The 144,179-nt window shown below is 40.2% G+C and overlaps 2 protein-coding genes and 1 non-coding gene across 3 annotated transcripts in view; 1 reads left to right on the top strand and 2 right to left on the bottom strand.

Moving 5' to 3' along the window:
* LOC126185110 (uncharacterized) overlaps positions 1-10,168 on the bottom strand; it is a 200,610-nt gene extending 190,442 nt beyond the window's left edge. Inside the window, exon 1 of the mRNA XM_049927919.1 lies at positions 9,707-10,168. Coding sequence (XP_049783876.1) covers positions 9,707-9,900 — 194 coding nt within the window. The 5' untranslated portion in view covers positions 9,901-10,168. The remainder of the gene's footprint in view (positions 1-9,706) is intronic.
* Positions 10,169-47,362: 37,194 nt separating this feature from the next.
* Positions 47,363-114,314, top strand: LOC126185111 (probable low affinity copper uptake protein 2). The gene is made up of 5 exons (XM_049927921.1): positions 47,363-47,577; positions 55,191-55,266; positions 70,824-70,965; positions 81,256-81,467; positions 114,007-114,314. The coding sequence occupies exons 2-5, from the start codon at positions 55,191-55,193 to the stop codon at positions 114,141-114,143; spliced, it is 567 nt and encodes a 188-aa protein (XP_049783878.1). The 5' UTR covers positions 47,363-47,577; the 3' UTR covers positions 114,144-114,314.
* Positions 60,745-60,817, bottom strand: Trnat-agu (transfer RNA threonine (anticodon AGU)). Its single transcript has one exon. It is a non-coding gene; the product is annotated as a tRNA-Thr (tRNA).
* Positions 114,315-144,179: the final 29,865 nt, after the last annotated feature.

Genomic DNA, 144,179 nt, shown 5'->3' with positions numbered 1-144,179 from the left:
GGATCACTTGGAAGATGGAATGGCGCGCTGTGGTTTTCAGAGATGAAAATAGATTGTCTGGACGCAAGTGATGGACGTTTGCATGTACAACGTAGATCTGGTGAGTGCTGTCTCGTATAGTGCATTCAACTAAGACACAATGGCCCCACCCAGGTCTTATGGTCTGGGGTACAGAAAGTTACAACTCTCGTTCACCTTTGGTATTTCTGGAGTGGATGGTAACCAGCTCTCTGTACATGCAGAACGTTGTTAGACCTGTTCTTACAAGAGGAAGGTGACATGTTGTTCGAACAGGATAATTCTGCCTATGTAACTCAACATGCTCTGCAGCAAGACGTGCAGCAACTTCCCTGACAAGTTCTAGATTACCTCCAATCGAGCACGTGTGGAAAATAATGGGATGAGAAGTGACTCGTGCGACTCATCAACCAACAACTCTCACAGGACTGTGTGAACAGGTCGAGCAGACATGGAATAACATATCGCAGGGGAGTATTCGCCATATGTACAACCGACTGGATGCCAGAGGCAGTGCCCACATTGCCGCCTGCGGAGGCTACAACATGTTTCTCGGGAATTGTAAATGGTTGCGAAAGCACACTTGACCTTTTAGCCACAAACAATCCAGAGCTGGTAGAGACCATCATGACTGATACAGGGATTAGTGATCACAAGGTCGTTGTAGCTAGGCTCAATACCGTTTCTTCCAAATCCACCAGAAACAAACGCAAAATAATTTTATTTAAAAAAGCGGATAAAGTGCCACTAGAAGCCTTCCTAAGAGACAATCTCCATTCCTTCCGAACTGACTATGCAAATGTAGACGAGATGTGGCTCAAATTCAAAGATATAGTAGCAACAGCAAATGAGAGATTCATACCTCATAAATTGTTAAGAGATGGAACTGATCCCCCATGGTACACAAAACAGCTCCGAACGCTGTTGCAGAGGCAACGGAAAAAGCATGCGAAGTTCAGAAGAACGCGAAATCCCGAAGATTGGCTAAAATTTACAGACGCGCGAAATTTGGCACGGACTTCAATGCGAGATGCCTTCAATAGGTTCCACAACGAAACATTGTCTCGAAATTTGGTAGAAAATCCGAAGAAATTCTGGTCGTATGAATAGTACACAAGCGGCAAGACGCAGTCAATACCTTCGCTGCGCAGTGCCGATGGTAGTGTTACCGACGACTATGCCGCTAAAGCGGAGTTATTGAACGCAGTTTTCCGAAATTCCTTCACCAGGGAAGACGAATGGAATATTCCAGAATTTGAAACACGAACAGCTGCTAGCATGAGTGTCTTAGAAGTAGACACCTTAGGGGTTACGAAGCAACTCAAATCGCTTGATACGGGCAAGTCTTCAGGTCCAGATTGTATACCGATTAGGTCCCTTTCAGATTACGCTGATACAATAGCTCCCTACTTAGAAATCATATACAACCGCTCGCTCACCGATAGATCTGTACCTACAGATTGGAAAATTGCGCAGGTCGCACCAGTGTTTAAGAAGGGTAGTAGGAGAAATCCATCGAACTACAGACCTATATCATTGCCGTCGGTTTGCAGTAGGGTTTTGGAGCATATACTGTATTCAAACATTATGAATCACCTCTAAGGGAACGATCTATTGATACGTAATCAACATGGTTTCAGAAAACATCGTTCTTGTGCAACGCAGCTAGCTCTTTATTCGCACGAAGTAAGGGCCGCTATCGACAGGGGATCTCAAGTTGATTCCGTATTTCTAGATTTCCGGAAAGCTTTTGACACCGTTCCTCACAAGCGACTTCTAATCAAGCTGCGGGTCTATGGGGTATCGTCTCAGTTGTGTGACTGGATTCGTGATTTCCTGTCAGGAAGGTCGCAGTTCGTAGTAATAGACGGCAAATCATCGAGTAAAACTGAAGTGATATTAAGTGTTCCCCAGGGAAGCGTCCTGGGACCTCTGCTGTTCCTGATCTATATAAATGACCTGGGTGACAATCTGAGCAGTTCACTTAGGTTGTTCGCAGATGATGCTGTAATTTACCGTCTAGTAAGATCATCCGAAGACCAGTATCAGTTGCAAAGCGATTTAGAAAAGATTGCTGTATGGTGTGGCAGTTGACGCTAAATAACGAAAAGTGTGAGGTGATCCACACGAGTCCCAAAAGAAATCCGTTGGAATTCGATTACTCGATTCAACTAAGTACCTGGGTGTTAAAATTACGAACAACTTCAGTTGGAAAGACCACATAGAAAATATTGTGGGGAAGGCGAGCCAAAGGTTGCGTTTCATTGGCAGGATACTTAGAAGATGCAACAAGTCCACTAAAGAGACAGCTTACACTACACTCGTTCGTCCTCTGTTAGAATATTGCTGCGCGGTGTGGGATCCTTACCAGGTGGGATTGACGGAGGACATCGAAAGGGTGCAAAAAAGGGAAGCTCGTTTTGTATTATCACGTAATAGGGGAGAGAGTGTGGCAGATATGATACGCGAGTTGGGATGGAAGTCATTAAAGCAAAGACGTTTTTCGTCGCGTTGAGATCTATTTACGAAATTTCAGTCACAAACTTTCTCTTCCGAATGCGAAAATATTTTGTTGAACCCAACCCACATAGGTAGGAATGATCATCAAAATAAAATAAGAGAAATCAGAGCTCGAACAGAAAGGTTTAGGTGTCCTTTTTTTCCCGCGCGCTGTTCGGGAGTGGAATGGTAGGGAGATAGTATGATTGTGGTTCGATGAACCCTCTGCCAAGCACTTAAATGTGAATTGCCGAGTAATCATGTAGATGTAGATGTACCTCAGAACTACTTGTGTTATTGATCTGTAATGTGATCATTTCATGCACTCCATATGCACTGTTGCAACAATAAATCTTGAGTGAATTAGAAACCTCTAAACCTATGTACTAGCCTAATTTGTTTCCAGCAGTGGTGAAACTAAATACGACTTGCCATGATGCCCCAGTCCATTAAGCACAGACACCTCTGTGCAGCCAGAATTATCATGGGCACCTGCAGTTCCTCACATATAAATATACAGACGTAAAACGTTAAGCACCTGGAAGTAATGATCCAATATAGATGCAGTTCCATACATGTATAAGTTACGAATGGATATGTAAATGATAATGTAGATTTATGGTCTGCGACTTCTAGAACTGAATTACTGTTGTTACTCTGTTACGAAGCAAGTCGGGGTATTTAATGGGCTGAAGATGTGTCAGATGGTAAGAGTACTGTGAACGAGTGGCCAAATGCTGTAATGAATGGGAATGTGAGGGGAAACTACATGTGTTGTCAATTCATACTTTTAGCTCCCCATGCACAAATAATGATTTCACTGTAATGCCCCATATCAGCCAACACTATTGGTCGGAGACTTGCAGCAGCTGGGCTACTTAACTATTATCCCATGTAAATGGTACCCAAAACCACAACTCAGACTGCCAGATTTGGAATGGCTCCGTACGCACACAGCATTGAATGCTGAAGAGCGGCATCATTTTCAATGATGAATCTTCAATCTTCATTAAGCACTACCTTGGATTACCAGTTTCTGTCAGTAATGTGTGCCATGACCAAGAGACACATTCTGCCAATGTTTTCAAAAGATACATGGGTATTTCTCTAGTGTGATGGTGTGAGCAGCTACCACATATGACTCCAGGTCACCTCTGATAGTGGTTCAGGGAAATTCCGTGGGATAGAAGTAAACCAAAGAAATTCTGAGTCATGTGATAACTCACATGGGACAGCATTCTGGCACCATTAATCCACACATGATCTGTGTTTCTGTGACATGTCTGCATGACATGTGGTTATCCCTTGACCAGCAAGGATCCCCAATCTGTACCAGACAGAACATCTGTTGTGATTCTTGAGTTTCTCCCGGCGTATTTGATAAAATATCCACGGGTGTACTGCCTGTCTAGAGTGTCCATATGTTGCACCAGTTTGTATGTCAATCTCATCACAATGTCAGTATACATACTAACAGCCAGTTGAATAGTTTTTCACAAGATTATAAAATAGCTGTATCACATTTCCCAACCAAATCACTGCATGCATCAAGTTCTATAGAGAGCAACATCCTACCAATGAGGGACCAGCACTGTGCCTATACTGCAAAATTTCTAGTTCATTCAATTTTATGATGTGATCACTGAAATAAAACTATACACTCTTTCATCACATGAAGCTTCATTTCATGTCATTTATCTTCTTCTGGATGCTTAACTTTTTTGTTGATGTGTTCAAGACAGAATTTGATAATCCAATGCAATTTGAACGTATTATCTTGTGGCGTCCTGCCTCACGCTTTTACTTTACTCTTAATATCAATAAAAATTACAAAGTGAGTACAGATCACTTAACCATTCCGGTCTTGCTACGGATTATTTGTTTATTTCAGGATGAGTACTTTTATTGTGATATTTTTCCAGTTAGGTGTCCACCAGCTGCTCCATCACCAGCATGGTAAATGCTTACTTCAGAAAGCGCAAAGTAACATGCATTCTTTTAAAAGCTCCAAGCATCTTATGTCGCGTTACTCTCAAGTACCATGACATTTTGTACAGTAATCACCTTTACTGTATCTTCTCTCAAAGATACAGTTTCATACAGGTATCTTCTCTCGACGATACAGTAAGCCATTGATGTTGTGTAACTAACCTCCGTAATCAAAACATGCTGGTGTAATGATTATTTCAGAAATGTACAGTTCATATCCTGATTGTGGAAAAACTTGCATAGCCAGAATTTGATAATCCAATGCAATTTGAACGTATTATCTTGTGTCGTCCAGCCTCACGCAAGTGATGAGCAAAACAAAAAATAAGTTATCTGTGCAAAGCTGGACATTGCAGGCATTATTACTTGAAAAAAGTCATTAATACACAACTTAAACAGTAGTCCAAACTGTTTTGTCATAATTATTTTCATGTCTGCAGATGGCTGACTAGAATACAGTGCTGTTTTCTGTCTATCATATCTAACTTAACCACCCAATGGCAACTCAGGGTGAGTATTCCATAACAGCAAACTTTCTGCAGCAAGTGATACAGTACTGAAACAATAGAGTTATGACTGTCAAAAAGCTCTGAATCCCTTGGTTACCACAGTCCATAGGATTATAAAAGGAAAATAAATGTCTGATGTCCTGTCATCAATGAGGTAATTAAAGATGGACCAGAAACTTGGGATGAACAAGGACAAGGAAGGACTCTGGCTGTGTACTTTTAAAAGGGACCATTTCAGAATCTTGCACTGAGTAATTAATCGAAAACACAGAAGTTTCACGATCACTGATTCAATAGTTCCAGGAATATAGCCATTTGTTTGACCCATGGCAAAGCTGCGAACAGTACTCCCGTGAGTTTTCCGCAACTTTTAGATATATCATCTCAAGCAATATTTCCAAGAAAGAAACAAGACTACGCAATCTTGTACAACTTTTTGCATTCTCTTAACAGAAGTAATATAAAAAATTTCCTGGGCGATTTGCATATGGATAATTTGAAGCAATGCCGGCTGAAAAATAAGACTTTCAAAAAAAAAAGTAATGAAGTTTAGCTTTTTATATCTACGGAATTAAATGCGGGATACACCTGAAACTTTGCACGTAATAACTTACCAAGAAAAGGCCTCAGAATATAAAATTTCATTCTCATAATGCTTTCCATTACTTTACAAACAGAGCGCATAGTTGACGAATTTTCTAAAAACCCCAAAAATGATTATTTGCGCCCCACTTTTACAAAAATGGTTCAAATAGCTCTGAGCACTATGGGACTCAACATCTGAGGTCATCAGTCCCCTAGAACTTAGAACTACTTAAACCTAACTAACCTAAGGACATCACACACATCCATGCCCGATGGTGGTGGTGATGGTTAGTGTTTAACGTCCTGTCGACAACGAGGTCATTAGAGACGGAGCGCAAGCTCGGGTTACGGAAGGATTGGGAAGGAAATCGGCCGTGCCCTTTCAAAGGAACCATCCCGGCATTTGCCTGAAACGATTTAGGGAAATCACGGAAAACCTAAATCAGGATGGCCGGAGACGGGATTGAACCGTCGTCCTCCCGAATTCCATGCCCGAAGCAGGATTCGAATCTGCGACCGTAGCAGTCACGCGGTTCCGGACTGAAGTGCCTAGAACCGGACGGCCACTGCGGCCGGCCCACTTTTACAAAAGTGCCTTCTGCAAACTCTGTTAAACCGTTTTCATTAGAAACAACGTTCTAAAACACCTAAAAAACTAAATTTGTTTTGGACTGCGATCATATAAGGCGCTGAAAGACTACGACTAGGTGAAGCAAAGTCGGCAAAAGAAAAAGGCTTTGGAAGAAAATGCAGTATTTTGCTTAATCTCTCCGGAAGTGATTGCGGGATAAACCTGAAGCTTTGCACGCAGTAACTTACCAATACAAGGTCTTAAAATATAAAATTTCATTCTCCTACTGATTTCCAATAGTTTATAAACTGAGCGCAAATTTGACGATCTTTCTAGAAACGTCAAAAATGTTTTAAACTGCTTCCATTAGAAATACCATGCTCTCAACCACCTAAAATACTATATTTCGTTTTGCAGTGGGACCATAAAAGGCAAAAAAATGCTGTCTGGGGAAAGTATCAAAAGTCCTTATGACTAGGAAATCAGCTTCAGTAAAAAAAAAAACGCAAATTAGTAATTTTTTTGGCTATACAAAATTCTAGAATGAGATTTTCACTCTGCAGCGGAGTGTGCGCTTATATCAAACTCCCTGGCAGATTAAAACTGTGAACCTGAGCAGGAGACCTTCTGTAAAGTTTGGAATGTAGGAGGAGAGGTACTGGCAGAAGTAAAGTTGTGAGGACGGGCCGTGAGTCTTGCGTGGGTAGCCCAGTTGGTAGAGCACTTGCCCGCGAAAGGCAAAGGTTCCGAGTTCGAGTCTCAGTCCGGCACATAGTTTTAATCTGCCAGGAAGTTTTCGTACAAAATTCTCTTTATAGAAAATGAAATTAGAATATAGAGTACAATAAAAAGAATAGTTTTCGATTTTTGTGGCTCAAATAATTTGAAGTAATCACATTTGAAAAGTGTATTTTCTGTATTATCAAAATTTCTTCCCGGTCAATCCCATCAGTGACATCATCTGGCCAGTAGTGTGGTTTTCCTGACGACATTCTACAGCAAATTAACGAAACAGGTAAAAAATTGAACTAACTTGAAATAAATATAAGCTTAGGGTCCTACAAGGGAACTTTTCTACCTGTAGCTTTGGCCTCTGACACTTATAGAAATGTATCATCAGCTTGGGATCCTGTGCAAAGAAATCTTTACCAAGCTTTGGAGCCTGTGGTAAAGAATCTTCCCCGTGGCTGCTCTTGCACAGCTATCGGGCGTGGCCCCTATGGTGATGGGTATGCTAGTTTTCTCACTTTCAAAGGAACCAACAGTGGTTAAGCCACCATGGATCATAGCAAGACGTTTATACAATATTCCATCAGTACACTAATGTTCCGCATTAACAGCACATTATGCTAACACAAAGTACGCTGTACCTTAAACCAGAATTAAACTAGCACAGCAAGAGCATTACTCAATAATGGAGACACTAATAATTCTCTGTAACACAGATCCATTCAAAAATTTTAGAAAACTGCTATGAACTTAACCAAAATTTACACAATGTGACAATGGTATAAAACCTGCGGGCTATTAATACGATGTGTGCTGTAGCTGTTGTGCAACAGCTTTACTACCATGATATCCGCTGCGTTAGTAATGCACAGTTAATTTACGAAACAGAAAAACAGAAATAGGTCACGATCAGCCAGTCCCAGTTTGACGTTTCTCAAGTTATTTGCACTTTATCTAACTTCCTAGTCATCAAGACTAGGGAGGGTACTAAACAACTGTAGAATAAAGACATGTCAGATATCATCTTAAGTAACAGAGGAATATGGGCTCTTTTTCAATACACTTCCATCTTGTTGTTTTTAGTGCATTATATGCTGGCATTGCAAAACCAAATATAGTTTTTAGGTGGTTTAGAACAGGGTCTTTCTCATGCAAGCGTTTTAAAAGAATTTTAGAATAATCGTCAACTTTGCGCTCAGTTTGTAAACTATGAATGAAATTTCATACCCTGTCACTTTGTTTAGGTAAGTTATTGGGTGTAAGGTTTCAGGTGTATTCTGCATTCGCGTCCGGTAGTATTAAGAGCTAAACTTAACAGCCTTGTTTTACTTTCTATTTTTTCGGCCGACTACGTTTCAATTTATCCATTGGCACAACGCTCAGGAAATATTTTTTTTTATTACGTGTAAGTGCATCAAGTTGTAAAAGTTTGCTTAGTTTTGTTACTTTCAAGAAAATCTTGCCGGTGATGGTATCTCTCAAACTGGCCGAAAACTCACGGGTGGACCATTGAGAGCTGTGCTAGGAGGACAAACAAATCACTATATCTCCGGGATTATTGAATTAATGATAGTGAAAGTTTACCATGGGAACAGGCTTGATTGCTAATACAAAATCCGTGATTGTCATGCTACAACCCTCTAGATCACACAGCATGGAATGCCGGGGGGGGGGGGGGGGGGGGGGGGGAGAAGAGAGATCGGATCGACTTCTGCAATGTCATGGAAGGGGCTAACCACAGAATATAAAACTATACCAGTATTTCACTGATCAGAATTCACAATCAGTCAATCAACAATTAGCATATTCCTTGGCGTCACGTCAATGTTCCATCTGCAAACTACACCAACATTAGCAAAAAAATGCTTTACCCAGAGAGTGTATTTATTAAACTTCTGCTTTTTCCCCCTTGCTTTGCAATAATCCCTGATGCAACACTTCGGGAGGAGCGGGCGGGGGGGGGGGGGGGGGTTGAGATGAAATAAAGATGCAAAGACTTCTTTGAAAGCAATGTATTATAAAGGTTTAATATGAAAACTGTATCAGTTACAGAGTGTGAACCGCAGCTGGTATTTCATGCCAGAGAGGACACCACCATGAAGAGAGAGACAATCTTGGTTCTTAGACAATATTAAGGTAGGCCTATGTTGAGTACTTGAAAAGTACTGTTGCCAAACATCTATTACATTTAACTCCACTTTATAGTCGATCAATGGAATATTAAATCGTTAGCAGAATTACAATATACACCTCCATATTTATTTTACATTACACACATGAGAAAAATATATTTAGGCAGGGCGTCGGCCATTTTAGTTGCCAATAGTTTTACCGGCTACAAGAAAGCAGAAAGGAAGTAGCGTAAAAGGGAAATAATGTTACAAGATCTCACGCAGCTAAAACAAATACAGATTTTTCATTTCATTAGAGATTTCACAATTAAGAATACACAGTACACAAACAATATTTTACTGTGTATAGGTATATTATTTTATAATGATTTCTTTACGTCCATGTATACACCCAGCACAGATATTTTCCAAACATGGACATAAAAAAAACGTCAAAACCGAATGGAACGAACAAGGGAATTTTTTTATTTACACAGTTCATCTAGTATCAATACATCTCTTTACGGCTATCAGATGAACTAGAAGAAAAACTACCACTGTAAAAATAAATTTTTCTGATTAGATCATAAACATTCTATGCCTGAAATGTCAAAAATTTCAACTCTTCAATAAATAAGTGAGACTCAGTTCTGGGAAGAATGGCAAATAAATGTGTGACAGTTGTTCACACTTACAGTTCTTCGTGTGGTCCTGCTTGGGTTGTGTTAGTCTCTCGGCGTTGATTTTGTTCTCCTACAGGAGTGTTCAGCTGCTTTCCTTGCTTTTTCACTTGTTTGCCTTTCTTCTTTTCTTGTGAAATTCCGCCCAATGCCTGTATCAGAACGCGACGCATATCAATGCTGTTTGCGGGTGGCCTGTCTTCCTCCATGTTTAACTAATTGATGAACGATTATATACGCGGCAGATGTTATACAAAGCAAACTACGAACTTAAACGGCCATAACAAGTCGCCGACTTAACGGCTATTACACCGACATTTTAGAACTCCATCTACATATTTTGACGTTGCAACGGGTACAACGCCAAACAAACGTCGCCTACCAGTAATCAACACGCATCCCCGCCTAATATTCCCAAACAAACCGACTTGCAAACGCTTCTGCACCGAGACCCTGCCAATCGATTCAGACACTCCTAACGGGTCAATACTTTCGTATTATCAAACATTCTCGGCATCCAAAGCACACCCACAGCGAGTAACGCAACAACCGTATAATCGATTAATTGCATTCGACTAGTCGAATGCAGAAGAGAAAATATTAGTGGCATCGCTCCAGAATACATTTAGTGTATTACAAAAACCATTTCTTTCATAGAAAAATTGTTAAAAATGAAGAACTTTATGTTTCAAGACGACGGCGCAAAGTAAACAACGGTAATCAGTCCTGTGTCAGTCGAGGCCGCCGAGCGTTAGCGTTCTCGTAAAGATAACTTATTTAAATTGTAATAACAGTTAGTGCAATATAAATTATTCGTTGAGTAGTGTATTAGTGTTTTTTAAACTTACTATTAAAGTTATCACTTTTCTTTATATACTATTCCAGGACACGCGAAACGATTGTAAGGTCGGCTGGTAGTCATAGCTTTGTTTACGTTCTGGCTCGGGTAACTTAGAGAATCGCATTTCGCTGTTCCGTTTTTCTTCTCGGTAATTTAAGTAGAGGCTGTCCATTCATTATTAAGTACATATTTCCAGTAAGTAGCGTAAATCTTTAATTGTTCATTTAGGAACTTTTGCACTGATAATTTGTCTACATTCAGTTTGCGTACATTAAAGTTACATTCTATCACGATTAAGTTAAATGACATGCTGCAGTTAAGTGAGTTCTGAGTTCTTCTTGTTAGGAAAATAATTAATTTTTACGTTATATCATATTCTTGAAAGCCCTAACCTGTTGGCCGAATTTTTGCGGCTCGTAAATAACGAAAATTAGTGTTATGTGAAGTGTGTTAAGTGATTCAATTCTGTTTTTCAGCAGTGATCGGAGTTGCAATGCGTGAAAAATGTGGATGTTGCCGGAGGGTAGTCAAGGAGGAAGTGATATGTGAAGACTGTGGGTTTGAATTTCACTTGGGTGACTGTAATGGGGAGCTGAATGAGGAACTCAGCGAGGACCTCCCATGGAGCTGGCGAGAGCCTTGTGCCAGTAAAACGCCTGGCTGCGTTGACGTTTTGGACCAGAAACCGATATCACGTGACTAGCTGCTGTACATGCATTGACAGAAGAACATCTGGTGCTGAACGCTATGCTCGAATTAAATGCGACTGTATATTCGTAGCTTCGAAATTTGTATACTTTTCCCGTTTTGATCCTTCAGTTATCTACATCCACTAAACAAATTACCGAGATTACTAAAAATGGCTGACTGCTATTGGTGCCAATTACATTTCTGTTGTGCTTAACAATTTTCACCTGACAGAAAGTATGTGATTACTATTTTTGTAACAGATGTGTATGACCCTGTTGTTGAAGTAGGCTCGAGATTAAACATTGGTCAACATTTTTTGTAATGTATGTCATCTAGTTAATTATCACCATGCATTAAGTATTGGGAAATGTGTTATAGCATTGCAGCTTTTCCTGTAAAAGTAGTACAACAAGACGATACCACGCACTGCTGGCACATTGGGGATTATTTTAAATACATTTACATAGACATTGTAAGTGTAATTATAACTCTATGCATATGAATTACTTCAGTATTGTGTGACTGTTTGTCTAAACCAAGTAAAAAAAAACCTTCAAATTTCATAAACACTTCCCTGTTACTGCTTAGTGCAGGATACAAAACTAATATTTTTCTAGGTGTTTGTATGACTGATAAAGGTACTTCATTGATATCATCATTCCAGTGAAGTTAAAGCTACTGAGATTTATTCAGCCTGAAAGCAAAATCAAGATTATTACCATATGTAGGATCATGTCTGTGTACATCGCCTTTTTGTGATGGATGACTCATTCAAGTTTTGTTTACTTTCGGAATAAGGCATCTTTTTAGTAAACAATGGTAATACAATTAATGTTGCAAATTATCGAGAAGGATGCCCTATATGATTCAGTCACACACTGTATTAAATATTCCTTTGAGAGCTTTTTTTCCACTGAAATATTGTTACTGTATAATATAGTTCTCATAGAGACTAATACAGACAAGAAAATGTTAACGGAAGAAAGTGTAGCATTTAAGCAACTGTTTTTCATTTAGAATAGTTTCTGCTTTTTGAAGGATGAAACCATTTTTTTTAGTTTGCTGTACATCTACTGACTATGTGTTGACCATGTCCTTTGAGATCTAGGTGTGTGATTACCGGCTGGTGCAGTGTACTTATTTATCTGTCACTGAGTTTATGATGGAAAATGTAAATAACATCAGCCTGAATGATATTTAAAATATGGATGTCATGCAAAAAACAATTAAGGATACCTACCATGCCTACTTTCTTTTCAACCTTAAATGTTGCGTCATTTTGTGAGGTAATTTGGCAGCAGCTAAGCGAGTTTTCCGAATACAAAAAAGGCTATTAGGGCTGTGAAGGATGTAAGACTAAAACCTACTATAAGCCCATGTTTAAGAATTAATTTATTCTACCATTAACTTGTATTTACGTTATGCAGGCTCCTGTCTTTTTTATTATGTAATGGGTAAGTAATAGGAGACTATTTGAACAGTCACAATGTTGCTGTTCGTAATCTTCAGTCCCAAGATTGGTTTGATGCAGCTCTCCACGCTACCCTATCCAGTGCAGGCCTCTTCATCTGTGGACAATTGCTGCAGCCTACATCCTTTTGAACCTTCTTGCTGTATTCATCTGTTTAACAGTATAAACTGTGGACGAAGTAAGTAAATTCCAGCAGCAAATATAAAACAAAAGGAACAAAAAAATAACAAAAAAGCAGGTGATATGAGAGTAGGAAAGAGTAGCAATCAGTTTCAAATTGGTAGAACATGTGCAGCCATGTGTTGTCTGAAGCTGGGTGGGTATGGTCACATGATGTCAATTTCCAGTCAAAAACGTCAGCGCAGCTACACGTTTTGGTGACGTGAGACACTCCGAACAGAACTGTAGGCTACACAGAAAAGACAAGAGAACAGGAGGCAAAGATTTGCGCCCTTCACACTAATTCTAGAACGCAGAAATTTGAACTAGAAAGGCTGAAGGAGGAAAAAGATTTTGGAAACTGCAACAAGCAATGGGCAAAAGGAGAACATATTTTCAACTTCATCTACATTTGAGCTAATAGTAACAAATAAATTTGGCTCGTTACCTGAAGTAGGAGGGGGAGAACGTCATTGGTGCAGCAAACTTCTAGCAAAGAAACTAAGTGTAGGTCAGTACCAAAAGGGAGTAGGAAGAAAAGTCTTCTTGCTAGGTAAGAGGTATTGGAGGGGTGTAGGCCAGTTGGTACAGGATAAATTAAGAACAAGATACCAGATCACAAGTATTGTGAAGCCAAGTCCTAGCCTTAGCCAGAAGGCAGACGACATTGGAAATTTGTGTAAAGATTTTGGCAAAGGCGATCAGGTTATTGTAGTAGGTTGAGTGGATAACAGTCTGTGTTATGGACAGAAATTACACCATTATGGATAACCTAACAGGTGTAGCAGCTACCCAAACAACTGTGAATTTTGTGGAGTTCCTGCAGCGCCATGACCAGTGCTGAGTTAAGACTGTTGTGAGGCATGTGAGCACTGTGTTGAGCAGACTGCTGCTGACTGAAATGAAATTTCATGAGTGCAGTGCCTGTTGCTACAATTGCGAAAGGAGTATATACTGAGCATGGCCAACATGTGAACAGGAGATTGTCGCAGAAAATGTATGAGGGGCCATCATCACACAAGGCAAGGTCCCTGTTGTTACTGGTGTCAGAAAGCAATCTGTTTTCAAGTCAGAATCAAGACTCAACATACTGGTTTGAAAGAAGTCAAAATAACAGAAGCCCACAAAATACTTGAGACTGCACAGAAAAGTAAGTTTAGCTTATTTCATCAACATGTTAGAGGACTGGGTTATAATGTGAACGAGCTTCTTGTCTGTTTAGAAAATTTAGAGAACTCTGAAAAGATAGATTTCTTCTGGCTGTCTGAACACCTCATAAATACGGGGTTATATAGGTTTCATACAAAAGATTACGCCCTAGGAGCTTCTTCATGCAGAACTAATCTGGGAAAGGAGACATTGTTAGACATATTAAGACAGAACACAAGTTCAAAAACATTGAGACCAGTAAATTTTGTGGTGATGAGCACATAGAAATGTGCGCTTGTAAATTAATACTGAAAACCGGTTCATTTTTAATTGTAACTGTAGATAGATCATCACTGGGAAATTTTCATCTGTTTATAAGTAATCTCGATTCCTTGCTATGCTAGCTGTCAGACAGCAGCAAGCGATTGATGGTCTATGGTGATATCAGTGTAGATTTCTGAAGGGATTCTGAAACGAAAAATGATCTGGAAACCTTATTGGGATCCTACAATTTGATCCCAGTACATAAATTTCCAACAGAGGTGGATAAAAAGATTGTGACCCTAACTTCTTCTTTGGTGGCGCTCAAAACAAGAAAATAACTGTTTACCCAGTAGCAAATGCCCTCTCTGAACATTATGCACAGTTAGTTAAGATGGATAAGATACTGCCTTACACTCTGGATATTTCTGAATGGACCTCAATTAGAATAATTAAAGACCCTAGGACAAATGTTTTCAATAATAAAACTGCCTGGCAGATTAAAACTGTGTGCAGGACTGAGACTCGAACTCAAGACCTTTGCTTTTGCAGGGAAGTGCTAAAAACGCTGCAGAGGGAAAATTTCATTCTGGTTTTCAATGACATTTCAAACGAGATGACCTTGGATGAAATTTATAATGAATCAAATACTAACATGAAATTTCATCTATTCAATAACAAATTTGCATCATTATTTGAAAATAGTTTCCCACAAAAGCTAATCAGAAAGCACATTTAACAGCCATGTGAAAGACCATGGATCATTAAAGGGATTAAAGTATGCTGTGAAATGAAAAGGGAAATATGTCTGTTGACAAGAACAAGGAGAGATCCTGCAGTAGTTATACACTACAAAAACTACTCAGAATTACTAAAGTTATTAAAAATAAAGGAACATGCCCATTATGTCAGACATTAGTGATTCCAACATTATACGTAAGGCTGTATGGAATGTAGTGGAACAAGACACAAGACAAGCAGCCACAGAACAATATAATATCACTACTGAACTGAATGGAGGGGCTGTAAATGATGAGTTACAGGTAGCAAATATATGTAATAATAATTTCTTAAACTTAGTAAGAAGCATGGGAACGAACAGTTCAAGAGAAAAATCGCAGCAGTGTGTTGCAAAAGCAATTCTCACAAAATTCAGTCATATGAATGTATCACCAACTTCCCTTCTGAAATAAAGAAAGTTATATATTCTCTTAAAAGCAAAAACCCATCTGGTTTTGACGATGTTTCCAATTGAGTACTAAAGATTTGATCCCACGTAATACCCCCTGTCTTATCGAAAATACATAATGCATCGTTAACTCAAGGCATTTTTCCAGAGAGACTGAAATACACCATTGTCAAACACCGCCATAAGAAATGTGATAGGAGAGATGTTAATAAGTGCTGACCTGTATCACTGCTGACATTATTTTCTAAAACTTTTGAGAAGATGTGTATTATAAAGTAATATCTCGCTGGAGCAACAATAATATCCTCAGCAAATCACAGTTTGGAGTTCAGAAGAGATGTTCTACTAAGAATGCTATTTACACGTTCACTCACCAAATTTTACAACCATTGAATAATAAAATAGCACCAGTCGGTATTTTCTGCGACCTATTGAAGGTATTTGACAACAATCACAACATTCTCCTAGATAAATTGAAGTTTTATGGGATTAATGGTATAGCCCAGCAACGGATAATGTTATATCTTACTAAAATAGTGCAGATAACTGTACTCAGTAATTCGACCAATGTAGTCAAGGGACATTATTCTGACAGTGGAGAAATCACATATGGGATGACCAAAGGATCAATCTTGGATCCACTATTGTTCGTCATGTATGTAAACGATTTTCCATCTAAAATGCAACAAGCAGAATTAGTTCTCTTTGCAGCTGACAGTAATCAATGTAACTATACATACAGAAACCAAGAAATGGCAAACAATGTATTATTGACTCATTATCCTGGAAAGGTCTTACTTTCAATTTTAAAAATACACAACATATTCCATTCTTCGCATATAGTGGTAGTACACCAACAACAGGTGTATCACATGGTGAGGAAATAATAAGAAGGGTGAAAACTCCAATATGCTTAGGTTTCCATAGTGATGAGACTTTAATCTGGAAAAAGCACCTTTTTTAGCTCCTAAAGCAATTTAGTTCAGCCACATTTGCACTTGGAATCATTGCAAACCTTGGGCAGAGATAAATCAATAAGTTGACATATTTTGAATATTTTCGTGCAATAATGTCTTATGGAATAATGTTCTGGGATAAATCACCTTTAGAAAAGAAAGCCTTCATTGCTCCAAAATGTACTGTAAGAGAAATATGTGATGCACACCCACAATCATTTTGTAGGCACCTGTTTAAGGAGTTGGATACTGTGGTTGCTGCTTCACAGTATATTTACCACGTAATGAAACTTGTTGCAAATAATCCACTGTAGTTCAAAAGGAACATTGATGTACATAATTACAATACCAGAAGAAAAATAACATTTATTACCACTCATTATGGTTGTTGTTACCACCAAATGGGTGCACAAGGCTGCATCTAAAATATTTGATACCTCACGCAGCAACATAAACCGCCTGACAGATAGCAAATTAAAATTTGAAAACAAACTGAAAACGTTTCTCTTTGACAACTCCTTCCATTCTGCATAATAATTTTTGTTACTGTAATGTGTAAAAGCTGCTGGATAGGAATTACTAATTCACACCCAGTAGCTGTTCAAATCGGTTATTATTGGTTTCACCATCTTAGCAATTTCATAACCTCACTTTCACTGTTTGTGGCTGGGCTAAGAGAATTGAAATGTTTTTGAAGTATTTTCAATTAAACGCAGTAACCTTATAATGGCGAAACCATTATGATTTATCAGTATAAGACAGGTGAGTGTTCCAGTTGTGCTCCTGCTTAGTGCTCTGAGTGCAGCAGCAAGAGGGGCTGAGAGGTGATGGGAAACGGAAAATGAAGGCTGTAGTTGGACATCACCATACCAAAGCAGTCAGCTTGTCAGATGACAAGCAATTTACTCGCCACATTACTTGCATTAAATTAGATTTATACTCTGCATTGGGAATACTATGGCGTCTACCCATTTGTCAAAAAAAGGAAAATTAGATACTCCACATTGTTCAATACCAAATCGGAATTGCCATAATTTTCGTACTGTTTATTGGCCATGCAAAGTGCTTAACATGGTATTGCTCTATTATTGGCTGGGAGAAATCTTATTGGAGCGTCATTACAGCTCCAACCACAAAGATGATATAATGAACTTGTTTTCTGATGAACGACAGCCAAGACTGCCGAACTCAAGGCGGCCATTGCGGACAACAATGAGTTACGCATAAGTGGAGTGGTGACAAAACCTGTTATGATCAATGTCACTGATTATTTGGATTCATTTTAGCCTGATTTAAAATTACTTGATAGTTGACATCTGTCGCTTGCCACTACAGTGTTACCACGCCTGCCTCTGGCTACTGCTGAGTTACAAACGACGTACAAACACAGCTGACACTTCAAAAATGCTGTTAATGTGTAACACAGAGCAGTGTTGGGAGCAGCTGCCACGGGGTGTGACGGAAATGGAAGATGCTTTGTCGACAGCCGATTTTAAGTGACCAATGACTGACTGAACTGTGGCAGACAATGGCTTTTGTGGCGCTGGATTTAAACTCATGTAGTAACCTAACCACAACCCCCTGATGTGCAGTGTATCTGAAAAAACAGCGATCAACAGTCTGAGGCGAAACTAAAATCACGATCGCTTCGTTCATGACGTTTAAGGCTAACTTCAATGACGAAACTCAAGACAGAAAAATTTCGTAATATATTTGTTTGCACAGCCATCTTCAGCAGAAAAATTTCACTCTTAGCGGTAAAAGCAATCCGTAATTTCTCTCTGTCACTCGTTACTAGAAATAATCCTCACATGCTGCATTACTAACCGATGAGGAATCCTGGTAGGCAGTTGGTTGCAGATTGTAGGCGACATAAGTAAATTCCAAACGAAAAAAGAATGAGGGGAAGAAAGGTAAGAGCAGAAAAAAGTCAGAACGATGATCAAAATGACATGGCAAAGTATCAGAAATTAAAAAAATCCATTTCAACCAGTTAATTAAATAAAAATAATATAATGTCCCACAACGACTTATCGATATCCTGCATCCTATCTTATACTAGCCTAAGCCTATCTTTTTTCCTTATCATTCTCAATCAAAATCGTAGCGTGCAAAGGGCAACGACTTGAGGGGTGGAAGAAGATGGCCAGTCACTTCAAAAGAAGATCTGGCGAATCCCAACTGTCATCAAGAAGGATGAACCTTCTCACAACTGAGTGTCGTCTGTACTCCAGTGAAGTGGCCACAAAAGTCGTCTGATCCCAGTGGGGCTGCCTGATTACATCCTCTGGGGCTAACCACCTTAGTAGTAACCACACTTCTGCAAATGCGGTAGGCAAAGTTGAAACGTCGGCTTGTGAAGCAGTCATGAAACGTGATAATTACAAATATGCCCAGGGGGCTAATCCCTCGTTGACCGAGGTCAAACAGGCTATCGGATTCTGGGGAGCCTGCATCATGTGCGAAACAAAACTGCGAACCTAGCAGAAGCTCAAAATCCAATCTAAATCATGGACATAATAGTAGACCGAAACAGACTTTTAAAATGGGAACCATAAAGACACAGACAATGATGAACGTGGGCAAGCTAAAGCAAGTTTTTGACAGTATGAGAGAACTTGGGATTGGCATACTGGCACTACAGGAAACAGAGGCTGTCAAATCTGACAATGAAAATAGGAAACAAAAGCTATACAACAGTAAATGCACATGCACCAAGAAATGAGAAGAACAAAAAAGACGAAGCAGGAACTGAACATTTTTAGTCCACTTTGAATAAAGTAATGACAGGTGTGGACAAAAGAGGTGTCACTATTTTCGTAGGAGATTTTAACGCGCAAATAGGCACAGAAAGGAAGTTTAGAGGTCCTGTGAGAGATTATCCAGCCCATAAGAGAACAAACAAGAATGGTGAGAGATTAGCGGACTAGTGTAGGAGACACAAGATGAGAATAATGACCACTCATTAGAATGCTAAGGCAAGCAAGAAAACCACGTGGGTCAGCCCTGGAAACAGGATTGGGGAAAAACAGCTACACCATGTAGCAATCAGCGATAAGAATCATAGAGAGAGAATGAACACGAAAGTGAGGAAAAATAGCAGAATGGAATCAGATCACTACCTTCTCGAAACAAAATGCAGATGGCTACCCAACAGAGCAAGGAAACATAGGACCATAAACACTCACAGAGTCGACCTAGATCTTCTGAAACAACACAGAGCAAAGTATACAAAGAGAATGGTAGTTCAGAATGATTGGAAGAGAGTGAGAGATTTGATGGAAGAAGAGACAGTGCGACTGGCTACTAACAACAAGAAAAGGAAGCAGGAGTGGTGGACAGATGAATGTGAGAACGCATTCGAGACCAGGAGGAAAGCATGAATGAAATTGTATTCCTGTAAAAAGCAAGAAGACTGGTCGAACGCCAAGAATGCGACAAAAATTGCTAGAAAAACTATCAGAAATGCCAAGACAAGTAGACGGAATGAGAAACCTGAAGAAGCAAACACAGCCTTGCAGAAACACAAATCATGGATCTTTTTCAGAGAAATGAAGAGCAGAATTAAAGGCTTTACGGCAAAAGAACCCTTTGTAATAGGACAAGATGGCAAAATAAAAATAGGCGAGAAAGAAGTGTGGGAGAAAATGGCTAGGCACTTTAGAGATTTGCTGAATGCTGAAGTACTGACAGTAAAGTGGACACACTTACGCTCTAGGGACGAGGGATAGTCTAGACAATGTACCCACCAGGGCAGAAGTAGCAGAGGCAATTAACAACCTCATAAACAACTAGGCTTCTGGCAATGATGGTATCTGTGCTGAAGAGATCAAATGGAGTGGGCCTTGAAATAGAAAGAAGTATGTACAATATAATAATGGATATCTGGAGAAATAAGAAAATGCCCATAGAGTGGAAAGAAGCCATTATAATACCACTACACAAGAAAGGGGACAAGAAAGTACTGAATAACTACAGGGGAATCTCTCTCTTGAACATAGGGTACAAGGTTTTGTCGAGAATCTTGCTGAACAGAATTGAAGAACAACTGGGGTCGACAATAGGAGAGTACCAGTGTGGCTTTAAAAAAGGGAGGAACTGTACAAAACAGATATTTGGAATAAAAAGGATGATAGAACACAGACACAGGAAAGGAAAAAAGATAATACTGACATTTGTGGACTTCCAAAAGGCCTACGATTCAGTTGACAGAAGTATTCTGCTTGATGTGTTAGAAGACAGAGGACTGGATGCTAAAACACGTCCAATAATAAAGGAAATGTTAAGCAATAGCCAGGATCAGTCATCACAGTACGCTGTCAGACAGCTTCGAAATAAAAAACAGGAGTCTGGCAAGGGGATGGGCTGTCACCAATTTTATTTAACCTGGTTTTGGACGAAGTAGTGAGACAGTGGAGACAACTAGATAATAACATGAAGATCAAAGGTGTGCAAATAGTGTACAAAGTCAAATATAATGCAACAGTGGACTGCCTGGCATTCGCAGATGATATGGCACTTTTAAATGAGACAGTAGAACAGGCAAACACAGCACTAAGAAATCTATCCGAAACAGCAGAAAAAGTCAGACTGAAGATTGCATATAAGAAGATGAAGACATTGAACACTGAGTCTGACTGGAAGATAGATGGCCAAGTGGTTGAGAAAGTCAAAAGTTTTCGTTATTTGGGGGAGAAGATAACTGGTGGCATACAGAGCAACAGTAGCGCAGTAGACAGGGCACAGCTTTTGCAGAAGCTTCAGTACGCAGTGAAAACAACGTATGGCAAGAAAATCTGTCACAGAATGGCAAATTGCGACATTACACAGCAACTGTAAGAAATGCTGCTCTGTATGCATCTGAAACATCACACTCGGCAAGAAGGAGAAGTGGAAAATTTTGAGACATATGGGGCACCAAAAGACATGGGGATATCTGGATGCACAGACCACGACAGAAACTGTATGAAAATATTGAAACCATTTCGAGCGAGATACGGAAGAGGAGGTTAAGAGTTTTTTGGGCACATCATGAGGATGCATGATTAGAGGTTGACTAAGAAGATATGGAATACAACACGCAATATGGGAAACACCTGGGTGAAGGAAGTCAGAGATGACTGGAAGGCTGTAGGAACAAAAGAAAGGAATCTGCAGGCAGTAGTACAGGACAGGAAGAAGTATAAAGGGTTGGTAGATGGTCACAGGTGTCCAGACAGCAAAATCAAAGTTTTTTTAACAGAAGAAGAAAGAAACCGAGGAAGTGAGAGAATGAAGAGGTATTGGAAATAAATAAGACGTGCAAAACAAACCACAAGTGATCATGATGGGTCCTAACGAAGCAGAAGAAGAAGAAGAAGAAGAATGATAATCAAAGTTATTTCGTCAAGATTTAGAAAAAAATAGTTCACTGTATTTGACGAGATTCGAACCTTCGATCTTCTACATGTCAGGTGTTTATGCTAACCACTCCACTATGCCACTACACTGTAAAATGTTATTGTATTTATGACTCTGGAGTCCCAGTCACAGGGATTAATTAACAGCCTTCAAAAATTTGGCTTCACAAAATATTGTGTGAAGTTTATCTAATGTAAGCCAATCTGTGATTATAATATCTGTATGAATGACACTGTGTCACGTTTTGTGCAGAAGGATCTAGTAGTGTTTGAATAGTGCTATGTATGAAACATACATATTTCGTTAGCATCATTCTGTGTGTGTGTGTGTGTGTGTGTGTGTGTGTGTGTGTGTGTGTATGTGTGTGTGTGTGTGTGTGTGTGAATTCCTAAGGTAACCATGCCCAAGTGAGGACATGAACCTCCGGCAAGAGTGGTTGCGCAATCCGTGACACGGCACTCATACCGCATAGCCACTCCGCATGGCCTTTGGTTTGGTTAGCATTTGTGCTGAAATACACAATAAAAGTGATAGACCCAGGATTTGGGACACAAACACATCAAGAAAGAAAGCCAGACAAGGAACTGGAAGAGAACTAATTGTTGTGACAGTTTGGCAATGACGAACCGTTCAGGTGTGGCGTTGAGAACTTTAAATGGAGGAAACCAGCTAGAATGCGTGAAGTGTCAACTAACAAGTAATTTTAATCAGAATATAACTGTGTTAATCCAAGGGGAGAATCATTTTATAACAGATATAGTGGACAACATTGATACTATGAAACAAAAGGAAATCATATGTAAAAATCAACTTAAAGTTCTTGACATGGAACATTTCTCATAACTCAAGCCAGTCATTTGTGAACCAGACATTTATCAAGGAAGATCTGAAGACATTCCACCACTGAATATGGATTTTGAGCTATTTGTCAGACCATTCCCGCTTTTGGCTGCTAATGTACCCATTACGCCCTACTTGAGTTGCCAGATCTACACTGTAATACCCAGCTCAACGACCGCCTTTTCTCCAATTACGAAATCTACATAACTTTTATAAAATTTCATCCCGAGAGCAATTTGCTTGACTGCACAGAGAAATCGCTAAGGTGATTTCAATTTTTGTAAACAGTTTTTTTTTCTGTTATGAAATTGGCAAAGTCTCACCCACGTTAAGGTGTAAGAAATTTTAATTTATGTGACTGTATGTGGTTTGACTGTACACGAACCGTAGTCCTGTATGTATTATATACTCAGAAATCGACATATAAACAACACAGCTGTTCATAAAGCTTTATGTAGTTCTGCTATCCATATTAACACTATATAATGCACCTACTTAGTTGTGTAATAGAAGTTATTGCTTTGGCAGAAAAATAAAAAGTTAAAAATAAACACATGTGATAAATTCTTGCTTTAAAAGGATGCTGCAGTACACACATTCGTAGAAATAGTTGCACTGTGTTGCAAACACCGCTTCCTAAGTGTCTGGTGTGTGCAGCAATCAGCATAACGCACTCTCTCTTACACACTTGCTCGGAATAGTGCAGTGATTGGAGAAGCCAGAGAGCTCAGCAGACTCAGCAGCACTCATGGAGGGCTAGCACGTTCTGGGAGCGCAGATCCTGGGCAGGTCTGGTATAAAACACTATAAATGTACTATAATAACAATACAAGTTAACAGAGGTTACTATTAACAGGGAACAGAAAACCTTTTCACAGTGCAAACAGAATTAAGGCCCATTTACAATAGACAGCAATAGAACAGAACATTAAGCGACATCTGCATCAAATGGTGGAGTGTTCACACTAGACAGTACTTCATCAATACGTCAGTTCACTTAGCCCAGCCCCAAACAGTGAAAGTGAGCTGATGAAATTTCATCCATGATACAAAAAGTCAGAATACAATTTTATATGGTAAACTGCTGAGAACTGAAATATTTCAAAACGTCAAGGTTTGTTTACTAGGGAAAATATATGCACAATAATAAATCCATAGATAGAGGCTGTCTCCCCTAAACGTTGTGATTTTTTCCTATGTAGTAAATAACGTGAGGAACAACTGCACTTAGCACCTTCAATAGTGCTGACATTTCCACTTAGATTCCACTCAGTTCGATTATTGAAATACCTAAATCATTTTTCACTTTCAGATTCCTCGCCTGTTTTGGAGGAACTGTCAATGTAAAAAATATCCCAGTCATCATGGAACATTTGCAGTGACACACAAAAAGGAACGAAGTAATCAAAATGAAGACTAAGGAGATGCAAAAGCATGTAATTCACTGCTATAACGAGAGTGAGTGCAGTGAACATAGTTATCTTTCGAAGTTGGCAGACGATGACACTGTTCCCCCGATCAGCATCAGTCACTTCCGGTTCCTTTTCGGTGATGGTCTGTGTGGATGCCACCATTTGAAATTGTGCAATGTTTTGACGTTTTGTTCTGTACAGTCAACTCTGAATAATCTCAAACAACGCTAATCATCTTCAACAAGTTATTATGTTAGGGTAACTGATACCAAAAGAGCGTACAAAAACGTGATAACTGTCGGTTTACATCCATTCTCAGAACAGCGCGGAAAACGCATTGTACCAGCGCGAAATATAGCTGGATTTCCACAGAAACTGTAAACTTCCATATGCATCTCCACATCATAGGCTTCGAAGTCCAGTAACTATATCTAGCCGTTTAACCATAATATCCACTGGCATTGTTTGCAAGGTGACATCAACAGAAATAATTCGTTCAAGAGAAAACTTAGTTCGGCAGTATTAAAGCATACTGAAACGTCAATCAAAAGGAAACAGTTCCACAAATATTTAGTACTGGAAAGGCTTTGTCGTAGACATCGTTTGGAGGAGTCACACACTAATAAAAGAGTAGTCGACACAGGACGAAATGTAGTTCGAAAACTATTTTCGAATGAGTAAATATAATTTTGAAATGCCTTTGAGCTGTTGTTTCCTCTACACAAAAGTCAGATACACATATGCAAAATGATATGCTAGTCCACATTAAGTTTGCAATAACACCTACATATCTGGCAACTAGGTACACAGTTATTATCACTGTAATATTCTTACTGAATTACTGAAGTACCATTCACACTGTAGATCCAGGTACGAAACGTCAAAACATCCCACAACATCCTCCAGATTGTGACATTCACTCAGACTGAAACGGAACATAGTGAAAAACGATGTCACTGTTAAGGATTCCTGCAAAGAATATTGATGTAGTTGGTGGAAGAGAGGAATTGGTATCGCCAGCTATCATCGAAAAGTAACGTAACCTTGACTCCCTACACTTACGAGGTCACTATGAAGGATTCTCGCAAAGTATATTGATGTAGTTGGTGGAGGAGAGGAAGTGGTATCGTCAGCTATCATCAAAAAGTAACGTAACGTTGCGTTCTATTGGTGGATTTTGTGCTATTGGGTATTCTTTGTCTTAATTTTATGGTGTGCTGTGCTTTCGTGAGATGTTCCAAAATTTCCATGAGGGGTTGAATGTTTTTCCTGTGAGCGTTCTTCCTCAAAAGGGGATGTTTGTATGAAAGTGAAAAAGTCAGATCTGTTGAAGGAGAAAAAGATTTTTTTATGTTATCAGCACAGAGAAAGAAAATAAAACACAACAGAAGAAGTAAAAAGGTGACATGTCTCCTTCTAAATATTATTTGATGTCTTTGTATGTATACATTTTGTCGAGCTAATAAATCTTGATGTTTCAAAATGTTTGGATGCCACTTTTCATATTTTTTTCACTTAGGGGTTTGAGAACTTTACCATATAATGGCGTGAAGAACATTTATTATTATTTTCATTGATCATTCCTTTGGTAGTGGCAATAATGATATATTCACGATTTCATCCATCCAATACTGAACTAAGTGATGTGGTATTCTTCTGATGTTATGGTGCTGTTTTGAAATATACTGAAAGGTGCATGGGAAAGTAAGACACTTCTTCAACAGTTCTGCTTTGTTCTTATTTGTGTAATTAATCATTATTCTGAGGTGTCAGTTAACATCCTGTCCATTAATGGAAAGGTCAGCTAGTGGTGTGTTCACAACAGAAAGAATACCAGCACAACATCACTACACCTAGTAAAGTATCAAATGGGCGAAGTGAGGTTATAATATTTCATATGTGATACAAAAAGTCAGAATGTAGCATCAGATTGGAGTAACTAACAAGAATAGTATTTATTGATAACCACAGTTCATAACTGATTCATTGACAAATATTGTATGGTGAATTTTGCACTTACTGAGTGATATGGCGAAGTGATTAGCACACTGGACTCGCATTTGGTAGGATGACAGTTCAAACCTTAATCTCGCCATCCTGATTTAGGTTTTCCATGATTTCCTTAAATCACTCCAGGCTACTGTCAGGATGGTTCCTTTGAAAGGGCATGTCTGATTTATTTCATTCCCCATCCTTGCCCTAATCCGAGCTTGTTCTCCAGCTCTAAAGACCTTGGTGTTTCAAAAATCGACATTTATTGACTTGAGAAAATATATACATACAAATATTAAACAATGTTTAGGGGGTATATGTAGAGTCATTTTATAATATCCATTGTATTTTAGTTTCTGTGTAAGTATCATGACAGAGAACCAGCAGGGGGTTTCGACAGACCACTTGGCTTGCCCAGGTTTTGTTGGGGATATGCATGTTGCAGCTTTCTCTGTGTCTAAATTCGGCTTAAATCATCAAGGGCGCTTATTTCCCAAGCACCAAAATCTTTCCGGGCAAAGATACTTGGTGCTCCTGTGAGGCAAGGAGCTAAAATTGGCTGAAACGTAATTCTGACTAGTTATGTATTGTCCCATCCAAAGATACTCATTAGGAAAAAATCATTTTTAAACATTTGACAACCTGGCATAGTGCTAGTGAGAATCGATGGTGTTCAGAGAATATAAATTCGCAAAAAAATTTATCTGTTCTCTTAATTTCTTGGCTAACCATATCCTCAACATTATGACATACTCGAAAATCAGTAACCAATTATTTGTAACAAGCACGGAATACACATGTTACCCCTGCCCATTTCACTGGCAGCCATTAATCGTATTCCTAGATTACTGCCTAAGCATTCCATTTGAAATCGCGATAAATTTGGCAAAAATGGCCAAATATTTTTGACAAGCAAGAACATGAATGTCAATATTGGTTGTATCACCAGCAACAATTTCATTGTTCGTTTTCTAATCAGACAAAAATCACAAAATCTGAGAAATTCATTCCTGGGAGAGCGGTCAAGTCCCAGCATGTGTTACAAACGGTGAGGTGAAAAAATTTTTTAGGAGATAGCAGGACATGAACTTACTTCAATACACACCATAATCCATGTTTAAGACTACTTATGCGCTATGCCAAAAACTCGCAACCTGGGCCCACTATATTGTTCATACTGGAGTATCTTGAGTCTTTTACCGCTGATCGTCATTACTGACATTTAATTATTACAAATCGAGCCGAGATTGACATTTTTGTGATAAATTTGCAATGTGCTGTTGCCTTGAAAAGGCATACTGTGAACTATAGTACCAAAACTGCGAAATACAATAAATCAGTATGGCCTCTGTCATCTACATTTACATCTACATAGACACTCCACAAGCCAGAGTACGGTGTGTGACGGAGAAAACCCAGTACAATTTCTAGTCATTTCGTTTCCTCTTTCTCTTGCAAATACTGTCTATATGCCTCGAATGAGCCCTAATTTCCCATATCTTATCTTCTCTGTCCATATGCGCAAGGTATATTGCCGGCAGTAGAATCGTTCTAAAGTCAGTTTCAAATACCGGTTCTCTAAATTTTTCCAGAAGTCTAACTTGAAAAGACCGTCTCCTTCCCTCCAGGGATTCCCATTTGAGTTCCTGAAGCATCTCTATAACACTAACATGTTGTTTGAACCTACCGGTAACAAACCTAACAGCCCACTTCTGAATTACTTTGAGGCCCACCTTCAATCCGACCTGGTACAGATCCCAAACACTCGAGCATTACTCAAGAATAGCTCGCACCAGCCTCCTACATGCGGTCTCCTTTACAGGTGAACCAATCTTTCCCAAAATTCTCTCAATAAACCGAAGTCGACCATTTGCCTTTCCTACCATAGTTTTTGCATGCTTGTTCCATCTGATATCACTTTGCAACGTTACACCCATATATTTCAACGACTTACTGTGTCAAGCAAAACGCTAGTAATACTGTATACAAACATTCAGGTTTGATCTTCCTACTCCTCGGCATTAACTTACATTTTTCCATATTTAGGTCTAGCTGCCATTCATGACACCAACAGGATATTTTGTCTAAGTCGTCTTGTATTTTCCTAAAGTCACTCAACTTCAACACCTTACCGTACACCGTGGTGTCATCAGCAAACAACCGCAGATTGCTGCCCACCCTGTTCACCAAATCATTTATGTATATAGAGAACAACAGTGGTGCTGTCACACTTCTCTGGGGCATTCCTGACGATACCCTTCCTTATATCTGATGAACACTGGCCTTCGAGGGCAACATACTGGATTCTATTATTTAAGAGGTCTGGAGCCATTCAAATAAATTTGAACTTATTCCATATGCTTCTACCCTCGTTAACAGCCTGGAATGGGGCACTGTTTCCAATGCTTTCCAGAAATCTAGAAATATGGAATTTGCCTGTTGGCCTTCATACATAGTTCGCAGTGTATCATGTGAGAAAAGGGCTAGGTGAGTTTCACAAAAGTGATGCTTTCTAAAACTATGCTGATTCGTGGATGTAAGCTCCTCAGTCTCAAGAAAATTTACTATATTCGGACTGAGAATATGTTGAAGGATTCTGCAGCAAACAGAAGTTAGGGATATTGGACTGTAATTTTTTGGGTCTGTTCTTTTACCCTTCTTACGTACTGGAATCACCTGCTCCTTTTCCCAGTCGCTTGGGAGTTTGTAGTCGGCAAGAGATTCGTGATAAATGCAAGCTAGGTAAGGGGCCAATGCCGTAGAGTACACGAGAGCATCGAATGACACATCATTTTTAGGTCACTTGCTAGTGACGGCAGTGCGGCATTAGCTTCTTCCATTACAAAATCTCTTGCTACAGAAGGTCTTTGACTGAGAAGCGCCTCATTGGCTAATAGCATAGCGACAGTCATTGATGAGAAAGAATTTAATTTCAGGATATAAGAACTCCTTAACTCCTCGTCAGAGTACAAACTCTGGATAAGCTATCTGTTTATTTATTATTATGTAGAGAAAAAGTTTGACGAGTATGGCAGGCACAACTCTAGAACTAGGAAGTTAAAAACTATTTATTTTAGTTTAGTTTGTGAGACAAGTTGCACAGGAGACCTGCAACCACTCTGCAATTAACTGTGCATACTATTAATACTGTGTCAGGTTACTAAATAGCAAGGACCCACTTGTTACTGAAACTTAATTGATGTGTTACAGGCATTGGCTCATCATCAGGCTGTCTGTCCGACAGAACATTACAGTTGTTATAAAAGCACAAATGACAGATGTCACGTTAAGTATAAACTGACTCATATAGAGAGACCACCTCGTTTATGCACTAGATCCATGCTTAACGTAAAGTATTTTGTAATGACAGTGGGACCACATGTTACAAAACCATATAACTACAGGAGAAAGTCTGAATTTATGCAGAATGAATAAAATATGTATTAAATTATGCCTGTCCTGTATACATAAGAACATTATATTAAACCAGCCGTAAAACATTCCAAACAAGGGGAGAAAGGAAGGGTGCCGCCATTAGAATATAAAACTGCAGTGCAGGCTTAATGTACAAGGATCATCTTGCTGTAGCTAGCGTCCAATAGCTGTCAGAGGGTAATCGTGGCTACCTTTGCATGTAGTCTTATGTATAAGCGGTTGTCCACATTGCAACAACATGGGTACCTAATCTGGAAAACATCTGAAACATACTGGAATCGCGGTGTAGTTGCTGGGCACTTATCTGTCGGTTGTGGTGCATTGCTGCTAGTACAGCCATTTCATTAGCTTCTCCTGTAACACATTTACTTCGTTTCCGTTTGCCGGTCTGTACACTGTCACCACACATAAAGGCGCTGACAACCTTGTAAAAGAACGAACAAGAGCGATGTTTCTCTGGAAAACGCTCGGCATACAGCAGCTTCAACATTTCTCCTACAGTCTCCGTAAATCAGGATCATTTCAATGTTTTCTTCTATGGTTGCAACTTTTATCGTCCACTCGCACCCCTGTTCTCCAAATGATAGGTAGGTGTGCAGGCAATAAACACTGCACAAGTATTGTAATATCTAGAGCCACTATTTTTTGTACATCTTCACAATACATGGGCTCTGGTAATAGTTTACAGCCTCTTACGATACGTCTTAGTTCGCTACGCGGCCACGGTGGCGCGTCGAGTAGTCCCCTGTTCGACAAGATGGAGGAATACAACGCTGTGAATGTGGTTTTCAATTAGAAGTTATGAAATACTGACCTTTCCTACCCTCGCATCCATGTGCCAATGGAAATTCAAGAGCCATTCAGTAGCACGTCGTGAATTACGGTTGCGTACCAATTTATATTCTTCCGATTACAGCACCATCTGTGGCGAAACAAAGAAAGTGCTTTAGACAAAACATGTGTAATTACATGAATTCCTGGTGTCTGTTTTTTCGGACATGACCAAAAAAACAGACACCAAGCAGAATCTGCAGCTGCGATACGTCATATGTAAATTGAAGGTGCAAGGGGGAGAAAGGAAAGGAAAGGAAAGGGTAGGGAAGGGAACTGCATTGGGATATGACGTGAAATCAGCGGCAGTGAGTGAAAATGTGTGGCAGACCGGGATTTGGCGCGAGGAGCGAGAAGGCTGCTAGCCTCAGCTCTCTGTGTAACATAGTCTGGCAGACCGCAAGCTGCTGTCCCCAGGGGCGGGGCTGGGTCTTTAACTCGCGCGCCTCCCGGTTGCACAGCTGTTTGTGGTCACTGACCGAGCTGCCCTGGGCAGACGGCCAGAGCTGGTGGGCTCACTACAGCAACGGTGGTCGGGTGTTTCCCTTCAGCACTCTAAATGGGGTCCGCGAGTTGCACTTGAGGGAGCAGCCAGCCATGTCTCAGTGGCATGAGTAGGGACACTACATCTGCAAGGCTGGATGGCCAGAAGCTGGTGTAGTAGATTCCAGCTTTGACATTTGCGCTGACTCACGAACGCATGCCACGCAGCGCCATCTCCAGGATCAATGGAAGGCCCGCTGTGTACCTTCGACGTAATAAAATCACTGACACACTTGCCGGGGTTTCTTTGTATGTATTGGCGTAAGTCACAACTCTGTCCCAAACCATACTTCTCGGTAGTTCAGATATAGTACAACCCCTGAGTTCGGGGGGTCGTAGCAGTTTGGTGTCAGGAATTGGTCATTTTGCTTTCCAGCACAATACATTGTGTCGGAAATTGTTCGTCCATGTCCAACACTATATTTTGGTGAGAGAATTGAGTGGTGGGTGAAGAAGCGGCACTTGACGTAGGTTCAGTGGTAACAGCTCAGCACGATGTGGTGCAGTGAGTCTAAGGTTTATTTGTATTATTTTTGGTGTTTGTTCTCATTGACAGAGTTAATTGTGTGAGGAAGAGTACACTATATTTAGAATTACTTTTGTGAAGTCACAGGAACCTGTGGACTTATTTTTGTTTAGAGGTCATGTTGACGTGATAATTTAGTACCAGTAAGGTGTTCATTTTGCAAATTGTCTGGGCACGATTTGTTTCGTACCAGAGGTGTAGCAGCTGTTTGTTCCGTACGTAGGTGTACTGGTTATCTATATAGTAGCTGTACTGAGTGTAGGTGGTCGATGATTCGACGGAGGAATTAATTTGAGGTTACATTTTTCTGTAGGGTTAAATGGGTGTTTGTGTTCTGCTTTTTTTTTAGGATATTAGTTGAATTAGGATGGAAGCAGAGAACGCAAAAGGTGGAAACACACGCTACTACCTTAGTTGCAGTTGCTGCTTTAACTCAGCAAGTGCAAGCGTTAATAGAGCAGTTTGATGGCATGCAACGAGAAATTTCGAACTTAATCTTGAGTTAGATGTTCGTAAAGAGAGTCACGGTCAGTCGCAATCAGAGTCGTGGGGAAGTAAGTTTGGATTGAGAGTGCCTTCTGTTCCATACGACCCGGCAGTTGTGTCGCACTGATTAATGCCTTCTCGGGAATGGCACGGAGGACGTGACAGTTTTCGTTAAGGCTGTTAGGGACGAAGAGAAAGCACATGGATGGTCGGACGAAATAATCCTCTATATTGCTAATATGCGTTTGATAGGAGATGCCAAAGCATATGTTGTTTACCACGAGAAATTGAGTAAAGCACTTACGCTACAGGAGATTCTGCCAGCGATACCAAAAGCAGAACAGTGCACGATGTTTCAGGGAGAAATTAAGTACTTTGTCGATGCAATGCATAGAGTCTGTGGAAGCGTTCTCGGATAGCATCTGTGAGCTAAATGCAAAGACATATGTATGGACCCAGAATACAGAAGCTAATAGGGTACTGTTACAGGAGGCAGGAAATAGAGCGGTGGTTTTATATATATATATATATATTTTTTTTTTTTTTTTGCGTGGTGTACCCACTGAAATGTTACGGAGAGTATGGATGGAGAAGCAGTCAGCTCTTAGGATAGCAACACTTACAGAGGTGGCGAATATGACCACAAAGTAGAGAGTGTCCCACAGCGTGTTCGCTTCTGAAGTCAAGTGTTATAGATGTAGTCAGGAGGGGCATATAAGGAAGCCGTGAAAGCAACCAGGGTGCTATGCGTGTGTCGAAGTGGTCCACCAGACATTTGAGTGTAGAGGTAGGAAGGGTGGAAAGCACCGGCAAGGGAGGCAGCCGTTAAACGCAAACAGAATTGCTTTAACCGTCGGAAGGCAGTCCCGATAGACCACTAACACGTCACAAGTTAGTGCATAGACGGGATACAATGTGCTTAATGCGTGGCAGGAAACACATAATTATGGTGGACACAGGTGTAAAGGTGTCCGTTATCAGTCTGGTCCTCATGGGAAAGAGGAGACTGGGGCCACCACGGTATAGGTTACGTGCGGTTGGCGATAATAGGGTGGGATCATTGGGTACGACAGTACCAAACTAAATTTAGTGAAAGCATGAAGATGTTGCCATGCGTAGGTAAAGATTATTCAGTGATTCTCGGGCTAGACTTTCTCAAAAAACATCAGGCTGAGATTGATCTTTTGCAATGCACAGTTAACTCATCGGGACTTTGTTTCAGCTGGGGGAAACACTTGCAACTGAGACAATGGCGGAAGGTTCACTTATCGTGGGGGTGAGACCAACTAAACTGCGTGTGTTTTCAGAAAAGATCGATCAGCTGAATAAAATACAAACAGGTATGGGAAAGATAGTGTGTGCTTCAGTGGATACCGATTTGCTAAGGGAGACATTATATGTGGTTGAGCCGATCTTAAGCAATGAGGAGTTGGATGGTTCACCTTTGTTTTATCCGCAGGAGTTTAGTGCATGTGAGTGACATTAAAGGGGGACAGATGATTCCGATTAGCGTAGATAACTTTGGTGGAGGTGGGGTGGCTCTGTCAAACGGTGCAATAATAGCCATTCTGGAAGTTTTGGAAGATGAGGACTTCGATAGGTCGAGCCTAGATGAAAGCCACAAGCTAACCGTCGATACCGAAGTGTTACGAGGGAAAGTAGATCATTTGAAGGGCAGTGACCGAATGACTATGGGTATCTTGTTGTTGAAATTCAGTGATTTATTTTGTGCGGACGGAGAGTTACCAGCGACCCCGCTGACACAACAACACATGCTGACAGGCGATAGCGCACCAATTTATAGGAAGCTATACCGTATAGAAAAGTAGCTACAACAATTGGTAGAAGATTTTTTTGAACAATAACTACGGGATGGGATCATAGAACCGAGTGATAGTCTTCGGAGCACATCTTTTTGCTGTGACTACAGATATGTAAACACAGAAATCATTTTCGATGCTTATCCAATTCATAAATCACGGAAACTTTGGATAATCTAGGTCAGCAGCTGTTCTTCATACCTAAGGACCTCAGCAGCGGATACCATCAATTGGAGGTGACGCCTGAAGATAGGCCGAAAACAGCGTTTACCGTCCCAGCAGGGCATTTCCTTTACAACAGCGCCCCATTTGGACTAAAGAACGCACTGGCAACTTTTCAGCGGTTGTTAGAGGGCCCATGACATAACTGTCTATTCAAAGGATTTAACGTTTCATGTGAGACTTTTGGAGGATATCTTTAATAGACTACGATCAGCAAGTTTGACGTTAAGTGTTGGCAAGTGCCATTTTGCACAATCACGGGTAAACTAACTGGAGCACGTGATTAGCGAGCCTTGCTTACAGACCGATTCTCGTCTTACAGATGCAGTTCAAAATTATCCTGTACCACAAACAACTAAGCAGGTAGAGTTGTTCATTGGCCTCTGGCTTTGCGAAAATAGCCGGACTCTTGAACAAACTACTGAAGAAGGGGGCGAAATTCCATTGGTCGCAGGAATGTGAGGTGGAATTAGAAAAATTGAAGAAATATTAGTTTCAGATCTAGTACTGGTTTTTCAGGATTTCGAGGAAGAGTTTATCCTTTCGTGCGATGCTTCAAATGAGGCAGTAGGTTGTGTTTGGGACAGATGATAGATGGTCAGGAACATCCGGCAGCTTACACTTCAAAGCAATTTAAACTAGACGGAGCATAACTACTTAACAACGGAGAAAGAGATGCTGGCGGTCATATACGGTATTTTCGATGTTATCTGTATGGTAGGAAGTTTAAGGTCGTGACAGGCCATGCCTCATTGAAATGGTTGCTTGGTTTGAAATATCCATCTAGTAGATTAACTCGGTGGGCGTTTAAGCTAAAGAATTCGAGTATCAGATAATCCGTAAGCCAGGGAGATTACACGCAAATGCAGATTCTTTAAAGCTTCAGGGTAGCGATGTTAAGTACGCTAGCGTTGAAGAGTGGCAGCGGACACAGGCGTGGGGCAAGGAGTGCCAGGCATTTAAGACACAGCCACATTTCGTTATGCATGAGGGTATGCTGTGTAAAGCGACGAAGGGTGGACAAAGTGTCATGGTTCCAGCGAGTTTTCGGAAAAAAGTTTTGCAGCAAGTTCACGACCATACGTTGTCAGGCCATGGTGGGTGACGTGTGACGGACAGATGTGTACCAGAGCAGTTTTGGTGGAGGAGCAGAAAGAGTGACTGGGAGCAGTATGTTAAGTACTGCGTGCCTTCCGTGCTGAGGACCGACATTACGCATCACAAAGTTCCGTTGCGAAGGTTACTAGAAGCGTCCAATCCGTTTTCTATGTTAGGGTGGACGTCCCTCGGGCCATTTAATAAAACACCTGCAGGAAATACACTATGTTATCAAAAGTATCCGGACACCTGGCTGAAAATGACTTAAAAGTTCGTGGCGCCCTTCATCGGTAATGGTAGAATTCACTATGGTGTTGGCCTACTCTTAGCCCTGATGACAGCTTCCAGTCTCGCAGGCATACGTCCAACCAGGTGCTGGAAGATTTCTTGGGGAATGGCAGCCCATTCTTCACGGAGTGCTGCACTGAAGTATCGATGTCGGTCGGTGAGGTCTGGTACGAAGCTGGTGGGATTCAGGTCAGGACTCTGTGCAGGCCAGTCCGTTACAGGTATGTTATTGTCGTGTAACCACTCCGCCACAGACCGTGCGTTATGAACAGGTGCTCGATCGTGTTGAAAGATGCAATCGCCATCCCCGAACTGCTCTTCAACAGTGGGAAGCAAGAAGGCTCTCAAAACATCAATGTAGGCCTGTGCTGTGATAGTGCCACGCAAAACAACAAAGGGTGCAAGCCCACTCCATGAAAAACACAACCACACCATAACACCACCGCCTCAGAATTTTACTGTTGGCACTATACACGCTTTCAGATTACGTTCACCGGGCATTCGCTATACCCACACCTTGCCATCGGATCGCCACATTGTATATCGTGATTCGTCACTTCACACGACGTTTTTCCACTGTTCAATCGTCCAATGTTTACCCTCCTTACACCAAGTAAGGCATCGTTTTGTATTTACCGGCGTGATGTGTGGCTTATAAACAGCCGCTCCACCATGAAATCCAAATAGTTTTCTCATCTCCCGCCTAACTGCCATAGTACTAGCAGTGGATCTTGATGCAGTTCGGAATTTCTGTGTGATGGTCTGGATAGATGTCTGCCTATTACACATTAAAACCATCTTCAACTGTCGGCGGTCGCTGTCAGTCAACAGACGATGTCGGTCTGTACGCTTTTGTACTGTACGTGTCCCTTCACGTTTCCACTTCACCATCACACCGGAAACAGTGGACCTAGGGACGTTTAGAAGTGTGGAGATCTCGCGTACAGTCGTATGACACAAGTGACTCCAAATCACCTGACCTAGTCCGAAGTCCGTGAGTTCCGCGGAGCATTCCATTCTGCTCTCTCACGATGTCTAATGACTACTGAGGTCGCTGATATGGAGTACCTGGCAGTAGGTGGCAGCACAATGCACGTAATATGAAAAACGTATGTTTTTGGGGCTGTCCGGATATTTTGACCACATAATATAGTTACGTACTCACGATTAGCGATCATTGTTCTTAGTTATGGTAATGGTATCGATGTTGAACCAGTTGTCTACTACTGTAGCACAAGCGTTAGTGAACAACTGGATACTGACGTTTGGGGTGCCTGAGACTATAATTACGGACCAGGGTACGAATTTTGTCTCGAATTTAATTAAGCAACAATGCCGCATGTTGTATATACAGCAGTTACGGACAAGTCCGTTTTGTCCGCAGACCAATGGGAGAATGAAATTCGTGTAGAAGAAAATTGCAAACATGTTGAGATATTACGTAGGTTCCAGGCACTACGATAGCGACACCCACTTACCTTATGTACAGTGAGCTTATAGCTCGTAGGTTCATATAGCAACGGGCTTGTCGCCATTTGAGGTGGCGTATGGCAGGAAAATGCCATCTCCCTTTGAAGTTTTGATTCCAAAATTATGACCAAATGGTGAGTCGTTGAGGAATTTCGCCAGAAGAATTAGGGAAGTTTGGAGGAATGTACAAATGGCAAACACGAAGGCATTAGAACGCCCGGAACAACCGAACAGATCCATGCAGTACCGCTTGTGGCAGTTGGTAATATTCACTAGTCCCTATACGTCGAGGGAGAAAACGAAGGAGTTTTTAACAAAATACCAGGGACCATACCAGGTCGTGGTAATGACATAACCGGTCAATGGGAAGATACAGTTCCCCCCAAATGTATAGCACAAAACCGTTTAAAGGAATGGTAGAGGGGATACCATAGTTATTGGCAATCAATCAGGTGTTGAAAGCTACAGAAGGTAAGAAGGAGGAACCTGGAATTGGTGAGCAACAAGGTAGATGCTTTACCATATAGATTAAGGTCGCGTAAGCAAGTTGTATAACTGGAATTTTGTGAGTTTTTTTTTTTTGTTTAGTATATGATGGAGTATGCATTTTTATTGCCATAGGGACATTTGTTGTTTTATGCGGAGCTGTTAGTTTTTCATTTCATTATTGCTGATATTATTCTTTTGTGGATTGTGCATTCTCGGAAGTAGGGTGGGGGTGATGGAGTAATTTTGTTCTACAGGTGGCAAATAGTAAGGACATTCTGAGGAATGAGCATGGTCCTGCTGTTGCTGAACGTCTGCAAGGGCAAGGCAGGATCAGATAACGGTTGTTCAGCCTCTAGAATCAAGTGTAATGTTCTCGAGACAACCGAGTTGTTGCTGGTAGACTCCTTATTATCTAATTCGGCTTGCACTTTTCAGAAGCTGCTGAAAGGGTGGCAGGAAAGTGAGTACAGGAAAGTATCGTAACCATGTGATGGAACATGTGTCGGTCTCACAGACCATACCTCAGCAGTTAGAGGTTAAGAATTTACAAAACATTCTACAATCAATCTTTGATACAAATGAAGAGTTTCAATGTAGGAAAGGAAGGTGAAAAGAGTATGAAGCTGATATACTGGTATGTAGTTTTGTAAGTACCGTTCTTCCCACTACCAATCTATGAGGCCCTTCATTGAAGAGCACCTGACAGATTCCATTCTTCTAGATTTCCGCAAAGCATTTGACACGGTGCCCCATTGCAGACTGTCAACAAAGGTATGACCATATGGAAAACGTTCCCTATGTGAGTGGCTCAAAGTCTTTTTAAGTAACAGAACCCAGTACATTGTCCTCAACAGTGAGTGCTCATCATAGACATGGGTATCATCAGGAGAGCCCTGGGAAGTGTGATATGACTGCTGTTATTTTCTGTATATGTAAATGATCTGGCAGACAGTGTGGACAGCAATCTGCAGTTGTTTACTGATATTTCTGTGGTTTACAGGAAGGTGTCGAAGTTGTGTGACTATGGGAGGTTACAAGATCACAGAGAGAAAAATTATAGTGTTGTGATGAATGGCAGCAATCTCTAAATGTAGAAAAATGTAAGTTAATTCAAATGAGTAGGAGAAACAAACCTGTTATGTTCGGATTCATCGTTAGTATTGTCCTGAGTGACATAGTCATGTTGTTTAAATATCTGGGTGTAACATTACCAAGTGATATGAAATGCAAAGAACATGTGAGGATTGTGATAGGGAAGGTGAATGGTCGACTTCGTCTTATTGGGAAAATCTTGCCAAAGTGTAGTTCGTCTGTAAAGGAGACTGCATACAGGGTGCTACTGCAACCTATTCTTGAGTACTGCTCGAGAGTTTGGTATCTGCACGAGGTCAGATTAAAGGAAAATATCGAAGTAATTCAGAGACACGTTGCTAGATTTGTTACCAGTAGGTTAGAACAACGTGTATGTATTATGGAGATGCTTTGATAATTCAAATGGGAATCCCTGGAGGGAAGGCCACGTTCATTTCGAGGAAGACCATCGAGAAAATTTAAGGAACAGGCATTTGAAACTGGCTGCAGAAAGATTTTACTGTTACCAACAATCATTTTGAGTGAGGGCCATGAAGATAAGATACAAGAAAATGGGGCACATATGGAGGCATACAGATAGTCTTTTTTCCTCGTTCTGTTTGCGAGGCGAACAGGAAAGGATATGGCTAGTACTGGCACAGGGTACCCTCCACTACGTACTGTATGGTGGCTTACGGGGTATATATGTGGAAACAATGTTTCCAGATAATAATGTAGTCCACTCAAAAATAGTTTCATGATGTAGGAATAGTAAACCGGATACTACAGTAATCTTCAGCAATCTCTTTCTGTTAAAATACTGTTTACATTATTTTAAAACCGTTATTAAGGGTTAGAAAATACTATGCGCTAATCTCATTCTGATTATTATGTCATATAATTAAACCTGCCTGTTGTGATATAAGCATATGGTAGCTGTGCAGTTTCACTGGATCACCACCTGAAAATGCTGATGTAGGATCAATCCTGAAAATGAATATGCTGGTGGTTCTTTTTGTAGTTCCAAATTGGAAGTTTACCAATCTTTAACCACATTTTTAAGATGGTACTGGTGATGACCAGATGTCTTATAGTCTCCATTGCTTACAAACAGATAGTGTGGACATACATGGAACTTAATAGTTCTCATCTTGTCAGAAAGTAAAAGTGCATGCAGTATGTATCAAGTTTTCAAAAGAATTTTCCAATGTGATTTAGTAAATATGCCACTCAATAATTGTTATAACCACCAACATTCCTCAGATAAACAGAAACCACACATTTGTCTATAAAGTATACCAACCCAGCATCCAGTAAAAAAATCTAAATATTAGCACTAATCTGTCCCAAGGCTAAACTGAACCAAAACAGGGACAAGGGCTGTATGCAGCCAGTAACAACCCTGTGTGAAAACTAAAGTAAGGCTGACTGAAATGCCGCTAGGTTTGGCCCTACAAAATATTGTTCAGCTTTTTTAATCTAAAAGAGTTTATAAATGCAATAGGTGAGAATGTTTGCATTTCACTGGCTGACAAGATTATGATAATATTTTGTTTACATATTATTTGGTATGAGCAGCAGCTAATGAAATATGCAGTACTAATTTGTGCCTACGTAGTGGGAATACTGGGTTTCTGACCATGGGATCCATCTCATATGTTACAATTTGGTTATTGAAAATTTAGTTATTTTTAATTAGGGATTCTTGCTCGTCAGTATGACTGTCACTGGATTCAGAGACGTCAGACGATCAAAAGTATCTTAACAGATCTCAGGAATTTGTGGTGGTTTGTCTATAATTGGAACTGAAAGTTTCGATCAGGCGAAACCCTTAATTACCAATATCTTTTAAACTAATGCAGTTTGGGCTAATGTAAGCACTTTACTGAAAAGAGGAAAATAGCCCTCTGAATTTACCTAACAGCTCATAAGACTTTCCCTATAGCTGGATGCATGAAATTTTATAATTGCAATAACTTTTGATTAACATCTTTTCTGATGAAACTAATTAGCTCTTTGCAGCCAGCACAAACTGAATGATTTGAATAATAAAGTTTTGTTGGGGAAATTTGTTTCTACCATTTTGATAATATGCACATTATGTGCTTAATGTAGGATCATTAATGTCGGAATTTTGAAAAGAAAGTTAGTGAAAATTTTATATAGACCTTAATACACGAAACAGGAGTGCGTACAAAGTAGGATGTTGGTCATCAACCTGCGTTGTCACAAGTCCATTTGAAAAACGTTCAGAATTAGGAATGTGAGATACATTAAACATTAATAATATCGTTACTAGTCAAAAACAAAATGTGCCAAAAATGTATCTGCAATGAACAAAAGTGTAATTATTACCATATTTATGTATTGTACAGCTACTGTGTAGAAATTAAAAAAAATGGTTCAAATGGCTCTGAGCACTATGGTACATATTCAAAAGTCTTCATTACAAATATTATTAAACAGTTTTTGATGTTGCTGAGCAACACTTATACAATAATTTTTAAATGAACACACCATCTTTTGACTGTATTGTTGTTTATTTAATTAAGAAGCAAGTATCGGCATTTTAGGCCATTTTAAAGTGATTGAGCTTATGTCATTAACATATATTGCAGGACACCAAGCTCAAAATTGCCATAAATTAAGAAAAATATTCGCTCCCCACGAAATGGCAGATGTAAAATCATCATTTTGTAAAAAGATCAGTAAATAATAGTGGGAGTACCTCTAGTTAATAAAATTAGATTGATGTCCTGCAGTATATGTGAATGACATAAACTCAATCACTTTAAAATGGCATAAAAGCCCAAAACCTGGGTTGTAAATAAATAAACAACAATACAGAGAAATGACACTGTGCTCATTTAAAAACCAAGTATTAATATTTTATTACAATTATTGTTAGTATTTGCAATAACCTTGTCACGCCAGTTCCCATCATATCACCAATGTTAAGTGCTGTTGGCCTTGGCTAGTTCTTGGATGGGTGATTGTCAGGGCCTGCTGAGTGCTGTTGGCAAGCAAGGGGCCATCAGCCATTGCGAGGCCAATTAGTGAGCTGCTTGTTTCAGAAGTAGCAGTTTTGGTAACGAAGGTTGACAATGGCAATGGTTGTGGTTTGTTGAGGACATGCCCCTCCATGTCCACATCCAGTCATGTCTAAGGGCTAACGATGACCCAGAGATTGTTTGGTACAATTGGACCTTCCGAGGTTTGTTCAGATGGAGTTTAGTTTATTTTCAATATTAAAGAGATATTATTTTGTACTAATTTTCACTCACTATAGTATATTATTATGTTTCTTAACAATCTAAAGCTTTTCTGCACCAATACATAGTTAAGACAAAATCAAACAGCACATACATTTTGCTCTTTGCTGCCTTATCTCTAGCAAATGGCCTACTAAATTATGTGATGATGCAACACCTAGGTAAATTATCATCTACATACCAGTGATGGTGTACAAACCAAAAGTTGTTTAATTTTTTTGTAAGTTATAACACAAATTGGCTCCTATTTTGTGTAACTCTAAAACTCCACTGTCTCTTTTATCAATATCTGTAACTACAGCATTCATTTAGTGATGGGAAAGAGGTTTTCTGTGATTTCACTAAATCGCTCCAGGCCAATACTGGGATGATTCAATCAAAAGTTCATGACCAATTTTCTTCTCCATCCTTGAAACAATCTGAGGTTGTACCCCATCTCTAATGAACTCATTGTCAATGGGAAGTTAAGCCCTGATCTTCCATTCATCCATTTTCCAAACTTCTTCTTTTATCTGCCTCACTGATAACTGCGAATAACATTTCATATTATGTCACAAACTAGTATTGCAGATGATTGCCTTTGCTGATAAACTATGGACTCTCAGGACTCATCTGCTAAACGAGAGTCATTCATTCACCCATTACCCACCCTACAACTAATCTTATAGAACTGATAAAGTATCTAACGAAGAGTCTAAGTGACTGTATATATGAGGAGACACTTACTCAGTGTGAAAAGAATTCTAATGTAGAGAAGTTTATACATATATAATTGGGAATGGGTTGTTATGATTATGTATGTATTGTAGGTAGCTGTGAGAAGAAGTTTATGAAAATAGTATTTATACCTTGATATAGAACTATAGATCAACGTGAATTATGCTAACGATCATATGTTTTCATGAGTATTTGTTGTGGTTACCTGATTTTAAAAGTATTTAAATAACTTTAAGCCCTATATGTGAACCCCAGGTAAATGTATACGAAATTACTGTTAATTTTAGACAATTTTCTGTATTCAGTTGATGACATGCAAGCTAACTATTTTGAGTCGTTAGATTATATGACTGTTCATATATTAAAAATACACTCTCTGCACATAAAATAATCAAATGGGACCAAATAAAAATCAACCAGTCAATCGAGTAATACTTAAGGATGGCCAGCCATTTAGAATTAAAATGTGGTAAGTTTCTCTTCTCACTCATGCACATTGTTTTGTGTGTATTCACTACTAAGCCAAGGTGCGATTCCTCCACAATGTGTATACTGCAGCGGGCTGTGCTGTATACAATATAGCACAATGTTTAATGTCGCTGGCTACCCTGTTGTGGCTCTCCAGTTCATACCCAATCGTCAGTGATTATTTGTAACTTGGTAATTATCATTTCTGGAAGGTTCTAGATTCATATTATGTTTATAATATTTCTATCTTCTGGAATATTAGATGTCTGTGTAAATAGCAGCACACTCCATTTGGGATCTGAGTTCTGTGCTGTCTGGAAGTTGGTGTCCATAATAAATATGCTTCCAGCGTTAAGTGTTGTACTTCACTGATGACCTTGATTATGGCTTTAGAAATGATTGTGGTGAAGATGCGCTGAGTTCCTAAATTTTTTTGGATTTCCATACAGTAATTCAAAGATGAATCTTTTTTGCTCTGAGTTTTGTAGATGGTAGCAAAATCTGAGCATTTTGCTCCAGTCGACTTAGCACATATTTTTATTGGAAACTGAGGACAATGGACTGAACAACATTACATCAGTATTTACTGCTATCGCAAGTTAATACTTATAGCCACTATGAGCGCCAAGTGCAAGCAATTAATACTTATTTTTCGTTGGGCAACAGGTCAAGTGCTGAAGTGTGGCACATGGGCACAAAACGGTTCGTCTATACTGATAGGCATAGCCCACTTGGTGGGGTAGTTATGACCATACAGAAAACATCAGGTAGTAAATTATGTGACATGTATGTGCGAATACTGAAACATAGAGAGGAAAAAAACAACACACTGAAGTGGGTAAATATTAAGGAACCAATGATCACAATATCTGCACTTATGCCCCTAACACTTTGTATATAACATCAGCCAGTGTGCTTAAGCTGAATGCTGAGATTTATTACCATCTAGAAACTCTGTGCAGCAGAGAGTCATCCTTGAATAGCCGTAGGGAACTGCTTTAAACATTTAGAAACACATCACATCACAATCACAATCAGTTCCAAATCCAAATTAGGCTCATCAGTAATTTACAGCACTTAGCACTGAAAACACATTTATTACAGACCCCAACACAGACAGACACACACATACACACACACACACACACACACACACACACACACACACACACACACACACACACACCCATACACATAGATCAGGGTGAGTCACTTAAGACAGAATACCTCATTTATTTCATAAACAGTTCCAGATACCAAAACGAGGTTTTAGGCAGATGATATTACACTAAGGGGCATGTACTTTAGTATGCGATGAAGAGTTTTAACTCTTGTATCAATTGCGATACTGAAGCAAGCTTTATTTTTAAATAGAATTATATACTATTTTAATGGCACCTGAAAGTACCTGAAAAGACGATAACAGTTATATAATGCTTGTTATTGTTGAAGTTTAAACTGTTCACAAAAGAATCCAAAAAACGTACAAAAATAGGATCACAATGTGGGCAGACAGCTGCTGCAGTGCAGACACCAAGAGGCACACTTCTCTTGTGAGGTTTTTTAGTTATATGTAGCAAGCCAGGCCCATGCTACAAAGACAAAACCTCATTTCCTATATGACATAGACAGTGGGTCAACAATGATTTTCGTGTTTGGAAGTATAGCATGTGCTTGTTTCTGGTGCATCAGATGTGGCTTAGGAAAACTATTTGGAATGTGTGTACATTTCCAGGTTTTGTGAAAAAAATTGCAGCAGAATGTGCATTGACATGAAATGTCCTGGTAGCTTAAAGCTTTGTACCAGACCGAGAACCAAACACAGGACCTTCACTTTCGCAGGCAAGTGCTTTACTGGTTGAGCTTGGAAGGTAGGAGATGAACTACTGGCCAAAGTAAAGCTCTGAGGACGATAGTGAGTTGTGGTTTGATGGCTCAGTTGGTAGAGCACTTGCCCATGAATAGGCTAAGGTCACAAGTTTCCCCAGCTGAGTACACATGTCTTGTTTTCCTCAGAGCAGCATTTTTGATGTGGGATACACACTCTGCTGCTCCACACATCTCTCCACTTCCCTTAATCATTTAATAGCTCAAGCAACCAGAGTAACCATTTCCCCATACTTTGCTTTCATAAACCATTCATTACCACCTACTTCGTCCCAACATTCCCATTTCTTGGGCAAGCCCTTCATAACAATCAACAATGTAACTGACATGTGTAATTTTTATCTTTTCTAAAAAACACATAAATAACATAATCAATTTTTATGACGATAATTGAGAAATTCACCTATGTGATATTGATTTATAAAATAATAATCATAGTTATATTTATAAATTTTAAAGCATTTGTACATATTTAAAATCCATTAGTGCCTTGTATATGGTTTGGTTCAAGGATGGGGACTTTTGTACCAATACCAATTAAAAAAATAAAAAAAATAAAGCCACTTCTGCACATACAATAAGCAAAGATATGTGAAAAATAACAAAATTTATTTCTTAGTATGACATGTTTCAGAGATTACAGAAAATTGGAAATAGAACATTAACACACTGATTGCTGTGAGATTGCCGGTAACCACAGCAGAGCCTTACACCTCATGCCATATACCTGCTGGCACCCACACCAGAGTCTCATGCCTGATGCCATGGTCGGACAGTGAATCATCCATCCCAATGTGTGCAGCAGTGAATGTGTTAACTAACCCACTTGACATCGAATGCTGTCATTTTTTGTGTCGTCCGCCCCTGGTAACTGAGCGGTCAGTGGGACAGAATGTCAATGCTAAGGGCCCAGGTTCGATTCCTGGCTGGGTCTGAGATTTTCGCCGCTCAGAGACTGGGTGTTGTGTTGTCCTAATCATCATCATTTCATCCCCATCGACGCGCCAAAGTGGCGTCAAATCGAAAGTCTTGCACCTGGCGAATGGTCTACCCGATGGGAGACACTAGTCACACAACATTTACTTTATTTTTTGTGTCTGTAAAAGTATAATTCTAAGGGAAGTTGCAGTTTGTTTTTTGGTTCATTCATACAAATTTTTAACTCGAAAAAATACTTCCACTACACATTCTGGGATAACAAAGTAGGCAATGCTTGCAATTATAATCAAACATACGTTTCATTCCTTCCAGTAGTTCCACTTTTTGTCGAAAATAAATGCTTATGTTTAATCACCCACCCCTTTTTGTTAATCTCTATCAAGATTTGTTTGTGAGTTAGTTAGTTTCATTTGTATGATTAATCTTAATGGTGTTGAATGAGTCATTTTAAATTGAGATTACACATTCATATATAAATACTGCTGGATGCTTACCATTTACAATTGATTTGTTTTAATATAGATGTGAGTGAATAATTACTCATTCCCACCACCTTTTACACATTACAAAAATAGTAATTGTTCTACAGAATGAAAGGATTTGTGTAGAAGAAACTTCTTCAGGCTGTTTTCGAATTTAACTTTGCTGACTGTCAGAGATTTCATATTATTGGGTAAATGATCAAAAAGTTTGGAAGCAGTATTGTTCACCGCTTTTTGTGCTTACAATATCCTTGATGTGGAATAATGGAGATCTTTTCCTCTTCTGGTATTGTAAATCAATGTTACTTTTGAATTGCAGTGGATTATTTACCATGAACTTCACGAGGGAATAAATATGCTATGAAGCAGTAGTTAAAATGATTAAGTCCTTAAACAGATGTCTGTATGATGATTGTGGATGGGAACCACATATTATTGTTACATGTTTTTGAGCAATGAAAACTTACTTTCTTAATGATGAGTTACCCATGAACATAAGTCCATATGATGTTGTTTAACGAAAATAATCAAAATATGTCAAGTTACTGATTTCTCTCTCCTCACCAACTGGAAGTGTAAATGTGACTGAACTACTCTGTTTTAGAAGTTCCAAAACATGTTTTTTCCAGATTAAAGTCTCTTCAATGTGGAGACTAAAATTTTCTAAGTTTCCGCCCTAGTCATTATTTCCTCATCATGTGTCACACTTCTGCGTCTCTAGATGTGCAGAAGTGAAAACGTTGTGTCTTTATAAACCGAGATGAGGCCATTTGCAGAAAACTATTGCAAGATATTTTTAAGAACATTATTTAACATTTTTGAACTGTTTACAATGCTGTTGTCATCCACTTAAAGAACTAATTCTGCTGTTTGTCTATTATTCGGAAGGTCGCTGACATATATGAGAAACAATAGAGCACCTAATATTGAGTCTTACAGTGGATGAATTATCAAGTAAATCTTTCTGCACTCTTTTGGTTAGATATGACATTATCCATTGGTTAGGTGTACCATAAATATGATAATAATTTGATTTGTGGTGACATCTGAGAATTTATAGAGCACATTTAGCACTGAAAGTTTGACGGAATATGATGGAAATAAATCTCTATCACCACGCACCTATCTCTTTACAGTGTTTATTTTATGGTTATTTCTACGAAAATTTGGTGCACAATATTATTTCTTGTTGTTATTATAAGATTTTCTGTGTAGTTAATAGATTCCAGTACTGCGCTTTTATGTCAGCAACAGAATCTACTGGTAGCTTTTATCTTTGAGATTGTTGTTGACCGATGAATGTTATCGTGCGTTTGGTGGGAGATTTGTTTGACAATGTCAGGGGGCGACCCGTGATCAGCTGTTGTAGTGTCGTTTCTTCGTGTGTATGTTAACGTAACACCGAATGTTTGCGTTCTGACGAGCGTTGATATGGGGAGTAGGGGATAAGGTGTTGCTAAGGCAGCTGTTTGCAACACAAAGGTGAGTGTGAAACAGAAATTACAGAAAACTAAATTGCGACAGTGAAAAATTTTTGTAACGCTTGTATAGAACTTGAGCTGGTTAAATTTACATTCGTTGTTAATCCATGTATTGTGGTATACAATTACTGTAAGGCTCAGGGCATCAACCTATTATTGTTATGTGAATCTCTCGTGAAGAATATGCAAAATTCGTAATTTTTCCTGACGTTGAGGCTACAGATTGTTTTCACAGGCTGAAAATGATTGTTGAATGAAATAAACACAATGAAAGTTTGAAAGTTCATTGGTGTCATTGGACTGTTATTGCCCATTAACTGAGACTGTGCAGCAGCAATATTATTATCGTGTGTTCATAATGAATTATGCAATTAACATGAAGTTATTTTTTTCATTTCTTGTTGCATATACCGCAGCATTTTCAGTCCACTGAAATAACTTTTCATTAAAAACTGGATTATTCCTCTTCTAAATCCACAAGGTACTTTGCTATTCAGCAAAGGAACTGCCTGCACATAATCACTGTACTGTTGTATTCTAAGCCAGTAAGTTGAGGATTTTCATCATGAGTGCTAAGCGTGTTTTTGTTTGTCATTCCATTTTTTATGTACCAATTATCTAACGTATGAAATTCGTTTTAGTTTTTCAGATAAATTAATGCAGTGAATATAGTTTTCTTGCTTGCTCTATACTGCTGCGTGTCATTTTGAATAAGAATAAAGAGTTTTTATCAGCTGTTGATCATATTAATTGACAAAGTCTTTTTCCATGTGTTATTCTTTGTCAGACAGCGACATCAGTTTACAAAAACACTTAATATACAAACAGTCAGTAAGTACAGTATATGTTAAAACCGTAAATAAATTTGATGAAATAGTAATTGTTTTAAATATAATAAATAAATTTAATTTGATGTACAAGAAGAACTGCACTTCGGTGTATCATTTTGAAACTTAGTAACTATTGTACAGTTGAAGGATGTGTAACACACTGAGTTAAGCCATTATCTTACAAACTAATACCAGCATTGTTGAGATAATAGACTTCTTGTGTACTATTAATCCATATCTTACCTTTCTGCTGTTTCATCAGTTTTAATCTGCAGTTCGTAACCAGTAAATTATGGCCAAAGTCAGTATGTGCCCATAGAAATACCTTGCATTTTAAAATCTAGTTTCTAAATCTTTGTTACCTGTACATAATCCATCTGAACACTTCTTGTGTCTCCAGGTTTCGTGTGTGCTGTTTTCTTTATTCTTTCTTAAACCAATTATTTCCATTGATTAAATTTGGCTCTGTTCAAATTCTACCAACCATGTTGCCTTTTCATTTCTTTCCCCCACATCCATGTATCTTACTATTTTTTTCTGCTCTTCCTTATCCTGATATGAAATTCCCATCTTCCATTACATTTAAATATCCATCGCCCTTAACTAACTGTATAATCTCTCTTACCTCATCATACAGTGTTTCAATCTCTGCATCATACACTGAGCTAGTAGGGAATCATGTAGTATTGTGGTGGGTGTTGCCTTCATGTCTATCTTGGCTACTATAATGCATTCACTATACTGTTAGTACTGGCTTATTTGCATTCCAATTTTTTCTCTTATTACTAGACTTGCCCCGGCATTGTCACTATTTAATTTTTTTACATTTTACTCACCTGACCATAAGTCTTTTTTTCCTACCACTGCACTTCAGTAATTCCCACAATACCTAACTTCAACCAATCCATTTCAGTTTCCAAATTCTCTAATCCATCTGCCTGATTAAGGGATCAAACATTCTGTCCTCTGACCTGTTGAATGCCAGTTTTGTTTTCCCTGTTGATGACCTCCTCGCCATTAGTCCCAGTCAGAGATCCAAATGGATTGAATTTTACCTCTGGATTTACTTGTGATGAAGGTGGCAGAGGTAAAATGCAGGGAGCAGAAGGCTATTTACAATTTGTACGGTAACCAGAGGGCAGTTACAAGGTCGAGGGGCATGAAAGGGAAGCAGTAGTTGAGAAGGGAGTGAGACAGGGTTGTTGCCTATCCCCGATGTTATTCAATCTGTATATTGAGCAGGCAGTAAAGGAAACAAAAGAAAAATTGGGATTAGATTCGATTCAGTTTTCATTCCATAGACCCAAAAAAATGAGATGATTCTCGTGGGTGTGGAACATGTCAGAAAGTATGACATAAAAACATAAAACATTTGAATGTAATTCTTACTACCCTGATCATTTGTCAGGAGATAGTCAAAAATAAGCTAATACAAGGCAGTAAACTGGGACAGCTAATATTTACAGAATTAACACACTGTCAGCATGAAACACTGTTATCCACTATTAATAAATTTATCATATGCAAAATACCTAATCTTGAGCGTTGTGACGAAGTGTTGTCAAAATTAAAATCTAACAGATATTTTTACCTAAGCTGACTTAACAGTCTCTGTAAAGATATTCATCTATGGAGTAGGAGGAGTTGCCTATCAACAAGTCTTTCAAACTCTGTTTAAACTGTGCTTTATCTGAAACCAAGTTTTTAATGGTTGCTGGCAATTTATTAAAAATGTGTGTTCGTGAATATTGGACCCCTTTTTGGACCAAGGTAAGTGATTTTAGGCCTTTATGTTGATTCTTCTCATTCCTAGTATTGATGCTGTGTAGTGTGTACTGTTGGAAATAGAGATGTATTACTTGCAACAAATTTCATTAAGGAATAAATATACTGAGAAGCAGTGGTTAGAATACAAAGTTCCTTGAACAGGTTTTTACAAGATGTTCTTGAATTTACAGCACAAATGATTCTTATCACATGCTTTTGCACCCTAAAAACTTTTGCACGGTTTGATGAGTTGCCCCAGAATATGATTCCATATGACATAATAGAATGAAAGTAAGCAAAGTATGCAAGTTTGTTTATATCTCCTACATGTGACATCATTCTCACGGCAAATACAGACTTGTTTAGGCGCTTAAGCAATTCTGTGGTATGCCCTTCCCAATTGAATTTTTTATTGAGTTGTAATGCCAGAAATTTAACACTGTCAACCTCTTTGATCTGCATGTCTTCATATGGTATACTCATGCTGGAAGGAAATCTCTTACAGGTTCTGAACTGCATGTTGTCGGTCTTCCCAAAGTTTAATGACAAAGAATTAGCTTTAAACCACTTATTACTGTCAGTGAAAATTTGATTAGCAGCTATTTCTAAATCTGTACTTGACTTGCTACTTATTGCAGTGTTTGTATCATCTGCAAACAAAACAAACTTAGCATCTGGCAATGTAACAGACGAGAGGTCATTCATATACACAAGAAAAAGTAGGAAGTAAAGTCCAGGGAGAAGAAATAAAAACTTTGAGACCTGCTGATGACATTGCAGTTTTGGCAGAGACAGCAAAGGACTTGGAAGAGCAGTTGAATGGAATGGACAGTGTCTTCAAAGGAGGATATAAGATGAACATCAACAAAAGCAAAACAAGGATAATGGGATATAGTCGAATTAAATCAAGTGATGCTGAGGGAATTAGAGTAGAAAACGAGACACTTAAAAGTAGTAGATGAGTGTTGATATTTGGGCAGTAAAGAAACTGATGATGACCAAAGCAGAGGGGATATAAAATTTAGACTAGAAGTGGCAAGAAAATCATTTCTGAAGAACAGAAATTTATTAACACCCAATATAGACTTAAGTGTGATGAAGTCTTTTCTGAAGGTATTTGCCTGGAGTGTAGCCGTGCATGGAAGTGAAACATGAGGGATAATAAACAGTTTAGACAAGAAAAGAATAGAAACTTTTGAAATGTGGTGCTACAGAATAATACTGAAGATTAGAAGGATTGGATGAGTAGATCATGTAACTAATGAATAGGATTGTGAAGAAGAGAAATTTGTGGTACAATCTGACCAAAAGAAGTGATCAGTTGGTAGGACACATTCTGAGACATCAAGGGATCACCAATTTAGTACTGGAGGGAAGCGTGTGGGGTAAAAATCGTAGAGGGAGACAAAGAGATGAATATAGTAAGCAGATTCAGAGGGATATAGGTTACAGTAGTTATTCGGAGATGAAAAGGCTTGCACAAGATAGAGTAGCATCAAGAGCTGCCTCAAACAAGTCTTCAGACTGAAGACCACAACAACAACGATGCCATCATCATTAACTCATAAAGAATAGTTGCATTCCCTTGAGAAAAATAATGGTTTTAGTTCCTCTTCCTATCAGCTATTCACAGTGCTGGCGTAGAAACTCTATAGTGGGTAAGTGTTACAAGCCCAGATCAGCCATTCATCCGGACTGTTTCTCGTGCAACTACTCGAAAGGCTTTTGCTCAGTCTTCAGGAACTAAAAGTTTGTCTAGCTTCTGCACAGACACCTGTCTGTTGTTGCTGCATCTACAGTATGATTGTCCCATTGAAGCATGCAAGCCATCCTGTCTGGACATGGCCCATTGGGGTGTCCCATATAGCCTTGAACTTGTTCTCAGCTAAGTGTCTTAGGGGTATAGCTTATACTCTCTAATGATATTTCCTGGGTCTTGTAGAAATGAGATTCTGAAGAACATCCGTAAACTACAGCAACAAAAAATTATTGTTCATGAAATTTGGACATGATTGTAACTCATACTCCAGGGATCTATTTCTGTGCTTCGAATACCCAGTGGTGGTGCTTCTGCACCCGTACTCTGTGACTCATTGCAACCTGGGTACTGGGTACTACTGGCTTCTGTTCTATACAGCGTATTGTTGGTTCCAGTCTATAAAACTGTTCACTAGCTGTAGTTGTTTAGTGTACAGCATTGAACAGCCAAGTGATTTCCCCTACTGTAGTCTGAATATCTGTTTCTATGAACCATAACAGTTGGCCATGACACCTGTTTTCAACACACTCCGACCTGCCATTGTTGGTGCTTGTGGCACTGGTTTTCTGTATATTAACTTTTTCAGGTATGATTTTTTTCTGGCAGATGGAAAATTTTGATTTGTGTGTTAGTGCTCTAGGTGATTTTTAATAGTTTTAGATGCAATATTTATACAAAAATATGTACCTATTTTCAAATCACACTTTGTACATTTGGGTTCATTTTAGGGACTAAAATAACAAATTACAGAGTAGTCTCTACTGTAATAAAGAATAAAGTGATCATTCAGTAATTACCATGCAAAATAACAATATTTAATTACAATGTAAAATACAGTGAACCAACCACTTCCATGAATTCTTTTGGTCATAAGGCTGATGTGCACTGTCATAAGCTGCTGCACACTGCTGCATTGCCTTGCTGATATTTTTGTAGTGGTGCCCAACAGTCGGCAGCACTTGCACATAAGGAAAAGGTTGATCATTCACAAATGTGTACCTCAAGTTTCCATTGGGAAAATTACTTCTGCTGCAGCTAAGACACAGTGAAAGTTAATGTAGACAATTGTAGCCAAAGGGTCTGTGAAAGGGTTGAGGTAGTCACAGTACACCCTTTAAATTGTGGTATGGGAAGTGCCCAATGCCTTCATTACCTCAAGAGTGTGGGTACCCAGTGATATAATGTGTGTCACAGAAAGCAAAGTAAAATTTGAAAACAAACTGAAAAGGTTTCTCTTTGACTACTACTCATATTTTGTAGAATAATTTCTATTGTTATGATGTGCAAAAGGTGGTGGGCAGGAATTGCTAACTCGCATATGGTGGGAGGAGCACTTGTGAATGATCAGCATGTTCACAATATAGTTTGTGATTTGAATATATAAAGTGACTCATTCTACATCACTTTGAGCTGTCATGAAGATGACCTATGGAACATGAAACTAACTTGTTGATGGTTCAGTGACCATTCTTGCATTCAGGAGGACCTGTGTTAAAACCACCATCCGACCAGTCAGTTTGCAGTTTCTTTTGGTTTATCTCACTCACTCAATGTAAATGCTGGGATGATTCTGCTATTGTCATCTGTAGTCATTAAACCTTAATCTTACTTCCTTCTTACCATTTAGTCCGCTGCAGATTTAAAGTACCAAGCAGTATTTTATCACTGGTCCTGCTTGAATATTATACGCAGTCCATAATTGTAGTAAATATAGGTGATTCCTTCATGTGGAGTACTGGTTGTTATACCAACTAGTCTTGTCAAAAATGAGCTCATAGCTAGGTCCACTTGCTTCTTGTATGAAATGTAGGATAAGAGGGTGCAAATGGAGGAATTACAAACAAATGTAGGACATGAAAGTAAAAGATGTAGGATGGCATGATATGATAGAAGCTCAAACTTTGAAAGCTGACTGAGCGAGGCTGTCCAGTGATTAGCACAATGGACTTGCATTCAGGAGGATGATGGAGCAAATCTGTGTCCGACCATCCTGATTTAGGTTTTCTGTGATTTCGCTAAATCATTCCAGGGAAATACCGGGATGGTTCCTTTGAAAGGGCATGGCTGATTTTCCTTGTCATCCTGTATGAGACTGTATTTTGTTTCTAATGACCTCATTGTTGATGGGACATTAATTACCAATCTTTCTTTTTTGAAAGCAGAACTTTGACATAATACTATATTGATGAAATGATAATTAAATCAAGACCCTCAACTGTCGACAGACGTTGATATACAACAGGGACAGTTGAAAATGTGTGTCCCAACCGGGACTCAAACCCGAGATCTGCTTACATGGCAGACGCTCTATCCATCTGAGCCACCGAGGGCACAGAGGATAGTGCGACGACAGGGATTTATCCCTTGCACACTCCCTATGGTACCCACATTCCCAACTTAATGCCCACACACTACATTAGTAGTGCCCCTGCCCATTACACTCATTACTGGCGGCAGACAGTCTTACCGAGTACCGTGAGAGTTCGGGCAATGCGTATGCATCCAGCACAGAAGGAGGAGGTCAATGGCCAGCTAGCCTTAACTATGTATCTGTTCTTTTGGACACATCCAAAAGACCAGATACCATCTTCATATAATACTATATTATTCTTGACTTTGTTAGTTACAGGTTATATTATGACTAGCTGTAGTATGCAAATGATTTTCTGTGATTCCAGTAATATTAATGACATTGGAAATAATAACAGTAATAATAAAATAAAATTTCTCTGAAGGCTAAAATGTGGGGCATGTCGACGATTTTCCAGACCTCTGGTAGATTTACTCCTGCACTATTGACGATGTAACTGGTAAGTTATTAAACCAAAAAAAGAAAAGGCTGTTTGTTAATGTGGTTATGATATGTGTCAGGTTATGCACTGTAAAATAAGCTTGTCAGCTCTGTGTAAATGCAACGCACTGTACATGTGAACTTGTTATAAAAATTTTTGACAATATTTTCTCCATTAGATGTACTTTATTTAATTTCACTATTGCAGTTTTGGTCTTATAGTTATTTTAAGGTGTCAGAGACTGACTGAAAAATGCAGTTACAATGTTATAAAATGTTAATTACTGTCTGAGGCTACTCTATTTTAAAATGTTAATTTACATCAGAACTATGTGAACTTAATAACAAACATGTCTTTAAAATCATTATGAATGTATGGCCTTATTACATTGTGAATTCATCTGTTGGCATATATGTGTCTTATTGGTTTGAATTTCACTTAATTAGGCTATTATAACTTTCTTCAGATGCAGAACAGTTTCTGGATTGGGAGCAGAATCTCAGATTTCCTCTTCAAGGACTTTTCAATCCATACGTTAGCTGGTAAGTTGAATTTTTTGGTTATCCACTCTGTCTAGAATCATTTCATAATGTTGTCCAGAGTGAAACACTGTAGTGATGATAATTTAAGTCAAATTCTAATTTTTTATAGAAAAATTGTTAGGTATCCACCTAAAATGCATTACTATATAAATATTTATAAACTGCCAGGTGGGTTGCAGTGGAGACATATAAATTTGTTCTTGCGAAAGGAACTTACATACCTGTGATCATCAGACACTATTTAAGTTGGAAGAAATGTATCCAGAATTGTGAATACGATTAGACTTTAGCTGATACCTGTGATCATCAGACACTATTTAAGTTGGAAGAAATGTATTCAGAAATGTAAATATGATTAGACTTTAGCTGCACAGTTTATAAATAACAAATGAAAATCTGTTCTCGACTAGGACTTAAACCCAGATTTACCACTGTACGCAAGTGGTTGCCGTAACGAAGTAGCTGTCCAAGCTCCAGGACTGACCCATATCTCCATGTGCCACTGAGTGTACATGACCTGCAGTCACAGAATTTCTGTGCCTGCATTGATGCTTGACAGAATGAAATTATAGTATACTGAAAAACACAGACACTGCATATAGTAATTTTTGTCTATGATAGCTCACTATTGACGAAGTAGAAGAGATGCTGTGAAAAAGACAGTAGATTTCAAACATTTTAAACACTAATACAAGTGTGTGTAATATCATGTCGCAGGATTGTGGAAAGATGTGGTAATGGGCCATAGAAGCAGGAGGAGAACAATGCCTGATAATGATTGAATCCAGATGACCTGTATGAATGATATATATGTTGCAAGAATGTTTCTAGCCTATGCATTTCAGAAATGTGAAGCATTTGAACCTATTGATACTGCACTTCAACTTTGAAGTGTGGCATAATGATGTGTGGCATTTGACGCCGTACAGAGTAGTGTAGCCTGGGCTCTAGGTTAGGTTGTTAGGTGATAGCTTTGTTGTTAGTTGGCGGAGCCAATGAATTTGTTGTCATGAGAATAATTATAATTCTTGTTTTGTCATGTGTTTCACGCATATAGGATTTCACTGAGTGACTGATGTGTGCCACTTTGATTACACCATGGGCATCAGTAGATAGATGGGTTTAGTAGATTCAGTATTTCCAGAACATCTGGTGTTGAGGCTGGAGGAAGAAACATCCAGATGATGTGGCTTGAGGAGCAGTTGTTGAAATCTAACGTTATATTTAGTAGCAAGTGCTACAACTAGATGGCTTTGTTGGCATTCAGCCATAGTTTGTCATACCCATACTCCCAATATTTAATGGGTGCAACTACTTCCATTGAGTGTTTTGCAATTGTGTAATTGTGCAGTAATGGATTTTTCTGCTCATTTAACTGCAGTATATTACACTTATTTATGTTAAGGGTCATCTGTCAATCCCTGCAGCAAGCTTCCTCCATTTCGCTACAATTTTCTCCCGTTCTAGACAATCTTAATGTAATAGTATCATCCATGAAAGGCCTCATTGAATTTATGGTACTATCCACTATGTTATTTATATGTTTTGTACACCAGAAGTTACTTTATGTGAGAAGATTCCTCTCTCTTAAAAATGATGTGCTTTGTTGTTTGCTAGGAACACTTCAGTCCAATTAGAATACTAGTCTGATATTCTGTCTCTAGTATTTTATTCATTAGGACACAGTGTGGAACTGTATTGAGTGCCTCATGGAAGTCGAGGAACACTGCATCGACCTGGGCAATGGTGTCTGCTGCCGTCTGGATCTTACAGACTAACAAAGCAAGCTATGTTTCAGGAATCACCCTTCCTGCATGGTTCTCAAGCTCCCTGACCTCCACCAGCTGAAACTTCACATTGTAACGGTTAATTATACCCCGACTGGTGGTATCTTCACTGTTAATAATTACAGAATCTTTTGTCTGCCAGCTTCTCTATTACATCAAAGACACAAATCACTATTCCACTAGCTTTCCACAGTTCTTGTCCCTTTACTACCTGGTACTTTTCGCTGAAGATTCTTCTTTTCTTTACAACACTGACAACTTCCATCGCATTCTGCCATTGAACGTAACATCTTCCAACAGGCAGCTGACTTCAAAATCATAATCTGCTTCCTGGTAACCATAACCACTATATTCTTACCAGTATCTACTTCCCCTTTTAGATGTCACCTGGAAACAAATTTGTGGCACTGTCATGGGCACTAAAAAGGGATAGTTCTTCACCAACTTGTTCATGGGCCTGGTTCAGACACACATAGATAATACCTTTAGGATCTTGACACAAGTTAAGGACATCCTGTCCTCATACTTTCAGAATCTCAGCACTTTTTGCCCCATTTTATTCACCTGGTTCTCTTCAGGCAAGTGAGTCATCTTCCCGAGCGTCTACATCCATTTCATTGAAGGCTCCTTAAGAACATCTGTTCACATGACAGCCAACAAACACAAATTTTAACAACTGCGACCCATTCCAAACCATAAAAACCCTTTGATTAAAGTGCGGTCACACTTTGGTACCACTTATGCAGTAACAATCAGTCCCTTTCTCAACACTCAGTCCCCCTTTCTTAAATTGCCATCACAGCATGGCCATGCCTGACCCACTTTATACAGAAGTATATCTCCACTGCATACATAAAACATTACTCTCACACTTTCTGGCAACATTTCAGAACCTCTCTGTTGTTACTCAGTACCACCCAGGACAAGAACCACTTAACTATGTCCCTCAGTGTCTGTGCTAAGGTGCTACGTTCTGCACCTAAGGGAGAACCTACACTATGTGATCAAAAGTATCTGGACACCCCCAAAAACATACGTATTTCATATTGCTGCCACCTACTGCAAGGTACTTCGTATCAGCGATCTCAGTAGTCATTAGACATTGAGAGAGAGCAGAATTTGGCACTCTGCAGAACTCACAGACTTCAATCGTGGTCAGGTGATTGGGTGTCACTTGTGTCATATGTCTGTACTTGGGATTTCCACACTCCTAAACATTCCTAGGTCCACTGTTTCTGGTGTGATAGTGAAGTGGAAACATGAAGGGACACGTACAGCACAAAAGCGTGCAGGCTAACCTCATCTGTTGACTGATGTAATGTGTAATAGGCAGACATCTATCCAGACCATCACACAGGAATTCCAAACTGTGTCAGGATCCACTGCAAGTACTATGACAGTTAGACGGGAGGTGAGAAAACTTGGATTTCCTGGTGGAGCGGCTGCTCGTAAGCTATACATCATGCTGGTAAATGCATTGGATGATTGAACAGTGGCAAAACATTGTATGAAGTGACAAGACACAGTACACAATGTGGCAATCTGATGGCAGGGTGTGGTCATGGCGAATGCCCGGTTAACATCTGCCAGTGTGTGTAGTGCCAACTGTAGAATTTGGAGGCGGCGGTGTTATGGTGTGGTCATGTTTTTCATGTAGGGGGCCTTGCATCCCTTGTTGCTTTTTGTGGCACTATCACAGCACAGGCCTACATCGATGTTTTAAGCACCTTCTTGCTTCCCACTGTTGAAAAGCATGTTTCAACACGATCGAGCACTTGTTCATAATGCACGGCCTGTGACAGAGTTGTTACATGACAATAACATCCCTGTAATGGACTGACCTGCACAGAGTCCTGACATGTAGCCTATAGAACACCTTTAGGATGCTTTGGAACGGTGACTTCATGCCAGGCCTCACCGACAGACATCGATACCTCTCCTCAGTGCAGCACTATGTGAAGAATGGGCTGCCATTCCCCAAGAAACCTTCCAGCACCTGATTGAACATATGCCTGCGAGAGTGGAAACTGTCATCAAGGCTAAGGATGGGCCAATACCATATTGAATTCTAGCATTCCAATGGAGGGCGCCATGAACTTGTAAGTCATTTTCAGCCAGGTGTCCGGATACTTTTGATCACATAGTGTATGTTTCTGTATCATCTTCCAGTGAGATTCTATGAAGAGGGATTCCATTTCATTCCATGTAAACAGCTGTCTCACAAAAATTTCTCCATAACCCTCGCAAACAGTGCTCTGCATTGTATCTGTAGCACCAGGAAGGCCCTGTAGTACTCTGGATTCACTGTTCTGCCATATAGAATGAAGTGGCACACTATGATGCCCCTGACGTCATATGCGACGATCACCATCAGTTTCACAGAGGAAGGATTCTGACGTTCTGTCCCATTGGTGATATGGCATGTTACTACTCCGTGGACTGACGTTTGAATTATGGTTCATATTCCATGGTCCAAAATTCATTGATGGTGATTATTCATGACAGTTGTGATCACTGTTCTGTTGCCAGTTTGCTAGGTATTCAAAGGATATTGCATATCCCATCCACTCGTGAAGGTTCATGTGGTACCTGCCACAATATGATTTTGTGCAGTTGCAGCTCTGTCCAGAGTATCCTGTGGATGGTGTGTTTCTCAATGTCATTAGTCTGCTGTAAAGCCAGCAGCAGCAGCAGCAGCAGCAATCATTTGTCTTCCTCCAGGAGCTGCTTGATGATGGGACATGCCATTTTGGTCCGAACACTGACAGATCATCCTTTGTATTGCTGATTATTGGTTACCCCATGTCCGTGCTGAAGATTTTGCTATCCTCTTTGCTGCTGTACCATATGGGAGGACATTATTCCCAAGAGCTTCCACCATTTCGCTGTGGCAAGTCTCATATTTCTTCTTCAGAGAACTGCTATTTTGATGTATTGTTCCTTTGAAAGGGCATGGTTGACTCCTTTTCTCGTCCTTCCCTAATCCGATGAGACCGATGACCCCACTGTCTGGTCCCCTCCCCCAAACAGCCGAACCCGACCCTCAGCACAAGAAGGTGGATTGATGTGAAGGCATGGCAGAAAGGAGCTGATGTCCTCGGATGTCCGTATGATCCCACAATCAGTGAAGTCCTCTGATTTGTTGTCATATCAATGCAGATTGTGCAGCTTGTCTACAAGGATTCATGTGGCACCCAGTCTTAAAACATGATGTCAGAACTATTGTTGGAAGAAGATTCTAACTGACAGGAAGTGGAACCGAGTGTCGTACCTGTCAGTGATAACTGGTTTCGTCTGACAGGAATGGTTGCTGTCAGTGAATTCAAGTGCATCTCAGGCAGTTTCTGAGAGAACATTGCAGTTGACATGCAAATTCTGGCAACTTGCAGAACAGCTTTGCCCATGGTGGCTTATAAAGTTGGATGTCTTTATTGGGCCAAACAACATGAAAACTGGACAGTAGGTGATTAGAGCGTGTAGTGTAGTATTGCAAGTCATGATGTCGCCTCTGTTCAAAGATACATGTCATAGAGTACACTGAATGCCCAATGAAGCATTTAATATGTAGTACGAGGGGCGTCCAGCGAGTACTGCAACAATTTTTTTTCTTAAATTAAATTTTCCCTGAGACATTTAAGTCTCTAATTTATCTGCGATAATGTTGGAAGCTGAAGAAGTGAATTAAAATTTGTGCTGCAGCTGGAACTCGAACCCGGGCCTTCTTGCTTACTAGGCAGATATGCTGACCATTACACCACCACAGCATTATGGTCAACATAGCTGCATGAAGTACCGAAGTTGGGGAGGGTATTTGACTTGGGTAGTTCGTGCAGCTATGTTGACCATAACGAGTCCCGGCCACAGCACAAATTTTAATTCACTTCTTCAGCTTCCAATATTATTGTAGATAATTTTTTTTTCTGAAAGCAAGTTGGTTTTATTCATGATAGTAATACAACATATTATTCCCCACACTTTTGGTTACAAAACCTTGTCTTTCAGCATAACTCCATTCAGTGCAATGGGCTTACGCTACCTTACTGGGAGGGCATGTATGCCTGTATGGTTCTGTTGTACTGGTCGATATCAGAGTCAACGTCTTGCTGCTCACTGAGTGCATCCTTCATTGGGCCAGACAGATTGGTGACAGAAGGTGTGAGGTCAACAGTGTAGGGTGAATGAATAAGAACTGTCCAATGCTGTTTTGTGGGCGAGTGTGTCAACACTACCAACGGAGGTGTCCAGTTCTGCAGCAAGGTGTTTGATTGTGATTCATTGATTCAAACATTGCACAAGTCACAGCAATGTGCAGCTGACTGGCATGCGGTAGATAGAACAGGTTAGTGTGACCTTGTTGCAGTGATTGACAGACACCTCGCCCAACAACTCAACATGTTTTTGTTCAATGCCAGATCTTCATAGACATTCTGCAAGCACCTATGAATATATGTGATGCTCAGGTTTTCCCTAAAAGAATCTCTGACAGCTCTCTGATTGGGACACATCTCCATTACAGACACCATTTTGAAGGCTGTGTGAAGCACTGCCACCTATTGGGACTTCATGAAACTATAAGGGCTTGAAGAGGGAATATGAGGTTTGTTCAGAAAATTCCAGAACTGTGTCCACAAAATTTTTTGTGCTTACCTTTTACTTACTGTGCATGGCATCCTTCAAAATACTCTCCTCTGCAATTAGTACACCATTCCCAGTGGCATTTTCAGTTCTGGAAGCGGTCTTGATATACTTCTTCCTGTATCGCACGAAGTGCCGTCTGTGAATTTTCTTTTATCTTGCCTATCATTGTAAGTCTTCATCCTTTCAATGAGGTTTTCAACTTTGGGGGGGAAAAAAAATATCTACAGGGGGCAGGTCTGGAGAGTACGGAGAATGAGGGTGCACAGTGATTTCATTTTTTGTGCAATAGTCACACACCAACAGGGATGAATATGCAGATGAGTTATTGTGATGCTGGAGCCATGACTTGTCTTGCCTCAGTTCGTGCCTTTTCTTTCTCACATTTTCTCTCAGGCATCACAACCTATCCCGATAAAACAATCAATTAACAGTTTGTCCCTGTGGCACGAATTTGTGATGAACTAATCCTTCAAAGTCAAAGAAAGTTATCAGCATGGCTTTGACATTTGACCTGACCTGACAAGCTTTTTTTGGTCTTGGAGAAGCTTTCCTGCCCCGTTGTGAAGATTGAACCTTGGTCTCAACATCACAACTATAGGCCCATGTCTCATCAGCATTTATGATTCTCACTCTCACTTGCGCAATCCAAAAACTCTTCACAGATTACAAGGTAAAGGTCTTTCTGGTCTTTATTCATGAGCCTTGGGATGAACTTGGTGGCAACATGATGCAATCGAAGACGCTTTGTCAGAATTTAATGACATGATCGAACTGAAGTGTTAACATTCTTCTGCAATTTCTTCGAGAATCAGTCTTCAATTGGCATGCACAATTTCATCAATGTTCCTGTCATGAGCATCATTGGTAGATGTTGATGGGCGTCCTGAATGAGGGTCATCTTTAACATCCGTCCAGCCATTTTTAAACTGTGTGAACCATTTGTGACACCAAGTACAGCTTAAGCACTCACCACTGTAGGCTTCCTGCGTCATTTGGTGTTCCTGTAAAGGTTTTCTTGAGTTTCACCCAAAATTTAATGCGGACACATTGCTCCTCTAACTCTGTCATCTCGAAATTCGCAAACTTGCAACACAATGTTCTACGCAATACAGTACTGAACAGCAACTGACAGACAAACAACAACGAAACTTCTGGAAGTTACACTTTAAACACAGGCATGTGCAACGGTGCCAAATGCATTTTGCTCCAACACACTATTGGTGGGAAATTTTGAATTTTATGGAATGTTTTGAACAAACCTTGTATTCCATAATGCCCCACAACAAATTTTTTCAACCAGACTTAGCTGAGAAAAAAAAGTGTTGCATTACTTATTGAGTGCATCTCGTCTTTGGAGGGTGTAGTTGAGACTGGAAGTTTTTCACTTTTTTCATACCATATGTGATTTTGGCCTTACTATTCATCTTATGATGAGCATGAACTGGGATGTTTGTTTCAACATTCTCAATGACCAAATGTTTCCCTTCGTGATTATTATCTGTGGTCACTTCCACCCTCCAAGGTGACACAGTTGTGTTATGGGACAGAGCGTGTGTATTCCTATTTTGATGAGCACTCAATTGCACCTCGACTGACACCTTATCTTAATGAATAGAAAATGTCTGGGTCTATTTGAAACAGTGGAGGAAACATTGCCATCACCATCACTGCAATTTGGCAGCGCTATGATATATAGTTATCAGCAGACTCTATTTCTCACAGAATTGAAGTCATTATTGAAATGTAATGTTTGTGCAATATCTCGTAGGGGTGACAAATTTTTGTTTGGAGTTCTTTTTTGTACATAACAATAGACTGTCTTTAGAGACTGAAATAATTAAAAACAAAACCATAGTTTCTCGAATTAGTACATTTATCATACAGAATTCAGTAACTCATTTAGACACACAATAAGGGACTAGTCTATATTTAGAATAATCTGGTGTAGGTATTGGGCTAAACTGAATATCCATATTGTGAGATGAAGGGAAGCAGCAACATATAGTGATCCTTTACTGAAGACTGTGATGATTACTTTCTTCCCAAGTACACTCTGGTCCCTCCTGGAGGATACTGCATTATCGTAGGCCAGACGTGAGGGTTTGTGTACCTCAGTGAGGCTGAGGGCTATGCTGGCAGTAGAATGGCTACTGGCAGGGTCACCCAAGCTTGGCAGGCATCAGTGGAGGGACTTGATGAAGTGTGTCCCACAACTTAGGGAAGGGAGGGCTATGTTTTTCCGAGGGAGCTCCTCCAACAGTGTTGGAGATATATATATATATATATAAAACAGTCTGTAGTGGGCAGCCACTGGGGTGCTGCACCCTTCCTCTCCCCTCCCCCCTCCCGTCGCCCCTTCCACAGATTGTATAAGGCTTGCTCAAGCATCAAGACTCTGTGTGGATCCTTATTTGTTTGTTTGCCTAGCAGCTTGTGGGATCTCAATGGAATGACCTAAACTCAACTCTACACATGATGCGATGGGTGTACTAACAACTAATACCTACACCCACCCACCAAACAGAGCTCTCTTCGAAACTCTCTACAACCTCTGGTTCTTTCAGTTTATCCAGGACCCATCTTGTTAAATTCCCACCTCTTTGCAGTCTCTTCAGTTTTAATCTACAGTTCATAACCAATAGATTGTGGTCAGAGTCCACATCTGCCCCTGGAAATGTCTTACAATTTAATACCTGGTTCCTGAATCTCTGTCTTACCATTATACAATCTATCTCAAACCTTCCAGTGTTTCTAGGCCTCTTCCATGTAGACAACCTTCTGTCATGATTCTTAAACCAAGTGTTAGCTAAGTTAGATCAAGTTATGCTCTGTGCAGAGTTCTACCAGGCAGCTTCCTCTGTCATTTCTTATCCCCATTCCATATTCACCTACTACTTTTCCTTCTCTTCCTTTTCCTACTATCGCATGCCATTCCACAGTAACTACTAAATTTTCATCTCTCTTCACTATTTGAATAATTTCTTTTATCTTGTCATACATTTCTTCAGTCTCTTCATCCTCTGTGGAGCTAGTTGGCATATAAATTTGTACTACTGTGTTAGGTGTGGGCTTCATGTCTATCTTGGGCTAAAATAATGTGTTCACTTTGCTATTTGTAATAGCTGACCCGTGCTCCTATTTTTTTTTTTTTATTCATTATTAAACCTACTCCTGCATTACCCCTATTTGATTTTGTATTTATAACCCTGTATTCCCCTGACCAGAAGTCTTGTTCCTCCTGCCACCTAACTTCACTAATTCCCACTATATCTAACTTAAACCTCTCCATTTCCCTTTTTAAATTTCCTAACCTACCTGCCCGATTAAGGGATCTGACATTCCACACTCCGATCCGTAGAATGCCAGTTTCCTTTTCCTGATAACGACATCCTCCTGAGTAGCCCCCGTGTGAATATCCGAATGGGGGACTATTTTACATCCGGAATATTTTACCAAAGAGGACGCCATCATCATTTAACCATACAGTAAAGCTGCATGCCCTCAGGAAAAATTATGATTGTAGTTTCCCCTTGCTTTCAGCCGTTCACAGTACCAGCACAGCAAGGCAGTTTTGAATAATGTTACAAGGCTAGGTCAGTCAATCATCCAGACTGTTGCCCCTGCAACTACTGAAAATACTGCTGCCCTCTTCAGGACCCACGTGTTTGTCTGGCCTCTCAATAGATACCCCTCTGTTGTGGTTGCACCTAAGGCATGGCTATTTGTATCACTGAGGCACACATGCTTCCCCACCAATGGCAAGGTCCATGGTTCATGGGGGGAGAGGGGGGGGGACTTCTCACATAAGTAAAGAAAAAAAGGTCACACAAAAAGTCATTCAAAAGTGAAGAAGGTGGCTTCAGATAAACCCTCAGATAGGTGAGCACTCTCCCTTTCCAGTGGTGGGTTTAATTTTGAGGATATTTATATCCACATAGGGAGACAGGAGAGCCAGGCACTGTCTAGGGTTCCTCTTGACCTCACGGGTAAATCAACACCATTGAGAGAGAAGGACAAGGACAACCATTACTAATAAATGGTGTCCACAGGGACTTCGGTGTTACAATGCAACTTAAAAGGATACTGCTCATATTTGGATGAATTACAGCTCCTGGACCTATAGAGACTGGTCTACACCTGCTTACAAGAAACTCATTTCAAAGTCACCAACTCATCTACATTAAGGGGCAACCACCTGTAAAGGAAGGACGATGTTACTGGAGATAGGGCTAAGGTTGGAGTGACTGTTCTCATCGATAACACGTGCCACACCATTGCTGTGCCTCGTTATCATGGTCATACAAGCAGTTGCAGTGGAAGTTCCCACACCAGTGTGTTCTTTAAATCTTCTGTCTCATGATCTGTTGGATGCAGTTGCATTGACAGAACTCGTCCACATACTTCGGTGCCCATTCCTACTCACGGGGGACTTCAGTGCACACAGTGTGCTGCGGGGCTTGGCTACCTCTTGCTCCAAGGTTGAATTATCAAATGCCTTGTTCATTCAGAAAATTGCAACTCTGCTCAGATAACACACTTTTCAAAGCTGCAAGTCATCTACATCCATTCATCTTTGTTTTTACTCACCAACTATTGCAGATTCAGTTCAGTGGGAAATGGTCACAGATTTGCATTCCAGTGTGGATTCGCCTGCTGACTCGGTTGCAGTACAGTCAGCAGGTCACCTTCAAACAACACGATTGTGTTAAGGAGATGGTGCACATTATCACCTGTGAGATCTGACAAGCTGCCACAGATTCCATTCCCCTGTCTAGCAACCATATCAGACAATGGCCTGTTCCTTGGTGGAATGACAAGTTGCTCGGCAGAGCCAGGCATGCAGCTTTGCAGAAATTTAGACGTTACAGGAAACCTTGATGCCTTCAGACCTGCGAGAGCATATGCGAGGTGAGTGATAAAAAAGAACAGAAGAGGAACTCTTGGAAGGAATTCGCAGCTTCCTTTAATTGGGCAACTTCCAGTCCACAAATTTGGGAGTCAATACAGTGGATTTCAGGCAAGGCCAGTACACCTCCCTTATGGCCTTACTGAGAAATGGAGTCTTGATGAGAAATGGAGTCTTGATGGACATGCCTAAAGACATGCTTCAGGTTTTAGCTGAGAATGATTTCAGTCAGCCAGACAAAACTCCTGCATTCTAGGTGATTGTAGGATTGTGGGGATGAGGTGGCTCCCTTTCTTCTTACATTATCAGGAGGTGTACAATCTTCCATTCTTCATGTGAGAACAGGAATCAGCTGTTTAAATGGCCAGAGACATTACTCCAGTACCAGATCAGATTCATTATCCCATGCTCTGTCAACTGTGCTCTGAAGCCAAAGGCAAGCTCCTATCTTGTTTCAGTCAGATCTGGTTTTATAGACTGTACCCCATGACTTGAAAGGAGGCAATATCTATTCCATTTGGATACCAGGTAGGATCATACAAACCCTAACAGTTATTGGAGCGTAGTGAGTGCATGGTCTACCACCACTTCTGGCTCCTCAAATTTCAAGGTCATCTATGGTGCTCCCAGTGAAGTTTCTGGTGTTACCATTTGGCCCTTGACAACTTAATTCTGTTAAGCTGAAGTCATTTGGTTGGTTTGTTTTCTGACCTCGAAAAAGCATACACCACTACTTCGAGGTACAACATACTTTGCCAGCTCCATGAATGGCGACTGTGGACGTCTGTTGCTTCTTATTCTATCCTTCCTCAAGGACTGGTGCTTTCAATATTGTGTTGATAAGCCCTGTCTGACTGCTACATTCAGGAGAATGGTGTCCCCCAAGGCAGTGTACTCAAGAGTCACATTGCTTGCAGTTGCTATCAGTAGCATCTCCTCCACAGTCCAGAGCACTGTTAAATGCTCTTTGCTTGTGGATGACTTCACAATCTTCTGCTCTTCCTCCAATCTTAAGATGACTGTGAGGTAAGTCCAGCTAACAATCAGAAGTCTGTAAGGTTGGGGCAATAAAACTGGTTTTAGGTTCTCAACAGAGAAGATCACATGCATCAATTTTAACTGTGTCCGTCAGAGTTTTAACCAGCCAGAGCCCACAGTGGGAGGTAGTGTTTTACACTTTAAGGCCGCTATGTGCTTTTTGGGCCTGCTATTTGACTCAAAACTAACCTGGCTTATGAAAGATTTGCAAATGAAAGGATTCAGGTCACTGAATATTTTTAAATACCTGAGCAGAAAGGTGTATGGAGCTAAAAAGTCCCACCTCCTGCAGTTTTATAGGACATTTGTCAGATCCAGATAGATTACAGCAGAGGACTTATGGATCAGCCTGTGTTTCCTAGCTCAAGATGTCAGACACTGCCCACTGTGAGAGCATTCGGATATTGTGTGGAGCCTATCGGACCAGCCTATTTCACAGTTGGTGCACAGAGGCTGGTGAACCATCACCTTGGATTTGGCAGCACCTCTTTCTGGCTCAACAGACCATGGAAATTTCAGCATTGCCTCGGTCATTGGTATTTAGTGCAGGAATCTGTCCAAACTTCGAAACAGAGTCCAGGAATTGGCACCATGCGACCAAGCCATTTGGTATATGTGCTACTGATTGTCTCAAGGATCTAGATACATCAGGCTTCTGGATCCACAGCCAAGGATGGAAAAACTGGTGCCTTGGTGTGTTCAGATGCCCAAAGTGATTTTAAGCCTGATATGGTACAAGAAAACTTGTGTTCCAGATTACATTTTTATAACTCTGTTTTCTTTAATTTTAAATACATACCACCATTTTGTCATTGTTTATGCAGATGGATCCCATCAACACCCTTGGTTGTTCAGTGTTTTCCCTGATATGGTTTTCTAAGTGCACCTTCCAAAACAACTTGTAAATTATTGTGCAGATATATATGGCATTATGGCACCACTGGAGTCAATTCTTGAGCATCATAGTACGAGGTTTCTTCTCTGTTCTGACTCGCTCAGTGCGCCACAAGTGGCTCACCAAATGTGTCTGGTGGACCAGTTGATTCAGTTCATCCAGTTGATTCAGGTCACCCCTTACTTTGGGTACAGCTCTGTGGCAAGTTGTCTTTTCTTGGGTACCTGGACCATCAGGATACAGGGAAAAGGCATAGCTGACAAGCCAACAAAGCAGCCAAAGGAGCATATCAGGATGGTGTTGTATGTTGATGTGCCATCCCCTTGCACACCATCATATTATTATGTGACAGATGAATTGTGCGTCAGGGGGAAACTGAATGGTTGGAGGTGACTGAAAACAAACTGCATTCACTCAAATCGACTACACAGGCGCAATGGACTTCATGCCATCCCAACTGACTGAAAGAAGTTCTGCTCGCCAAACTGCACATAGGACATAGCCTTTCAACACAAGGTTTCCTTCTCTGGCAGGAAGATCCACCACTATGTGGAGTTTATGGTGTGCCACTTTCAGTTCAGTACATTTTGGCTGTGTATGTCTTACATTCTGATACAAGGGCAATCCTTGGTTTGGCTGGAGATCTGCCCGCTATCCTGCCAACGCTGACACCAGTATTAAATGGGTTCTGAAATTTGTGAACTGTTGGGGCTCATCAGTAAAGTGATGGGGAGGGGAGGTTGACTTTGCATTATAAACTACTACTCATGTGGGGGGGGAGCCTCCCCCCCAATCTCCTACCCCCCCCCCCCTCCATCCCCACCTCACAATGAGAATAGCATCCTGACTTTTCCTCGGAGCACTGATGACCATGATATTGAGTGCCACACATTCAAAATAATAATAATAATAATAATAATAATAATAATAATAATAATAATCTGGTAGAAAGCAGGTATCACCCCCCCCCCCCCCCCCAACTATGAGTAATTGAGTTCCTGCAATTCTAGTAAAATCTGAAATTATGAAATTTCACTATATTTATTTTTAGTGTTTTTACAAGTATACACTTACTCATTCTGGGGTCTCCTGTATATCTTTCACCTACGAACCTTATGTTTCTGCATGAATAGCTCCATTTAGTTGTTTTTATTTCTTAAATATAGTACAGTATAGGCCTTCTTACTCATTTTTGCCAGTAATACCTCAGGTAACAAGGAATGGGTACAATATGCAGAACATACTTAATTTAGTATAAAAAGGTACCGATTAATAAAGTATACACATTTTCAATGGTTTTCCAGCAGATACAAAAGTTCAGCTCTTAATAAAATACAGTGAAGAGGATTCATTGGTGTTCTATTCCTTTTTCTCCACCAGTGAATGTATTTGCTGAGCTAATAGATACCGGGCCTTCTTTGAAAATGTTAGACTTCTTTGCCTCTTACTCTAAGCTTCACCTCTCAAAGTAAACAAAGTGGTGCAGTGGCAAGGCACTGAAGTTGCATTCATGATGACAGCAGTTTAAAGCCCCATTTGGCTGCCCCTGTTCATATTTTCTGTGGTTTCCCTGAATCACTTAAGGCAAATGCTGGTACTGTTCCTCTGAAATGGAGAGGGCCAGTTTCCTTCTACAACCTGAGCATGTGCCCTATCTCTAATGACTTCATTAGTGGGGTGTTAAACCCCAATCTTTCTTTCTTCCTTCTGTCAAATGCGATAATATGATCAATATATGTTAACATTGTAAGTTCTTTTTGTTTGACATTTATTTTGTGTATCTACCTTAGTTGTATTCTTTATTTGATTATGAAAATATTGTATTAATTTGTTAATGGTAATGGGCTATGATTTTATTAACTTGTTCAGTATCTTTGTGACCAATTCACTTAGGAATTATAGAATAAATATTGAATTTGTACATATCAATTCTTCTATAAAACATACATTGTTTTTATCACATATTACACATTTATGAGGGCCTTCTAATTGTGGGTCTATAGAACAAACATGTCTACTGAGTATAACCTCCTCCAAAGAAATTTGGTGTTATTGTTTAACTGGATTGAATTCCATGAGGCTGGTAGGTGTAAACTTACTTATATCGAGGATAAATTGACACATATTAATAATGTGAAACAGTTCTGGATAATTTTGAAAATAATTTTTATAGGAGAAATATAAATAACCTGAAATTACTTTCCAGAATATTTTTATCATGCTGCCAAAAATTATGTTAGTAGTTGGAAATATTAATTAAAATTTAGTGTGTCTTTTTACATTTATTTTCCAGGTTTCATAGCAATATGTTTTGGACTTAGTGCATTAGCAGTTTTGTATGAACTGTTGCTGGTATACCAGATATTGTTGAAGCAAACATCTGGTGTATGGAGGCATGGGAGAAGTAGGATGGTGCACACCTTGCCACACAGAAGGTAAAGTAATTAGTAGGATGAAACTGAGGAAAGAAACAAGATGGGTTTCACAGGATTGCATAGTAACTACGGATCTGAACCTGTATCTCAAAGTCAGAGTGAATGAGGCTCAAATCCCTATCCAACATTCTGAAATTAAGTTTCCTGTTTCTGTTCTTCAATAATTTTATTCAGTATCTATGTGTTTTGTGTTCTATTTGAAGATGAAATGTCAAAGATGATGGCTTTTGAAATGTGACTGATATCTAGGTGTGGGAAGAATTTATCTTTGTACCACTGTTGTTTAGTTTTTGTGCTTCATATGTTCAACTTCTGCAGCTCTCTCTCCATGTTCATAGATTTTGAGTCACAGATAGGCACAACAAAAAGACTCTCACAGTTATAGTTTTCAGCTGCTAAGGCCTTTGCACTCACTAATGCAAATGCAACTCGTACACATGACAGCAGTCTCGGGCAACTGAAACCACACTGCGAGCAGCAGCACCAGTGCATGATGGGAGTGCCAACTGGGTTCGCTTGAGGAGGAGGCTGGGGTGGGGAGGGGGAGGGATACTATGGTGGAGGTGGTGGACAGTGAAGTGCTGCAGGTTAAACGGTGGGCATGGGAGAGGTTGGAGGGGGGGGGGGGGAGGGAGTAGTGGAAAAGGAGAGAAATAGAAAGACTGGGTGTGGTGGTGGAGTGACGGCTGTGTAGTGCTGGAATGGGAACAGGGAGGGGGCTGGATGGGTGAGGACTTTGACTAACGAAGGTTGAGGCCAGGAGGGTTACGGGAACATAGGATATATTGCAGGGAAAGTTCTCACCTGCCCAGTTCAGAAAAGCTGGTGTTGGTGGGAAGGATCCCAATAGCACAGGCTGTGAAGCAGTCATTGAAATGAAGGATATCATGTTTGGCAGTGTGTTCAGTGACAGGATGGTCCATTTGTTTCTTGGCCACAGTTTGTCAGTGGCCAGTCATGTGGACAGACAGCTTGTTGGTTGCGATGCCTACATAGAATGCAGCACAGTGGTTGCAGCTTAGCTTGTAGACCACATGGCTGGTTTCACAGGTGGCTTTGCCTCTGATGGAATAGGTGACGTTAGTGACCAGGCTGGAGTAGGTGGCAGTGGGTGTATGTATGAGACAGGTCTTGCATCTAGGTCTGTTACAGGGGTATGAACCATGAGGTAAGAGATTGGGAGCAGAGGTTGTGTAAGGATGGATGAGTATATTGTGTAGGTTTGGTGGATGGTGGAATACCACTATGGGAGGGGCAGGAAGGATAGTGGGTGGGACATATCTCATTTCAGGGCAAAACAAGAGGTAATCAAAATTCTGGCGGAGAATGTAATTCAGTTGCTTGAATACCGGGTGGTACTGAGTTACGAGGGGAATGGTCCTAGAGGGACTGCTCCTCACTGCAGATGCGACAACTGTGGGTGGCTGGGCTGTACAGAAGGGACTCCTTGGTATGGAACAGGTGGCAGCTGTCGAAGTGGAGGTATTGCTGGTGGTTAGTTATTGGTGATTGTTAAATTCCATCCTGGATTTTCCATTGTCTGATTTTGTCCCTATATTTGATATTCAGTTGTCCATTACATTTTTCAAGACAGTTACATTTTTAATTGTAGTTTTTGGAACAAAGCATCATCATGATGTGGGGTTAGATGGACAAGGTCTGTTGAAAAAATTAAAGAACATTCGTAATTTAGCACCAATGGTGTGTTGGAGCGAAATGCATTTGGCATCCATGCACACACCTGTGATTAATGTGCAACTGCTGGATGTTTCATTAGTGTGAGTCTGTTAGTTATTGTTCAGTGCTGTATTGAGTAGAACATTGTGTCACACAGTTTGTGAATTTCAAGATTGCAGAGTTAGAGGAGCAACGTGTCTGCATTAAATTTTGCGTGAAACTCAAGGAAACCTTTAAAGAGACACAGTAAATGATGCAGGAAGCCTATGGCAATGGGTGATTAAGCTGTACTTGGTGTTACAAATTGTTCACATGGTTTAAAAATGGCCAGACAGAAGTTAAAGATGACCCTCATTCAGGACACCCTTCGACGTCTACCGATGATGCTCATGTCAGGAACGTCAACAAAATTGTGCATGCCAATCAAAGACTGACTAACTGAGATATTGCAGAAGAATGTAACATTGCAGTTGGATTATGTCATGAAATCCTGACACAGCATCTTGGAATGTATCATGTTGCCACCAAGTTCATTCCACGGCTCATTAGTAAAGACCAGAAAGACCTTCATCTCACAATCTGTGAAGCTTTCAGATTGTGCAAATGAGAATGAGATGTACCTTAAGAGAATCATAACTGGTGATGAGATGTGGGTCTATGGCTATGATGTTGAGACCAAGGTTCAGTCTTCACAGTGGGTTGGGAAAGGTTTTCCAAGACCAAAAAAAGCTTGTTGGGTCAGGTCAAATATCAAAACCATGCTGATAGTTTTCTTCGGCTTTGAAGGATTAGTTCATCACAAATTCGTGCCACAGGGACAAACTGTTAATCGATGGCATTATCAGGATGTGTTGCTATGCTTCTTGATGGTTACCATGTTTGTGTAGAGGCTCATCGAACACTGAATTCTTCACATGGTGTCACATACACTTGGCTGCTTGAGGGTATGACTCTGTAATCAGGGTGTAACTTCAGTCCATCAGGTTATGGAGAGGGTCGGTGCAGAATTGGTGCCTACCCGCACTCGTTTCTTAATGTTTGTTCGAGTGGAGCTCCTATCTAAGATAAAGGCATGCTATTAAGTCAGGAGATGCCTTTCCCCTCTCAGAATCATGAATGCTACGATACTGTTTTTACTATGAGGGAGCTTGAATGTGCTCTCACCTTGTCACGATCCCCTGCTCTAGTATCGGATGATAATCATATTTAGATGTTGCAGCATCTGTCTCTTGGTGGCAAGCACTTTCGCCATCATACATATACTCACATCTGGACAGATGGCACATTTTCCAGACGTTGGCATGAAGCTACTGTAATCCTCATTCTAAAGCATGGTAAGGACTTAAGTCTTCCATCCAGCTGCCACCCAATTTCCCTCACCAGCAATGTAGCAAATGTTCGATGGTCAGCTGGTGTGGTGGCTTGATTCTTGGAATTTATTAACAAATACACAATGTGTGTTTCATAAGCACTGCTCTACAGTTGATCATCTCGTCACCCTGTCAGCCCATATTATGAACAATTTTCTGTGGATATTCCAGACTGTAGCTGTGTTTGATTTGGAGAACAGTTACATACAATGGGCATCTCCATACAGTGCACATGTGTGGTTTCCGGGCAGCCTGCCCAATTTTATTTGGGGTTTTAAAGAGACAGGGTTTTTGAGGTACATGTGGGTTTGGCTTCATTGAACACCTTTGTTTTAGGAGAAGGGGGTGCCTCAGGGGTCTGTGCAGAGCATAGCCCTATTTACCATAGCAATTAAACCTATCATGGACTGTCTCCCGCCAGGCATCTCAGGCTCTCTTTTCGTTGATGACTTTGCAATCTACTGCAGCTCTCAATGGACCTGTTTACTTGAGCAACAATATCAGTGATGTGTTGACCGTCTTTACTCAAGGAGCTTCACGATGGCTTCAATTTTTACACTGAATTTGTAGAGGCATAAGGAGTTTTTTCTGCTGTCCTTACATTTCAGTCCTGTTGCTATTTCGTTTGTCAAAACTATGAAATTCTCGAGGTTCACACTCAATAGGAAACTCTTCTGGTCATCCCATATATCTTATATCGCTGCACACTGTACCTGATCTCTAAATATCATATGTTTTTTAAATGGTACTTTATGGGGAGTGGATTGGAAAATTCTCCTCCTCTTACATCAATCCTTTGTGTGATCAAAAATGGTCTATGGGTGTCTCATTTAATCATCTGTGTGACCGTTTATTTTATGCTGTCTCAACAAAATCCACCATCAAGGCACATGCTTGCCCACTGGAGCTTTCTACACTACTCTAGTTATAAATCTCTGTGCTCATGCTGTGGAAGTACCACTGTCATACCAGTATGATGTTCTCCTCAGTAGATGTGTGTTCCATCTGTCCTTTATGCCCAACCATCCATCCTATGTGTCCTTTTTTGATGAATCACTTGAGCCCAATACAGGGTAAGCACAACTTCTTTGTTGCCTGCAGCAGTTAGCCTTTGTATACTGATTTGGAAGCTTAAGGTTACATTACCTGCCATTTTACTGATGGGTGAGAACCCTTCACTGTCTTGGCTTTTCATCTCGGACTTATTTTTCTTGCCAAGGCCACAATGTTAAACCTTGTTTGTAAAATATTTTATATAAATCACGATAACATCAGAATAAACTTCCTGTATATGCCATTTCTCTGCAATGCACACTGAGATGCTATTTAGTGAAATAATTGTGTAGAAAGTGTAAGATGTTAAACATATGGCCTCCTATCTGCAACCATACCATCCAGCCGCTCTCCTCAAATGTTCACAATCAGCTCCCAAACTCAACTGATCAGCTTGAAACTGTTACCTTGGTTGGCATTATTGGTATGAGCCAAAGGCACACAAAATGCTACCTCTACATTCCTTAATAATAAAGTAGTTGTAGAATATTGGTGAAGAAATGAATCTGATTGGGGGTAAAACAGCTTACTATCAAGAGGATTGCTGCTATGGTTGTTAATAAAGTCAGAATTATTTATTAAAGAAATATAAATAAATGAAAATATGCCTTCACTTCACTCCACCTATTACATCGTACATCAGCTAACATTTTCTCAACTCAATTATTAAGTGAGGCTTGGGAGTGAATTTTATGGCTCCCAGAGTCAGAAATGTTGCAATGTACCACATAGTAAAAAAGTTACTTGTATTTATTAATAACAATCATTTAAAAAGTGCACATTGTGAAAGACATTATCCCTTGAGCAGGGGCAACTATGTATAAAGTGTGCCAACCACTAATAACATTGTTTTGCACTGTTCCATTGATGTTTTACAGTTGCAAGCCCATACCTATTTGGTCATTACTGCTTCAGCTTACACACTGGTAAGTTGTGTTGTCATATGTCCAAGTGAACAGCAGAAATGCAAAATAAACAGTTAAGTAAGTGAGAAAAAATTTACGATCTGTGCTCGAAAATGCCCCAGATTCTGAGCTGGCAACACATCCCACAATGAGGCGGTTGTCTACACGATAATAAGTAATTGAATAAGTGTTTGTTGGCTGGGATTTGATGCAACTGTGCTGTTTAATGCTCTGAGTGGGTCACAAAAAAATTAAACAGTGATTTAACTTACATAATGTAAGTTTATTTTATTGTTTAATTAAACTAAGATTAAACTGTGATTTTGCTCATACTACTTTACCTTTCAAATATAATGACAGCTGTTGTCTACATGTTTACACAAAGTACACCACGCCCCGCTTTGTGTTATGAAAATCGGTAGGCCCACTCAAGAGTTAATAACACAGACAGAAGAGCTAAAGCTATATGAGACTTAGCTAAACCACAGACAGCCAAAGGAAGATAAAACATTGCAATTTATGCTAGTTGACAGATGCAAATGAATTTAAGAACCATTATATAAATGTAGTAGATACAATTGAATTAACAGGAAAAACAGAAAAATCAAGGCAGTCCTTTGAAAAATGCACCTCCGTAGCAATGTCCTACTTCAGACCTAACTGTATTGCACATACATGTACATATATCTGCATAGATCTGCATGACTACATTGTCCTGGCCAACTTGTTTGTATGGGCACTGGCCTAGAAACATGTGCCTATTGACGAATAAATGCCTGATCTGTATAGTGTGTTCTTACCTTGAATCCTTCCATTATTTATATTGCACCAAGGACTTTCCAAGAACATAATGTTTATTCGTGAAAAACTCTCACCCACTTCCCCTTTTGAAATTAAGAATTTGTTAATCCTTGCCAAAATAAAAAGTAGACTGAAGAGATGTCAGTAATTACTGATCTATTTCATTGCTGAAATCCAAATCCAAATGTCTAAAGAAAGTAATTTACTCTAGGACAGCATCCTGATTTGCTTGTAATGATATGCTTAGTGATCCATAATTTTGATTTCACAAGGATTTCTTAACTGAGAATGCAATTTACACATTCTTTTAGCCAAATATTAAATAACAGAAAAATTGACATTTAATTTTTGTGTCCTCTTGAAGGAAATTCAATATGTAAATCACAGCACTTTGTTTAAAATAAAAGTTTACTGGAATTAATTATGTAACTAACAAATGGTACACATCGTATTTAATTAAAATAATGCAGAAGATTGTGGTGTGTGGTTCAGTGACTACAGACAGGGAAGATTTTTCTTATATACTGGGGATTAATTAATGGAGTTCCACAGGGTACAAACTTAAATCCTCTTTCTTTTACTCCTATATATAATTGACTATACATTGAGTATGAAAGAAGTGGACGTTACTCTTATTGCAGATTTACTGTTAGACATACAACAAGGGAAGTTGTAAATAGTACTTTTTAAAGTGTTATTGCCTGTTTTTCTGCCAATGGTCATTGCTTTAATTACAAATTGCATTGTCCGCTCTGCCTGTTAGTGTGCATTATTTAATTTTTTGTAATTTGCTTTGTACAATATGTATAAAATCTTGTTTCAATTAAGTTAGGTCATCAGTCACCACTTAATGTTATTTTAGTTAATTCTGGCAAATAGTGAAGGTGCTGACTGGAGATGTTACTGTAACTCTCTCCAGGATTTATAGAGTTTTCAGCAGGAACAGGCCCCATGCCAGAGTAGAATGTGTAGTAAGGCATTCAAAGAAGGGGGTGGTGAGAAGGGCCTGATAACTGGCAGATTGTACAAAAGTAGGTAGAATTAAAAAGCACAGAGACAGCTTCATGTTAGAGACAGAAAGGGTTTCATAACATCTGAAGTGGAGAGGAGTCTCAAGTATCTGTAAGGGTAAGGAGACTGTAGCAAATTTTGAATATAGTGAGAAAAACATAAGGTAGAGAAGAGGGTTGGGAAGAAGAAACTTCTGCTGCTTGGTAGTAGACAGTGAAGATTGTCAGGTAGGATATGAGAACTAGAACACTAGTATATCTGTACCTATTCCAGAGCTCAGTCACATAATGCAGGATACAGAGCAAGTGTGCAAAGACATTTTAGAGATGGATGGGGGGGGGGGGGGTGGCAAGTAATAGCCTGATTAGGGAAAGTGTGTGTATCAGCCATGACCTTGCAAAGAAGGCTTCTGGAGCTATCACCGTTGTGCATTTTGTTTAATTGTTTGCATGTCATGATCAGCAGTGCTGTGAAGCTAGTTACTGTAAACTTAGGAATAGCTGTGATGGAAGCTGGCATATCCCAAATTGATGTGATACTGGTCATGGCTATCAGTAGACAGTATGGGGTTTTTCAAAGCAAGGGCTACACCTGAAATAGGTTATTGAGTTTACTGGCAGAGAATGTAGTGGGTGAAATCAGATTCGCATGGCCCAGTTCCTGTTGTAATGGGGAAGACTGGTAGATCTTTTTAGTGTGAATTTGACTAACAGGAATCCCTACTTGTGTGTGGTCTTGGTAATAATATAAGGTAATCTGATGATTACAAAAGAAACGGACTATTAGGCACTACTGGTATTTCATCAAAATGTTACGGAAAACCAGCCAGTGCTGCAGAAATAAATCTTGACTGTGATATATAGTGTTGACCCATTTTTTCTTCAAGTATTCTTTATGGGCATTAGTAGCTGCCATCTGTGCCAAAGATAACATTCTGTTCAGATTGACTGAAGTGTCAAAATTTTGTTCTGAACAAATGTTTCTGCAATTTATCAAGTGTTTATGTATCAGTAAACTATACAGGGAACCAGTATATGAAGCAGTATGGTAGAAGTGTGTGTTTCCCTCAAAGAAGTAATGTATATCTTTTAGTGCCTTCTTTTATAGAATATAATTGGTTTGGTTGGTTGGTTTGGAGAGTAAAGGGACTAAACTGCAAGGTCATCAGTCCCTGTGGTGATTTGGAAATTAAAACATTCATATAAAAAGGTCTAGTGAACAGAATGATATCTCAATGATAACTAATTGAAAAATGCACACATGTGCATGCAAATGGATAGAGGGGCCAAGGAGTGCCAAATAACACTGAGCACACTTAGTTGATGAAAATTTATGGGCTGTAGGTAGTCAAATGTAGTGAGGCAAGTTTTATAATACAGTGAAGCAATGCATAAACATAAAAGTTTGTAACAAGCTATGAAAAACTGGAAAAGGATGCCAGAATTTTGGTGAAAACGTAAAGAATACAAGTTGTAAAAAAGAAAATGTGTTTACATGTGACAACAGAGAATATTGAACAACTGTGACCTATAGTTGTACAAAATATGTGACTGTTTATAGCTTAATATTGGAAAAATGTGAAATAAACAAAGACTGTGTTAACACCATAAGTGAAAAACTTGTTCCTGATTTGTGACATACAATTTGTTGTATAGTTGTAATGTGCAGCCCCCTACACAACCTTTCAATAGATATTCAAAGCTGTATAGTGGTCTGGCTCCAGACTCCTACAGTCGTCAGGAATGAGCCAGGTGGGATGTGATGGTGAGAGTCTAGTTACACTTGAGAGTGCCAAGAAAACATCATTGACAATAACACATTTATTCAGCAGTAATACAGGATTGTTTTCCAAAGCACTGCACCACAGCTGGGCCGGCAGAGTAGCATCTCATCAGCGGTGGAAGGCTGGCATTCATGCGTTCGTCTTGCAGTATCACCAGCACAGCAAAGCATTGGGCGACAGCTGCTACGTCATGGGTGGCCGTCGACCATGGAATCTGGTGGCCTCCAACTCTGCGTATCGATTTCCATGGTGCTCTTGTGGAGTTAAGCCCCAAGTCCTTATGAAGTACTCAATGGCTCATAGGGGTTGGCTCTCAGCGCCTGTGTAGGGAAGATGAGCCAGCAGCCTCAGTGTCTGCCACAGGAATGGGATGAGCAGCAGCGGTACCCACCTACTCGAAGGCGGATGACAGACAATGTCCAGGTCATGCAGATGAAGCCTTCAGCAGGCCTGCAGGGTAATGGCGGCCTCTGCATCCCATCGAATTGTCTTGGAAGTTGGCAGTGCAGCTGGCAGCAGCCACGTCCACCTGGCTGGACTCGTGGTTCCATAGACAGTTGGATACAGTGTGCCGAGGGTTAATTTCCCTAGCCTCCCCTCTCACTGGATAGCTGCAGCTGACGCAAGGGCTGAAACTATGCAATGGGCAGCCAGCAATCAGTGCTCATCAGTCAGCCATGAGTTAAGAAGGATGGGATATTTATGTTGGCACTTCCCATGTGCTTTGCGGCAGCAAAGATTGCTATGATATCGTGTGTCCTGGCTTTTCCTTGCTGTCATCTCTCCTTGTGACTTCAGACTTTGTCAACTTCATCTTTCAGAGGCTCTTTGCTCTGCTGTCTTTGTACTTGAATATTTATTGTTGTGTTATTCCTAGCCTTCCTTACGAAACTCTGCATTGTCACTACTATGATGGTACCTCTCAGCTCCCATGATGTCATTATGCTTTGCTTGCAGACTTAGGAACTTGGTTGTTCCCTCGTGTTGTGATAGCTTTTGTGTTTGCTGCATCTCGCTCAGCATTTCTCCCTAGCTGGCAGTCTGCTGATCATTGACACAGGTGGTTCGGCTTCTGGGAGCCAGGGCTACTAATCTGGGGCATAACAGCTGAATGATATCAATGCTTTGACCAATTTCAAAAGAAGCATTCACTGGTGGTTTCTAGTGGCAGTTTTATTTACACTGACCGAAAAAGCATTCTTACCATTGGAAATTACATTGGTGATGAATAAAAGTATTTTGTTTAAACTTTGTCCTTGTCTTACGATACAATTCAAGGAACTTTCAGATACACCTTGTGTGATATAGACACAACTATTGAGATAGGATAAAATAAATGTATCATATGTTACCTATCTGGCCAGTTCTTCATAACAAACCATAAAATTTACCAAAATTTATTGAGAAGTTTGAGGTCGTTAATGTATAGAAATAAAAAAGTTAGGTTAAATTTACAAATAATGAAAATGTTTGATAGGAGTATATGGGTATGTGCATCAGCTGCCATTGGGAAAACAGAATGCACACAAAATATAATGACAATAATTTATATTTAAAGAAAGAGGGAAATCATTTTGAAAATGAAGGTATCAGATTTTGGTACAACATTAGAAATGAATTAATTTCTTAATATGAGTAGTAAGTTATTGATGCATAAATTTCTGCATGACATAATTTGTGATTGTTACAGGTTGTACTCTAGACTTTTCCAAACATTGCTGTACACTGCTCAAGTTCTTCTTTCCTACATACTAATGCTATCTGTAATGACATACAATACTTACTTCACTGCATCAGTTGTACTTGGTGGTGGCATTGGTTATTTTCTACTATCAAATTCAGTTTTGGAACTGAGGGACTTTGGTGGCTGTGACAACTTTGCTGATGATGGCAGTAATAACAGTGAGTACTTTTAATGTCTCCAGATGTAAGGATGCCATTGAGATATATGAGAAATAGTATGAAAGAATTCTGTCCTTTACATGTTCTTAAATGCTGTGTGGTTAATAGCAGAATAAAATGTAGGTTTCCTTACAGTAATAATTGTAATAATTCATGGAAATAACAAGTACCCATAAAGCTGAAGGTAACTGGACAAATGAGACACACAACTTTCTTATTTGGTCACACACACACACACACACACACACACACACACTGGAAGAGAGAGAGAGAGAGAGAGAGAGAGAGAGAGAGAGAGAGAGAGAACAAGTGGGAGGGGGGGGGGGTGGACCACAGCTCATAGATATAGACGTATGTGTATTGATGTGCTGTGAAGAATAACAAAAGTTCACAAACTGAAGTACCAAGGTTCAGATATATTTTCTGGGCTTATGTACTACACAGTGCCTCCAATGGAAGGCGAGGGAGTAAGTCGCATATTAATTTTTTTTCTATAGGCATGTATGATACTATTGTTTTGGCCAGCATTAAAGATAACACCACCTATGTAGCATGTGGTAGCAATGATCTCTGGGTGTCTGATATGAATAGATGGTGGTACGTGTTGGTGCTACTGCTCACAAGGTGGGACCTTTGTGGCTATGCATGTCACTGGGCGACTACTGCAGAACTGAAGGGGGTAGTTTGATGAGAAATAGCTGCCATTTGGCCAACAATAATTCTCAGAGCCATGAGCAACTCTCAAGTGAAGCTCACAGTACAGTAACAGTGAGAGTTGATTGGTGAATGGTGATGCCTTTTGAATTTGTTTGAAGGAATTGCAACATATGACCACCTTACGTGAAATAGTGTGATTTGGTTTCCTTGGATTGTTGACTTTCTATTGCCTTTCAAGATATGGAGGCCTTTTGTGCTTCAGCCTGTATTTCACTTGTGAAACATGCCCTAGCTGTTAGCATACCCATCATTTCATAGGAAAGGTTAGCCCTTTAAAGAACATAATTTTGGAGTTCATATGTCACTTTGTGATAAATATGATCATATCACGATGTGTGGTTGAAGTGGTTACATGTTCACATCCCATCAACAATGGACCTGGTGCACAGTATTTTGGAAAATTCTTTATACGATGTTTGGAATTTTAGTAGTGGCAACTATTTATCTGCAGCTCGTACAAAATAGATACGTGTTTTGAAGTTTTGCTGACCTTTAAAGTAGTCACCAGCACTGTGTATAACTTGGTGCCAGCGATGTGGAAGTCTTGGATACTCTTAGCAGTGCCAATTGTGTTGACAGTTCGAGCGTCGCTGTCTATTGCCCGATGAATTTGTAACAGTTCAGTTTTGGAACACAACCTACGACAAGCATAGAGACAGATATGATAACACTTTCTGCAGGACCTGACAATCATTTTGGAGGACAATGCTCAAGCACGTACAGTGCAAGCTGTTACTGATTTGTTTGACTGATGGGGCTGCTAAGTGCTAATACCACCTACTGCACTCCCCTGGCTTAAGCTCTCGTGAGTTCAACTAGATTTCTAAACTGATGGAAAAGACTTCACGGCATTCGCTTCAGAATTGCTACAAATTCGTCAGGCAATAGACTGTGCTGCTCGAACTGTCAACCCAACTGGCACTGCTAAGAGTATCCTACGACTCCCACATTGCTGGCAGTGGGCTATACACAATGCTGGTGACTACTTTGAAGGTCAGTAAAATTTTGAAACAGGTATCTATTTTGTATGAGCTGCAAATAAATAGTTGCCACTATTAAAGTTCCAGCCCTCGTAGTATTCACGCTGTTACTGGATGAAATAATTCATTTTCTTTTCTTTCTGAGCATTAGTGGCCATTGTGGGTTTGGATAAACCCTTTCTTTCAGATACTGCGTGAAAAAAATAGGCACTGTCAGATCATGTGAATATAGTAACTGAACTACCACTGAAACGATGCTATTGCTGCATAATGACACATTGGTACATATTTTAAGAATATATTATGATATACTATACCAGGTGCAAAAGGGAACATTTTAGCTTATTACATCATATGATGTTACTATATGGATCTGCTTTTATTTTTTTTTTTTTTTTAATGAATATGTTTAAGCGTTCTCTCCAGTCTTTTGCCCCTTTTTGCTGCTTGGCAGAATATTTTATAATTTACTGTTGGCTGATGAGCTTAATTCAAATTTGTAGTACATTGTAAACATATTTAATATCTATGGGCTGTGGTGCACATTAATAAGTAAGTAATAAATTGCTATAGTAGTTATAACATCTAACACACATAAATACCAGAGTAGTCAGGCAAATAAAAGCGATTACACAGCTATTTCTAACTTAGTGTTTAATTTTTGTGTATTCTGAAGTTATATTTTTATAAGAACTATTAATTATTTTCAGATGTTCCTCATGTAGTAGTAGTGAGGAACTTGTATCATCCTCACTACTTTATCTGTGTGGTATTTTGGGGTTTTACATATGTAACTGATTACTTTTATCCTTCATTTTCAGTCTTATGTTATGATGTAATTTGAAACGAGCCACTACTTTATCTTTAATAGTATTTGTATCCTTTTTGATCTGGCCTCAGCTTTCTTAGACATGGTATGTTATGCAAGTAATCACTTATCTTCTGGCTAATTCCCCCTCTGCTTCAACTTGCTTACTATGTTTCAGTGGAGTTGTTTTGGCCTAATGTTATTTGGCTACAATAAAATGTATGGATGGGGAGCAGTTTTTGGTCCTTGTCTGTGCTTCATGTAACTTTGGCTTTATATGTTTTCTCATATTTTGTGTCAGTTTTACAAATAGCTTTGTCAGAAATGAGGAATTCTCCAAGTATTTTTCTGAAAACACAAGGAGAACATTCTAGTAACTAAATACAAGGCAGTGCCACTCCATAACTCCTCAACAGATTGAGAATGTTTCCTGTACTACAGTATCCAATTACTTAAACATTCTGTCCCCCTGGGGATTTCTAGTGTACACCATCTTTTGAAACTTGGGAAATTTAATAATCTAACACAGCAAGTGAACTGTTCTGTGGTACCAGAATCAGAATTTTATTGTCTCATTTCATACATGTTAAATCATTGATTTAGTGTACAGGAGACTTTTTAAGTTTATAACTATAATAGGTTTCTCATGGAATACAACATTTACTAGAACTATAAAAATCTGAATATATATACTATTAATTTTTATCCTGCTCAGATGGTCAGATCATCATTAAAAATTTTAGTAGAGTAAAAGCGTTTTTCTATCAGAGGGCTGTATAATTTTCTTTTTACTGAATTACTTTAAATCGTTCAAAAATTTTTCTTTTTAACTTATTGTATATTTTCATCACCATATATTGTGGGGTCTGTGCAAAAAGGCTGCATCTGTCTAGGAATCATGAAACTTTCTCTGTTTCTAGTTTCATATCCATGCTGGAAGTTATTTGGAGAATACAATTCTGGATTAGTATTTGTGAAAAGAATTATTTCTTAGAATTAAAGTAAGTGAGTATATGTTTAGGTCTCTTAATAGAGGCCAACACAATTTTCTTGGCTTTGCACTACACATGTTCCTTATACTTTCTTTTTATAAAGTTAATATCTTGTCAAATTGCTAGCATTTCCTCAAAAGACAATGCTGTATCTCACTACCTTCTTCATGTCTATGGCAGTGAAACTGGCTAAGATTGACAAAGCAATTGGCAGGCTGTTTGGTTTATTGTTTAAATAGTCTATATGTGAGGTCCAAAGCAGATTTCTGTCCAACTGTATTTCTGAGGATTTAACACTTTCTGTTTCATTTAGTTCAAGACTTCAGTGCAAAATTTTGATATAATTTATTTTAGACTGTTTTGTCTTCAACTGCATAAGCTGTGTTTTTGAAATATCTTGTTTTAGGCCATTTAATGGCACCACACATCTAGATTTTCTAGAGTTTTTATGACATTTTTGGGAATTTCTTCTGTATTTTTATTTTCTATCATTATTGATGTGTCATCAGTGAATAAAGCTGAATTATACTTCATATTTACAGTTAAGTCATTTATGTAAAAAAGAAAAAGTATTGGGCCTAGAATTGATCGTTGTGGTACCCCCTGTGAGATAGTTCTCCATTTTGAGGAGTATTTTCCTTTGTCTGATGTTATGATTACCCTTTGGTGTCTCTTTGTCAAATATGACAACTGTAAGGCTCTGCCTATAATTCTGTATTTTTGGATTTTATTTAATAGCAATGAGTGATTCATACAGTCGAAGGCTGTGGATAAGCCACAGAAGAATCCTGCAGTGTTTTGTTATTTATGTAAGGTGGAATTAACTTTATTTATGAATTCATTAATTGCATAAATTGTACTTTTGCCTTTTTGGAAGCAAAATTGATTCTCTGAAACACTCTTCAACGTGTGACAGTAATTTTGAATTCGGAATGTAATGATCATTTCAAATATTTTAGGAAATGCAGGAAGAAGGGAAATTGGATGGTAATTTCCCATATCTTCTGTAGAGCCTTTTTTAAATACTGGTTTCACTTTTGCATATTTTAGAATGTCTTTAAAGTAGCCTTCTTCAAGTGATTGATTAATTATTTCAGACAGTGGGTGTGCTATTATATTTGAAGCTGCTTTGATGACTTGGGCAGGTATTTCATCCCATTCCACAGAATTTTTATTTTTTAGGTTTAATATGATTATTTCTACATCTTTTAATGTTTTATTGTCAAATTCTTGCTATGACTGGACCCAAATAAATGTACATTATCTTGATAGGAGTCTACATTTACATCAGATTTTGCTACTGTTATAAAAAATTGTTAAAACTTCCTGATATTTGAGCAGGATTTACAATTTTTTTTGTCTTGTATCTTTGGTGTGCCTTTCCTTTCCTTTTTTTTTATTTACTGGAAGGGGATACGTGATATAAATGCCTCGACTCATAAGCTGGTATACACATGAAGATGAAGTAGAGAAGATATCACACTGACAGAGATGCTAAACATCAGTGTTAAGTAAATGTCAATTCAATCTATAGAACAGTCTTCTTTACATATGTTTTCAAATTATTTACACTGTGAAATTGAGAAACACAAATACTGTGCAATGAGAAAAATTAGTTTTTGATGCAACTTACTGGCAATGGGGAAATTGGACAAACTTGGTGGAGATTTATAAAGTAGTCAGCTTCTTTGTTTTTGACAGAAATGGGTAGCTGAATTAGTGTCTGCACTTGTTTGCTTGAAGAGGATCCATATGAAGGACTTCGAAAAACTGCAATCTCATATGAAACCAATATAGATAAGAAAATTTACAGAGCAGTCATCCACCATTTGTAGCTCTTGCACTTGGAATTTTGCCCAGTTCACAAATTATTTTTATCTTTCAATTTTTCTCATGCTGCATTTTTGCTGTTGTCATCGGATCATAACCAAGAAACACAAAAATATAAGGACATTATATGTCATGAAAGTGGACCATACAATGCATAAATAAATGCCAACTGGATAATGAGGTGATACATTCATATTTCTTCATTGTGATCAGACGATGGTGATTGCTAGAACATGCCACGAGGAAAATAAGATGATAAAAACAATTTTTTTTTGTAGTCAAAACTCTGCGTGCAAGAGGTGAAAACATTGAAAAAAGTGCACAATATGTCGTAGATCAATTGACAGTTGAAGTTTTATGAAGTAGCTAACGCCATAGGCATATCTGAAGAAGGTACATTTTGCATGAGAAATTAACTATGAGAAAACTTTGTGCACAATAGCATTACATATTTTTGCATGCTGCCCAACATCAATGAAATGAAATTCTTTAGCAATTACTGGAACATTAAAAAAATTGACATTGTAAGCCAATTTCCCACTTAAGCCCATCTCACACGGAGTAAGATTCACTGCAATCTTACTTGCCACCTCATGGGACCACTCCCTTGAGGGCTCTGTATCTGCTAGCCGTCTGCTCTGCAGGGAGCTGTACATATTTCTCATGATACGTCCAATGCCATTTTTCTTATGAAGCTGTACTGGCTGTACTGGCTAATCGGGAGTCCCGTATGGTGACTGATGTCACATCCTGCAGCACAGGAACTCTGAGACAATGCCCGTTAACTCTCAAGAGCAAACAGAATGTGACGCACCCGCCAGCTAATCTGCAAACTTTCTGAAATGATTGTAAAGAAACTGTTCAGTAAAAAATTTGGTTCTCACACATCTTTTAGCTTTATTCATCAATTTCTTGTTGAACTGCCTATCATTTTGTTAATTGTCATATTTACTGTGATATTTTAGGATTTAGTAAACTACTCCATGAATTTCGGAAAGTTTGCAGTGAAAAATAGAGGTTTGCTATGAATTTGTGTTCGGTGCAAGTTGTCATATGTTGCTGCATATAAAATGTAACTGACATTTTAAATTTTTCTTTAAAATTAAAAAGATATTGCTATCTACCACCAGTCTTGAGAAAATGGATTGTATGTAAAGCACTGAGACACAAGTTCGCGTGCTAGCCGAAAAGCCAGTATGAAATATTTACAAAATTCCTTGTATCTTGTAAATAATTTCAGATATCGAAGCAAGATTTTGAAAAAGCAGTACGCAAAGAGGAGAGTATTTCACGATATGATTAATAAGTGAAACTCCCATATACCACAATATTCAAGTGACTACCGATTTTTTCTGTGAAATGGTGTAATATTGAAGTGCCATCAATAGCTGGTGAAACGAGAACTACTGTGGGTTTGGAACGATATATGTGAAGAAATTAGTTTATTCTTATACTGAGAATGGGCATTTTCATAAACTATTGTCATGACTTTACATCAGTTGCTGTTTTATTATTCTGTCACAATGTCTGCTGCATTATTATGTCAGTGAGGTGAATATTTATAAAGTCAACTGTATTTTGGAAAAACACACTGATTAATGTGGCAACAAGGAGGCTTAGGTATTACTCAAAACTCATCACTGATAACCTCTCTCTGAAGAAAAGTAAAGGTGATGATAAGTCAAGGGAAAATAAATCGCAACTTCAATTGAAATTTTGGTGAAATCCTATACCTCAGTGTATGTTTCATAATGAATGCTAAGTACTGAAACTGGGCAACAGATTTTATTTCAGTGTCTCAATAATATAAGTATTTCCTATTCCTATACAAAATGAGGGATTGTACTGTTTCACCACAAACATCTTTTAGTTTGTCAAAGATGTTGGTAATCTGTTTACATCTTGATAGGTAGTTGACTGGATTTGTGTGTGGATGTGAGCAAAGTTGATGACACTTCACTCTCAGCTCATGGCTGTGTCGGCTTTGGTTACGCAGCTTGAGGCTGCATTGGATAGGCATCACTGTTGTGGACCAGCCATGGGGATCCAACGGATATCCAGCATGACCAACAAATTTGCTGTTCGGTCTGCACTGGTAGCCAGCCTGGGTACTGCTCGCACTGAGATTTTCTCCTTACCCATGGTCAAGTGGGAGCTCACCTCAGTACATGGCAAGCTGCAGAAGCTAAATGTAAGGCCTCCCCCTTTAGCCTGACAAACAGGTTCTAGGTGCTATCTGTGGCTGACAATGATCAGCCAGATACAGTCTCTTGCCCTGTTTCAGAGGAAACGTCTCAGCCTGCAAGATACAGGCAGTCACAGAGCGTGGAATTATTGGTAGTTTGGAGCTCCAGTGTTAGGTGTGTAATGGGGCTCCTTAGGGGACATGGCTGCCAATGAGGGGGAGAAATCAGTGTTCGCTCCTTTTGCACAACAGGTAGAGTCCTTACATATGTGGAATAGCTCCTGCCGGATGGTATGCCAAGCACAGGGTGCAGCCAACTGCTGGTGGTGGCTCATATCAGTGGTACCAATGATGTGTGTCACTTTGGATTGGAAGAGATTCTCTCTGGTTTCGAGTGGCTATGTGAAGCGGGAAAGGCTGTCAGTCTAGCTTGCAAGATGAAATCAGAGCTCAAAATTTGCAGCATAGTTGACAGGACTAATTGCAGACTACAGAGCTGAGTGGAGGGTCTGAATCAGAGGCTCAGACAGTTCTGTAACCATGTAGGCTGCAGATTTCTTGACTTGCACCATAGGGGGATGGTGTTTCAGGAGTCCATTATGTGCAGGAGATGGCTGCATGGGTAGCAGGTCTTGTGTGGCATGGACTGGTGTTTTTTTAAGAGGGTAGAGGGACATGGGAAGATGCAAAAAGTGCTTTAGTCTCAAAGGTTGCAGGTCGAGCACAGGAAGAACATGATCTATGAATCATTGGTATAACAGTTGTAAATTGTCGTAGCTGTGTTGGGAAAATACCAGAGGTTCGTGTGGTAGTAGAAAATACTGATGCTCAAATCGTTATAGGCACTGAAAGTTCAACTGAAATTTTCGCAAAGGATTTAATATTGTTCAGAAAGTATAGACCAAATACAGTTTACAATGGCATGTCTGTTGCTTTTAGAAGTAGCTTATCTTGTAACGAAATGGAAGTAGGTAGTTCGTGTGAGTTAGTATGGGTTGAGGTCATTCTTGGCAAACAGAATAAAATAATTATTGGATCCTTTTACTGAACTCCTAACTCAGATTTTCACAACTGCTGAAATGTTCAAAGAAAACTTGAGTCTTATTCCAATCACATACCCGACTCGTACAATTATACACTGAAGCGCTAGAGATACTGGCGTAGGCATGTGTATTCAAATACAGAGATATGTAAACAGGCAGAACACGGTGCGGTTGCCGATGCCTATATAAGACAAGAGTTTGGCGCAGTTGTTACATTGGTCACTGCTGCTGCATTGGCAGGTTATCAAGATTTAAGTGAGTTTGAACGTGATGTTATAGTCGGCGCATGAGCAATGGGACACAGCATCTCCGAGGTAGTGATGAAGTGGGAATTTTCCTGTACGACCATTTCACGAGTATACCGTAACTATCAGGAATGTGGTAAAATATCAAGTCTTCGATATAGCTGTGGCCTGAAAAACATCCTGCAAGAACGGGACCAATGACAACTGAATAGAATCGTTCAATGTGACAGAAGTGCAACCCTTCCACAAATTGCTGCAGATTTTAATGCTGGGTCATCAACAAGTGTCACCGTGTGAACCATTCAACGAAATGTCATCGATATGGCCTTTTGGAGCCAAATGTCCACTCGTGTACTCTTGATGAGTGCACGACACAAAGCTTTATGCCTTGCCTGGACCCGTGAATACCGCCATTGGACTGTTAATGACTGGAAACGTATTGTCTGGTCGGACAAGTCTCATTTCAAATTGTATCGAGCAGGTGGGCGTGTACGGGTATGGAGAAAACTTCATGAATCCATGGACCCTGTATATTAGCAAGGGACTGTTCAAGCTGATGGAAGCTCTGTAATGGTGTGGGGCATATGCAGTTGGAGTGATATGTGGCTCCCGATATGTTTAGATAAGACTCTTGACAGGAGACATGTTTGTAAGCATCATATGTGATCACCTGCATCCATTCGTGTCCATTGTGCATTCCAATGGGCTTGGGAAATTCCACCAGGACAGTGAGACATCTTACATGTCTGAAATTGCTCCAGAGTGGGTCCAGGAACACTCTTCTGAGTTTAAACACTTCTGCTGGACACCAGACTCCCTAGACACGAACATTATTGAGCATATCTGGGATGCCTTGCAACATGCTCTCGAGAAGATATCTCAACCCCTTTAAACTCTTATGGATTTATGGACAGCCCTGCGGGATTCATGGTGTCAATTCCCTCCAGCACTACTTCAGACATTAGTCGAGTGCATGCCACATTGTGTTGCGACAGTATGTGTGCTCGCGGTGGTCCTATACGATAATAGGCGGCTGTACCAGTTTCTTTGGCTTTTCAGTGTAGTTGGTGGTGACTTCAATTTACCATTAATATGTTGGTGGAAATACATGGTTAAATCCAGAGGTATACATAAAACATTATTCAAAACCATGGTAAATGCATTCTCTGAAAATTATTTCGAGCAATTAGTTCATGAACCCACTTGAATGGTAAACGGTTGTGAAAACACACTTATCCTCATAAGAACAAATTATCCTGAACTAATAATGGGCATCAAAATGGGTACGGGGATTAGTGCCACAAGGTTGTCGTAGCAAGTTTGAATACCGTAACTCCCAAATCCACCAAAAATAAACAAAAAATGTATGTATTCAAAAAAAAGCAGATACAAATCTCTTTGATGCCTTCCTGAGAGACAATTCCCACTGTTTCCAAATTAACACTGTAAATATAGACCAGATGTGGCTTGAATTCAAAGAAATCATACTGACAGCAATGAGAGATTTATACCAAATAAATTAACGAATGATGGAGCTGATGCCCCATGGTCATATTTAAACAAATGCAAAATCCCCAAGATTGCCCACCTTTTACAGAAGCTCGAAATTTAGTGTGGACTACAATGTGAGATGCTTATAACAGTTTCCACAATGAAACTTTGCCTCAAAACCATAGCAGCAAGACACAATCAGTGCCTTCTGTGCCCGATAGCAATGGAAATACTATCGACGGTGCTGCCATAGTAGGGTTACTAAACACGGCTTTCCAAAATGCCTTCAGCAAAGAAGACAAAGTAAATATTCCAGAATTTCAATCAAGAACAGCTGTCATTTGAGTATCTTAGAAGTAGATATCCTCAGAGTAGCAAAGCAACTTAAATCACTTAATAAAAGCAAGGCTTCCAATCCAGATTGTATGCCATATACGTACGTTCCTTTCAGAGTACACTGATGCAATACTTCCATACTTAACAATCGTATACAACCGTTCATTCGATGAAAGATCTGTGCCCAAAGACTGGAAAGTTGCACAGGTCACACCAATATTTAAGAAAGGCAATAGGAGTGACCCACTTAATTACAGGCCCATATCATTAACACTGATATACAGCAGGATTTTGGAATATGTAGTGTGTTCGAACATTATGCATTACCTTCTAGAGAATGGTCTATTGACACATAGTCAGCATGGATTTAGCAAACATCATTCTTGTGAAACACAAGTAGCTCTTTACTCACATGTAGTTTTGAGTGCTATTGTCAAAGGATTTCAAATTGACTTCATATTTCTAGATTTCCAGAAGCCTTTTTTGTTATAACGTCAAGTTGAACAAATATTTTTCAAGGACGACACAATACATATAAGTCACAGATCAAGTAAACAAAGTAAGACGGGTGTACACTTTAACAGTCAAATCAGAACTGAGTCAGAGTGTAGCGGCTGCTGGCTGGCTGGCCGCCTGCTTAGGTGGAGCTGCTGCTGCATGGCTGGCAGACAGCGCCGCATGTAGAGGACGCGCATAACTGCATGGCAGCACTTTGAAAGATCGGTGAGTCACAATGCTTTTGATGCAGTACCTAACAAGTGGCCTATAAGCAAACTGCACACTTGTGGAATGTCATCTCAGTTATGCAACTGGGTTTGCGATTTCCTGTCGGAGATGTTACAGTTCATAGTGATTGACAAAAGTCATCGACTGAAACAGAAGTGATTTCTGGTGTTCCCCAAGGTTGTGCTATAGGCCCTTTAATGTTCCTTATCTATATAAAAACAATTTAGGAGACAAATGGTTCAGATGGCTCTGAGCATTGTGGCACTTAACATCAGAGGTCATCAGTCCCCTAGAACTTAGAACTACTTAAACCTAACTAACCTAAGGACATCACACACATCCATGCCCGAGGCAGGATTCGAACCTGTGACTGTAGCGGTTGCGCGATTCCAGACTGAAGCGCCAATTCAGGGGACAATCTTAGCAGCCATCTTAGGTTGTTTTCGTATGATGCATTCATTTATCATGTAGTAAAGTCATCAGAAGGTCAAAACAAATTGCAAAATGATTTAGATAATGTATCTGTATGGTGCAAAAATTGGCAATCGACCGTGAATAATGAAAAGTGTGATGTCATCCAGATGAGTGGTAAAAGTAATTTGTTAAACTTCAGTTACACGATAAATCATTCAAATCTAAAGGCTGTAAGGCCAACTAAATACCTAGGAATTGCAATCACAGACAAATTCAGTTGAAAAGAACACACAGAAACTGTTGTGGGGAAGGCAAACCAAAGCTTGCGTTTTATTGGTAGGACACTTAGAACATGCAACAGATCTACTAAAAAGACTGTCTAAAATATGCTTGTCATTATCTCCTTTGTAATACTGCTGTGCGATGGGGAATCCTTGTCAGATAGGATTAATGGAGTACAGCGAGAAAGTTCAAAGGAGGGTAGAATGTTTTGTATTATCGAAAAATAGGGGTGACAGGATCAGGGGCATGATACAGGATTCAGAGTGGAAATCGTTAAAACAGAGGTGTTTTTCATTTTGGTGGGATCTTATCATAAAGTTTCAATCACCAAATTTCTCCTCTGAATGCAAAAGTATATTGTTGATGGTGACCTACATGGGGAGAAACTATCATAATAATAAAATAATGGAAATTAGAGCTTGCATGGAAAGATGTATGTGTTCTTTTTCCACATGCTGTTCAAGAGTGGAATAATAGAGAATTATTGTGAAGGTGGTTTGATGAACCCTCTCCCAGGCACTTAAGTGTGATTTTCAGAGTGGCTATATAGATGTAGATGTGGATCTTCTTCAGTCTATCTTCTAAGATAAGCTGTAGGGACAGTATTGCCTCACATGTTCATACATTTCTCCGGATACAAGCTGATCTTTCCTGAGGTAGGTTATTTTTCTATAAATAATTCATGTCAATCCTTTGCAGCTATGACTCTTTAAACTGATGGTTTGATAGTATTCACACCCGTCAGCACCTGCTTTCTTTGGAACAGGAATTGTTACACTCCATGTGTCTCATATATCCTGCACATCAAGTGGAATAATTTTTTCGTGTCTTGCTCTCCCAAGGATCTTAATAATTATGAGACAATTTTGTCTGCTCAGAGGACCTTGTTTCTATTTAGGTCTTTCAGTGCACTGTCAAATTCTTCATGCAGTATCATATCTCCCATCTCATCCTCACCTACACCCACATCTCTTTATATAATATTATCCTCAAGTTTTCATGCCTAACATAGATCTTTTATATATTCCTTCCATCTTTCTGCTTTCCCATCTTTGCATAATACTGGCTGGAATCTGAGCATGTGATAATCATACAGCAGATTATCTTTTGTCCAAAGGCCTCTTTAATTTTTCTATAGGTGATATCTATCTTTCCTGTAATTATACAGGCATCTGTAGTTTTGCATTTGTCCTGTAGTCAGTCCTGCTTAGCCATTTTGCACTTTGGCAGTCTCATTTTTTGAACATCTGTGTTCACTTTTGTTTGCTTCATTTGTTGCACATTTATGTTTTCTTCTTTTGTCAGTTAAATCCAATATCTCTCTTGTTACTTACATATTTCTACTAAGTCTTACCTTTTTATCCATGTGATCCTCTGGTACCTTCCCTGTTTTAGCTTTTAAAATTACCCTCTCTTTTTCTATTGTATTTCTTCCCTGTTTTATCTCTCAATTCTAGCAATTCTTCTTGTATTGCATTTATTTCCCCTGTTTTAGTCCAAGGTTGCCTAATGTTCCCTCTAAAAGTCACAACTACCTCTAGTTCCTTCAGAGTAACCAGGTCCTATTTCCTTACTTTTTGCAATCTCTTCAGTTTTAATCCACTGTTCATCACTAATAAATTATGGTCAGTCTACATCTGCCCCTTTAAATGACTTGCAGTTTAAAATTTGGTTTTGAGCTCTGTCTTACCATTTTGTAATCAGTTTAATACCTTCCTCCATCCCTAGGTCCCTTCCACATATAAAACCTTCTTTCATTATTCTTAAACCATTTGCTAGTGAAGATTCAATTATGGCCTGTGCAGAATTCTGCCTGGTGGCTTCCTCTGTCATTCCTTCTCCCAGCCCATGTTCTCCTGTTACCTTTCCTTCTCTTCTCTTCCCTTTCCTTCTGTTGAATTTCAATCTCCAATTCACATTTAAATTGTTGTCTCTCTTAACTATTTGAATAATTTACTTTATCTCTTCATACAATCTTTCAATCTCTTCATCTGCAGAGCTAGTTGGCATATAAACTTGCACTGCTGTGGTGGGTGTTGGGTTCTTTTCTATCTTGCCTATGATAACACATTGTGTGTGTTGTTCACTGTAGCTTATCCACATTCCATTTTTCTGATTCATTATTAGATCTCGTCTTACATTATGCCTGTTTGATCTTGCATTGTAAGCATGTCCTGACATGAACCGAAGTCCTGTTCTTCCTTCCACCACACTTCATTTGTTCTCACTATATCTGACTTAACCTATCTATTTCCCTTTTTAAATTCTCCAACATGCCTACACAATTAAGGGTTATAACATTCCATTCTCCAACCCACAGAATACCAGTTTTTTTTTTTTTTTTTATGATGATGATGTCCTCCTGAGTGGTCCTCCTCCAGAGATCCTAATGAGGGTTGTTCCACCTCTGGAATATTTTACCCAATAGGATGCCATCAATATGAAGCCATAGAGTAAAGTTGCATGCCCTCAGGAAAAGAAATGATGAATGTAGTTTCCCCTTAGTTTCAGATGTTTGCAGTACCAGCATAGCAAGACCACATTAGATAATATTGCAAGGCCAGATCAATCTTCCAGCCTGTTGCCTTTGTAACTACTGGAAAGGCTGCTGCCCCACTTCAGGAACCACTGGTTACTCAGGCCTCTGTACATATATCCCTCCATTGTGGTTCCATCTACAGGTTGGCTATCTGTATCCTTGAGGCACCCAAGCCAACCTGCCTCGGCAAGGTCTGTGGTTCATGGGGTGTCTTCTAAATAAGTGAGACTAATTTCATAGCAAGACCTTTCGCCACTTTTCAAAAGCTTTTTGTTGTATGAACTGTTCATTGTCCAAATTTCTTTATTGTTGCAGGAAAATACCTCTAAAAATGACATCATAACACTTAAATTAATTTTTAGTGTTAACAGATTTCCCTTTTTCAGAAACACTATACCTGATATTGCCTATCTGCATTTATATCCTACGTATTTTGGCCATTGTCATTTATTTTTTGCTCAAACAGCAAAAAATCACTAACTGATTTTAGTGTCTGATTTCCTAATCTTAATTCCTTGATCATCACTGTAATAAATAGTATTACTCTTCTTTTACTTTTGTTGCTACCCCCAGCCTCAAAACTCTTTTTTTTTTTAGTACATATGTGGTGAGCATGGAGCCCCAAACCATCACATTTCTTCTACTTCTTCTTCTTCTTCTTCTTCTTCTTTTCCTCTGCAGCAATTTTACTCTGTGACTGTATCCTTATACTCTAGGATAGATCCCCCACTGACTTCCTAAGTACTGTGTGGGATGTTGGGATGATTTTCCCACCTTGTTCCCTTCTTTTACACCACATATTTTGGTTAATTTATGTTCATTCCTTACACTTGGGTTTGAACTCAACATTTTTCAAAATTTTTTACAGGTTGTGCACACAGGGATCACACTTTTGGTGCCTGAACTGTCACCTCCACGTGCATGCTGAGGAATAGCTATCTGTCCATTTGGCAGCACTGAGACTTCGGGCTGTGTCCATCACGCCTGGAGGCCTTTGCTGGGCGGCACTTGTAGGGAGAGCCTTTGTTTGGAGTAGGTGGTATCATGGTTGATATTGTGTGTCATGAAATGACCAAAGTTATCAGCTTGTGGTCCTGAAGCTCTGGTAGTCTCTTCAAACAGACTGCAATTTAGCACTGATCATTAAGACCCTAGGACCTTTTTCCCTCCTTGGCTATGCCACAGCATGAAAACAAAGCCAAGTGATTTGCAGACAGTTACTCCACTCATTTTTTTTTTTTTTTTTTTTGGTTTGCAACAGTAGAGTTGGGTAGCAGCCTGCGAAGTGGTTCCATCTTGATTAAGGTGGCAAATTCTACCCAGTTCAAGGTTTTACTTTCTTTTAATCAACTTGTTGATTTATCTGTGACCATTACACCAAATAAGAACATCAATGTGTTACAGGGATTAATTTTTTATTTGGACCCAATGCTGCAGACAGACAAAGAACTATACAAGTATTTGGTACATTGAGCCCCACCAAACTACAAGGTAGACCCTGGGGCATTCGTCCTCACTTTTGAGGGGATACGCATCCAGGCAAGGTCAATTTCATGTTTAAAACTGTGATGAGAAGCAGTATTTCCCATACTCAACATTGTGTTTTAAATCATTTTACCTATTTTGATGTTTTAAATATCAGTGCTTCAGGCATATGTCTTCCTGTACATGTGACCCAATTTACAGACTGTGGCTGACTACTTTACAGGAAATCATTGGTGTACTACCACACATCTGTGTAAGTTTCAAGAACCACCACCCTCCCCATTTTGTGAAGTGTGCCATCCTACTCTAGAAATACGAAATTCATAAATCGAAGGTCAGAGGTTATCTGTCATATTTTGAAGCTCAGAAAAAATGTAATCATTTGTATCCAGTCTCAGTAATGTTGACTTTTGCCACAACTGTGGCTAGATCATTAGCAGTACATGGTGAGTTTATTTCCTCAGTGGTGACATATGCTAGTTGCATGAGTAACTTGAACGTGGAGCTGACACACTATCCCCTTTGTGGTTCCTGTGGCACCATCTTCAGGAACCAATCCTTGCATCCAGCCAGAGACACAGCTTCTTCCTCCAGCATATACTGGTGGCAGGGCTCCCTCCTGGGTACCCTCTCACCATAAATTTACAGATAACAGTGGATAAACCATCACAAGAATCTCAACTGCTGAAAGTTGAGGAAGAGGAGGAGAAGAAACTCCGGTGACTCCTTGGGCAACAGCACCCCCAACCCCATGCCCCCCACTATGTCCAACTCCAAACCGATGTTCGTTGTCCATTAATGTTGTTCCACTCTCCTGGGACATGGTCTCTTTACACGTAACCGTGACACCCTCAGTGTGATGATACAATGGAACTGCAGTGAATATTACTATCACCTGCTGGAACTACAATTAATTTCCTCTTGTTCTGCAATGTGTGTTGCTCTCCAAAAAACACAATTCACTGATGACCTTTTCCCATTGTTTATGGTACAATCTGTCAGAAACATGCTGGCTCTGAGAGAGCATTTTAATGGGTCTGTACTACCGTATTTATTCGAATCTAAGCCGCACTTTTTTTCCAGTTTTCGTAATCCAAAAAACCGCCTGCGGCTTAGAATCAAGTGCAAAGCAAGCGGAAGTTACGAAAAATGTTGGTACATGCCGCCACAACTAACTTCTGCCATCGAATATATGTAGCGCTACGCAGGCATGCTTTGTAGGCACAAAGATAAATACTGGCGCCAAAACCTCTGTGTCAGTAAATAAATTAAAAAAAAAAAAAAAAAAAAAAAGTTGAAGACGAGCTTTTTTTCTCCGCCACGAGTTTCAACCACTGCATTTTCATACATTATCCAACGAAGTAAATACAAATTCCGTATTGTTCATCTTCGAATGTAGCACAAATTCAGTGTACTACGAAAATCTGACTGGCAAGACTGTTTGGGATGTTTGTCAATATGGCCAACTCTACGTTCTGAATTTTTTCGTATCTGTGAGAAGAGATGGTTGCTAATAGGAACCTGATGAAATTTGAATCACATACAGTATTCTCTTCACCATAAGAATAATATGAATATAAACATTTTGCCATGTATTCTTTCGTGTTTGCTGCTATGTCATTTAAATCCTGTCTGCCAAATAAACTACGAAACTAGAGTGAGACAACAGCAAACGTGGAAGAATATACGTATCGTGTCATGTTTATATTCGTATTATTCTTATGCCTAATAGTGATACAGTCAGAAATGAAGCACGGCAAGTGACTAGATTTTTAAATCTAAGATGACTCTAATTTCTGTGCAGAATTTGATGTAATAAAGAAGCGGCCGCAAAGCTTTTCAAACGGAGAAAAATTTTCGCCCAACTCTCGTTCAGAACATGTTCTATCATACGCAGTCTATTATTTGATTCTTGTTGATCATTATCAAAGAAAGCAGCAGTGTAAGTAACAACAAATAGCAGTCTCTTGCCATTGTTTCGCTAATGAGACAATTCCTCTCTTTTTTTTAATTGTACGCGGTGGTAGCGCGCCCAAAAGCAAGCCATGCCGCGAGCCGCGACAGGCCATAAACACGCACTATCAGAATGCGACAAACAATGCATGACACAGTGCAGTAATGCATTTTCAGCTTAAGAGTGACGCAAACACCTATAACAAAGAAAACGGCACTTATCAGATCAAAGCAAAATAAGCAATCGATTCAAACCAGACGAAGCACGTGAAAAAGGAAGGGCACCCGTATAAATACGGACGGAGCGCCTGACGCATAGCAATAGCTACGTGGTAAAGCTTAACTGCTAAGCTTACGACTCGATCCAAACTACTGTAGCTGTATCGTCATTCATTCGACCTAAATTGTGTCTCATATTACAATGGACCAACTTTGTTTCGATTTGGAGGTGCGGCCTACAACTTTTCTCTCCCCTTGAATTTCGAGTCTCAAATTTCAGGTGCGGTTTAGGTTCGGGAAATTTTTTTCCCCTATATTTCGAGTCTCATTTTTCAGGTGCGGCTTAGATTCGAGTGCGGCTTAGATTCGAGTAAATACGGTATATGCACAGACTAAGTTGACACTCGGCGAGGTGGCTGTTGGGAGCCATTGTAAAGGCATTTCCCATGAACTGACACTCCCAACAGCCACCACACTGAGTATCAACATAGTTTGTGTGAATATTACATTGGTTTGCATAGATGTTGTCAGTGGAATCCCCCCGTACCTGGTTGGAAACAATAGCAGTGTGAATGCAAACAACCTGTGCAACCAACATTTGTGAAGTTTATTTACCTCCATGCAGTGCAGTTACTTTGAGATAACTTCCTTAACCCAGCAACTCTCTTCCCCTTTTCTGTTGCTTGGGAACTTCAGTGCGAAACACCCCCAGTGAGTAGAGAGGTCCCTGTGGTAAGGAAATTCTGATTAACCAACTTCTTTCCAATCTTGTTCTGTGCCTCCTCAATGACAGTACTCCTACCAGCTTTACTGCTGCCCATGACACCTACTCAACTATCAGCCTTACAATCTCTTCTGCCAGTATTGTGGCTTCACTGCAGCAGTAGCTGTGTGATGACCTTTGTGACACTGACCCCTTTCTGGTGATCCTGTCACTTCCTTGTCACCACCTGACAGGCTATGCCACATAGAGCTCTTCAAAGAGCCAACTGTCACCTTCATCTATTTGTGTCAGGTTGCGTTGGTGAGGTCGTGGTGGAAGTCTGTCCTGTGATGCTACTGGAACTTCTATTCCCCTTTCTGCAAGCCCCCTCTACTGCCAGCAGAGACCTTGGTGGACCAAAGACATTGCAACAGCTATTTAGGATTGTTGAAAGATCCTGCAAAATCTCGAGCTGCATCCTTCACTGACCACCCTCCTCACTTTTAAGAAGCTTCACACTAAGGCTTGCTGTCTAATTAAACACAGTAAGAAGTAATACTGGGATCACTCTGTCTCATTCCTTGGGACATATTTCTTCTCATTCTAGGTGTAGACCAAGCTCCATAGTCTTCTTGGCCACTGAAGATCAACAGCTGTTCTGGTTCTCTTCCTTCAGGTGGGTGTTTGTGGCAATGTGCCAGGACTTGTTGAAAACATTGAGCCCCACTTTGTAACAGCCCCAGTGGTCTTTCAAATGCATAAGTGACAAGTAGAAGACTTCTCACTATCCTTCATTATCCCCCCCCCCCCCCCCCCCAATTCTGCCACCTGCCACACTGAATTATATAACGAATATTTCACTGATTCGGAACTGGGTAATGCTCTTGCTTGTCACAGTTGCGGATTCAGCTCATAATCAGATGATCCATCATGTGAATGTTACTCAAAGGCTCCATCTCCCCATGGTCTTCAGCCTTGTTTGGCTTGAAGGTGTCTTTCCTTCACTATGGCGAGACAATATTATGGTCTCAATCCTTTGGCCAGGCAAAGACCCAGTGTCTATCGACAGGTACCAGCCAGTTAACCTGACCAATGTGCTCTGCAAACTTCTTGAAAGGATGATAGCCCACTGATTGTGCTAGGTTCTTGAATCGCAGAGCCTTTTGACCCCATCAGTGTGGTTTCCAGGAGGGACAATCCTAAATCTACCATCTGGTTATGTTGGAAACAGTGATCCAATATGCTTTTCCTGAATGCCAACACATCATAGCAGTCTGTTATGACCTACCTGAGGCATATGATCCAGCTTGGCACCTTCACATTTTACTCACCCTTCATGACTGGGGCCGTTGAGGCTCCCTACTGACTTCTATTCAGTTTTCTTTTTTTTCCCACACCATTTGATTCAAGTTAGACTTGGTACATCACTCGGCTTCCAGTGGGTACGGGGGAATGGCATTCTGCAGGACTGTGCTAAGTTTTACACTCTTGATCATTGCCATGAGGGGGCTATAGACCTCCATTAGGCATCCGAAGGGTCTCCTCTTGGACACTTCCCCATTACTGACAATTCTTTCTTGCAAAGCAAATGTCTGTAGTCGTACCACAGGTCCTCCCTGACCCAGAACTCTACTTGAGTAGCAAACATGTGGACATTGTTGCACAGTCCTGATATTTGGGGCTTCTGTTTGATAAAAAGCTGAATTGGCTGCTCCATATTCGTCAACTAAAGACCAGCTGCATGTGGAACCTTAATGCTGTCCACTTCCTTGCCCACACCTCTTGTCGTGCGGATTGCAATACTCTATTCTGTTTTTACCATATGCTGGTCTCATAGGCACCTTCATCTTTGAAATTTTTGGACTCAGGCCATCAACATGGAGTAAGACTGGCAACTGGCACCTTAAAGACTAATCCCTTAGACTGTCTTCTTGCTGAAGCATTAGTCTTTCCTCTTCATTTCCCACTGTACCAATTCTTGCTCTCTTATTCAGTCAACATCAGACAATTTCCCAATTATCCAACTTAACACATGCTTTTTGTATATGGGGGGGCATCAACTTCATGACACCCACACTCAGATGAGATTACAGTTTGAATGTGCATTGAGGCCTTCTGCTGGGGCGTCTTCCTAACCTTGTCCAGAATGTGCTCTCCATTCTTATCTGCACAACCCAGACCATGAATGGGATCCATCTGTTTCAATGTCCTAAAGTCTGTCTTACCCATGACCTTTCAGCATTTGTTCCTTTCAGTTCCTCTAGAGTATCATGGTGCCACTGTCATTTTCACTGATGGCACTAAAACTGTAATTAGAATGGGATAAGCTTTTATATCGCCCACTGGTCAGGAAAAACATTCATTGCTGGGAATGTTTAGTGTTCTTACACTGAAGCTGATAGCCATTAACAGAGCCCTACATTTTATTAAACAGACTTCCTATAAATTTGTAGTGTGTCCGCCGCTCGTGGTCTCGCGGTAGCGTTCTCGCTTCCCGAGCACGGGGTCCCGGGTTCGATTCCCGGCGGGGTCAGGGATTTTCACCTGCCTCGAGATGACTGGGTGTTTGTGTTGTCCTCATCATTTCATCATCATCCAGGAAAGTGGCGAAATTGGACTGAGCAAAAGGTTGAGACATTGTACGGGCGCTGATAACCACGCTGTTGAGCGCCCCACAAACCAAACATCATCATCTCAATTTGTAGTGACTCAATGAGCAGGCTACAGGCCATCAATCCATGTTACACCTTCTCTTAGACCTTGGTTATACTGCCTGCTCGGTTGTCTTTCTGTGTATTCCAAATCATGTAGGTATCTCAGGCAATGAAGTGGCCAACCATTTGGCTAGAGAAGCGATTACTCGCCCAACATGCACTTTGACAATTCCAGGTGTGGATTTGCATGTGCAAATAAGATCTTTGCTCATTCATAAATGGAACAGCATCTGGTGGACTACTGTCCCCTTTAATAAATTCCACACTATTAAGGGGCTCCGGAAAGGCTCAAAATCATGAAAAGTTCAATTTTTACTTTTTTGCATTTTCTGACTCTGCAGACTATTACCTTTTAATAGATATATAATTTATTCAATTCCGAAGACTACAACTATTTTTAAATTTATTTTGAAATGTGTTCCACATGGGCGTGACCCACTGCGGCGCTCTTAAACTGCTGTCAAATGGTGTTATTATTAACGTCCGTGTTCATCAGGTACATTTTAGTGATGTGAGATAAAGTATGTGTTGTGGCTAACCTGTGATGGTTCAATATATATCGCTGGTGTGATTGTCGATTGTTTCATGTCTATTTACTCTGTCGTTATCTCGAAAAGATTCGTAATTAATTCTGTTTCTTGAGTCTCTGTTTTGTTGAAGTATAATAATGAGTAAAAGTAAAGTTGCTGTTGCGACTTTCAATGATGGCAACATTGTAAGGTGCAAGGTATTTAGAAATATGGGAATGAAGATAGGTTCTAACATGGGACGAGCGATGCTTGCTTTAGACAAGGAATGCCTTCGGGCTGCAGACAGGGCTGTAAAGAGTCTAGAAATACAAGCAAGAGTAAACAGGAGGAGGAACAAGAGGAAGCTGGAGGAGGAGTTTGCAGAGGATGAAGATAATCCATCCTATGGACCTGGAATGCACTAAAAAGTTAATCCAATCTTTGTCGCTCGATTCCCAAAACTTTTATTTTCTCATACTAATTACATGTTTTCTAAGGATCTTCCAAACATATTTGTTTCAAACTTTCAGTAAATGTTACACAGTACCTTCTGCATAATTTAACACAGCCTTTTCCCAAAAAACTGTATATTTTTGAATATATAAATAAAAAATTGCAAAAAAATGTTGTGAATTTTCATTACAATTGAAAAAAAATCATCTTTAATAACTGAACTAAAATTTTGTAAAATCCCTGTGTTAAGTTGTAGCCCATATTCCAATAAATAATCTGTAAAAAGTTCAACTTCCTACCTCAAATACTTTGTGAGGAAAGATGTAATTTATAAGCGTTATTTTAACATTGCAAGTATAGGGCGTTCCGGAGCCCCTTAAGGAGAATTGTGCTACTTGGCACTCTTCCTTCTGTTCCTACTCACTTTTGGGAGGATGACAGTTCAAATCCCCATTCAACCATTCAGAGTTAGGTTTTGCATGATTTCCCTGAATCGATTCCTCTGAAAGGGCATGGTCAATTTCCTTACCCATCCTCTCTAATCCAAGCTTGTGCTCCATTTCTAATGACTATGATGTTGATGGGACATTCAACACTAATGTTCTTCCTTTCCATTCCTTCTGGAAGGAATCCACTGTCCTATGTCACCTCCACATCGGTGATACTAGACTAACCCGTAGTTTTACGCAACAAGCCACACCCTTGTTGTGGTTACGGAGCCTTACAGTCAGTAGCTCACCTCCTAGTGGAATGCCCCTTTCTTCTGGCTCTCCATGCTAAGCATGGTCTTCTGGATTCCTTACCTCTAATATCAAAGGATGACTTGCATACTGTAGAACTGTTTCTCCATTTTCTCTGTGAAAGTGGTTTTTACTCTCAGACATAAAAATTTTAATAATACCTTTGGGACGGAGACAGCAGTGGTTGGGGTTGCAACATTCCTGCCATATATCGGGTGTGGGAGCCTCTTGACCCTACCTTCCTTGCCAGCTGTCACCGTCATCCCACTTTTAGCCTTGGTTTAATTGCTTTAGATGTGGTTTGCCCCTTTTTCTGCTGCACCATATTTTCTGTTTTAGGGATAGCACACCATTGAATAGTTGGTGCTGTTCCCCCTCAAATGCATTGACTGTAATGGGTAGGGGGTGTGAGGGTTGTGGGTGGGATGGCTGCCATCACATGCAGAACCCCAGCGACACTTACTTGGGCCTACCCACCTGCTGCCTTGATTATTGTTACATTGTTGATGGGCTAACTGAGTCCATTACATTTCTAGCCTTCTCACTTTTACTTTTGTGGTACTTCTGACTTGAAGGCATTCTTTACTCTGCAACTGTCTTTGCTCTTAAGTGTTGGTGGGGGGAGTCAGATGCTGGTGTAGTTTCTCTCACCACAGAAGAGTTCTGGGAGACCAGGTGTCTGCTCTGACCTATGTACCAGTTGGATCCATGTATTTTTACTTCTCCGTAAATTATTTCTCAGCTCTGGCATCAGTTTTGGTTTCAGTGCCTTGATTTTACCACTTCTACGTGCTTTCATCATTGGCCTACATTTGTCTCTTAACTCGCAACCACCCACCCACCCACCCACCCACCCACCCACCCACCCACCCACCCACTGACAATGACGACGACGACAACGACGACGACAACAACGATGATGACGACAGGTACTACTGCTAATTCTTCCTCTTCCTCTTCCTCAATAGCGACAATGATGACGACAACCTAATGCAGTTCGGGGGTGGGGGTGGGGTGGTTTGACCATCTGGGAGTCGTTGTCAGTACTCTCTGTACCATCTGGATCCTGTTTTTTATGGAAAAAATAAGTCCAGATTTCCTTGAAGGAATGTCATAATTTGTTTGAGGTTTGGTTCCTCGCTGTATCCTTTGCAGGTACAGTGCAGTTACAGGGTACGCTTATAGGTAGTTCTGTAAGGTGTCATCTATTTGCAAGCACAGTGTTTTCCAAGAGCCAGATGTGAGATCTGGTCCCATAGGTGGTCTGGATAGGGCATTGTGTTGGCATGTTGTACTGTTGGCTGATAGTGAATTGAATGATTGTCATTTTTGAGGAAGAGGGCCCAGCATTGTAGGCATGTCGTTTTTTACGGAAGGCAGTCCTTAGGACTCAGGAAGGAAATTAATGGTTTATGGTCTGTTATGAGGTGAAATTTTGTCCTGTAAAGAAATATGCGGAATTTTTGGATGCCAAATATGATAGCCAGAGATTTTTTTAATTTTTGTTGATTTATTTGAGAGTGATCTGGGCTGAAGTCAGTGTTTTGGAGGCATAAGGGATTAGCTGTTCACACCCATCATCACTTTAAATAAGACAGAATGGCCTTGATGCCATGCTTGCAAGGATAAGGTGTTTTTGATGGATCATAGATTACCAGATGAGGAGCGAATAATAAACGTTTTAACTTGTGAAGAGTCTCCTGAGACTGCTGTGAGCATTCCTATTTTATATCTTTCTTACATAGATTATTAAGAGCTCTGGCAGTCTAGGTGGTATTTGGTATACATTTTGCATGATAATTTATACAAAGAGATGACTGAAGGACTTTTAAGTTCATAGGCACCTGGATTTTTCTATGGCTTCCACATGCTGCCGAGTTAGTTGAAGTCCTTTACAACTCAATATGCGGCAGAAGTACTCCACTTGATCTTGAAAGAATTCACTCTTTTGTTGGTTATGCTTCAGTCCATTTTGCTGGAGTCTCTGGAACAGTAGACATAAGTTCACAAGATGTTGTTCCCCTGTAGTGCTACTTGCTAATGTATAGTGCAGTAATATATTTTGTTCTAAATGTTTTGAAATAGTTGCTTCAAAAAAATCGTTTGAAAATTGTTAGCACCCTAGCAACTCCGCAAGGCAGTCTGTTGTATCTGTACAATTCCAATGTAGTGTTGATGGCTATGAATTGGTTGGACTGTTCATCTAGTAGCAGATGCAAATTAGCGTCAGAAAGGTCGGTTTTTGAAAGTACTGCCCATCTGATAGTCTTGACATCAGTTCTCTTGTCTGTGGAATGGCATAGACATTACTTTCTGATTGTGCTTACATAGTTTATTTAAAGTCACCAATGGAGCCATTTAGTTTTCATATCATTACCAACAGTTTTGCCCATTAACTGGATGTGACAGCTGTGAGGTTGTCTTGTTGCACCAGACAAACTAATTTCAACTTGAGATAATCTTGCAATGCTACGGATACTGGTGTAGCTCTAAAGTAGAGACATCCTGCAGAAGACTTTAGCTGAATGTGAGCTACATAATTATTTGCACACCCTAAGTGTGGTGCAAATAGTTCTGAAATTTCAGTGCACAGTGAATGGAGATTGAGTGGTACGACTGCTGTTACAATGTTGCTGTCACCTACTATTTTACAAAGAAAATATGAAAAACCATCCATCTCAAAAATGTCTTGTACTTGATGACTTGATGGCACAGCTAAGAAAGTAATGAGACAACTGACTTTTTGTACTGTTACTGTGCATTTAGTGCTCAGAAGTGATCGGTGCTTGCTGTAGGACTATAACCTTGTTATGTCAGCTGAAGAGACAGAGAACCAAATGAAGCATAGGTTTCCTCATTTGCAATAGGAATTGGTGAATTGGTTTAAACAAGAAATTTTATTAATTGGTTGTTAAATGTTAATGATAGAGAGAACTTTCGCAGTTGCTCTGTGAAAGGTTTCAGCTGAGGCTAAAACATGTTCATGCTGGTGCAGTGTCATCTGTGCAATGCAATTTCGCTTTTGTAAAGTTCCGTCACGTTTACTTGTTTACAGCACTGTGCACAGTGCATTTCCCTAGATGGCCACAGAGTGAACATAACTGGGCACCCTGGGTACTGCTTCCTGCTGTTGTTATAGCAAGGATGGATGGTAGAATGGTTACATGAAGGTTGCAAGTCAAATACGAGCCACCGCTGTTTCATTTTTTTAGTTTTGTCCATAAATGGATGTTAGGGTTTGAAGCCTGAGTTGAATGACAAAGACAAAGCTCTTAGGGGCTTATCATTCATTTCCTGGCTACGAGCTTGGTGACCCTGGGGTTCATGAGCTGGGGACTGGTAAGTACCGCCAGTCCTTGTCATCGTTAGCTCTGGGCATGCTTCAACGACCACTATGTAGAGTGGCAGTGAAACATTGTATATCACAGGGAATGGGCATCTTGGCTAAAGTGCCTGGATTCCGAGGATGGTAAAAACCTCTATACAAAAACCCTGTATCTCGTGTGCTGTGCACTGATGAGACACATTGTTGTTGAAGTGGGACAGCCGTTAACAGGTGACCTCTGGGTAACATGCTGCACGTTAGTTGTATAGAGTTTACCTAGGCATGTGGGGCTTTGTCTAGGTGGACTTTTGTTTCTCTAGCTGCTCATGGGTCTGGGACGGATCCTTCAAAATTTTCTCTTCCTCCTCTCAGTGGAAAGGGTGGACAATCAAACAAGAGGGGTCTTGTTGCCAGTCCTCCAGACTTGGTGTTTACGGAATGTCTTTCAATCTCTATTAACAGAACACGTGCTGGTGGCCAGAAAGTGTTCCTTATAGTTAAATGGAAAGAGGGTAGCTTTGAGAAAGTCTCACTTTTTTACATACAAAAAGGTTTATAGGACATTGTTAGTACTTTCAGATCTTTGAAGTGTCTTGAAATGGGACTCTGTTGGTAGAAACAAGTAATTCCCAACAAGTGAAGTACATCCAGAAACCTCAGTGCCTCGAGGGGTACATGCAATTGAAAGCAAACTGCAAAACACCTTCAACTACAGCAAAGGTGTTGTCACTCGCAGAGATCTGGTTGACATTCCCCAATAAGAACTGAAAGCTGAGAGGTCCCAGGAAGGAATTGTTGATGTGCAAAACATAACAAAAAGGGTGGATGGCGATCTTGTGAAATCAGACTCATTTGTACTGACTTTCAGCAGCACGAAATTTCCACAGCAAGTTGAGGCAGGTTTCCTTCACCTCAGTGTGTGACCTTATTTCCCAACCCCATGCGCTATTTTACTTGCCAGCACTTTGGGCACACCACCATGGGATGTAAGGGGAAAAAACCACCTGTGGCAAATGTGGTGGCTGAGGGGTTGGTTGGTCATTTCCTCTAAAGTGTGTAAACTGCTCTGGGGGTCACCCTGTCTGGAGTAGGGACTTTAATGTCTTGAAGAAAGGAAGATACAGGAGATCAAAACTACTTATTGTATCTCATATAGTGAGGCCAAAGATATCTATGAGGCCATGCAGCCCCTAGTGTTCATTATCTCCTTTATGTCTGTCCTTAAACAGCCAGTTCAGAAGACCGATGCTGCTACACAAATGGACGTTGCTAGTGTTAGCACTAGTGCCTGCATTTGTCATTGCACTGGTGCTGCTGCAGCCACTCCAAAGCCTGTACCTCCTCCCAGAACATCAGACAAGGCCATGGTTGCCAAAGTTGTGGAACTCCTTGCCACTCCTCAGGTTCAGACTGATCCACCATTCAGCACTGCCACTACAACCTCTACAACTGTGGCTGCAAAATCTCCCCAGACAAAAACACCAAAGGCTAAAGAAAGAATCAGCCCCAATTGAGATGGGAAACAAACCTCCACATTATGTGATAGACTCTTATAGACCATTTCCTCTGACCATTTCTCTTACTGGGAGACTTCAATACCCATAATGTATTATGGGGCTTGAGGTATACTTGCCCACGGGTTGAGTCTCAGAGAACCTCACGATGTCTCAGGAGCGGTGCATCCTGAATACAGGCAGTTCGTTCCACTCACATCACAGATGCTACTGACTTGTCCTCAACCATCGACCTCTTCTTCTGCTCTCCTGCCCTTTCAGACTCAGCCCAGAGGAGAGAAACTGATGACCTTAATTCCAGTGACCACTTCCCCCTGTGGATCCACCTACTGGATGGAGGATTGCTTGAACAGATGCCACTGAAATGGATGGTCAGCAGGACTAACTAGATGCTGTTCAGCCAGCTGGCTGTGTTTGAACACCATGACAAGGTCTAGGAATGGGTGGACCACATCACACAAGTGATCCATCATGCCGCTGACTTATTGATCGCCGGCTGGAGTGGCCATGCAGTTCTAGGCGCTACAGTCTGGAACCGCGGGACCGTTACGGTCGCAGGTTCGAATCCTGCCTCGGGCGTGGATGTGTGTGATGTCCTTAGGTTAGTTAGGTTTAAGTAGTTCTAAGTTCTAGGGGACTGATGACCTCAGAAGTTGAGTCCCATAGTGCTCAGAGCCATTTTGAACATATTGATCCCAAAGTCTTCAGTCATATTAGAAAGCAGTCTGTACCTTGGTGCACTGATGAGTGCTGTTCATCAATCTGGGATAGGCGTGCAGCTCTTTGACAGTTTAAATGCTGCCCAACAGCTGACAGCTCAGCCTTTAGAGTCAGGGCAGCCAAGCCTTGATGTGTAATTAAGGAGAGCAAGAAAAGCCCATGGGAAGTGCTCCATCAACTGATCCACTTGTTCTACGGGAGCATAGGGAGCCATCCTGAGGATTTCTGGTATACACAGTCGTTTACCAGTATTGTCAGTGCTGAAATAAGGGTATCTCCAAACAACACCTGGAGACATTGCTCAGATGATGGCAGAGCATTTTGCAAAGACTACTGTCAGTGCCAACCAGGATCCTGGGTGTCACAGCTACAGTGCAACTGTAAAAATGTGCAAGGTGGATTTCAGATCCAACGGTTCTAAATATTACAACTCCTCTTTCTCCCTGTGGGAACTGTAACTGGCACTGTCTGAGACTTGTGATACTGCATCCAGTCACAACCAGATCTGTTACTGAAAGTTTCAATATTTGTGTGCAGTGTCAAAGGAAATCCCCCTTGAATGTTTTAATTTGATGTAGCAGACAAGTCACTTTGCCAGTCTTGGAGAGAGGCAGTTTTGATCCCTCTCCTTATACTAGGAAGGGATTGCATGTCTCCCAATAGTTACCAGAGTATTACCTTAACAAGCTATCTCAGAAGACCCTTGAGCAAATGATTGTCATCTGGTCTGGTTGTTAGAGACCAAGCAACTTCTTAGCTGGACTCAATGTGCATTATGGAGATTTCAGTCCACTGTCGACAAACTGACCTGCTAGAGGCAGCTGTTCAGCAAGCTTTCCTTTGTAGAGATTGCTGTCTCAGTATTCTATTTGAGATCAGTAAGGCATACGACACTACTTGGAGAGACAGTATTCTAGAGTAACTTAATCAGTGCGACTTTCATGACTGCCTCCCACACAATTTTTGTGTGTGTGTGTGTGTGTGTGTGTGTGTGTGTGTGTGTGTGTGTGTTTATTTATTTATAATGAAGGCCTTTTTGGCCAAAAACTTACTTGATGGCAGCTTTTTTGTTGTGCCTATTTGTGACTCAGCATCTCCACTATATGTTGAGTAGCAAGCATCCTTTTCATAATATTGTCATTATTTGGGGTATAGTAGATAACAGAAAAGCACTCTGTTAAGCAATGTTGGTTATGTTACTCACCCGAAATTGGAGCGCCAGGCATCTGTAGTTTGAGTCACAGCCTTTGTCTTTTGGCTGAAATGGTGTGAATGGTTGTGGTGAATGCTACCCTGGCTTCGTGCGCTGGAATACATCTACATGACTGCTCTGCAGTTCACAATTAAGTGCCTGGCAGAGGGTTCATCAAACCACCTTTAAACTACTTCCCTACTGTTCCACTCTCGAACAGCACGCGGGAGAAACAAACACTTAAATCTTTCCATGTGAGCTCTGATTTCTCCCATTTTATTTTGATTATCATAATCCGGGTCGCCCAGTGTCAAGCAAATCCATCACTAATCCATAGCACAGCAATCCAAAATATAGTCCAGTAAAAATACAGTAGAGAGCCAGGTCATGGAAGTAAGGTATAAGCACGGTAGAGACTTCAGCGTAGCACGATTCAAAGTGTGTTGACTTGCGAGCCAGTTTTTATCTCCTCCTTGATGCCAGTGGCCAGGCTCTTGCGATGGCCTGCTGGCTCCTCGTACCGGCTGCCGGAGAAGTCATTGATGACAGACATTGCAGCATAGTGGCCTTGCTGTTGCATGACAGACACATAGTACCAGCTTTCCATTCCCTGCTTTGTACTGGCTTGCCAACTGATCTCCTGAGATACAGCTGCTTCTCTTGGAAGATTTCTTTAATTTCCCAGTAGGCATCATCTATCTTTCTCATTGTTAAGCATGTTTCAACAGATTTGCATTTCTTCTGTAGCCATGCCTACTTTGCCATTGTGCACTTTCTGCCAGTTTCATGTTTTAGTTGTCTCTGTCCTCTTTTTGCCTGCTTTATTTACCGAATTTTTGTGTTTCCTCCCTTCATCAATTAAATTCAGTGCCTCTTGTGTTATCAAAGGATTTCTACTAGACCTTGTCTTTTGGCTATTTGAGCCTTGTCTGCCTTCACTATTTCATCTCTCAAAGTGACCCAGTCTTCTTCTGTTCTTTTCCTTTACCCTGTTTTTCAATTGTTGTCTAATGCTGCCTTTGAAATTCTTGACTACCAATGATCTTTGAATTTAGTCATTTCCCATCTCCTTAACTTACTGACTTTGTGCAACTTCTTAACTTTTATTCTATAGTTCATAACCAATAAATTTTGACCATGGTCCATATTTGCTTCTGGAAATGTTCCTATTTTTTTCTTCAAACTCTGTGTCTTGCCATTATATAATCTTACAAGGTTTATAATTTAAGCAGCAACCAGCCACAAGTATGGCTTAATAAAGGTTATTTAACTCAAACCATTACATGTTTTGGATTCTTACAAAGCTATCTTCAGACAGCTTCTTACAGCTTTCCTTTCTTTCCTGCTGGGACCACATTTTGTTTTTGTTGCTGATGTTGTGCACTAAGTAATGAACACACAACAAGGTTTCATTAGGAAAGAAAGGAAAGCTGTAAGAAGGCATCTGAGGCTGGATCTGTAGGAATCCGAAACTGGTAATGGTTTGATCTAAAGAAACTTTTTTAAACCATACTTGTGGAAGGTTGCTGCTAAATTATGAGGTATATAATTTTACTATGTCATGTCTCTCAACATGTGAACTGCTGACAAGATTGCATTTTATAATTATCTGAAACCATCTGTTGTGTGTCCAGCTCCCTTCCACACCTACAGCTTCCTTTCATGGTTAATAAAACCAAGGGTTAGCAATGATTAAAATGTGCTTTGTCCAAAATTTTACCTTGCAGCTTCATTTTTCATTCCTTTCCCCAATTTCATATTTTATCACTACTTCTCCTTCTCTTCCAGTCCCCTGTCACAGTCAAATTGTTGTCTCAAAATAATGAGATTCGCAAGTCAGAGGTATATGAAAGGATATGTCAAAGTTGGAAATTTGATAACAACACAACAGAACCTCGTAAATTTTTATTGATTGTTAAGAAACCATTAAAAGCTCTTGAATGTTCATACTGCTGTGATGATTTAGCTCTGTATGAGTGTGACTCCGTGCTTTTGGTGGAAGGAGAGTGTTTTTAGCTATAGATGAAATGATACTGCAAGTGATAGATATGTACAGGTGGCAGGAGATATTAAAAAAAATGATCAGGTTCAGAAGATGAAGATAATCTTGAACTCCGTCAACAGTCTCTAAATTGTACAAAATTTAAAGACACAAGCAGACATTGTCCAAAATTTTACCTTGCAGCTTCATTTTTCATTCCTTTCCCCAATTTCATATTTTATCACTACTTCTCCTTCTCTTCGTTTGGTAAGTCACATCTTCTTTGTTTTTAGATATATTTTTCCCACGTGGAATATTTCCCTCTATTATATATATGTGGGAGTAAATGTTCTTATTTACGTTGACTGTTAAGTAAATTTTAATGTAAATGTTTCTACAAAGAGCAATTTTTACATTTAAGTTCATTCATGATTTTGGTTTAGGTCCATCTGCTGGAAGGGGAAGTCGTGCTGCAGGAGTGTTGAAGACTGTTGCAGAAGACATATCAGATTCTGTACTTGCAGGTGGTAGCAATAACTTGAGTAATAGGAGTACTACTCCTGAAATTGTGACTGCATGATGGATTTTTAAGAAAGGACGGACTGATAGATAGTAGCTTTTCTTTTATAGTGTCTTTATTGATTGTCTGGAATATGACGTGAGCTTTTATTTGAAATAGCCTTTTTGTGTATATGTGAATCACTAAGTCTTGATTCTGATGTACAACAAGTTAAAAAATAAAAGTTAAAAATAACATGACATTTTTATTTTAAAAAAATCCTCATCCAGACTTCTTTCACAAAGCTAAGTGAAAGTACTTGTCCAGTAACAGGAAAAGAAACTTCAGAAATATGATTATATAGTCATGTGAAGGTATTTGTGATTGGTAATACTGGTTGAATCAGTTTGTGTTTCCTGGCACGGTTATTTTTGTACTATCACTATATAGGTAATAGACATCTGAACATGCATTTGAAACTGTTGAAACCACTAATGTAAAAAAGTGATTGTGCCAGGAAATAAAAATTATTGGATAAACGTTAGTTTATCACAGTTGGCAGCTGTGTCCTAATAATGGTGATTTTTGTTTGATATTTTATGACTAGCATCAACATTAGGGTTATGTTTGAGCTCAGAAATAGGCATTTTTCATTTTGGTCATGTAGAATTAAGTTTGTGGCAATAGGACTATAGTGTGTGAGGAAGATACTAGTGGAGATGGAGGCCAGGGGAATTTTGAAATTGAAAGATGTGTTACACGGACAATTGCAGTTCACAGGAGCTGGTGATGGTTGACATGGCAGCTTTTACAGGAGGCCCTTCCTCTGCAGGGATACGATATGTCTGAAACGTGGGTGTTTTGCATGTACAAGGGGGGCTGATGACCCTGTAGTTTGGTCCCTTTACTCCCCAAACCAACCAACCAAGCATGTACACTGATCAGCCAGAACATTATGAGCACTGACCTACTATTGATATAAACCCATCCAGGCAATAGCAGTCTGACTTGATGAGGAATGATTGCTAATCAGACAAATGCATGGTGTATGTAGAATGGGGAAGGTGCGCAATCTATTTGAGTTTGACTGAGGACAGATTTTGGTGGCCCGTAGGCTTGACATGAGCATTTTAAAAACTGCATGCCTTGTGGGGTGTTGAAGTGATGAAACCAAGTCTGGATGTCACAGGGTTGGTTGGCCACCCCTCATTACAGATGTCTGACATTGTAGGCTGGGAAAACTGGTAAAACAGGACAGGTGGTGTCCATACTGTAATGCTGGGCAGAGTATAAGTTTATGTGAACACACAGTGCACCGAACACTCCTAAAGATGGGCCCTCCGCAGCTGATGAACCATGCATGTGCTACGACATCGCCAACTACAACTGAAATGGCCATGTGAACCTTTGGCTCTGGCCATTGGGGTAGTGGCAGAGTGTGGCATCGTCTGATGGATCTCGGTACTTTATCATGCCAATGGGAGGGCATGAATCCATCTTCTTCCAGGGGAACAGCTCCTCGACATGTATACTGAGGGACAGAGACAATCTGGTGGCAGGTCCATTATGCTCTGGGGAACATTCCTGTCAGCATCCCAAGGCCAATGCCAAGGAGTATCGTATACTGGTTGCAGACCATGTACTTCCCATCATGACAATCATGTTTCCTGATGCAGTGATATTTTTCAGCAAGAGAATGATCCATGTCACAAGACCAGGAGAGTGATGGAGTGGTTCGAGAAACACAGTGGTGCAGTGATGAGTTCCAATTGATGTGCTGAACCCCCCCCCCCTCCCCCCCCCCAACTCACCAAATCAGAACCTGATGAAACATATCTGGGATGTGACCTGAATGTGGTGTCAGAGCTCATTCCCTCCTCCCCCCCTCCCCCCTCCCCCCTCCTGGAATTTATGGGAATTAATTGACTTGGGTGTGCAGATTTAGTGCGAACTCCTTCCAGCGACCTACCAAGGCCTCATTGCTTCTATGCCACAATGCATTGCCGCTCTTATCCGTGCCATAAGTGGACGTACCAGCTATTAGGTAGATGATAATAATGTCCTGGCTGATCAGTGTGTATGACCAATGTGGCAAGAAGTTATGAGGTGCTGTGGCATAAGGGTGGACCAGGATATTTTGTAGATTGGATGGGTGGTGGAATGCCATTTTGGGGGAGATGGAAAGTATTTTGAGTGTGATATCCTACATTTCACAGCATCATGAAACGTAGCCAAAGACCTAGTTAAGGATGTGGTTTAGCTTTTACGGTCATTTCTACACCAAAATATCGTTCCCATGTAGTTAAGCTACTGACAGATGACGTATCTGCAGTTTTAGAGAAATCCCTATCCCAGTATACTGAAGTTCACTTGACCATTATAGACAGGTTCTACCTCCCTAAAGTGGTTAGCACACTGGACTCACATTCGGAAGGACGACAGTTCAATACCGCGTCTGGCCATCCTGATTTAGGTTTTCCGTGATTTCCCTAAATTGCTCCAGGCAAATGCCGGGATGGTTCCTGTGAAAGGGCATGGCCGACTTCCTTACCCATCCTTCCCTAATCTGATGAGACTGATGACCTCGCAGTTTGGTCTCTTCCCCAGAAATCAACCCACCTCTACCTCCCTAAACCAATACAGCAAACAAATCTCCCACAGAATACACACATTCTCATAATACATCAGCCATCCCTATTAACCACCTGTGAATGATCACACTCTGCACTACCCATTACTACTATGGACTGGAACTTTTAAACTATACCTTCAGTAGGGGATTCCATTTTGTTTAATTGTACCCTCAACTGAGTAATATCCTTCCTAAAATCATTCCCTTATCTTCCAGAATTGTGTTCCACTGCCCATACAATCAAAGAAATATCAATCCTTATGGCATGCCACATTTGTATCTGGAAAGTAAAGTCCTTTCCCATGCACCTACCTACATCATGATATTTCATTCTGTTACAGACATATCTTATTCTTTTTGAGACATGGCTGCTTGTGGAAGTAGCCATGCCATATTCCAACTAAAACATAGCTTCTGTACAGCCTCCTATGTGGGCATGTCCACCAACCAACTGTACATCGAAACGGATGAACACCACCAAACTGGGACTGAGAGCAGTTGATCATCCATTGGTAGAATGTGCCACTGAGTACAAAATACTTAATTTTAATGGTTGTTTCACAAACTATACAATTGTGTATCTATCCCATCCTTCCCCACCATCAGAGCACCTGCTTCTCTGATGTGCTTAAATTGGAATTGCCCATACAAAACAAACTTCAGTTCTCAAATTCCCTTGACCTCAGTCTCCACTAGTCTCTGTACCATGCTCATTTCCACCCCTTTTCTCATGTCTTCTCTTCCTCTTTGTTGCAACAGCTCCCACAACTTTGTTTTAGTTGGATTCATCCATTTACTGAAATAAAGTCTCTGTCTTTCTGTGTTAAACCTGTACACTTGCTCTTGCTGATGCCATGTTGTTAACATTTTCATTACAGTTCCTCCCTCCCTCACCTTTTGCTTGTTGCTGTTTGGATGTCTGTTTGCTGGTCAGTATCTGAAGCACTGATACAGTTTGTTGGTAAAATTGCTGGAACTGATGAAATATGAATTAAGAGCGATTGTTAGACAATCTTATTAGGCAAACCTTAATTGCAATTATCTTTGAAAACATCTTCATGGTAGTGTCAACCTTAGTGTTGGTTGCCATATTATTGGGGTATTACTGCTATTTAACCAAATACATCAACTTTTCAAAAGGAGCAGCAAAATTAATATGGAAGTGCTGCTGTGGTTCATCTGGGGTCAGCTATTGTCAAAGAGCTGTGTGAGGTGCAGGTGGAATTTTTGCTGAAGTAGTACCACCAGAGAACTCCACTGGATGACTGACACAACAAACTTTATTAATTCAGAAAACAACTTATTGTAGTGGGTACACCAACCACAGAGTGGCTCACAATAACAATTCAATAACACACTTACAGAGGAAAACATGTAACTGAGCTAGAGGTGGCTGGGCTTGTCTATAAAAGATGTCAGACAGCCAGTAGAGTGTGCAGATGAGAGACTGCACGCACATCCGCAAGTGGCGGCTTCTGATAGTTGTCAAACTTCTAGCTGTACCTGATGACTTCTGTGGCATGTCTTATGACTGTGTGTCCTCATCTTAGGTGAGGGTCTATGTGGATCACTACACCCCTACCCCCCTGGGGGCTGAGCATTGCTGATCCCCGGGTGAGATGTGGATGGTTGACGTGAGCAGAGTACTGGTGCCCTCTCTCACTTTTGGAGCATGAGATGACACAACCAGCAATGGGCAGTCCAAGTTGGGATCCGTGGCGGTGTCCGACGGCAGTGTGGAAGGTGGAGGCGACAGTGCCGCAGGCTGAGACTGCTCCTGTGACATCAGACTGACAAGGGCTATGCACTCTGGTTGGAACGCCACTGAAGCTGCTGGTGGAGGTTGTGAAGATGTAGGTTCGTCGGGCAGAGGCACTGCCGTAGGTGGAAGAAGAAACTAGAACCCTTGAGGCTAGGAGATGCCCATTGACCAGGGTGGTACTGTAGTTGGGACAGACAGGGGGTTGGGTACTAACCCAGATGCAGAGCTGATTTTGAAGGCACCTGACATCCTGGTCCACTGTCCCTATGATGCAGATGTGGTGTCTGTTCTGGTGCATGCTGACTGTTGGTATCCAGTGGGGGTGCTGATCAAAACCATTCTCTCAGACTGCTGTCCCTGGCGTAAAACCTGGAACACAATGGTTGGTGAGATCCAGTATGGAGGAGATGGAGCAACATCCTTGGCTGGCACCCATGGAGAAGCTCCACTGGGTTTGCAGGAAGTAATAGGAGATGTCCAGTAGGACACCAGAAAAAAAATTTAATGCCTCTTCAGTGTAGAAGTCTTGCAGATATTTCTTCATTGTGTCTTAAAGGTGTGAACTGTTCACTCGGCCTCCCGTTTAGATTGTGGGGGAAAGGATGTGAGCAAACATGGTGAATTCCTGACCGCACACAGAAGTCGTGAAACACATGAGACAGTAACTAGGGTCTGTTGTCAGAAATGAGGGTAACTGGAAGACCTTCCACAGGAAAAAAATTTGGAGAGAGCTTGAATAGTGACCTCAGTGGTGGCTGAGGGGCACTGGGCCACCTCTGGAAAATGTGTGAATGACAATCAGCCAGAACAAATTTAGAAACAGACTCACAAAATCAACAATGATGTGTTCCCAGGGCTGGGTTGCTGGAGGCAATGGAGAGAACGATGACGCAGGAGCCACTTGTTGACTTGCATTCTGGGGACACACAGCAACCAAGTGTTCCAGCTCCCAAGCAATGCTGGGCCAGTAAAGATGTCTGTGACCCAAGACTTTGGTCCAGGAAGCATCCCAGTGTCCTTTGTGTAACAGACGTGAAACATGCCACTGCAAAATCCTAGGAATGACCACCCAGGGAGCTGCATTGTCTGTCCCATCTAAGACCAACAGATGATGGTGCAAGACAAAGTAGTGGCAAAGCAGATCAGATGAGTGGCCTGGCGGATAAGACCAGCCCTGTTTTATGAGGTGGACTATGTGCCTTGGCAACTAAGGCACTAGTGATCGGGAAACTATCTACCACTTTGCGAGAGGAGACATCCAAATGAAACCATGAGCTCCACCTGATCGAGCTTGAGGACTGTGCCAATGGGCAGCTGGTACAAAGCATTGGTGATGGAGTGGTGCCCCGTGGGGCAAAAGTAATCTCATAGCTGTATTTGAGGAGGAATGAGGCCCGCCGTTGCAACCTTTGGGCCGCCTTATCGGGGACACAGGCGGATGTACTACATAACAAAATTAAGGGCTTGTGGTATGTAATTAGTTGGAATTTTGTGCCATATTAGATAATGTGAAATTTGGTGACTGCATATACAATGGCCAGAGCCTCCTCCTCGACCTGAGAGTACTGGACCTGTGCTGAACTGAGAGTTTTGAATGCAAACGCCAGTGGCTGCTCCGAGTGGTCTGCTTTCCAATGTGCAAGGACCACACTCATGCTGTGCTGTGAGGCATCCGTAGCCAAAACCAGTAGGTTGTTGGAATCGAAAGTAGCTAGACGTGCCAATTGGAGATGTTTCTTCAGCATGGTGAAGACCCGGTCCCACACCGGAGACCACAAATTGAGTACCTTTGCAGAGAATCAGATGCAGTGGGTGCACAATGGTGGACTCCCTGTGGTTTGAATTGGTGGTAATATGAAATTTTATCTTTAAAAAAACCTGCAATTCATGCAATGACAAGGGGGACAGGATATCCATAATGGCCCTCACAAGACTCTCCGTGTGTCAGACACCATGCCCTGAGATGATGTGGCTCAGATAGTCAAGAGAGGGATGGAAAAATTTGGACCTCTGCAAGACTGTAATGCAGGCCCAAGGCCCAGATTTTTGAAAGAGGGCCTGGAGGTTTTGGAACAAAGATGTCATATAGGTAGTTGAAGCAGTATGGAATAGTGGATGTGATATGTTCCAAAAATGTGGGGACACTTGCCACCCCAGACATCAACTGCTGATATTGATAAAGGCTGAATGTCGGGTAACAGGTGATATGCTTCACAGAGATCAGTTCGTCAGGATGTGGCAATGGGTACATGATAACCAGTCTGTGAATTCATGGTGGCCTTAAAATCGCTGCAAAGGGACAATTTACTAGAGGGCTTCTTAGTGATGACAAGGGGTATGGCTCATTCAATAGTGGAAATGTGAACCACTACCTTGAGAGAGGTGAGCTGGTCCACCTCCACCTTCGCTTGGGATCGGAGGGCTAGAGGAATCTGCCTAGCATGAACAAATGTTGGAGGAGTCGACTGTTTCAACGTTATGTGTGCTTCGAAGTCTGTGGCATACCGTAGGCCTTCCGTAAATATATCCTTAAATTCTGAACACAGAGATTTCAAAGATTGATATGGAACCTCAGCAACCTGAAAAGGTTGGCTGAACTAGTGTCATGGACAAGAATAAAGGTAATAGATTGAGTCACTAATTTATAGGTTACAGGCAGCACGAATTGGCCAAGCAATGAGATTTACTGTTTACCATATCGCCAATAAAGAGACACCTCAGCGATGAGGCATCTCTTTAATGGCGATAGCTGTGGAGAGGTAAGGTCTGAATGTGTTTTGGCAGAAAGCAGGTAGACTGCTGTGCTGATGTCTATATGCAGGCACAACTGTCACAAGAGACTGAAACCTCAATAATAAATAAATAAATAAATAAATAAATAAAAAAAACTTGTAGCAATCATGATCAGAAACTGGCTATGATGGAGACACTTCCTGAATATCCATATCCATGGTCTCGGGTACTGCATTCTGTGGTTCTGAGTAGCAGATTACGACAACATTGCTTTTTTCCGACACTTATGACACAGTCTAATACTGAGGACATAGTGATCTGTCACATTCGAAGTAATATGACAGCAACAGGGTGCGGTGGCTGGAATACTGTATATAAATCATTCAAGAGCTGCTGCGTTAGCTGGCTTGCACCATCACAACTTCATCCTCATCAGATGCACTAGGGTCATTCTGTACAACCACGACATTACATCAGGATTCTACTTGCTGACCAGCAGTTTGTGAGACGACATACAACTGGGCAATTGGCAAAACCTCTTCGAGGGAGGGTTTCTGTAACTGGAGGGCCTGTTGCTGGACATCCGTAATCTGGGGTTGAGAGGATAACATCAAAAACCATGACATCCACATATGACTGTTTTGATTTGTCCGTGACAAAATGGCACTTGCGACTAAGGCTGTGAAAGGTCACAGCCCAGGCATGATAATAGCAACCATTGGTAAAATCAAACCCTAGTGAACATGATGTATGTGTGGTGGTGATAAGAAGAAGACAACAATGAACATAAGGTGTCAAATGCCAACGAGGAAGATTCCTGCAATGGGGACAACTGCTGCAACACCTGGCACAAGGCGGGAGAAATCCATGACAAAAACAGTGCGTGACATACCTCTGCAGTATGTGTGTTGGCAGGTGTGATTTTTGTATGCTTCATACTCCAGTGATCTTTATGTTGGAGGTTGAAATATTTTGGCAGAGTATGGGAAGGACAGTGACACTACTGATTTTTGAGTGTTGTGATCACTAGTACAATTGACAGTGCATGTTTATGAGCACAAAACGGCATAATTCAGATTCCATAATTTCTGACTCAGGCTACACATTTTTGACATAATGAAATAGATGCCTTAAGATAGAATCCTGTTTTTATAGTATTTTTGGCTGTGTTTGGAGAAATGCATTCTACCATGTTGTTATGACCCCCTGACCTCAGGGGTCATAATGTGCCAGGATGAATGACATGATTTGGGTGGGAAACAGGGGTGAATCGTGCTGGGGCCTGCAGAGGTACGAAGGTAAGTTGGGCATTGTCATCACAAATACCTGCACTGGATTCTGCTGCTCTGTGCACCCGGCTGCTCCATCGCAAGGACAGAGTGGCCGGGTGCCAGAGCAGCAGCTTGCAGACCGTCAGATGATGTCACCCAGAGAGCAGAGGCTGGCCGCCCATGTGCTCTCTGCTCCTCTGCAGTGCCAAGTTTGGACTTGCCTCGCCATGGCTGTGGTGCTTCTGTACAGTGGAGCTTGATGATTGATTCAGTGGGCTGGCTGGGTGCCCAAATTCACTACTAAATGTTCATTGCGGTTGGCCTGTGATTTAAATCATTCAGTGGGCTCGCTGGGTGCCCAAATTCACCACTAAATGTTCATAGCGGTTGGCCTGCGACTTAAACTACCATCATTCTCTGCACTTCCAGGTGCAGACAGAATAGTGACACAACTGCTCTCTTGACCTCCTGGACTCTCTTATTTATACTCCTTTTCTTACACCTCTCACGTAGTCCCACTGGAGGGGATGAGTGCAGTGTTCCTTAATAATTATAGCATCAGATTTTTCTAGCCTGCTTCAGCCCCCACATACAGGGTGCTAGGCACTTCTGTAACTGCAGTATATGGTTTTTTTCATAGTATGTCAATGCCCTGTGTTGTACCTGATTACTCCACACCCATACCCATATGGCCCTGCCAGGCCATGCTCCCTCACCTCTGAGCGGTGTTGTAAACTAGCCTCGTGGTACTATTTGCTTAATAACAACATGGCCAGTGCCCACTACCTGATGTTTCCATTGGTCCCTTAATTTCTACCTTCTGACCATAGGTGCGCAAAAATTTCAAGAATTCCACAAATCCATGCCTAAACTTATTCATGGCGTAGCATACCGCCTCTCTTCCGAGGATATTCATCCCAAGTCTTTAATATTGGGCTCCCACTAAACAACCTTAACTCTAATAATTGATATGTTGAGGGCAATCCCCCAATTTCAGAATTTTGTGTTCGACTCAAAATTGTATTGCCCCCTTAACTAAATATCATGTACCTTTATTATGCTCATATTTAATAATTAAGTCCTCAAGACTAAGTGCTTCCCCAGCCAATGCTAGTCAACCATTCTACTGGTAACTGGAGTATTGGCACACCTACAGCCTGTGTCTGCTTGCGTTTTATCCATAAAAACAGTACACAAAACCTGCTAGAAACACGCCACAACTGGGATAAACTTGCTACTAACACTTTCTGCTGCTGTTGTTCCTGAAAATGGTGTATATATTGTTACATTTGTTCCATCAAAATCCTTCCTTGCTGGGACTCTATTAATTTGTCGAACAATGACATAAGTTCTGTACTGAGTGTGTTGTTTAAATAGGTTAAATTTTGAATGGGTAGTACCCTCAGAAATCCTTCCAACTAATAAAACATATTCCATGACGATGTCGCAACAATTGAGCATCCCGATTACCTCACAAGTTGTCCCATTAATAACACTAGCCAACAAAATTTTACTTTTTTTCTGTAAGCGGCATGAAAACATCTAATCTCTATGTTTTCAGTTGCAGATGACGAAAATGTTGATGAAAATCCGAGATTTGCTACCGTTTTGGAGTTATGATAACTTTACATTATTGCCTATATAAGCTTATGCGTGTATTCACCTTCGTGTTATCCGTTAGAGGAAGATCACTGAAGGCACAACCACTTTGTTTGGCATTTGTAGTTCCCTGCAGGTGATTCCCTGACCAATATCCAGCAGTAATCGCTATCTGCACTCTACTTTCCCTGGTCTCTCATTTCCATGTCTGAAATTTGCTGGTGGATGTGATCTCTGTGCTCGTCAGTTACAGCACCACAGTTGCCAGGAAAAAAGTTCAAAAAAATGGCTCTGAGCACTATGGGACTTAACATCTGAGGTCATCAGTCCCCTAGAACTTACCAGGAAAGTACTTGGGCTCTAACAAACAGATCTGTATGAACGTTTGGTTACAGGACCATTATGTACCTCTGAATGTCGTGGTGGGTGTCGTTTTTCTGCAGACCTCTGCAGTCATGCTCTAGATATCAATGTAGATGTAATTGTAGACGCCATACGCAATGCAGCAATCTTAACTATAAATGTAAATGCGGAATGTCAATAAAATGCTCCGATCAATACGAATGACTGCAAAATGCACAGTGAAGAAATGCAAGTTGATCGCATGGCATATTTGCACATTCTATAATATCAGTGTTGAACGCCACGTCAATGACACTTTTAAAGTTGTTCACTGGTTCACCAATATCGTAGCCAGCATTCTGCCATGCATAACGAAGCATTGGTCTGTGTACTCCCGCAGATAACTGATTGTAAATGACAGAATGCATATTCATGATAAAGAATCTGCCGTGCAATTTCGGCTGCATATTACTGGAACATAGTTTAATGAAGTCTGTTATTCTCTTGGCATATATTTTATATTGCCTGAAGAAATACACATCCAGAGGTTGTGCATATTTTGTAGTTTTAGGCGGAATGATTTTTAAATCTACATGTTTTCTGCCAGATGCTTCCAGTAGTACTCGTTCATCCTTATGTCCAGACCAGGAGTCACAAAGTACTAATGACTTTCTCGACAAATGTGGATTCAAAACTGACAGAAAAAATGTCTTCAGATGTTGTTTCGTCATTTTCCCACTCACACTTGCATCGATGACGACATTTGGAGGGCACCGCATGTCTATTTCCCTTGACACGCGGGGTTCAAACTGTCCACTGGATTCTTGGAAGGAAATATAGAGTTTGTCTGCCAATCGTCCGTCCATTGATATAGCAACATCGATCGTGTAACTATGTGTTGCACAGTTAACTGATTGCAACATCGCGACAGTGTTTCTCTCCCCTTTCATGGATAGTGTTCTGTCACAAGAAAGTTCATAGTTGAACTGACTCTGATCACTGTTCCATACAGAACTAATATCGATGTTTTCTCTCATGATATGCTAATTGACGTCAGCAACAAACGTTTGAGCTCTTTCAATCATCTCTCTTTCGTCATCCTTATCTTTTCGTGCTTGGAGCATAGTGATACTGCGTGATGTTATCCTAAACTCCTTTTTCAAATTAGTAATAAATCCTAGTGAAGCTGTAAAGTTTGTACACCTGAGATAGAAGACTACGTCCAATGCCCAGTGTTGTAAATGCCAATAATGAATGGCGGAACTGCATTCTCGCGCTTCATCGAATTTTGCCATTACACGCTCCTTGATGGTCTTGAACAGCAGTGTACGATTTCCTTTGAAAACTGTATTTCCTTCTCTTTTCTTTGCCACGTAATCCAGTATGTTTTTAATATTGCTTTTAGACTTCAGTTTAGGGTATCTTTTCAGAAGCTTGTCGTATGTGTCGAAACCTCTTACGTAATAATCATTGTACATGTTCTCCAGTGTGTTGTCATCAAACGCTGTGATGATACTTGCAACTTTAACCTTCTTCTTGGGAGACGGTTGGTATTCACTGTCACTGCTTCCATCGCCTCTTCCCGCACTTGCCGTAGTACTACCGTTTGCAATGAGTTGTTCGTCATTATCATCCCTATCATCATCATTATGTGTTAGTGTTACAGCAGTATCTGTTTCTAACTTATGCTCATATTTCTGCACAATAATAGATACCAGAAAACATGTGAATGATTTGTCTTCTACACAAATACCATCTTCACGAAGAAGGGTTCTTCGTAACTTCATCTCAACCAATCGCAATACATTAGCAGGATTGATTACCAATCGCCGAGCCATCTGATGCTTCAATACACAAATAATGTCACAAAACGCAACTCCAGAGGCACACTGCCTGTCCCTACTGGTCCGAACTTGCGTACCGGCAGGTCAGTGTGCAATGCGGCATGGCATACGCAGAGGCCTCTAACGGACGACTGCAGAGTTTTGCAGATGCGAGAGTATCACTAGTGCAATAAGAGACCTTTACATTATTTCTCACACGATTTTGGTGTATTTGTGTTTGTTTGAGCCCAAGTACTTTCCCGGTTAGAACTACTTAAACCTAACTAACCTAAGGGCATCACACACATCCATGTCCAAGGCAGGATTCGAACCTGTGACCGTAGCAGTCGTGCGGTTCTGGGCTGAAGCGCCTAGAACCACTCGGCCACCAGGCCGACAGGAAAGAAGTCCAGGTGCAACTCTAGGAAAATGTAACTTTGAGGACATGTTGCAACCCAGTTTATTGTAACAGCATAGAATACTTTCCACAAGATGTTTGTAGTTTTCTGCCCTCTTATTTCCTAGAAAGTTCATTAACCCTTTAACTGCTCTGGACATGTTAATGTGTGCGCCTTTGTACCTGTCCCTATGTGCTCTGAACGTGTTTACACATGCCACAAGTCCTTCTGCCTGGTACTCTGAACGTGTCTATGCATAGACATGTTCAGAGTACCCGAACGTGTCTATGCATAGACATGTTCAGAGTACCCGGTAGAAGGACTTGTGGCGTGCGTAGACACGTTCAGAGCACATAGGGACAGGTACAAAGGTGTGCGCATTAACACGTCCAGAGCAGTTAAAAGGTTAACACTTGAACAAAGGCATCACAAACTAACTTTTTATCACCAGTCAGGTGGTGTAAAATGCTCATCCTTGCACTGTTTGCATATCTGGGGACCCACGAAAATCCTCTTTCATGTTCGCCTCACTAAAAAATGTGGAAATTTCTTGTGCAACTAGAGAAATGCTTCCCCAGTTTTGTCAGGAGCATTAATGAAGTATTTCATTAGGCTCAATTTTATGTGAAGAGCAGGGAGAATTATGTTCTAGGATTCAACAAGTGCTTTGTGCATAACATTATGAGATCCTGGTTCAAGTCATTAACACTTAGGCCAATCTTTCTGTTTATAATGAAGTGCTTTGGCACAGCTATCCCAGAGGTGAGGCACAAGGAGCAACAGAATTTGGTGTAGCCATGTTGCAGCCCAAGTAGTATGCCTATGAGTTTCAGCCATTTAAACTTGTGATAGTTCAGTTGCAATAGCAATTGTTTAATGTTTCTTTCATGTAACTTGCATACCAGAATGAAATCGATGGTAACGTGATGCTGTTATGCAGTAGCATCCTGTTGAGACTTACTTTGGAGGAGTTGAACAACTTTCATTGACTACTTTTATAGTCAATGCCCTTAGCTGCCATTAGTCCCTGTATGTCACTATAAAATACTAAGTTCATTTCACTTTCGAAGATGGAAGGAATGACATATGGCGGTTATGGAATGCAGTCATATTCACCATCTTATCAAGACAAGTCCCGTGTTGTAGTCTTGACGCCAACAGTTCTGTTTTACCTTTTGGCAATTCCAGATCTCTCACTAGGTCGTTAAGTTCATAGTGGTTTTTTTTTTTTTTTTTTTTTTTTTTAACCTCTGTACACTCATCGTTACACACAAAATCATGATCTTCGAAGAACTGAGTTTTTAAGGTGATGGTGCAGCACTAATTTCACTATTGGCCTTGTCACTATCACAAACAGTTGGGAAAGGAAAAGGCAGTCCGTCTCCATGAGGCACTGGTTGCATGGACGATGGAATGTTAGGATACATCAAGGAAGACTTTTTCTTCTTGTACCATGTGTTAATGGAATTGTCATATAAATGTAACAACCATTCACGTGGTTTGATGCCTCCCACCAGATCATGGATATAGCTAAGCCCATGGAAGCTCTTTTATGACTGGACTACAAATGAAGACTAAGGAAACAAGATATGCAACATACTTGAGCAGCCCAGGACTTGTCCTGGTCCCTTATTTCACAGCCAAAGTACAGTCTATATGCATTCATGATATACACTGACGTGACAAAAGCCATGAGATACCACTTAATATCGTGTCGAACATCCTTTTACCCAGTGCAGTGCAGGATATTGACGTGGCATCGACTCAACAAGTCGTCATACGTCTCCTGCAGTAATACTGAGCCATGCTGCCTTTATAGCCATCCATAATTGAGGAAGTGTTGCTGGTGAAGGATTTTGTGCATGAAATGACCTGTTGATTATGTCACATAAATGTTCGATGGGAGTCATGTTGGGTGATCTGGGTGGCCAAATCATTCTCTTGAATTGTTCAAAATGTTCTTCAAACCAATTGTAAACAGTTGTGGCCTTGTGATGTGGCACGTTGTCATCCATGAAAATTCCATCATTTCTTGGGAACATGAAGTCCATGAATGAACGGCTGCACATGGCCTCCAAGTAGCTGAACATAACCATTTCCACCAGAGGACCCATTGCATTCCATGTAAACACAGCCCACGCCATTGTGGAGCCACCATCAGCTTGCACAGTGCCTTGTTGACCACTTGAGTCTATGACTTCATGGGGTTTGCGCCACACTCAAACTCTACCATAAACTCTTATAATCTAAAACTCGGTCTCATTGGGCCAAACCACAGTTTTCCAGTCATGTAGGGTCCAACTGATATGGCCACGAGCCCAGGAGAGGCACTGCAGGTGATGTCGTGATGGTAGCAAAGGCACTCGTGTTGATTGTCTACTGCAATAGCCCACTGACTCCAATTTCGCCACACCATCCTAATGGATACGTTCGTCATACGCCCCACATTGATTTCTGCACTTATTTTATGCAGTGTTGCTTGTCTTTTAGCAGTGACAACTCTTTGCAGATGCAACTGTTGTGAATTCCTTTGGCCACCAGGTTGTTCATGGTGAGAGGTAATGCCTAAAATTTGGTATTTTCAGTACACTCTTGATACTGTAGATCTCGGAATATTGAATTCCCTGATGATTTCCAAAATGGAATGTCCCATGCATCTAGCTCCAACTAGCATTCCATGTTCAAAGTCTGTTAATTGCCGTCGTGCGGCCATAACCGTGTCAGAAACCTTTTCACATGAATCACCTACATACAAATGACAGCACTGATGCAGTGTCTTTTTACACCTTAGTGTACGCAACACTGCAGTCACCTGTTTTTGTCACCCCAATGTTTGGCATTGTTAGCCTCCTTTACAATTTCAATGTAGACTGTCCACAAATGTAACAAATTTGTCAGCATTGTTTCCATGTCTGTGAGGCATATTGAATCACAGGAATTACAATGACCACAAGCACTAATTAGGAAATGGCACACACACAAAATGGGGTCTTTGCATTGATGTTTGAAATTAAGTAGACCAGCCGCTGGAGCTCCAGAGAGAGGATACATGCGTATCATTGGCTGTGGCGTAAGCATTTGAGGCAGTGCGCTCATTCTGCGGTGGCGGCTGTAGTAAACGCTGCTGCGTGACTGGAGACAGGATGGCGGCTGATACTGCAGAAATATGCTCCGCTCCTCCCTTCCTCTTCCCTTCCCCTTATTGCTTCGAGCCTGGGCTAAAAGTACTGTCAAAATACTCACAGCTATTGTTGCCTGAAATTTTATCACTCTGTCTACCATCAGCAGAATTTCAAAGCCCATATAGAAAGGGATTGATAATGAAAGCTAACGAAATATAATTTGATGTACCTCCTCTAAACTGGAAATGAGAGCCAATTCTAGTTTTTCATTGTCGCTTTCGCTATCAGCATGGGTGATATAGTTAACAAACAGTTATATTTTCACTGTTGGCTAGTGTAAACATTCCACTGCCCCAAATCTCGAGTTTCCTGTACTCTACCAAACTTGCTCCTTTGTAGCAGTTCAAACATACAGCATCTGGCGTGAGTACTGAGTATAACCAATGTGTTCCTATTCTTTGGAAGTAAGTTTGAGCTGGCAGAAGCTCCTTCCCACAACTCGTCCCATTTACTTCCCCCAGAAACAAACTCACTTCACATATCCGCATATCAGTTTGTAACTGACCATGTGTAGAACAACATTACTCTATCACCCCCTCCCTCCTTCTGTGAACAAACAATACACAAAAAAATCAATGATAATAACATGAATAAAACTAACAACTGTGCAAAAAATACCCCTAAGGTAATAAAAATACACACTCTCCAACATATTACTCCAAAAACCTCCAACAAATTACTGTCTTACAACTTACTTACGTGACCTTAACATATATGACACATCATGCACCTTAAGTTGCTCACCAGTTCCAGGTCCCTTCTTTTTGTTCCTTGTAGCTTTTTCCTCAAGGTTGGTTGCTGATAACTGAGGTGTCCCTATGACCCTTCCTTTAAATGGTTTTATGCAACTGATGTGTATAACAGATGTTTTTGTAGGGAAATGTATCTTCACGTTGACTGGTGGGGTAATTTCCACAGCCTGGTATGGTCTCTGGTATTTAGTTCAAAATTTGTTTTCCCCTTTTGGCGGATAGGGATTTGTGAGTATCACCCACTATCTCACGTGGTACTGAGGCAGCTTGCCTTGTATCTGTTTGGCTGTTCTTGCTGTACTACTGCCTTTGTGTTCACCTTCTGTTCAGTCCTTATTCTTCTGGCAAACTTTGTTACCGACTCTCCATCCGGCCGTAATTTAAGAGTCAAGATGTCAAAGGGAGACAGCAGCTTCCTGCCATACACAAGCTCAAATGGCGACCAGCATGTTGCAGTGTGGACCTTTGAATTACACGCTCAGTGGACATAGGGGAGATAGGTGTCCCAGTCGTCGTATCTGGAATTAACATAATATCAATTTTGAAATTGGCTTGTGCTAACATTTGGTGCTGCCTTGGTCTGTGGGGGTGAAATGGAACTCATCCACAACTTCTGTGTACACAACACGTGACACAATTGTTTCATTAAATCTGAGATAATGTTCGTTCCCTGATTTGTAACTATGGTATCAGGTACCCCAAACTTCAATATCTAATTGTTTGCTAATGCCTGCGCCATGGTATTAGCCTGTTGGTCTTGATTTGGTATCATTGCCAAAAATCAAGAAAAATGGTCAATGACCATGAGAACATACCTATTCCCTGTCATTACATTAAACTTCCTACCACACAGGTAGCATCGAAAATACATACCACCACATATGACTGCCAACGTCTCTTTCTCAGTTGTTGAGTAGTTATGCTTTGACTTGTTTAACTGCCTCAAAATATAAGGTGCCAGATGTTCTTGAGCATCTACCATCTGTCCCAATACACAACTGCACAACTGACTGCCTCATTTGAAGCATCACATGAAAGGATAAACTCTTTCTCAAAATCCAGAAAAACCAGTACTGGATCTGAAACTAATATATCTTATAATTTTTTGAATGCCACTTGACATTGCTCCATCCAATGGAATTTTGCCCCCTTTCACAGTAGGTTGTTCAAGGGTTTGGCTATTTTTGTAAAGTCATGAACCGCCAATAATAATTACAAAGGAAGGTGAATGACACTACCTGATTAGTAACTTGTGGTGTCAGAAAACTTTGAACTGCATCTGTAAGATGAGGATTGTTCTATATGCTGAATTCATTAATCACATGACCAACTTAGTTTACCTGAGTTTTCAGAAAATGGCACTTGTCCATATTTAATAACATATGTGTTTCCAGAATGAGATTTTCACTCTGCAGCGGAGTGTGCACTGATATGAAACTTCGTGGCAGATTAAAACTGTGTGCCCTTCCGAGACTTGAACTCGGGACCTTTGCCTTTCACGGGCATGTTTCAACATATGTGTTGACAATAGTATATTAAAGACATCCTCAAAATGTCTCACATGCTCTGGTAGACCCTTCAAAAAGACAATTATGTCATCCACATACACATGCAAGTTTTTGGTTTTAATTCCCTCAATACCCAATCTAACAACAGCTGAAAAGTTGCCAGTGCGTTCTTCAGTCTGTCAGCATGAACTTGTCATGAAAATGGCCACCTGGTGCTGTAAATGCTAATCGCAATCATCCATTCCCCATTACTGTCACTCACACACACCAAACTTCTGTGGACAAAACAATGCAAACTATCCAACTCTTCATTACTTAAGAGTGGTTCAACAATGTGTAAAATTGGTATCCATTGAAACCCACACTATCTTCCCCATACCTGCTGGTATTTTATCCTGCTGATCAATCATAACTGAAAACGTATGCAGTTCAGTTTGTCTCATCCCTATGATAGTTGAACCTTGCAACATTGCCTCAATTGTAACTATTTCCCTCAATTGGAACAAGCTGAGTTGTTCTGCGCATTGCCAAAGATAACCTTAGCATGAATTTTGTCGTGAAAGTCTAGCCTGTGAATCTTTGAATAACTTTTGCCTATGCATGGCAATACGTCAGTGCATTCCCTGAATTTAGTTTTCCCAACCAAAAATACCAGTACTGCTGTACACAATGATTCCACACTATTATTGCTGACCCTACATAATTTATACTGTGAGGGCCCCAGTCACCTCTTTCCCACAAGGTCCAGATGCCCCCCTACGTCTGCTATTCACCATGCCCACTAAGGAACATACAATCTGCGCACTAACTTGTGCATTGTTACAATCTGTCGTGACTGCCCTCCTACGTTTGAAGCACTGCATTTTACAGCTGCTTCCCTTGCCAGGGGTCCCCACCTTTTCTGTTTCTACAATCAGACGACTGGTGGCTCACTCTGCGACACTTGGTTATCTTCATTGCTTCCTTATATGCCCCTCCTCACCCTATCTATAAAACTTGATTTCGGAAGTGAAAACTTGGTGGTGCACTCTGGCTTCGTTGGAATATGCACTTCATCTATGTGTGTTGCGATCCTAAGAGCTGATGCTCAGTCCTCTGGATTTACCACTTCTATCCTCCATGACATCTCCACAGGAATACCACATATACAGGGTGTTACAAAAAGGTACGGCCAAACTTTCAGGAAACATTCCTCACACACAAAGAAAGAAAATATGTTACGTGGACATGTGTCCGGAAATGCTTACTATCCATGTTAGAGCTCATTTTATTACTTCCCTTCAAATCACATTAATCATGGAATGGAAAAACACAGCAACAGAACGTACCAGTGTGACTTCAAACACTTTGTTACAGGAAATGTTCAAAATGTCCTCCGTTAGCGAGGATACATGCATCCACCCTCCGTCGCATGGAATCCCTGATGCACTGATGCAGCCCTGGAGAATGGCGTATTGTATCACAGCCGTCCACAATACGAGCACAAAGAGTCTCTACATTTGGTACCGGGGTTGCGTAGACAAGAGCTTTCAAATGCCCCCATAAATGAAAGTCAAGAGGGTTGAGGTCAGGAGAGTGTGGAGGCCATGGAATTGGTGTGCCTCTACCAATCCATCGGTCACCGAATCTGTTGCTGAGAAGCGTACGAACACTTTGACTGAAATGTGCAGGAGCTCCATCGTGCATGAACCACATGTTGTGTCGTACTTGTAAATGCACATGTTCTAGCAGCACAGGTAGAGTATCCCGTATGAAATCACGATAATGTGCTCCATTGAGTGTAGGTGGAAGAACATGGGGCCCAATCAAGACATCACCAACAATGCCTGCCCAAACATTCACAGAAAATCTGTGTTGATGACATGATTGCACAAGTGCGTGCAGATTCTCATCAGCCCACACATGTTGATTGTGAAAATTTACAATTTGATCACGTTGGAATGAAGCCTCATCTGTAAAGAGAACATTTGCACTGAAATGAGGATTGACACATTGTTGGATGAACCATTTGCAGAAGTGTACCCGTGGAGGCCAATCAGCTGCTGATAGTGCCTGCACACGCTGTACATGGTACGGAAACAACTGGTTTTCCCGTAGCACTCTCCATACAGTGACGTGGTCAACGTTACATTGTAGAGCAGCAACTTCTCTGATGCTGACATTAGGGTTATCATCAACTGCACGAAGAATTGCCTTGTCCATTGCAGGTGTCCTCGTCATTCTAGGTCTTCCCCAGTCACGAGTCATAGGCTGGAATGTTCCGTGCTCCCTAAGATGCCGATCAATTGCTCCGAACATCTTCCTGTCGGGACACCTTCGTTCTGGAAATCTGTCTTGATACAAACGTACCGTGCCACAGCTATTGTCCCGTGCTAATCCATACATCAAATGGGCATCTGCCAACTCCACATTTGTAAACATTGCACTGACTGCGAAACCATGTTCGTGATGAACACTAACCTGTTGATGCTACGTACTGATGTGCTTGATGCTAGTACTGTAGAGCAATGAGTTGCATGTCAACACAAGCACCGAAGTCAACATTACCTTCCTTCAACTGGGCCAACTGGCGGTGAATCGAGGAAGTACAGTACATACTGACGAAACTAAAATGAGCTCTAACATGGAAATTAAGTGTTTCCGGACACATATCCACATAACATCTTTTCTTTATTTGTGTGTGAGGAATGTTTCCTGAAAGTTTGGCCATACCTTTTTGTAACACCGTGTATTTCCTGCCTCCTGCAACAACACTCTATTAGCTTCTGCATTCTGGGTCTGTACATATGTCTTCTCATTCAGTTTGTGGATTCTACCCAAGAATGCCTCCACAGACTTGTTGTACTGCATTGACAAAGTACTTAGTTTCTCCTGAAGAAACTGCACACTATTTTGCTTTTGGTATTGCTGGCACAGTCAAACAACCCTTTCCTGAAATGTTTGTACTTTAATCAAGGTCTCATGGTATGCAACATATTTTGTGGCATCCCCTGCCAACCACATAATAGCAACATGCAGGGCTATTCCGTCTGACCACCCATGCACTTCCACAGTGTCTGTAACATCCTTAATAAAAATTGTCATGTCCTCTGTTGCCTTTTCCGAGAAAGGATGGACTAAGGTGCCCACTCTCAGATCATATGGAAGAGAAGACTTCAATTGTGGCTGAACGTGACCCACTTTCTCAGCTTGTAACTCACGATTAACTTCGAAATTTCTCTGTTAACACATGCACTTATAATCCTATTAATGACATTCTCGTGCATGTGCTACACTTTTTCCAAATAATGGAACCTACAAACTTGTCACAAGGAAGCAAAGTATAACACTACCACTGCAATTGCCAAAATATGACTTAAACGCACAGTATGTGTTACCCTCTGGCAGGATTTTTAAAAGTTTGACAGTGTGTTACTTAACAGACAGAGGGAATTGAACATGAAGTTCTTAATAATAGCAGTTGGAAGACAACAGAAAGACTAAAATTTTATAAGAAATTACAGTAACAGAGCTCCTGTAAATGAAATATGAAACAGTTGCCAGCCTAATTAAGCATAATAATGTGGAAACATTATTTTTAATGAATCTATTTTTATTCTTGCAAAAAGTAACTTTCATAAATCCTTTCTTAATTAAGTGCAATGAACACCTACAATAACCAAACGAACTACACACTGGGTAGCAGTAGTTATCAACAGCATAGTTAAGCTATCACAGAAATGGAAAAGAGACTTTATCCATGTTAACCACAATCTTCACTTCTACCTTTCACCAGTTTGGCACATAAATTGTTCCCTAGGGCATACACAAGACTAAGTGACATCTGGTAAGAACTAAAGTTTGACTAACACGTATATACACATCACAAATGCGGTAAGATAACACTGTACACATACCTTTTATATATACTCTTTTAAATAATCACTTCTAGTTTCTGAACCAAAAAAAAAACTATTCAGTTTGGTTTCTTCCTGATGTAAAATAATTAAATGGGGTCCCACAAACCATCCCTTCTTTACATAAGCAAACTATACACACTTTCCAGGAATATTTTGCATTATGAAAAAAGCTGAATTACTGCCCCACATAAGATCATTTATCTTGCAAAGTTTAACATTATTTGCACTAACAATACTCTGTAAAACTTCAGAAATGACTTCAAGTAAAAGTTCAACTTCAAAAAGCATCAAAACCAAATGCTTTATAACAGCACTTGGGAAGCAAGTGATCATCACTGACAACTTTCATACCACTGAGCATTAAAACACTGACATTTGTAAGATGGAAGCAATTCAAAACACATTGCAGATTTTTTTATAAATTAATCAGTGTGTGTCTACCTTGATTTCGATGAAACCATTAATCTGACTTTCCACATTTATATATTTTTGCATTCAGAAATTATGCATAAGCAAATAACACAGATTATTATCAGTTTTCACACACAGGATACTCATTATTTAGTAATTTTGAGGAGAGGACCCTGTTAAGTATCATGAAAGGAGTAAATTCAGGGTTTGAACACAAAGTACAGCCATATTTGAATTATTAATGCAAATTAAATCACACAAACACTCTGGTTCATACTGTTATACAGTTCTAACCTCTTGAATCTGATGAAGTGGTGGCGAGTACGTGGTTTCAACCTGGTCTCTCCATTGGCAAGTCAACATGAATATCATTTTTAGAGCCATTTCCAATGCGAGAGCACCATTTTACAGCCACAATTACACCCGAGGCCATTCCATCTCAAATCAGATACTGGATGCCTCAATTGGCACCTGGGCTGTTGACTGGTTGGCTGCTGGCTCCAGACTCATTACTGTGCTCTCTCACTTCCCGCCCAGACTGAGTGCCAATCCCACCTTTTAGCTGGGACCACACCATTTCTATAGTGGAGGGGAATCACTATGTCTTTTACATTATAAAATACAAAATCCCTAAGTATGAACCAGTTTTTACACTGCAGTTTTTCATACATACACAAACATATTTAATAAAAATCCATTATTTAAACACACTATTATGTTAAACAATTTATACATCATAAAGTACCTCCTCTGTCCAATGATCCAAAGAACTTACCGTATTTACCTGTATCTAAGCCGCACTCGAATCTAAGCCGCACCTGAAAAATGAGACTCGAAACAAAGGCAAAAAAGATTTCCCGAATCTAAGCCGCACCTGAAATTTGAGACTCGAAATTCAAGGGGAGAGAAAAGTTTTAGGCCGCACCTCCAAATCGAAACAAAGTTGGTCCATTGTAATATGAGACACAATTTAGGTCGAATGAATGACGATACAGCTACAGTAGTTTGGTTCGAGTCGTAAGCTTTACCAGGTAGCCATTGCTATGCGTCAGGCGCTGCGTCCGTATTTATACGGGTACCCTTCCTTTTTCACGTGCTTCGTCTGGTTTGAATCGATTGCTTATTTTGTTTGATCTGATAAGTGCCGTTTTCTCTGTTATAGGTGTTTGCGTCACTCTTTAGCTGAAAATGCATTACTGCACTGTGTCATGCATTGTTTGTCGCATTCTGATAGTGCGTGTTTACGGCCTGTCGCGGCTCGCGGCATGGCTTGCTTTTGGGCGCGCTACCGCCGCTTACAACTAAAAAGAGGCGAATCGTCTCATTAGCGAAGCAATGTCAAGAGACTGCTATTTGTTGTTACTTACACTGCTGCTTTCTTTGAGAATGATCAACAAGAACCAAATAATAGGCTGCGTATGATAGAACATGTTCTGAACGAGAGTTAGGCGAAAATTTTTCTCCGTTTGAAAATCTTTGCGGCCGCTTCTTTAGTACATCAAATTCTGCACAGAAATTAGAGTCATCTTAGATTTAAAAATCTAGTCAGTTGCCGTGGTTCATTTCTGACTGTATCACTATTAGGCTAAGAATAATACGAATATAAACATGACACGATAAGTGTATTCTTCCGCGTTTGCTGTTGTCTCACTCTAGTTTCGTAGTTTATTAGGCAGACAGGATTTAAATGAGATAGCAACAAACACGGAAGAACACATGGCAAAATGTTTATATTCGTATTATTCTTATGGTGAAGAGAATACTGCTTGTGATTCACATTTCATCAGGTTACTATTAGCAACCATCTCTTCTCACAGGTAGGAAAAATTCAGAACGTAGAGTTGGCCATATTGAAAAACATCCCAAACAGTCTTGCCAGTCGGATTTTCGTAGTACATTGAAATTCTAATACATTCGAAGATGAACAATACGGAATTTGTATTTACTTCCGGAAGAACACATGGCAAAATGTTTATATTCGTATTATTCTTATGGTGAAGAGAATACTGCTTGTGATTCACATTTCATCAGGTTACTATTAGCAACCATCTCTTCTCACAGGTAGGAAAAATTCAGAACGTAGAGTTGGCCATATTGAAAAACATCCCAAACAGTCTTGCCAGTTGGATTTTCGTAGTACATTGAAATTCTAATACATTCGAAGATGAACAATACGGAATTTGTATTTACTTCGTTGGATAATGTATGAAAATGCAGTGGTCGAAACTCGGGGCGGAGAAAAAAAAAGCTCGTCTTCCACCTTTTTTTTTTTTTAATTTATTTACTGACGCAGAGGTTTTGGCGCCAGTATTTATCTTTGTGCCTACAAAGCATGTCTGTGTAGCGCTACATATATTCGACGGCAGAAGTTAGTTGTGGCGGCACCTACCAACATTTTTCAGAACTTCCGCTTGCTTTGCACTCGATTCTAAGCCGCAGGTGGTTTTTTGGATTACAAAAACCGGAAAAAAAGTGCGGCTTAGATTCGAGTAAATACGGTAACTAGTAACGAGTAAACACTTCTTAAATAAAGTTGCACTGTACCGATTGCTCACAATCGGTTGTGGTGTTACGCATGCCGCATATTTCACTGAGGTTTCCCATCAGGTATACATCGATGACACATCAATAACATCTATGCGGTGTTAGGCAGGCAAAAAATTTTCTCCATCCAACCACACTTGGGCATAAAAAAAATTCACAACATGCAATATGCATACTAAGAAACCAAGCAGTTTATGCACATTACTTTCAAATCAAGACATTACATCAACATTTATTCTCCTATTACTTTAAAAAACAATTAGTCAATCATTAAACAAAACATCATCAAACATACTCATTTCATGTAGAGGTACCATAATTCATCTTTATTCTATAAGACAATAAGCAAACAGTACACAATATGGCCTACATAACTTGAGAAAATGGTATGGCATCCAAGAGAAAAATAAGTATGCATATACAAGAACATGCATAACAAAAGCACAAAACATTTTACACTGTACACTTCAAATCCCAAAAAGCATTTTTAGATTTCTCAAAAAAGAGACCTTTCAATACTGATCTCATTAATAGCAGTCCAAATTTTTGTTAATCACACAAACAAACAATTACGTCTATATTGAACCTAGTATCATTATTCACTGACCTCATTTTAAAATGCAGTCCATTTTAGAAAATTTATTGCAAAACACATGCAACAATAGTTAGAAAAATAATTAAATATTTTGCTGCCTGCAGTAGCATTTGGCAGTCCATTTTAGCAAACACTTAAACACAAATTCACTTGGAAAACACTCAAAATACTTTTACCTTTATACACTGCCCATCCTTGATCTATGGCAGTCCAGGATAAATCTATGCATTCTTGCCCTATATTGGCAAGTCTTTCTCATTGCCCGCAAAGTATGCCAGGCAGTCCCCTTTCATTTTTGTCATTCTTACTTAGCTGCCCAATTTTACATTTTCCTGGCAGTTCATTTTTCCATACTGCAATTATTCATTATTGCAGCCTTCATTTTATCACATCCATGAACACATTGGTACAAAATATCTTTGGTTATGTTATATGGAATCTGAAACTTACAGACAGGTATTAGAAATTTGGTAATAATATTCTTTCCAACAAGATAACACTTGGTAACACACACATCATTAATAAGAGTATACATATTAAAGTACATAGACATTTTCTCTATTTTTTTCATTATTATTCACTCCTGTGGACATATAGTTTTAGGTCGACAATATTGCGTACCACTAAAGGTTTTCTAGACTTTGGGTACACGAGAAAGTAATCATTAGTATGTGGCATTCCTTGCTCCTCAAATGGATCATTATAAATATATTTAAATTTAGAGATTTCCTGTTTTATCTCACTGGATTTTTTGTGAGTTTTCACTAAAACAAAGTCACCAATTTTGAATTTAGCTATTTTGAGGCCCTTATCATGCCTTTTAGACCTGCGTCTGCCTTTTCTTTCATTCTTTTCCTAACCAAATCCTTTTTTCACTTAGGTCAAGCCCTACAATGGGTGGAAACTGCAAAGTTTCTTCAATCACACTTTTACTTTTATAATTTAACAGAATTTCTTCAGGTGTAAAACCTGTGATTTCATGGTAGAGGGTTTCATTATATTTTCAAGATCTGTAACAAACCTGCCCCAAGCCTTGTGATTGTGGTGGTAGTAAGTTGTTAGCCGGCCGGTGTGGCCGTGCGATTCTAGGCGCTTCCGTCTGGAACCGCGTGACTGCTACAGTCGCAGGTTTGAATCCTGCCTCGGGCATGGATGTGTGTGATGTCCTTAGGTTAGTTAGGTTTAAGTAGTTCTAAGTTCTAGGGGACTGATGACCACAGATGTTAAGTCCCATAGTGCTCAGAGCCATTTGAACCATTTAGTAAGTTGTTATTTACTGAACGATCACCTATATCTGGTGGCTTCTTCAGCCTCCTGCTTTCTACATTGTTTACAATCCTGTCCAACTCTTTGCCATCGTATCGTATTGTCAGGTGGCTCTTTCGGTTTTGGAATTTCAGATTCTTTCATGACTGTGATCAAGGCTTGCCCCAGTATTGTATCATCTGGAGGCTCTCTCAATTCATGCCCCAGCACCGTATTATCCAGCAGCTCTTTCTTTTTTGGTTCAGTTTCAATTTTCGGGTTTTGTTTTGAAAAAACTTCCATTTATTCTTTCATATCCACATTTTCATTTTTCATCCATTTTTGGTAAAAGTGTATTCATTCTCGTCTACTACTTTATATTCTCCCTCATCTGAACTATTACTGAGTTTTTCTTCATTATCGGATTCAAGTAAGAATGCAACTTTCAGGCAACGAGTTAATTCATTAGTTGATGTTTCAGTAACTTTGGTTTATTGACTATCTTCTACATAATGCACTTGGTCTATGGTTCCAGGCACTTTTTTGATATCCCTTTGAATAACATCAGCTTTTATTTCATATTTACTGTAATCATCATTCACTTCAGTAATTTGCATGTCACATTTGGACTCATTCTCCTCCTCACTATCACTAACAAATGATTGTGCAAGATTTCTGTTAATCATAACCCCATCTATATTAGTGAGGATTTCATCCTTCATTCTCTTTTCACTTATACTGGCCATATTATTGTTTTTCACCTTATTCTCCCCAACAATGGCAGCTCGCATACCTTCTGCGGTGCCTTCATTTCTTTCAGACACTTCCTTTAATGTTGCTGCATGCATGCCTTGCATGGCACTTCCTATTCTCACTTCATTTCTGCTCACTGATTCTGTCTCTACTCCTATGCCTCCCTTATTTATAGTATCATTGGCTGTACAACTTTTTTCGACATTAATCACCTCCTCCCGCTCTTTTTCTTTCCTTGACAACTCTTCCTTGCACAACATTTATTTCTTATTACTTTCATTAATTAACATGCTCGAATTTTGATCAGTTTCAGAGACATTTACTGCCAAAACCTGTCTACTGAAGTAATCGATTCTGTTCTCCCTTTTCAGCATAACTGTCTCGGCCTCACAGTGACCAGCTGCTTGCCTCTCAATGTTCATCGTCCGCTGCGGCTTAGGTGACCAGTGCTCACCTGTTACCTTGATGCTTGAGTATGACTCATATGTGACACCATCTGTTACTCTGCGCGCCCCGACTAGCAACATGTTCTTACAGTCAACTCATTGCTTGCATTCATTACTCCTATTATTTCTGTGTAATTTCTTTCATTTGGGCCTAAAGTCACTGTTCGCGCGGATCTGGCCTGTAAAACACGTGGCCTCTAGTTTCCCATATCATCCCTATTTTTCAAATTTCGTGGCATAATTCCTCTACCACGAAATTACATGTTACCGTGACCTCTACCTCTGCCTCTCTGTATCATATTCATGCGATAGCATTCATTTTCATTTACTTTATTTTGGTCATAGTTTTCTCTCATCCTGTTGTTATTATTCAGACAGTAGTCATGGTTTCCCCTCCAATGGTCTTTGTCTTCAACTCTTTCTAAGAATGATGAGAAGCTCTTATGGTTGATTCCCACATATCTCTTTGACTCCTCAGGGAGCTTCTTCCACAGTTCCCACACTGTTTCGGATTCTGTTTGTCTAGATTTTAAATGAATTAATATTCTGTACCATGTTTCACAAAATTCTTTCAAAGAATTTCTGCCCCTATTATCATGTAGCATAGCAATTATAAATTCTTGTCACAAATGGTCCTGCTTCTGTTCGGACTAGTATGATTCGATAAACTTCTGTTTGAATTCATCAAATGACATCTGACTTGTTTGTAAATTTAATCCCCATCTTTTAGCGTCACCTGCTAAAACACTGATCATTACATTGATTTTCTCTTGGTCTGTCAAATAATCTGGAGAATTCCCTTCACAGTTTTTCACAAAATCGAGAGGATGCCACCCTTATGTCTTCTGGCTGGGTTGAACCATTCTTCTCCCTCTAGTAGTTTATTACTAATTACTCTTTCAGTAATGTGGTTAGGTCTTTCTCTTAATTTTCTTTCAATGCTGTACATTTTGCCTTGAATCTGATAAGTGTTGTGCTCGAGCTTCTTTTCACAGTTTATTATCTGTGTATGTAACTCTCTTCGGTTTCTGTCACCAATTGTCTCATTTGAGCAATTTTGGTGTTTTGTTGGTTAGTATTTTGGGTTTGAGACCAAACACTTTTTTGTCAGTTTTAGTTACTACTATAGGTTCTACCTAATCTTGAATTTTTATTATTTCTGAGTCAAATCTTTCATTAATGTTATTTATTTGTTCCTGCATATTAGCAACATTACCATTAATTGTATCTACTTCAATTTTAAGGTCTCTAATGGCATTACTCACAATGCCTACTTTCGCATCCACTTTTTCAATCTGTTTGTTGATCTTAATCTCTTGCACTTCAGTCTGATACTTGGTTTTTCCTCAAGTGCTTTAATTTGGTTATTAATGTTACTACTGTGAGCAGCAACCTGATTTTCAATTTGGTTGTTTATAATACTACTTTGTGCTTTGAGTTGCTTATTAATTTGTTGAACTTGTACTGTAATCTGAGCAATCAATTTTTTTAACAATTCTGTCATATCTAATAGTTTTTCGCTTTTCTTTTCTGCTGCATCCTCGAATTAAAATTCTACTTGTCGCAACTCCCTCACTTGACTTTTGACCTTCGGTAAATCAAACATATCCATTCATTCATTGATACATCTGCTATATTTACTCACATCCTCTTCCCTGCCTTGTTCCACTTGTGATAAGACTGCTGTCGACTCATGGTGTCATCTGTTGTTACATCTATCAAACTACTGCCACCAAATGCATTCTGTACTCTCCTATCCTGCTCATCCTCTTTTATTTTTGGCTTTTGTGTCCGTCTTTTATTCTGTTACTGTTTTGTATCTTTAGCTTTCTGCTCTAGGAAAAGTTCTACAAACAATTTCTCCTAATATGTTACAGGTTCGTGCCGCTGGATGTTTATTACTTGTTCTACTTTTGTTTTGAACTAATTCTAACAGTGAAATTCAATAATGTTCTGTCACACAGCGCCATGTATGACACTATTACTGGTGTTCGCATGTGTGTGCTACACTGTTTCCAAATAACAGAACGTATAAACTTGTCACAAGGAAGCCAAGTATAACACTACCACTGAAATTTACCTAAGTATTACTTAAACACACAGTATGTGCTACCCTCTGGGAGGATTTTTAAAAATTTGACCATGTGTTACCTAACAGACAGACAGAATTTAACACGAAGTTCATAACAGTAGGAGCTGGTAGACAACAGAAAGACTAAAAT

This window comes from Schistocerca cancellata, chromosome 4 (genome assembly GCF_023864275.1).
Source record: "Schistocerca cancellata isolate TAMUIC-IGC-003103 chromosome 4, iqSchCanc2.1, whole genome shotgun sequence".
Lineage (NCBI taxonomy): Eukaryota > Metazoa > Arthropoda > Insecta > Orthoptera > Acrididae > Schistocerca > Schistocerca cancellata.
The sequence above is the reverse complement of the archived record's forward strand: the minus strand, read 5'-3'. Positions and strand labels throughout refer to the sequence as shown.

What these genes read in the sequence shown, in the direction of transcription:
- LOC126185111 (XM_049927921.1), top strand. Translation starts at nt 55,191, where the DNA reads ATGCAGAACAGTTTCTGGATTGGGAGCAGAATCTCAGATTTCCTCTTC. An exon ending in TTCAATCCATACGTTAGCTG is followed by an intron (nt 55,267 to 70,823) that starts GTAAGTTGAATT and finishes TTTATTTTCCAG; the next exon opens with GTTTCATAGCAATATGTTTT. An exon ending in TGATGATGGCAGTAATAACA is followed by an intron (nt 81,468 to 114,006) that starts GTGAGTACTTTT and finishes ATTTTGGTTTAG; the next exon opens with GTCCATCTGCTGGAAGGGGA.